Below are 139,949 nucleotides of genomic sequence, written 5' to 3' on the forward strand. Positions count from 1 at the left end.
GGCCGGGATCGCAGAGGGTGGGAAGCGCCCGGGGTGGGCGGAGGCTCTGCCACCCCCACGGCCGCGGCATCCGCACAGCTCCGGGGGACGGGGCCCGCCCCGATGCCGCTCCCCGTCCCGTTATGCCGTTCCCCCGCTCCCCATCCCGTTCCCCCGCTCCTCGCTCACCGCCCGGGCCCGTCCATGCCCGCCTGTCCCCCGCCGACCGCGCCTGCCCACTCAAACTGGCCGCGCGCGGCCGCGCCACGCCTCCCCATTGGCCAGCCCTCGGCCCGCCCCGCCTTCCTATTGGCCGCTGGCCCCGTCAATCACGCGGGAAACCCCGCCGCCCGCAGGCACCGCTCCCACGGCGGCCGCTACACGGCGGCCCGGGCGCATCCCCAGGGGAAAAGGAGGCACAAAAGGAGCAATTGGGAAGTTAAAGGGGAAGGAAGGCTGCGCAGCGCCCGCGGCGCCCCGACAACGAGGAGCAGCCCCCACTCCTCTCCCCATCTTCTTTTCCCACCTCCAAGCCCTGCCCAGCACTGAGGGAAATCTGACAGAGGATTCATAAAGAGCCCTCGCTGAGAGCAGTCATCGCCCCAGGCCTTCAGGCTTGGCAAGATTCTGTAGTGAACGGACCCAAATTCAATTCCCAAATCTCAATCTCTGACAAGTCCTGTTGGAAAGACAGCGGACAGTCCATCAGAACACGGAATTAAAAGGCTGCACAAGGAATAACAGAAGCTTTCCCAGGAATAGCCCAAGTTCCTTTTCTCCCTCACCGGTCCGGGGCCGTGAGACCGAACCTTGGGCCCCAGGAGACAGGAGAGGTGTTATCAACACTCGAACCTCCAAAGCGTTGTTATTGCTCAGAGAGCTGCGCCGGCACTGAGCTACTCCCATGCGCCTGCACGGCTTTGGGGAGGGGCAAGACCACGTCCCACTCCTGCCTGGAGAAATTTCAACGCCCTAAAAAGTCATTTCCCTTCTCTCTCTCTGACCCAGGGCCAAAGCAGCTGTGTAGAACAACCCGGGGGATTTATGGGAGGGTGACTCTCTCAGGAAAGACCCCAGACCCTGAGGAAACAAACCCACCCCAAATTTCCAGCTGAAAACACGCTGCTTCCTGAACAGCAGCGCACAAAACTCTCTATAGCCAGACAGGAGACGACAAACCAGAAAAAGCCAAAAGATGTGCTCTGCTTGCATGCACTCTCTGACTGGTAATTCCAAAGGAAATTCCCCACAGATCGTAAGCAGTCACCTACAATTTGTCCTCTGCATTCATGACTGCCTTGGCTTTCTGTAGAAGTGTGTCAAACATCCATGCAGGCGTCAGGGCCTGGGCTGGCTCGTTTATGGCTCTTCCTGACAGGCCCAGGCCAAACCCAAGCACCCCCCTCACTGCTCCAGCCCCGCTTTCAGGGAAATACTGACACGGCTTAGAAATACTCTCCTTCCCTGCAACTCACTCCCTCCCTGCGCATCCCCGGAGAGGATTTACTCCGCTCTTTGTTCCCGACAGCACCTCTCCAGCGCAAATCCCACTTCACACAGACACAGACCTAAGGCAATGGTTCCAGCAGCAGCTGCAAGCCCCAACTCCCTGTCTCCTGCACAGCTCATCCAAGCACTCCCAGCAATCTCACCTCGGCCCAGAGACTCTCTGTCCGCAGAGGGAAACACAACCCGATGGCACGCAGCTCTGGCACCACATTCCCTCTTCCCTTCTCCCTTTTTCCAGCACACCAGGCTGCTGGAAACAGCATTCCCTAGGCAGTTCATCCCAACACAGAGAAGAGGAGCCTGTGACTTACCCACACCATGGGCAGGACAAGGGGGGCCCTAGCTGGCAGGGACAGGTTCTTCTAGCACAGAGGTTTCTGAGCCCAAAAAGGAGCCTTACTTTGGCTTCCCTGACTTATTCAGCAGCCTTTTAGAAACACGTGGCAGGGAGGGAAGCTGCTTTTCCTGCCACCATTCAGCTGCCAAAACCAGTAACCCCTCCACAGTGCTGCTGCAGCCTTGCCTGGCCCTGGGGCCATAGAGCAGGAGCCTTGTGGGCATGAACCTGCCCTTGATGCATCCCCTGAGCAAAACCCACTAGTGAAAGGTGGTGAGAGCAACCAGCAGGGGTGGTAAGCAAATCTGTGAGCCCTTAGGAGAGGCCTGTGCCATCAGAAATGTAGAATGGTGTCTTTCAGTCGAAAGGGTCATACAGTGTTCATCTAATCCAGTTGCCTCACCAAACACGCTGACATACAAAATAATAAGCAGAAACCTTATTTCTGGTATTTCCTCACTTCTAAGTCTCAGAACTTGCAACTAAACCTACTCAATCTGTAAATTTGCGTATGTCATTGATTAGATTATTTGTAATCTTTCTCACTGCTGAAGGGTTAACACGGTGTCCTTATATCCTGATGCTTATAAATAATTAAAGACACAGCAGAATTCTTCACTAAAATCTACCATAGTCTTTTCCAGAACTGATTTCTAATCCTTTCCAAGACAGCTGCACAAGTTAATATTAAAAAAAAAGTGCTGAACCATATTTCACAACTTGCCAGCTGCCTGCCAGGGCAGAGGGGTGCATGGTTCTGGCAGGGAGGGCACAGCCTCAGCACCAGCCTGCTTGGAGAACCTCCTCTGCTCAGTGCCAGTGCCTCAAGCAGCAGTGCCTCAGGAAGGAGCATTCCCAGCCCATCCAAAAGGACATAGGGATTTACTGGTCTGGCCACGGGGAGGGGGTGAGTGCTGCAAGGGGGAGGCTCTTGCACAAGTCTGGAGTGGGCAAAGAAGGCACAACTGAGAAGGAATGGCCACCTCAGCCCCTCTCCTTCATTACAGCTCTGCACCTTCCCCTACCTGTAGGTCATAGGGAGAGGTGACAATGGGCACTGAGGGAATCAGTTGGCTGAGCAAGCTGGCGGGCAGAAGGTCCAAGAAGCTGACTTGTAAAAAAAACCAAAACCTAGAAAGGTTAATCGTGATTAACCACATATCAGAAATGCCTTCCTCTCTAATGGTAAAGCCACTGACACACTTTTTCTCCTCTTGCTTTGTCATTTATCTCGTAAATCAACCCATCTGCTTTCAAACCAAACGTGCCAAGTAAATATGAAGATTATTAGGAAGCCTTTTTATTTCCCTAGAGCCAATTAAACAGCTGGAGGTTACATTTTTTTAATATTGCCAAGCTGTTACCAGGCGTAACAAAAGGCAGTTGGCTGCACACACAGCCCCGCAAGGTTTCACCGGGCTGATGCAGCAAAATCAAGGAACTTGTGCCTTGCAACCAGCTGCAAATGCCGGAGACGCACCGCTGATTTTATGGCAGCTGTCACACCAGAAGAGCTGATCCTCCCAGACAGTGGAAGTACACAATTAGGTCACATTAAACATCGAGAAAATGCCACAGCAGTTCCCCATGCCAACTACAAGTGAGTGACACTGGAAAACAGTTCCTAGCTGGCAAGAACCATCCCAGCATCAGTGCATAATTTCTGCTAAAAGTTTACAGATGAAGTCTGAGGGTGCAGAAGCGTGAGCAATCACCCAAACAGAGGGATTCATAACGCTTTCCCACAAGGCAGAGAAGTGAGACAGGCAAGCACCAAAGACTGGTTTATCCCCCCTGGGAAGCCACCGCTGCCTCCTGTTCACAGAAACAGAGGGGCTGGCTACAGCATTCCTTCAGGAGGGTTTCCTTTAGGGCCAGAATAACAAGATGAAGCAGTGATGCTCACAGCAGAAGCTTCAGACTTGTGAAGGCTTTTTTTCCACGTACAACACCAAGCTCCTAGCCCTACCACAGGAGCAAAAGTGTTTGCAGTGTCCTTACCATTGCACCCACACACTACAAAGTACGTCCTTGGCCAGAGGTGGACTAGCGAGAAAAGCACAGCCCACTCTGCTTACAGAAAGCCTTTTTGCATCCTGTCAGCACCACCTACATTCAGCTTAGTCCAGTCTTGCAAACCTGAAATCAAAGGTAGTTATGAAAGGTAGCTGTTGTCACAGGTAACAGACATTCTGTTGCACAATATTTGGTGCTCGCCACAAATTGCACTGAAACAACTTCTATGCCATTGCCACAACAGTGGTAATTATTTAAAACATGAATAAAAGGGCTCTGTACAGGAGGGCAATGCTGCATGGGGAGAGAACACACCACACCATGTAAACTTCAACACTGTGAGAAGTGTCAGTCTATGTCTTTTTACTCCCATATACTCCCATGTATCTTGAAACTACTTGTGGAGTCTACTGATTACAAAAGCATGGTAATTTTGCCTGTGATCAAAGACATAGCAATGATGCAGCAGCAAGCAGTGCACCTCAGGGAAATGTTACACAGTTTTTGGGATGGTAAGTGGGCAGCACAGCTTTCTCAGCACATGAATTAACACCTCAATTCTTTAAAAGTTTCCATTTTACCAGTTTCTTCACCAGGCTTTTTCAGTAGAAGCACTAGTTGTCACGATCAGCAGTCCTGCTGCAGTATCTCCTCTGCACGCATCCTCACAGAGCATCCCCATGCTTCGCTCCCAAACACAAGAGCAAGGCTATTCTTTACACTTTTAGGTCAGCCCTTTAGCACAGGCCAGGAGCAGCATCTCCTCCCAAAAGCAGCTGTCAGAAAGGCACAGGCAGATATGCATGCAGGAAGTAACCTCCTGAGGTACTGCTGCTGCACTGCCCATGACCAGGGGCTGAGAGCAAAGCCATGCACCAGCACATGCTAAGAAGCAAGCTGAGGGCTTACAGGAAACAACCAACCTCCAAGATATTTTGAATTGTGAAACAATTTAAGCTACAGCCCAGAACAAAGACATCAAAGTTATGACACCCTCCTAAATCAGATTTAGTCTGGTCTGTCATGGCACAAGATTACAATGTCACACTTTCACAGAATGGTTAAAGATTGGAAAGGGACCACTGGAGGTCACCTAGCTCCCAGACATGCAAGGGTCCCCCAAAGCAGGTTGTTGAGGATTGTGTCCAGATACCTTCTGAAAACCTCCAAAGAGGGAGACTCCACAACTTCTCTAGGCAATCTGTTCCAGTGCTTGGTCATCCACACAGTAAAGTTCTTGCTCATGTACATCAGTTTCTGCCCGCTGCCTTTTGTACTATTGTTGGGCAAAACCCAACCAGAGCCTGGCTCCATCCTCTTGGCACTCTCCCTTCAGATACTGATAGACTTTGATGAGGTTCCCCTCTCTGGCGTCTCTTCTTGAGGCTGACCAGGGACAGCACCCTCAGCCTTTCCTCATACATGAGATTCACCTTAATCATCTTTGTTACTCTAAGCTGGACCCTCTCCAGAGGCTCCATGTCTCGCCTGTCCTGAGGAGCCCAGAACTGCACACAGCACTCCAGATGTGGCCTCCCCAGGGCCGAGCGAAGGTGCGGGGTCCGTCCCTCCCGGGGAGGCTGTGGCGGCCTGCGTGAGGGCCGGGCAGGAGCGGGGCGCGCCGGCTGCTCCCTCTCGGGGCCGCGCTGGGCTCGCAGCGCTGCGGCTGCCGGGCCCTCGCTCCCGGCAGGGCCCGGCCTGGGCCCCACCGCCCGTGCGGGAGCACCGGCCGCCAGACCCGCCTCCCGGGACACAGCCCCGCTCCCGCCCGACCCCTGCACCGCTTACAACACCTCGAGCCATAAGTGACAGCTGGGCTTCGCAGGACCGAGCGCGATGGAAAAAGGGAATCCAGCTGAAATACACATGGCCTCACACTCCCAAGCTGTAGGGTGGTCTGATGAGAGCAAGAGCTCATCAAGACAGGTCCAGCCTAACCTGGGGGAGACCTGGGACAGAGGAGCTTGAATGTCCCATACCTGGGAAAGCAACAAAAAGCCTTAACCAAAAATTATTTAATTCATTTATATTCAGCATTAAGTTCTCCTCCCTACCTCCCCATGCCCTCCCCACGACCCCAGCCAGCCTGGGTTTTGTAGAGTAATTTTAGGGCTCCGTGTTTCTGACCAGATCTCATCTACTGTGACATGTGAAAGAGCCCAGTGAGTGGAAGGCTCCAGCCCACAGATAGCCAAGAAAATCTAAGATTTCCTTGCTGCTCATGCAGTTTTCTCAGACTGTTTGTCAAAAGTTATTGGTGGCTATTTTTTAAATGAAAGGAGTAGAGAGAAAATAGCTTTGCGGCATATTGGGCTAGCAGATTGTTCAGACTCTGTACAGGGACAATAAAGCTTTTAGGATCCTTTGATTGACATATATAATGAATGTAGCTGTCAAACTTTTGTGCAGCAATTTTATTTTGTATTGGCAAGCTATTTCACTGGCCAGGGTTTTGCATAAAAGGAATAATTCACATTGTTGTGGTGCTGCTATTTACAGAGCCTAGAGGACAGTGGCATCACTACAATATAAATATTAATATTCAAATTTCTTTTGAAATACATAATTCTGTATGCAACCTATCCTACGTGCACATCTTCACACAGGGAGAAAGGCATTGGTCTGCAGAGAGAAGGGGGCCTGGAGCCGCTGGGGGTTGTTATTCATTCACTGATTCATTCTGTAGCCTTTGAAAAGCCACTTAGTTACTCTGCACTTTAATGTTTCTCTCTGTGGAGCAGAGAACAAATCCTCAACACAAACTGCCATCACTGTTACCAGTCAGAGTGGCAGAGGTCACAGAGCCAGCATGGGGTCAAGGGGCTGCTCTGAGCAGCCCGTGTGTGCACAAAGCCCAGGACAGCTGTGCTCTTCTCAAACAGCTGCTTTCTCCTGCCGAAGCAGCGGCAGGATCAGCTTGGGCTACCTAAGACAGCAGTTGCTGCTTGCCCACTACCTTTCTTTGATTATGAACAATAACTTGCCAAGAAATCACTAGCCTCAGAGAAAACAGGCAGAAAGCAAACGAGAGGGCAAAGCAAAACATAAAGGAGAGAGGGGGAAAAAAAAATCCATATAAACAAGGATGACTCTCACACTCTATTTGCTATGCAGTCAAGCCCACAAGTGGGTTGTGTATCTGAAGGTGGAAATACAAAGACATGTCCTGTTCCCTGGGGAAAGGTAAGCAACTTCTCAAATTATCTTTAGAGGCTGTTATTAGCCTTGCACTAGCACTGACATACCCTGTGCCCAAAGCCACAGCATGCACACACTGTATCCATAAAAAGAGATATTCACAGCTCATAGAAGTGCTCATAGAAGTGCTGTGCAGCTCATAGAAGTGCTGTGCCCGTGCTCTGGTACCAGTATCATTTAAAACAAAACAAAAAAAAAGTTTGAGTAGCAAGTGAGCGCATGGAAAGGACTTGAACGGCAAGAATTTGGAAAGAGCATGGGAATCCAGCTTGGGGTGCTGAGGTCAATGGGCACACAATTTTTTAAGAGTGTACCAGGGTTTGTTTGTTCAGTCATTCCTATATTCATTTTCAATTCCAGAGACAGGAGCTTCATGTCTAGCCCCAAAATAACAGCATTGTCTGAGACAAAGCCAACTTGGTAAGGGGTACCAGAGCTTTTCCCAGCCCATTTATGTAATAAAGCATTATATACAACTGTTGGAAAACATACCAGTTTAAAAATTTTTTATATATGACTTTGGCCAGGTTTGCTCATCTTTGCCTCAGGGAAAGGGAACTGAAGCTTCTTTCCAGGGCATTGTTTCTCTAGGTGAGGCCTGATGGGTTTAGCATTTCAAAAGACTAGGAGTAGCCCCAATAAGATAAAGCCATTGAGGGAACATCACCAGAACAGATGTCAGCGGCCATCTAAGAACATCTACCCCTGAAGATCTAATTAACATCAGAAGCGAAGAAACACAGATCTAATAGGAGACCAGATACTAGGAACTACACAACTTGAGACCAATGAACACTGACCCAATTCGTTTCTATGAGTTTTGACTGTAAAAAAGATCTGAAAATTCTAGTAAAGGTCATGTGTCATGGAATGATTCTCTCGGCACACCCGGGCTATGTGTGGATGAGATGATTTCTGTGCTACATACTGGCCAGAGAATAAAGTAGTGCCTTGACTCTCTAACATTAAAAATGTTGCTGGAGGCTTTTTTGTTTTTCCTGCAGTTTCGGTGACACAACCAGGAAGCAGAACAGGAGCTTTATGGCCCTGTTACTTGGGTCCTAAAATACAGAGAAAGAAGACAGGGCAGAGAGCAAAGAAGAAAAACAGAGCTTTGTCCTCATTCACATCATAGCCCTGTAAGGCTTTGACCAAAAGATATAACTGTATAGTGAAACATCTATGGGGGACTCTCTTGTCTGGCACAGAGGGGTTCTGCAGATGGACTTCCAGGGCAGGGAAAGAGTACCAAGTCGGCAACACAAATTACTTCAGGCCAAACTCCAATACATAACTATAGATTCCATAGATACATCCAGCCTTAAGCCCAGAAGCAATACAGGTGGGGAGAACGGAGCCTGGGTGATTTAAACTACGTGTTTAAGCAGTTCAAGGTAACTGGAAGTAGCGCTGGTGCCTCTGGGTTTCTCTGTTCGTTATTTAAGGTGAACATAAAAACACAGAGTGCAGGAGCCCAAGGATGTTCCTCACTGGCTTCAAGCTGGCAGTTTCCTAAAAGCAGTGCTTGTTGCTTTCCTTGGTTTGCTGACCAGCAGTGCCACCTCCCCTCCCTGCTGCCATGGAGCTCAGCCTTCCCCAGTGTTAACAAAATGGCACGTTACTCTACTTGGCCAGATTTTAGCTCTGAGAATTTCATTCTGAACAGTTCAGCATCTGCTTTAGCCAAAACAGTTCCACTATTTCCAGGAATATTATTAAAGGAAAAATAGACTGCTTGGCACATGTTACATAAATTCAGGCAACCTTTTACATGAGGATCTCTAGCTTCAGAAGGGAAATTTTGAAATCTGGCAGAGAGGTGACCTTTGTGGTAGAAATGTGTCTATCCCTATTAAAACCTACCTAACTTTGGCCAGATTATAGAGCAGGGAAATACTGCAGTTAAGGGCGCAGTAAAGAGTTCTGAGAATTGCACTTACTTGCTGTTTCTGCTGTGGGCAAGAGGTCCCTTATCTCCTGCAGAGCTGCAGCTTGTGCTCCCCCACTACCTTGGCCAGTTATGGCTGCACAGGTCCTCCATGGCTGGATGACGAAATTACAGAGCCAAGGGTGAGCAGAGAGACCAGCATTCCATCTGACGTCTACATACATTCCCGTAATTTTCTGATACAGGACAGCCCCATCTGTCACACAGCCCAGGTTCAACGGCAGCATCGCGAGTGCTGCGCAGGCACGAGGGCACTGCAGAAAACAAACTGTGACCAAAAAAGTCAGGGCAATTACAATACATAGATGCACAGCTGGAAGAATTAATGTCAAGCAGACAATGGCATTACAGACGTCCCCTAACAATGAGGGCTTGAATCTGCTGTCTCAGTAAAACTCTCTAAATTAGGTTTGTGTGCAGCATACGGAGAGTTTCTGAAAGAAATATAAATATAGGCCATCATTCTGCAAAGCTTCACAAACCCAAACCCTTGCATTCAGGTGCCATCTCACTGACTTTGCTGCAAAATCAAGGCCATTCACGTTAAAAGCACAGACAAGAACATCTGCTCAAACTGAACTTGTAGAAAAAAGCCCCAGTCCTAGGTAAGGCAGAACACACGTGTTTTAATTTTTAAAGTCACTATGACACAGAGACTTGTTAAGAAATGCACGTGCTTTTAGATGTATAGGGCTGCTGGAAGGAAAGGCTGAAGTTTTTTTACAAATGCCTGTAGCTCATAGGTTAAGACTACCATTGTTACAAAAAGGATAGGATATTGGATTTTAGAAGTAGTAAGGCTAAGGCTCTGCTAGGCTGTAAGGCCTCAGGTGTAGAAATAGTTCTCTGGGGAAACAGGAATAGAATGTACTGGGTGGGGAGGTTAGGAATAGTGAATTAGCTGGGCATGGTGAACCCGTTAGTGAATTAGCTAGGCACGGTGAACCTGTCTAAAAGTAAATTGTTCTGGGTTGATATATGTTGCATGCAAGGGGGATTTCAGTGGTAGGAGCTCGTTGAGCATTATCTAAGACTAGACAACCATAGAGAGATATGGCGTAGGGTATGATTATCAATTGTTAATCCTTGTGATGTATGTTTTACTTTGAAGATTAAATCTTGTATGTGTGCCAATGTTTGAAACTGTATAAAGAGCTGAGTGAAACGATAGGCCTTTGGGAAGCCTGATTTGGGACACTAGTCCCCAGGTCCCCGGGCCCTGAATAAAGCACCGCATAAACTGACTCTCTGTTGGTTTGTGTTTGTGGTCGGTGGGCAACAGTTTTCTGGCGACCGCGGCAGGACTCCGGGGGTCGTAGGGGCGGTTCGCGGGGTGATCTGCTCCGTGCCGGCACCAGGTGATTTCTGGGGAGACATCAGCCCGTGCCCGACCCCGCGTCCGACGGACAACCGTGAGGTAAGCCCACAAGGTGCTTTATTCCTTTTAAACCGGTGGTGGTAGCCTGCCCGGTAAGACGAGTCTCTACTCGCAGGGTTGGGGCATTGGTTTGGATTATAAAGCCTAGGCGCTGGCCGTCAGACAGAGCGAAAGCTTTGCAGAGCCAGCCCTTGCTTCTCGCGGCGACGAGATAAGCAAGGAGGGAATTGGATATTGTGGTAATTGGTATTGGTATTAGTCTGTGTGTTACTAGGTGTGTGTGTGTTATTGTGTGGTTGCATACCTCTGGAATGATGCCGTTGCGGGTGTTTCGGGCTTTGTCAAGTTCAGATAAGGATATTCCGGAGGATTCTCCCCTCGGGTGTTTGCTAAGTCATTGGAAGGAGGGTAAATTGGGACGGGAGCTGCGGAAAAGGGAATTGATTGATTATTGTAATAAGGTATGGCCTGAATATGAAACTGGGGGGATGCAGTGGCCGTGGAATGGCACTATTAATTCTGAAATTATAACCTCCATGATGCGGTACCTACGGGAAAATGAGAAGTGGGATGAGATACCCTATTTGGATTTGTTCTATCAGCTAATAGGAAAAAAGGATTGGCAGAGGAAATGTGGAATGATGGTGTTAGAAACGGAACCAGAAGAATGCGTGGGTTGTAAAGAGCGAAGGGTACGGTTCTCTGAGCCTGAGGAGGATGTGTCTTTGTTGGTATCACCATCCGACCCAATCAACCTCCCCCTCCCGGACTCAGATTCTTCGGAAGAGGAATCTGACTCCGAGGAAGGAGAGAGGGAACGATCCCGAACTCCCGAACCCAGGGAGAGAGGGAGGGAACAATCCCGAACTCCACTCTCCCAGCGTACTCGCAGAGGGCGTCTGGACAGGGGAAAAAGCGCTTCTCGAGCACATCTAATGGCCCCATTGCGAGAAGCAGTTGGACCAACAGGGGATCGGGTCAGAGTGAAAGTTCCGTTTTCCCCCAATGATTTAATAATTTGGAAGCAATCTGCTGGAGCTTATAGAGAAAATCCTGAAAAGGTGGCTCGGGTGGTGAAAATGGTAATAAAGACACAGAATCCGGACTGGAATGACCTACAGGTGTTGCTAGACTCGATAATGGATTCTACGGAAAAGGAGATGGTATTTAAAGCTATGTCTAATCGGGCAAGGGACATGATTCAGTTGCAAGCACCAGCACTACAAGGAATAGGGAATGTGAATGAAATAGTACCAAGGGAAGATCCAGAATGGAACCCTAATTTGGCAGAAGAGTATCATAGGTTGCAGGTTTATCAGGAGCTGTTGGTGGAAGGAATTCAGAGGGGAATCCCAAAGACTTTAAATTGGTCTAAGTTGTATGCGGTAAGACAGGATAAGGCAGAGTCACCATCTGCGTTCTTGGAGAGGCTGAAAGAAATAGCACGGAGGTATACAGACTTAGACGTGGAATCGGAGGCAGGAAAACTACAAATGGCCTTGATATTTATGGGACAGTCACAGGAGGATATTAGGAGGAAGCTACAAAAGCTAGAAGGGAATGACACTCGGGACTTGGAGAAAATGCTTGAAGTAGCATGGAAAGTGTATAATAATAGAGAAAAAGAGGCAGTAAAGAAGCAACAAGCAAGCATGTTGGCAGTGTTACAACAGGCAAGTCAGATGAATGTGAGAGGCCGGGGGAGGGGACGAGGCAGAGGAAACGGGGGCGTGGGAAGAGGTGGTTTCGGAGGTTTTGTGAATCAGAATGTAGGGAATCAGATGATGGGTAGGGGTAGAGGTAAATTGGGGCCCAATCAGTGTGCCCGATGCTTCGCCGAAGGTCATTGGAAGAATGAGTGCCCCCTCAATTTGGGGATGGGGACACCGATGAGTAACTTTCCAGGAAGGAATCCCATAAATCAGGGAATGAACGCGAATGATGGGTTAAACCCTTTCGCGCCAGGACCACAAGGTGTTGCTCAAGCCTTTATGATGGGGAACTATCAAAATCAGAGCTGACTAGATAAAGATCTAAAAGTGGTCCTGGAAGTTGACGGGGGGCCCAGGGAATTTAGGGTAGATACAGGAGCCACTTTCTCTGCAATCAATGAACAAATAGGACCGTTAAGTGATTCAGTTGTGAAAGTAGTAGGGGTGTCGGGGGAGGTGGTGGAGAGGTCATTCTTGCGGCCACTGGAAATCAAATTTGGAAACAAAGAATTGGATCACCAGTTTTTATATATGCCAAGCAGCCCGGAATGCTTGTTGGGGCGAGATTTATTATCGGCACTGGATGCAAAAATCATATTCGAGAAAGGGCGTGCTAAACTAGAAATCCCGGAGGGGAATCTGGCAAAACTTTTTGTGATTAAAGAGACAAAGACAGAGGAGATACCCCAGGAAATAGAGCAGGCAGTAGTCCCGTGGGTATGGGAAACAGGGACCCCGGGCAGATCCAGGGTAGCCGTTCCTGTAAAAATTGAACTAAAGGAAGGGGCACACCCGGTAAGAGTTCGACAGTACCCTATTAGTTTGGAAGCCAGGAAAGGAATTGCCCCAATGATCACACAATTTATAGCATTAGGGATTTTACAAGAATGCGAATCAGAATTTAATACTCCAATCTTTCCGGTAAGGAAACCAAATGGGAAATACAGGTTGGTGCAGGACCTGAGAGCAGTAAATGCAATTGCCAAAGATATACACCCGGTGGTGGCCAATCCATATACATTGTTAACATCGATTTCTGAGAATTTTCAGTGGTTCACAGTGATTGATCTAAAAGACGCCTTCTTCTGCATCCCACTGGCCCCCGAGAGTCAATACATTTTTGCCTTTGAATGGGAAAGCCCAGACACTCGCCGCAAGCGACAGTTAACATGGACCAGGTTGCCACAAGGATTTAAGTGTTCACCCACCATTTTTGGAAACCAGCTAGCAAAGGAGTTAGAGGAATGGAAAACTACCAAGGTAAAAGAGTCTCCTTTTTCTTATGTTGTTTTACAATATGTGGATGACATACTCCTGGGAACAGAGGAGCGGGGACTGTGCTTAAAGTTAACAATTGAACTATTAAACATGTTGGGTCAGGCAGGATACCGAGTATCCAAGGAAAAAGCGCAGCTGGTGCGACAGAAGGTAATTTATCTGGGATGTGAAATATCACAAGGAGTCAGGAGAATAGGAGTGAATCGCATACAAGCCATCTGTGCAATCCCTGTACCACGAAATAATCAGGAATTAAGATCTTTCCTAGGGATAGTCGGCTGGTGTCGCCTGTGGATTCCGAATTTCGGACTCATGGCCAAACCACTGTACGAAACAATCAAGGAACCCGAATTCAAGTGGGGTAAGACACAGCACAAGGCTTTCCAGGAATTAAAGCAAGCACTCAAAGAGGCCCCCGCCCTGGGTCTGCCAGACCTGACAAAAGACTTTCAATTGTATGTGCATGAAAGGCAGAGATTAGCTTTAGGAGTACTCACACAGCGATTGGGGTCATGGAAGAGGCCCGTGGGGTACTTCTCGAAACAGCTGGACATGGTGAGCGGAGGGTGGCCGGGGTGCTTGCGAGCAGTGGCTGCTACGGTAATCCTAATTCAGGAAGCACGGAAACTGACGCTGGGAAAACACATCACGGTATATGTACCTCACATGGTCATAGCCGTCTTGGAACAAAAAGGGGGGCATTGGCTCTCCTCCAGCAGAATGATGCAGTACCAGGCTCAGTTGCGGGAACAAGATGATGTTGAATTAAAAATAACCAACCATCTCAATCCAGCAGAATTCCTCAGGTCCACCCAAGAGGAAGGAGAACTGGAGCATGACTGCGTGGAGGTGATCGAACAAGTGTATGCCAGCCGTGAGGATCTGAAAGATGTCCCGATGGCAGATCCCGATGTGGAGCTGTTCACGGACGGATCCAGTTTTATGGAGCATGGAACCAGGTATGCAGGGTATGCTGTGGTGACACTCCAAGAAATAGTGGAAGCTAAAGCACTGCCTCCAGAAACTTCAGCGCAAAAAGCAGAAGTATGGGCGTTGGTAAGGGCATTGGTCCTTAGTAAAGACAGGAAAGTAAACATTTGGACTGATTCAAAGTATGCATTTGGTGTGGTTCACATCCATGGGGCTTTGTGGAAAGAAAGAGGACTTTTGACCTCTCAAGGCTCACAGATCAAACATAAGGAAGTAATAATTCAGTTGCTGGAAGCTGTACACTTACCTAAAGCAGTAGCGATCATGCATGTCCGAGGTCATCAAGCAGACTCCGGGAAAGAATTTCAGGGGAATCGGATGGCAGATGAAGCTGCGAAAAGGGCAGCCAGATTGGTCTGGACTCAAATGGCTCTGATACCGACAAGAGAAAATCCCGCTGCACCTTATTTAGAAGAGAAACCGTGCTACTCTCCGGAGGATGAACGGTTGGCACAAATCACTGGAGCAAGAAGGAATGTTGTAGGATGGTATGTAACACCGGTCGGACAAGTTATACTGCCAGTAGGATTGATGAAAGTAGTCATGGAAACTGAACATAACAAACTCCACTGTGGTGCAGAAGCATTGGTAGAATATCTAAAGAAAATAGTACTCTCTAATTCGATGATAACAATGGCCAAAAGAATAAATGCCACCTGCCCGATCTGCATTAAAAATAACCCGTTGGTTAGAAGACAGGTCCAAATGGGGAAAATACGTGTAGGGCCACAACCAGGGGATTATTGGCAAATAGATTTTTCCGAGTTACCAAAATCTCAGGCATACAAGTACTTACTAGTTTATGTGTGCACCTTTTCGGGATGGCCCGAAGCTTTCCCTTGCAGGACGAATCAGGCCAAGGAGGTAGTGAAAACCCTTCTCAAGGAAATCATTCCAAGGTTTGGGGTTCCTTTAGGAATATCATCAGATAGAGGACCACATTTTACTGCAGGGATCGTGCAGGAAGTTTCTACTATTCTGGGAATTCAGTGGCACTTACACACCCCCTGGAGACCTCAATCTAGTGGTCAGGTGGAACGAATGAATCAAACTCTGAAAAATCAAATTAAAAAGATTTGTCAAGAAGCTAAAATACAGTGGCCCCAAGCATTGCCTCTAGCCCTTCTGAGGATTAGGATTAAACCACGAGAAAGGATAGGGGTAAGTCCGTATGAAATTTTGTACGGCAAACCATATCATGCTGTAACCTATCAAGGGGACCCACATGTAATTGGGGATCAGATGATTGTAAATTATGTTCTGTCTTTAAATAAGACCCTTGCAGCACTGAGATCCACGCTGGAGTGGAATCGACCGTTACCTCTGGACACTCCTGCTCACGATATTCACCCAGGAGATCAAGTTTACGTGAAGAACTGGTCGGTGGAACCTCTGAAGGAAACATGGGACGGCCCCCATCAAGTGATAATGACAACTTACACCGCCGTCAAGGTCGACGGGATCAACAGCTGGATCCATTACACGCGGGTCAAAAAGGTCCCCTCCCGATGGTCGGTGGAACCCCTATCTCCCACCAGAATGGTGTTCAAAGCCAAAAATTAATGCTGTTGTTGTTACTCTTGAGTAAAATAATAATTGTTGAAACCTTTGTTAAAATCACAATACCTGAATCAAGGGTGTGGGCACCGGAGAATTCAAATGTAAATCTTACATGTTTGTTTGTCGATGATCAGGGAGCTGGATGGGACAGAGTCAGGGCACAATGGAAATGGATCACCAAGGATCAAATTCCCGATAAAGGAGTAGAAACGGTCTGGGATGAGAAGCAGCAAAAAGGTAGGATTACCCTGCAGATATCCAATATAACAAAAGCCAGAACAGGAAAATACGCTTGTGTGGTTTGGATAAAAGGGACTTATGATTATGGATTCGTAAATCTTGACATTTTAAATATCTCCCAAACAGAATCAGAAAATAAGGTCCAGGTGAATCTCCCAAATGGGAAAGTAGATATGTGGGACGGACCTCCCCTCAGAATAAAATGTACTCATAGGTTTAAGACAGGGTGTCAGAAACAGATTAGAATGAAATGGTGGAAATGGAACACGACACAGGAAATGTGGAATCCACAGGTACAAGGGACAAGTTGGTGGACGCTGGGAAATGAGAGCAGGGGATGGTTGAATATAACGAACTCAGAGATTGGTAGATCGGAGGGTAAATATCTTTGTGTTATCGTTTGTGGTGATAGTGGAGGTTATGGGGTCAGGAAGGTAGAAGTGGTATTACAACAGGAGCAAGGAATCAAGCCTGAACAGGAAATATATAACGCAAAGGAAGGGCAGGATTTGGTTTTAAGATGTAGGATACCAACCGAAAGCTATACTGAGTATGAATGGTGGTTTGGAGGACAAAGCTTGGTGGCTCAAGGGAAATATCAAATTAAAAGAAAACCCCAAGAAATAGTGTTAGTAATTAAAGAGGTCCTGGAACAGCAAGATAATGGACAATACTGGTGTTGGGTTGCTCGAGATGATTGGTGGGCAGCCGGGATGATTAGTGTTTATGTTGAAAGAACAAGGGTGACTCGGCAGGTACTAGAGGATGAAATCCAAACCAAACCAGAGAATCTGATTGTGGGTTTAATTAGGGATTTTGGGCAAACACAAAATGTATCAGCAATCACTGCATGTCTGCCTTTGCCCCATGCGGCAGGAGACCCTATACCATGGGGAATTATACCAGCTCCAGACATGCCTGCATCTAATCGAACAGTTACCTTAAGTTGTACCCAGGAGATTAGGAGCCGAACTAAATTGGTTAATCGGACAAATGTGATAAGGAGGAAAACCCCGAGGACTCGAGCAGATTGTTATAAGCTTCCAAATGCTGTATTTACCAGAATCGGAAGATTCCAGGGAGTAGGATGGTGTGAATACGATGAGAGGCAAACACGAGAAGTCCCGGCAACTGAACAATATTTTGAAATAACATGCCAGAATGTTACAAACACAACTACCATGGAACAATGGCAGACAATCTGGGGACCTAGTTTGTTGGAAACTTATAGTTATATAGGAACAGTTCAATGGTGTATTCATTGGAAGGGACGGAAAAATCAAACTTACTCAAAGACCTATCAAGAACAGGATAGTTGGAGGAAAGATGCACCTAGGATGACCGATTGGAATTGCACTGAGGTCTTCACTTGTGACAGCCCAAGTGAGTCTGTGAGTCTACTGCCGGTAAAGGTACTTTTGAGATTTGGCTGTGAATGTAGGGGATATAACCACACGATAACAGACAAAAATACAGAAGGAGAGTTAAACTGTAAAACTACATCAATCCGAGCTCCAGGAAATTTAGTTTGGGTAATGGGTCATGGACATTGGACCACTCATATGCCGGTAGATGGTCCAACTACACAAATTACTTTAGGAGTTCCAACTCTTTGTCCTTTCTGGAAATCGACAAAATTGACGGCCTCAGAAATACAAATAAGACATAAGCGAGATATAAGTCAGGAAATTGGGGACATAGGGTTAGAAGAAGGGGAAGATTGGCATGAACCTTCTTCAGGAATTAAATTTGGGTGGGTATTAGAATCTCTCTTTGCACAAATATCATCATATCGAAACAGGGAAATGTTGTACAAATTGTTAGGACAAACAGAAAGGTTAGCGGCTGTGACTAAGAAGGGATTCAAGGACTTAAATCTGCAGTTACAAGCTACGTCTAGAATGACAATTCAAAATCGGATGGCTCTAGATATGATATTGTTGAAGGAGCATGGCGTATGTGGATATCTGCATGGTAGAGACGACCATTGCTGCATTCACATCCCGAATGTTACACAAGAAGTAGAAAAGGATATAAGTCAATTAGAACGGATTGAAGGAAAGGTGAATGATATTCAGAAAGAGGCAGAACACAATTGGGTTGGAGAACTGTTCAGCTCCCTGGGAATTCGGATGTCCGGATGGATATCCTCAATTGTACAATATGGAATCATGATTGTTATAATCATTTTAGTTGCCTTAATAGTATATAAGTGTCTTTTAGGAATGATTGTCAAGGAAGGTCAACATACTCGGCGAATAATGAAGGCGATAATGCGAAGAGAAGTCCTGGCAGAACCAGCCGTTCCACCTCCTGCTTATCGCGAAACAGCGACATGAATTGTTGAGCATCCTTGCGAACCCAGAAGAAGCTCGAAGGATGCTCAAAAGGGGGGACTTGTTACAAAAAGGATAGGATATTGGATTTTAGAAGTAGTAAGGCTAAGGCTCTGCTAGGCTGTAAGGCCTCAGGTGTAGAAATAGTTCTCTGGGGAAACAGGAATAGAATGTACTGGGTGGGGAGGTTAGGAATAGTGAATTAGCTGGGCATGGTGAACCCGTTAGTGAATTAGCTAGGCACGGTGAACCTGTCTAAAAGTAAATTGTTCTGGGTTGATATATGTTGCATGCAAGGGGGATTTCAGTGGTAGGAGCTCGTTGAGCATTATCTAAGACTAGACAACCATAGAGAGATATGGCGTAGGGTATGATTATCAATTGTTAATCCTTGTGATGTATGTTTTACTTTGAAGATTAAATCTTGTATGTGTGCCAATGTTTGAAACTGTATAAAGAGCTGAGTGAAACGATAGGCCTTTGGGAAGCCTGATTTGGGACACTAGTCCCCAGGTCCCCGGGCCCTGAATAAAGCACCGCATAAACTGACTCTCTGTTGGTTTGTGTTTGTGGTCGGTGGGCAACACCATCAGACCGATATCCTTCAACACTCCAACTTCAATACCAAAATTGTAAGAACCTCCTGCATTCCATTCCCTAGTACGGTAACAAGACAAAGTCCTCACCCACCCTGGATCGTCCAAACAATAGAATACAAGGTTGAAACGAGCCTTGTGGTTTGAGGGGCACCTTCTGCCCAAAAAGCCCAACTGTGCACCCAGATAAAAATGAACACCACAAATAGAGAGTACAAAAACCACGGAACACCGCTTCCAGCAGGCGCCCTCGTCGGTATTTAAAGGCGTGGCTCAGGCAATAGCAACAAAGCCCCGAGGCAAAAAGCCTGGGAGGTCGGGGTTGGGTTTTTTTCCATTCAAGCCACACGTGTTCCCCAGCGCCCATTACCGGGACTCGCTCCGGGCTGGCGCCGTTCCACGGTGCGAGGGGACCAGAGAAGCCACGCGACCCACGGCACCGGCGGCACTCGGTGCCCGGGGGCGGCCCCGCGCCGGGAGAGCCCCGCCCGCCCCCGGCACCTGGACAGCTCATCCTCTGCACCTGACACACTGGGGCACCGGGCTTTCCTTCCTATGGATAACAGGGGAGAACGAGGGGGGGAAAGGATGATGGACAGATGAGGGGGAGAAGGGGAAGAGAGGGGAGTCGGGTTGGGGAGCAGGGAGAAAGGAGGGCTGGGGGGATCGGGGATGCACAGGGGAGCTGGGAGAGAGGGTGGGAGGCACTGGGGAGAGGGTAGGAGGGAGGCTGGGAGAGAAAGGGAGAGTGTGGGGGAGAGAGAAAGAAACTGGGGGGGTCTCTGCTTTCCTACCCCCCCGCAGATCCATCACCTTCATCAGCAGCTTGGGCCAGAAGCGGGGAATGTTGTGTTTGCGGTAGTTGATATAGTGCTCAAAGGCCAGCAGATACATCTCCTGGCACTTCTCAATCTTCTCGACACAGATCAGCCCCGTCAGGTCTGCGGGAATCAGGGAATCATCAGGGGATTGTGGAATCATGGAATGGTTTGGGTGGGAAGGGACCTTAAAGCTCACTCAGTTCCACCCCCCTGCCATGGCGGGGACACCTTCCACTATTCCAGGGTGCTCCAAGCCCTGTCCAACCTGGCCTTGGACACTTCCAGGGATGGAGCAGCCACAGCTTCTCTGGGCAGCCTGTGCCAGGGCCTCAGCACCCTCACAGGGAGGAATTTCTTCCCAATACCCCATCACAATCTCCCCTTTTCAGTTTAAACCTCTCCTTGTCCTGGCACTCATTGCCCATGGAAGAGTCCCTCTCCCAATCCCATACCTGCAGGGATTCTCCCTCCCACAGGGCTGAGTGTCCCATGCACCCCCTGGGTGTTGGGGTGCCCACCCCACAGACCCACGTCAGCCTGGCAGGGGGCCCCAGGGCACCAAGGGGACCTGTGCTCCTGGGTACCAGGGATTGGGGTGCCCACCTCATGCTCCTGGGACCCCTCCCAGCCTGGCACAGCTGCCTGAAGCTCTGGGAATTGGGGTGCCCACTCCAAACCCCCCCAAAATCCAGGGGGGGCACGGTTTCCCACCCAACACACCCTGAAGATGTTGTGAGGCTCTGGCATCAGGGTGCCCACCCAACACACCCCCAAGACAGTCAGGACTCTGGGCATTAGGGTGCACACCCAGTGCACTTCCACGTGCTGGGGGTTGTGGGCAAGGGGGTGCCAACACAACAATCCCCGTGCACAGCCTCTGGGCATGGGGTGCCCTCCCAATTCCCCCTGAAGCTGCTGGGGATCTCTGGCATCAGGGCGCCCACCCAACACCTCCCCAGGACAGTGAGAACTCTGGGCATTGGGGTGCCCACCCAACACCCAACCCTGATTCCTCTGGCATGGGCTACCCACCCCATTCCCCCACTACTGGTGTGCACGCACACCTGAGGACATGAGCAGCACAGCCTAGAGCAGGGCCACCTCGGTGTCATCCAGGTTGAAGGCAGAGAAGGACTTGCCATGGTGGCATTGGGGAATGTGGTGTGGCCATGTCACCCCTGGGACCCCCACAGCAGATGGGTCATTGGGGGGGCGTGGTGTGACTGTGTCCCCCGTAGTGGACAGTGGGGTTTGGGGGTGCAGTGTGACCGTGTCCCACTCTGGGACCCCCACGGTGGACAGTGGCAGGGGGTGCAGTGTGACCCTGTCCCCCCTCCCTGAGACACCCCGGGGGGTGTGATGTGACCCTGCCCCCCCTCTGGGGCCTCCATGTCACCGGGGAACACTCGTGGCAGGGCCAGTGCAGCAGCCAGGAGAGGGAGCTGAGTGACAGGGCCAGTGACAGGGCCAATGGCAGGGCCGGGGCCACCCGCGGGCACAGCTGTCCCCTTCGGTCACTGCTCACCCCTGAACTCTTTAGGGGTGACCAGCTCAAGGACACTGGGCAATGTCCCAACCCCCCTCGACTGCCCAAGGACACCGGTGACATCCCAAACCCTGGCACTACCACCATGTGTGTGCTGAGTGTGTGAGTGCTCAGCAGATCCTGGCTAGGGCTGGGGGCCAGGGTGGGGGACCAAGATGGTGACAGAGTCCCTCCACTGCATCCCCTCACCAGGAATTTCCGCTTCTGCTTCCAGTGGCTGCCCTGGGCATTGGTGCTGCGGTGGGCTTCTGTCACAAGGCGGATCAGCTCCCACTCCTCGGCGCTGGGGCGATGCTGCAGGGACTTGATCATCTCCTCCTTCTGCCGCCGCTCCCGGTTCTCCTCGATCAGCTTCCGCTTGGCTACCCGCTTCGAGTCATCCAGCACCACTGCCGGACCCCCAGCATCAGCCAGGATCCCCCCACATCAGCCAGGACCCCCCATCCATGCATCCCACAGCTGCAGCATAGCACCCCGTGGTGACCCCCCCCCAGCCTCCTCCTGTGGCTGCTCTGGGCATCCCAAATTGCCCCATAGCACCAGGACCCCAACCCACCTCCCAAAAGCCCCCCACTATCATCTGGGATGCCCCCCAGTCAGCTAGGACCCCCCATTCATGCATTCTACCCCACTGCTGCATCACATACCAGCCCAGTCCTGCAGCTGCTCCGGGTACCCCAATGTGCCCCAGGGTGTCAGGACCCCAACCTGCCCCCCAGCCGAGCCCCCCCACGCCCCCCAGCTCACGGTCCATGGCCATGCCCACGGAGATGCACTTCTTGAAGCGGCAGAGCTGGCACTGGTTGCGGGTGATCTTGTCGATGACATAGGAGTAGGTGGGGTGCAGGTTCTTCTGGATAGTCTGACGGAAAAATCCCTGGGGAGGGCATGGGGGAGTGACCCAGTGAGCACTGCTGAGCCCCCCTAGCCCCCTGCCCCAAGTCACCTTGCAGCCCTCACAGGCGATGCAGCGGTAGTGGTAGCCGGTGGCCTTGTCCCCGCACACCACGCACTGTTCATCTTTGTCCAGGTAACTAGGGATGTACCCTGCGGGGACCCCCAGGCCAGGGACCCCCAGGGCACCCCAGAGCAGGGACCCCCGCAGCGGGGACTCATGGGGTGCTCCATGACAGGGATTCCCATGACAGGGACCCTCAGGGCACCCCAAGTCAAGGACCCCTGGAACACCCTGTAGCAGGGACCTTCCCACACACCCCACATCAGGGATCCTCCAGGAATCCTGAGTCAGTGACCCCCTTGCATGCCTCACATCAGGGACCCTTGGCACATGCAGCATCAGGGACACCCCACACACCCCATGCCAGGGACCCCCAGTAAGCCCTCCCCTCCCTGTGCCTCAGTTTCCCCTCTGTCTGCACCCACTGTCTGCCCCACCACTACCCCTGCCCTGGCATGGGAAGGGTTAACACTGGGGGTGTGGGGGGGGTGCCTGAGCCTCCCGCACCAATAAAGCCCCCATTATCCCATTATCTGGCCGGGGACAGGCAGCAGGGGGGGGTCCCTGTCCCCCTGGCACACAGAGACCCACTGTCCCTGTCATTGTCCATGGTCCCCCTGCCTGGCAGGCCGGGAACCAGCCCCCCACCAGAGTCTCCCCAGCCTCCCCACCACCGACTGCTCAGGGAAACTGAGGCACAGATTGCCCATGATGCATGGGGCGGTCCCCAGCACCTTGGGCCCCTCATGTCCCTCCCGGGAGCCCACCCTTGTGTTTTGGGGGGGCTGGAATTGGGGATCCCCGAAGGGTAAGAGGGATGGGAAAGGGACTGGATGCCTGGGTCCCCCCTGCATGGAGCACCTGTAACTCAGGGGAGTGTCCCCAGCACCCCAGGACCGCCGCACCCACCCGGGATCCCACAAACCCAGGAGTGGGCACCCCTCGAGCCCACTCTGGCGCTCTGCAGGTGCTGGATGCGGGGGTCCCTGGGTGCTCCCTCCCTCCGGGAGCGGGGCGGGTGCAGGGGATGGGCGGGAGCCGGACGCTTGGGTTCCCCCCTGGCCCCCCATCGGGTCCCGCTGGCGCCGGCTGCTCCCCGCCGGGAATGGGGCAGGGCGGGGGGCAGTGCCCGCAGGGCCCCCCTTATCGCCCACCCCAGGGCGCTGCCGCCCCAATGGCGGCACCCTGACCCACGGGGCGCCGAGGGGGATGTGGGGGACTGGGACCCCGGCAGACCCTGCAGGGATGTGGGGTGCAGGGGGGGACATGGGAGTGGGGTATCCATGGGACTCTGGGGTGCCTGGGGGACATGGGGACCTTGGGGTGTCTGCCAGGGACATGGGGTGTCCATGGGACCCTGGCGTTCCTGGGGTGCTCACAGGGGATAAGGGGTGTCCGCGGGACTTCAGGGGACCCAGTCGAGACATGAGGCGTCCGTGGGACCCTAGGGTACCTGCATGGACACAGGAATCTTGGGGTGACCATGGGGGACAAGGGATGTCCATTGACTTTGGGGGACCCAGGTGATACATGGGGTGGCCAGGGGACCCTGGCAAGGACTTGAGGCCCCCAGGGTGCCTGCCACGGACATTGGGTGTCCGTGGCACCCTGACTTGCCTGAAGAGACTTGGGGACCCCAAGATGTCCACAAGGAACACGAAGGGTATCCAGGGGTCCCTGGTAAGGACTCGAGGCCCCTGCAGTGCTCACACAGAGTGCCTGCAGAACCCGGCGAGCACATGAGGTACTCGGGGGACCCGGGGGTGCCCAGCAGGGCCATGGGGTGCCCGCGGGGGGTTCGGGGGGTGCCGCGGGTCCCCGTACCTGACATGCTGCTCTTCACCAAACATTGGCTGCTCTTTCTTTTGCGCTTCCCATCCAGCCACCTACGGGAGAGGGGTGACAGGCTGAGAGGGTGCCCACGGATTCCTGCTGCACCCCCCCAAACTTCCAACAGCCCCCCAAAACCCCCCTCGAACCCCCTTCTCTGCTGGGAAATGGGCAGCCCCCACCCGGGGGTCCCAGCGCAGCGATGTCACAGGTGGGGTCCAGCCCGGGGGTGCGGGATGGGGGGGGTAGGAGAGGGCCCTGGGGACCCCCCCCCCACCCAGAACACCCCTATCGGGACCCCCCCCTCCGGGACACGGCACCGCCCTGGGGGGGGCTGGGACCGGGCGGGGAAGGGAAGGGAAGGGAAGGAAAAGGGTGGGGGAGGGGCTCCTTCCCAGTCAAAGACAAAATGTCCTTTTGGCTGAGCGGAGAAGTGACGTCATCGTGGCTCAGCCAATGGCGGGCGGCGGGGGTCCGCGCGCGCCCGTCCCCGCGGGGGGGGCCCGGGGCCGCGGGGATCGGCACCTGCGGGGGGGGAGCCCCGGGGACCCCGCATCCCCCGGGGCCGCTCCAGCCCAAGGGGACCCCGGGCCGCCACCCCCCACCGGGGGCCCGAAATAGTCCCGGGGGGGGGGGGGTGGGGGGTGAGGGGAGGGGGCGGCTAGGAGAGGCACGAGTGGGGGGACACCATGGCGGGGCACGAGTGGGGGCATGTGGGCGTGGGGACACAGGGACACCAGGGGATGGACCTAGCCGGTGACATGTGGGGGGGCAGGGGGACACGCAGGACATGGGCACGTGTGGGGATACCCAGAACGTGACATAGGGACACTTGGGGACATGTGGGGTACAGCGGGGCTGGGGGACACCTGGGGTACGGGGATGTACAGGACATGGGGACACCCAGGTTCGGAACAGGAGTGGGGACACATGGGGTGGACGGGGACATGGGCACAGGAACAAAAAGGGCACCCAGGACACAGGGACACACGAGGCATGGACATATACACAACCACACAGGGACACATGGAGACACAGGGGGTACCCAGGGCACGGACACATACATGACCACGCAGGGATGCATGAAGACACACTGGGCACGACGACGCAAGAGACACGTAGAACACAGGGACATGGAGACACTTGGGGACACACATGGCATTCGGACACAGAGGGCACAGCCAGGTATGGGCCACACAGGGATGTGCTGGGACACGCCAGGCGTGGTGCCACACGTGTCCGCCGCATGTCCCCGTGCTGGGGTGGGGGCTCACCAGGTGTCCTCTGGCTCCAACAGCGGGTCCAGGGTGCTGGGCTTCTGTTCCATTCATTGCAATTCCATCAAGGAGCGCTCAGCACCGACCGAGGGGGCTCCGGCGCCACGCGGGGGGCCACGGCTGGGGGGCCACGCCGCGCACCCCATGGTGCCCCTCAGTGCTCAGCACCGCGCAGCATCCCGGGCTGGATCCTGCGGGACAGGGGGGTCAGCCCAGACCAGCCGTGGGGGACACAGAGGGGACACCCAGGGAGGGGTGTGAAGCCATAAGGGACCCCCAGGAGCTGTGACCACCGGGGAGGGCTGGGTGTGAGCATGCAAGAAGGGAGGGAAGGAGGAGTATAAGGGCAGGAGAAAGAGGGGGAGCGGGGGCCTCACCTGGGCCACGCCCGGGGAGGCCGGCCCGGCCGCAACCTCCCCAGGCTCTAAGGGAGCAAATGGCGGCAGGGGGCGAATTCCGGGGCTTCAAACACCTCGACCCCACGCACCTGAGCCGGGCCCGGGACCGCCCCAGAGCCCCGGGACCGCCCCAGAGCCCCGGGACCGCCCCAGAGCCCCGGGACCGCCCCAGAGCCCCGGGACCCTGCCCTGCCCGGGGGCGGCTCCATCGCTCGGGGCCCCGCCCCTCTCTCCCGGGCCGGACCCGCCCCGCGCACCGGGGCCGCTCCCGGGACCGGGGCTCCGGGTCCTGCCGGCGGCCGCTGCGGGTCCCGGGCGGTGCCGCCTCTTCCCCGGCGGGATGAGGGCTGGCATCGGGACCGGGAGGAGCCGCTCCGGGACGGGCGCTGGGGCCGAGCCCGGCGCTGCCGCTCCTGCTCCGGCCGGCTCTCCGCGGGGAGCCGGGGCTGTGCCAGCGCCCGGGCAGCCCCGGGATCCCGAGCCGGGCCCGACGCGCCGGGCCGGGCTCCGCTCAGCCCTGAGCCCCTCCCGGAGCCCGCCTTGGGCCCCACGACGCGGCCCCGGGCTCTGCCACCAGCCCCGGACGCGGCGCTGAGTCGCTGCTCCCGAGCTCTGCGTGAGGCCGGGGAGCCCGGCTTCGGGCTGTGCCTAAGGCAGGACTCGGAGCTCAGAGACACAGACTCGCCCTGGCCCGAAGAGCCCGCTTTGAGCATCAAAACACAGCCCTTGTGCTTTAATTCAGGTCCAGCAAAATGCAGCACTTCAGTTTCTCTTTGTGAGCCCAAACACACAGGACTCATTCTCTTCCTCAAGCCCTGAAAACAGGATTTAGTCACTGTTTCTGAGTCCCAACTCTGGCCATACCAGCCTGCTCTCTGGACTGTAGATAAAGAAATGCTGCTAGCAAGGATTTTCTTACTATTTTCTAAGTCTGTGAGAGACTGCACAAAATCCCAGCTCCTCCCAAGATGCAGCTCCTCACACCAAACCTTGGGAGAATCCCTGGTGCTTCCAACACTGCTGCAATCCCACCTGGAGCTGAGCTTCCAAGGTGTCTAATCCACATGCGAGCCTGGATAGTCCAAAACCTGCAGGAAGAGAGGAGGCAAAGTGTAAAGGGGGGGGGGGGGGGGGGGGAGGAAACCAGATTTTTGGGTTTTCCCCGTGTTTGCAACAGGATTGAAGGGCAGGATGGAGAAGTTTCATGGAAAGGAAGTACCAAAGGCTGCAGTATTTCAGGAAATTCAGAGAGGAGAACCCATTTGTTATAATAGTATTGGTTTAAGTAGAGGCAAACATCTCCTATTCCCTCATTTTAAGGGGTTCAGTTGAAGCAAACTCCCCTTTTTCAGCACTTTAAGGGTTTAAATCCGCACTTCTACCCATACCCTAGCACCAAATCTCTCACAAGAGAGCGAGCCCAGCACATATATAACCTAATGCTGCCCAAGAGCCCATTACTTTTCTTGTTCTTATTCATGATGTATATGGCCCTAACTAGAGGCCCCAGTGGCAGCTACACTGTTTATACAATTACTATTCTTCTCTTGCCTACTTAGTTAGCTACAGCATACTACCCGGGAATGACTAAAGAACAATTACACAAGTTAATGAGGAATTACCCAACTCACCTGCCTATACTGCTGAGACAAGAAGCTTCTTCTCTTACCTGTTATCTACTCTTTTGGCAGGTATGGCTGTAGTAAAAAAGAAGGCATCTACAGAGCCCTTTACTCACCTGGAATTCAAGTCAGAGCAGCCAAACAGCTGCAACTCCTCCCAGTGCTTTTATCCCTGATGGTAAAATTGCCTCCTCCCTTTTCCCGGGCATTGTGGGAACGAGAGGCGGGCCCGGCCAGGGGTATATTAACCCCAGCCCCGGGTAAAAGAGGCCCATTTCCTCTGTGGGGTTAGGTGGGGTGAGGGTGTCTTCTTATTTCTGTGAAGGGGGTCTTTTGGGTTTTCTCAGCTTTTTTTCAGCAGGTACTTTTGGTATCTGAAGTAATAGAAGCTTTGAAGACTCTGTGAAGAAGATAGCATTGAATGCATGGTTCATGGTAACTTCCTGAAATTCTGGATTGTGTCAGGTACGATACTTCAAATTTTTTGGCAGATTCGTTGTGCTGCAAGAGGGAGCTACCCTGGGTCCGAGATGACATTGGAGATGGAGGCTTCTGATAGGTAAGTTAAGGACTGCAAGTATGAGTGGGAGCAGGAGTAGAGTTCTAGTTAGTAGCTGACTTGTTACGATTTGGCTTGTATGCCACTCCACTGGTGCATTGATCTTGGTTTTCTTTGTCATAGCTGACTAAGAGGCCAACCTTGTAATCACAGTGCCTTTGGAGATGGCTGAGGTGGACTCCTTTTGCATCCAGTGTGGATTCACATTGTTGGTCATCTGAAAGCTAAGTTGGGGACCAGGACCTGGAGATGGGATGATAGCAGGGTAGTGGGTTGGAAATTCCTGGGAGAAATGTAAAAATTAGTGTAGGGGAAAGGGATGCTCTCCAAGGGGCTTGTTAGGTAAGCTAAAGGGAGTAGCCCTACTTTTGATTGCAACTGTAGGGTGTGCAGCGCAGAGCAGTTCCAGTGTGTGTTGTCTTGTCCCGTGTGTGTTTTGTGTCTCTGGCATCCCTTGGATCAGATCTCTGTGCCTTTTATCCTTAAGGGGCTTATCATAAGCATTGGCCATCATCTCTAGCTTCTTGAACTTTCATACTTCTTGGTAGGATGCCAATATCACTTGTTCTTTTACCAGTGGGCTTGGCCGCATCTTGGAATCACATCTTGGAAGCATTGAGTCAGATGTCTTTTGAGGCCTTGTTCCTGGCTGTACTGCCATCCATCCTTTCCAGCCGTGAGCTGTAATGTCCTGGGGCTTGTAAGCTTGTCAGGAGATGGGAGCATTCTAAATGTGGCATTGTCTCTCACAGCTATCTTGATCATTGTGACTGACAGTTCTTAGAACAGGTCACTGTTACAGTCTTTTCTTCTGCTCCTTAGAGCCTCCTTCATCCACCATTGCCACACCCTCGGTTGTCTCTTTTGGCGTCGTCTCTTCTTCTTGCCATCTTTCTTCTTGCCGGGAGCTTTTTTTATCATCCTTGTGTCCTACTGTTTGTAGTATAATGTGTTGAGTTTGTGTCTCGCCTGGAATTGCTCTGCCCTGTAGAGTAGCCCTGAGGGGGGGTAGGTGGAGAAGAAAGGAGACTTTAGAGGGAACCTTTTGCTTTGCTTAGCCACCTGAGCCATGCCTCGGACAGAGTGACTGTGGCCAGTCTGTGTGATGTTCAGTGCAGATGTGGGAGTGGTGCAGTGGTGTCTTGCAGTTTTATAGTAGTTTGTCCTAAGGCCCACTGTTGTGGGATCCTAGGCAGTTTGCTTTGAGGAATGAGAACTTGGGAAAGGCTAAGCTTTCCCTGTCTGTCTGGGTAACTTTGACAAATAATTCTTTTGCAGATGGATAGGATGTAAACCTGATGTGAACAGAGGAGGCCAGAGGAGCACAGCAACGAGGTGGGTCGGTGCCTGAAGTCCAAGCTATGGCCTGACTTTGGGCTCTACGTTTACCTCACTGTTGGGACTTTCATTTTGAAGAGGTGAAGTGCTTGAAGCAGCAGGGTATTGGCACCGGGGGGACCATGAGCTGGATGAGTATTGATTCCAGCACAGAACTGGATGTTACTGGAGTTGTTGTATTAGTGATGAAACTATAAGTAGCCTTTGATTTTTTTGTGTTTTACAGGTGGTCTGCAGCATTCAAATTGCTACTCCAACATGAGAGACACTCTTCCAGACAGAGGTCACAGTCGAGCACTTTCAGGTGGAACCTACCTCGGCAATGCAGCACTTTTGGACACTACATCGGTATGTGCCTTTCCATTTTGTTTTGCCCCTTCTCCCTTGGGAAGGTTGGTCATCATTCAGCTTTTCAGGGGTGGTGTTTCATGGTGGTTATGTTGCAGGGCTGTTCTTTGTCCTTATTTTTAGGAAGTAAACCTGGATATCAGCAGTCAAGGTCAAATGAGTGAGGTAAGCAGTGACCAGTGGACAAGACCAGTTATTGCTTGGGTGCCAAATTCTGGGGCAGCTCAAAGCATGCATTGTCTAAGCATCCATTTGTGTGTTTTAGGTGGCCCACTCGTATTATGCCTACAGGGGCTGAACCCCCTCATGGACCAGCTGATGGAGCCAGTTTATCACCCTTGAGCTGCCCCTGTGAGCCTTCCAGAACTATTACAGGACTCTGCGATGAAGCCTGTACCTTTTCTGTTTGAAGGTGCCATCTGGGCAGCCTTTGGCAATGGTTGAGGAGTTGCAGCGACTCGGGGAGGGAGGGAGGAGCAAGGGTCCACTCAAGTTTCAGCAATGCCCCATCACCTTGTCTCCTTTTAACCCAGGTATACCCTGCGCCGGCAGCCTTGGAGTGCGGCCACGGTGTATGAGCCGAGGACCGGGGCGTTCTCAGGAGACGGTGAGTAGTGGAATTGTTGGGTTTTGGCTGATGTGCTGCTGAGTTCAGGCACTGATGTTTGGTTTTCTTTCTTGTAGTAGACTAAGAGAGAACAGCTCACTGAGGGCAGGAACTCCCCAGAGGACGAGGCGGCCTTCTTTTGCACCTGATGAGGATTTGCATCCCTGGATATCCGAGAGCTAAGTCGAGGGCTACACCTCAGGGAGGGGGATGAGAGTGGTGTGCTGGGTCAGGACTTGGTGGGAGGGATTTTTGAATTAGCTTTGGAGATGGGGATGTCCACGAGAGGGCCCCTTAGGCCATGTAAAGGGAAAGTCTCACTTTTGATCACAATGCTGAGGTGTACAGGGCAGAGCAGTCCCGGTGTGTGTTGTGTCACTTGTCTATTGTGTGTTCTGTGTCTTTTGGGCATCGTGTCACATGTCTTCTGCCTTACCCCTTTGAGGGGCTTATCAGAAATGCTGGGCATCATCCTTAGCGTCTCCTTTGCATTCCTTGGCCCGACGCTGGTACTCTTGAACCTTTGACTTGCAAGCTTGGACATGCATCGGAATCGCATCTCTCTTTAGCAATATCGAGTCAGACACCTTTTACAGTCTTGTTCTGAGCTGTATTGACAGCTGTGCACCACAACGATCCATTATAACAGATTAGGACTTGTGAGAATGCGAGGATAGGTGGAGGATTCCAACCGTACGGTTCTCGGGCATCCATCTTTGCGGTTCTTGGCATAAGTCCTTCTGTTAGGGTCTTTTTCTGCCGGAGTTCTTTGAGCCTCATCGGCCTCATCTAGGTCATCTCATTGGTAATTCTTCTTGCTGAGAGTTTCCTCTCCTTGTTGCATCCCCTTGTTTGTCATCTCCTGTGTCACAGGTGTCTGTGTGTTTGGGCCGGGGCTGCTTTGCCCTGCTACATGGTCTGGGTGTAGGTGTAATAGGATAAGTCCTAGGGACTTGACATTTGTAATGTAGGGATTAGTTGGACTCAAGATGGTATTTCTAGATTGACACAAGATATCTGGAGCTGGTAAGTTCTCATGCAGTACTTTGACTTTTGTCATAACTTTCTTTCAGCTGCAGAGGGATTGAACCTGTGACAGAGTGCCCCCATAGCAGGTGAGGTGGTTCCCACAGGAAGGTCAGTCACCGTTTGTCTTTGCAGGGCAAATGTAAATGGTGACTGTGTTACAGCTTTGTTCTTCATCTTTATTTGTAGGAAGTAATGCTGAATAGCAGTGGTCAAGGTCGATGGAGCGAGGTGAGCGGTGACTGGTGGACAGAATGAGTTGTTACTGCTTGGGTATCAGTTTCTGGTGCAGCTCTAAGCATCCACTTTTGTTTGTGCATTTTAGGTGGTCCACTGGGAAGGTGTCCTGGCCCTGGGGATGCTGGAGGCCAGGTGCGTGCAAGCTTAAGGTATGGGTGTGGTGTACTTCAGTTGGAGCGGGGAGGCTGTGGTTTCAGTCTCTCAGCATGTTTTTCTGCTTTGCTTCTCTGCAGGTGCTGCTGCTGCCCTAGGCATGCCAAGGGACAGAGGCGAGCAGGTGAGTTGGCATTTAGGTGGGGCGACTGATAGGTGAGAGGTACGTGGCAGCATGCGAAGCGTGTCCCTTTTCGCTTTGCAGGTATCGTCCGGGCCACCTCCGGAGTCGGATGAAGATTTGAGGTGAGCCTGGGCCAGCGGTGCAGAGGGAGCCTGCGCATTATTCTTCTGGAGGGCAATAGTCACAGTTTGTTTTGTTGTCTTAGGTACCACAAGTAGGGGCAGAGCCTAAGTTTGGAAACGGCCGGTAAGCGATGAGCCTCGGCAGTTATGAGGGAGAGGGGCGTTGTGCAAGGGGTCACTTCTGGGACGTGTCATCACAGTCTGAATTTTGTCATTGTTCTGTCTTTTGCAGCCGCCGAAGTGGACTGTGGGCCATGTATTGACGTCCAAGGTGCTGAAGCAATGTTTTCTGTCGAGGATGGATTTCGTCTGCTGGTCTTCAGAGAGCTAAGTGTGGGGACTGTTGGTTGGGAGAAGGCAAACACCTTTGGAATCACAGGAGGCAATTTGAAGTTAGCTGAGAGGAGAGGGCTGTATTGGGCCGGGCCCCTTGGACGTTAAGGGAGTTTTTCTTCAGCATCACTCGAGCCTTTGCCGGGCCGGGCAGTTCCAACCCATCTCCATGTTCTCGTGAGCTTCGCATCACTGGATTTTGAGTCTTGATGTCATTGTCCGTCTTTTCACCCGAGGAGCCTGCCTTCGGGTCTGGCATGATTGCCATGGTCTAAATTTTGCCTACTCTTCAGTGGAGCCACACTCTTGAGCGTAACACGCGGGCATCTTGGCCATTTGTCGGTCGGTCATGTTTTGTGATGTCACTTCAGCCTTTGGCGGCAGAATCCTTCTCTAGGGAACCCTTTGTATCACCTGGCAGTCGTTGCCTCCTTCTCTAGGCCTGCTGCACTTCTTGAGCATCCTCTTACCAGCTTTGGCACTAACTTCTCATAGGGAGTTTACATTTCACTGTCACATACTACTGCCGTAGAGCCTTCTTTCCTTTGGCATCGTGGGCCTCTGGCTCATCTTGCACTAGGAATCTTGGGTCCATCAGGTGAAACTGCTGGGCAGTTTCAATTTGTGTCTATGTGATGTGGTTTGTGTCCGTTGTCTTCAGTGTCACAGGGCTTTGTGATGTCTCAGTTCTTTACAGGCATCGTTATGGGCCGTATCGGCAGCGGGAGTACTTGCATACTTTTCTGGATTGGGCTTATTCTGGCATCTTTATGGTTTTGCTTTTTGAGACCAGAAGTACACAAGATGTTCCTATCCGTCTTCCTTCTCAGTTTTGGTAGTATCTTTTTTCATGTGCCATTCCCTTGGACTTCTATATGCAGTGTACTAGACCCTCCTCACTGCAGTAGTTCCATAGCTTCCGTCGTCTCAAAGCATCCTGGTCTCAAGAATTTATCTTCTGAAGCGTTCTCTCAAGTCTTCATGTCATCTTTGCTTATATTTAATGCACTGTGTCCATGTGCCACTTATGCTTGGAGCTGCCCTGCCCTGGCACATTCAGTCGTGGCTCATTTGAACAGTTTTAAAACTCTCTTCTCTTGTCTGTGGGCTTTTGGGTAGAAAGCTTATGGGCCTGGTGTGGGGATAACTCCTAGCTGTCAGCTACTTGTAGACTGCCTCATGCTGTCTTGCAGGTCCCCGAGGCAGATTTTGATCCCTATGGTCACTGATGTTACCAATTTTCCCAGGATCTACTGTTCCACATCAAGGAGAAGCAGACGGGAAGATGCTTTAACATCTTCTTTAGGGGAGGGTGTTTCTAGTAAGGGCTGCAGTCAGAGTGTAAGCTGAAGAAGGGGTGTCTGAGAGTGTGTGTGTCTGTGTGTGTGTTGACTGGCTCTAACCTTGTGTGTGGTGTTTTTTGCCTTTCAGGTTCTTCAGTTCATTTTAAAATTTTGAATACAAAAAGCCCAGCTGGTCCTGCCCATGCTGTGGGGTTAGTCAGAGGGACACAGGGTTCCTCTTCTCCTCTCTGCGGGGATGAACTGCCTAGGGAATACCATTTCTGACAGCCCAGTCCTACTTGTGTCTTTTGGAAAAGGGCAGAGGTGAAGAGGCAACTGCCAGAGTTCCTTGGGGATGATGGAGTTGTGGTGTTTGGCTGTGCCCGGAGGGGCAGGTTGGGCATTATTTGTGTGTCTGAGGACTGGTTTGGGTGTTGGGGAGCCCAGGGAGCTGAGCTCTCAGTGCATTCCCAGCTCTCCCAGGGGTGGGAGCTGGTGCAGGGCTGGGTGACAGCCTCTGGTTGGGCTCGGGGCAGGCACTGGCCCCGGCACAGACACGGGGTGGTTTGGGGACGCTTGGGGAGCAATGGGAGGAAAATGAGGGATGGTGCTGGGCGGAGAGATCAGCCTGTGCTCGTGTCAGTGCAGCTGTGCAGGGCACTGGGATCTGGGTAAAACTCCAGCTCTCCTGGTGTTCAGGGATGCAAGGTCTGAGGGACTGGATTTACCTGGGGCTTTCCAGGAACAAGGGGAAATGTGGTGCCAGAGCTGTGCCCCATCAGGTTGTGTTTCCCTTTGGGGACAGGGAGTCTCTGGGCTGAGGTGAGATTGCTGTGTGAGTGGCAGGGAACAGGGAGCTCAGAATTGCAGGCACTGATGGAATAATTGTCTTAGGTCTATTTGGTTTGTGTTTGTGAAAACTGGGATTTGGGCTGGAGAGGTGCTCTTGGGAACAATGGATAGAGTACATTTGCTCTATGGATGTGTAAGGAAGGACAGGGAAGGGGAGTATTTATAAATTGTTATCAGTATTTCATGCAAATTTGGGGTGGAGCGTTGATGTAGGTGGGTGGGTTTGGCTTGGGCCTGTCAGGACTAACCACAAAGAATCCAACCAAGCCCCTGACCCCTCGAGGCATCTGTGAAACACTTCCACAGAAACCCAAGTCAGAAATCCAGTGATAATGGAGGTAAAATTATAGGTAATTGCCTATGATCGGTGGGGCATTTCCTTTGGAATTATCAACCAAGGCAGAGCATATCTTTCAGCTCTTTTCCTGGTGTGCAGTTTCCTCTCTGGTTTAAATGAGTTTGTGTGCTCCTGTTAACAAGCAGTGTGTTTTCACCCTGAAATTTGGGGTGATAGTCTTTCTCTAGTGTTTTTCCCACAACTGACTCATCCTTTCCATGAATAGTCCATGTTGTTCTACACAGCTGCTTTGGCCCTGGGTCAGAGAGAGAGAAGGGAAATGACTTTTTAGGGCGTTGAAATTTCTCCAGGCAGGAGTGGGACATGGTCTTGCCCCTCCCCAAAGCCGTGCAGGCGCATGGGAGTAGCTCAGTGCCGGCGCAGCTCTCTGAGCAATAACAACGCTTGGGAGGTTCGAGTGTTGATAACAACTCTCCTGTCTCTTGGTAGCAGTCCTAGGTGGAGGAGAGGAAAAAAGGAACTTGTGTTATTCATGGAAAACCTTCTGCTGTTTCTTGTGCAGACTTTTAGATCTTTGTATGATTTACTATCCAGTGTCTGTAGGTAGAGAATGACTTATTTGAGGTAAAAATTGAGATAATCAGTAATGGATAGGTATGGAAAATGTTTGAAGTAAACTTGAGGTGACCTGTAGTGGAGAGCATGAAGATTTTGAAGTAAACTATAGCAATCAGTTGTGCACAGGTAGGGAAACTTCTGGGGGTAAAATACAAGGTCATCTCTAGGTGAGGGAATGAACACTTTTTGAGGTAAACTGAGTGAATCAGTTGTGGGAGTATTAGTAAATTCTGGGGGTGAAACTTGATGTAACCTCCATGGTAGAAAATAAATAAATGTTTTGAGGTAAAAAGGAAGTCATCAGTGTTGGAGAGGCAGGGAGATTTTGAGAGTAAATTTGAGTCTGTAGTGCAGAGAATGAACATAATGAAGTTAAAGGGAGGTAGTAACTTGTAGACAGGGAAAAAATTTGGGGGTAAAGTCTGAGGTTAATGTCTAGGGGAGACAACATTTTTGAGCTAAACTGAGGCAGTCACTAGGTGACAGGTTGGAAAAGTTTTGGGGGTAGAAATTAAAATGACCTGTTGGGCAGAGAATGGACATACGGAGGTGAAAATCAGGTAATAAGTAGTGGACAAGTAGCAATAATTTTGGAGGTGAAATCTGGGGGGATGTGTGGCAGGGAGAGCGTCCATCGTGAGGTAAAGTGAGACAGTACTGGAAAGATAGTGAAATATTTCATAGTAAAACTTGATGAAATCTCCAGGGCAGAAAGAGAATATTTATAGGTCAAAAAGAGTAAATAGTTAGCGGGCAGGTAGGGAAAATACTGGGGGTAAAATCGGAGGTTATCTCTAGGGGAGAGAATGAACATACTGAGGTAAAAATCAGGCAATGAAGAGTGAATGTTAGGGAAATTTTGGGGGGTAAAACTGGAGATAATCTCCAGAGGTAGTGAATGAATACTTTCTTGTAAAAAAGAAGAAATCAGAAGTGGACAGACAGGGACAGCTCGGAAGGAAAATCTGAAGCAATCCCCAGGGAAGAGAATGAACATAATGAGGTAAACTGAGGCAGTCATTTGCAGAGACACAGTGAAAATTTTGGGGATAGACACTGAGACATTCTTGAGGATATAGAAAATTACTTTTTGGGGTAAAAATGAGGTGATGGGTAGGGCAAAGCTTGTGGGAAAAACTTGAAATAATCTGTAGGGCAGAGCATGAGCATTTTGATGGAAAAATGAGATATTTATTCTCTACTTCCCTTTGGGCTAACTTAATCTCCACCCTTACATGAGCAATTCCTTGGCTTCTCCTGGAGAAAACCCCATGGCAGAGGCAGTCTGCAAAGGAGCCCAGAGCTGTGCTTGGAGCAGAGAGTGCTGAGAGCTGCGGGTGCCTCTGCTGCCCCAGGCTGGCAATATCCCCATGGAACAGACTGGGCAAATGGGATTAGAGGGAGCACAGTCCCTTCAGGGAAGGGGTTTTCTCCTGTGCACATCAGGCGCGGGGCAGGAAGGGAACTTTGGAAATCAGCTGATTTCCCCCAGAAAGCATCACTCGCATCAAGAGCAAAGGTTGGTTTGGGTGTGAGCACTTGAAATACCTTGGAAAGAGAAGCAATCACCTTTTGCTGCTTCTTTCTTTCTTGCAGATGCTGGGATTGCCTCTGTGGACATGTGCTGAGCTCTCCCCGCAGGGAACTGTCAGCCCTGAATGCCTGTGCAATAACTGCAGCTGCCCAGGCAGGCACAGTTTTTTCAAAATTATTTTTCTCGGACCGAGCACATCTCCTCAAGTTCCTTCTCACTTCCTGCATCCTGGAAATGCAAAAAGGGAAAAGATAAATGTGCAGCTCAACTGAAACAAAAAGCATCATTTCCCTTCTTTCTTGTTTTGTTCTTAGAGCCTGTTGGAGTGCTGGCCTGGATTTGGGAGGAGCCAAGTAGCCTGGAGCAGTGAGGTTTTTCCTGTCAGACTTGGCTGTCCTGTGCAGGGTTCACTGATGCTGTGAATTGCAATCCAGGACATCTTCAGGCTCCTGGTGCTTGGGACGTGGCGTTTGGTGTGCAGAAAACATCCCAGGCTGTCCAGCTTGGGTGTGGCTGTGCATTTGCACAGTTCCTCAGAGTGGGAAAAGGCCAAGAGAGCGATGGGAAGGTCTTTCTTCCAGGCCTGGGCATTCTCAAGACACCTCAAGGATGTTTTTTAAATGTTTCTTGTCTTTTGTTTCCCAGCCCAGGGCTGAGCTGGAGAACGGTGGAGACAGTGGCAAGCAGGAGTCCCATGTTTACATCTGCCCTTGGATTCCAGTTTCTCCCAGTGGGTCTGTGCTGCCCGAAGTACAAAGGAAGGAGGTGTTGGAGTACCTGTTTGTTCACCTGTTGAGCTTGGAAGAGATGCCGAGTGTGAAATTCCAGGGGTGCCGGCTCCTTGCGAGCTGTTGGTTGCTCAGGAGATGGGGTCGGGGAAAGGGGGGGGAGAGTCCAAGCACAGCACAGTGGTAGGAGCTGGGTTTGCATCTCAATCTAAGGCATCTCAAAGCCTGATAAGCTGGAAAGAAGACTTTGCTGTGTTAATGCACAATTGCATTTTTGTGCAATTTTTTGAAATTAGGGCTGGGATCAACCTGGGGAGGAGGTTGTCTGGCACAATTCCCTGTGCCCTGCTTTGCCATGAGGAATGGATGCCTGACCTCTTTGCAGAGAGCTGCTGCTGATATAGATTTCTCTGTTTCTATAGTGAATTTATCCCAGTACTTGGCTGCTATAAAGAAGTCTCCTCTTGCTGCAATTTCCCCCTATTACATTTAAGATCAGCTCCAGCTGAGTTAGAATTTAATCCCGACCTTTTCCCCCTTTTTTTTTCCAAGAGGCCTCAGCTATCTCACTATTTCTTTCCTCTCTCACCCTCCAGGTCCTGTTTTTCAGACCTTTCCTTATAAAACCCTTGATAACCCATTCCCCACTTACGGCTTTGTTGTAGCCTTGTTTTGCTACCTTCTGGGTGCTGTGGATGAAGGTCTGGCTTTGAGGAGCACGCCCTGCTCCCTTTGCTCAAGGGATTGCAGTTATTCCAATCTCCTGCTGCTGAGGGCTGCCTTAGGCTCTTGCTGAAATGAAAAATGTCCAGGAAACTTTTCCTTTTTTGAGATTAGACTGGTTGAGATATGATCATGATGGTTAAAAACCCACAGTGCAAATGAAGGTTTCCCCCTTCTTCCCCCCTGCTCCCCACTTGCTCCATGCTCGGTCCTCTCCCTGCACAGTTCATTCCTTTGTAATCACAACTGCTAAGGAAACCTTTCTAATCTTGTCAATTGGCAATGCAACTGCTTTTAAATTCTGTTTTAAAATAGGTTTTGAAGTCAGGCTCTGCCCTTGCTATTGATTTGAATTCTTGACTGAGTAAGTTATTGGTGCTTAAGAAGCCCTTTGTTGCTTTAAAGCCTTTCTCCAAGGGTCAGAGAATAACACTGACAGGGAGTGAAGGAGCGCTGCCCAGTAGTTGCTTAGAAAGGGCATGTGTTAAACCAGGTTTCTTTAAAAGCAGTTTGGAGTAAGTGAAATTCAGGCACTTGAATTACTTTGGGAAATGGTCCATTTAGGATAGGTCCACACTGACAGAAGCTGTTTCTCTGAGGTCAGTCCATGCTTTGGTCAGTGCAGGGCCTTCCCCTCAAGAAACGCATGAGCCAAGCCCAGCAAGGTAGAGGAAAAGACAGACACAAGTTCAGCTTAGGGAGCTGCACGGGTGAAATCCCATGAATATGCCTGGAGCATGGCCTTCCCCAGCAGCTTTTCTTACAGTTAAATTCTTAAAAAAGCTAGAAGCTGATGCTCAGTACTTTGGGATCTGGCTCAAAACTGCGGAGAGGATAAACTCCCTTACTGGAACTCAGGCAGTGGAGTGCCCACAAGCCAGCAGTCAGATTGCTTCTTGTTCAGCTTCATTTCAACGTCGTTTTTTTGTTGTTTTGGTTGGTTGGCTGGTTTTAAAGTATTCTTAGAGATGCTACAAGTGGAAGAAGAGAACAGAAATAGAGTGGAGCACCACTGGCACATTAACTGATATTTTACTGTTCCTCTTTTTCTTTTAAAAATATATGTAGATAACATGAACTTTTAAACTCTGTGATTTGGGAGAAACACTCTTTTTTCTCCCTCTCTTTGGAAGAGATATGCAAGTCCTGAGCCGTTGGGCCAATGCTTGCTGCGTTTTGTTTACGTTTTTACAATCAAACAAGGGGCTGATAAGATTGACAAGGAAGATACAACTCAGGAGCTCACTAGGCAGCAGACTCTTTGGGTGATGCAGTAGGGTATGAAGACTGTTCTCCAGTGCAAGATTAATCCATAATAACATGCTCACTGACATAAAAGTCACTTCTTATAAGCCACTTCTTATTCCCTGAAGTGCAGGAGCTGAGGTGTTTGACAAAGCCTTGGCAGAATGATGAAGTAGATCCCTGTCAGATTTCTCCTTCTTGTGCTAGCGAGAGCAATCCATCTTCTTTAAGGGTTTTGTTCCTTTGGGATTGTGTGTAGTTTAGAGGGAGAACAGTACCCAGAAGCATTAATTATTTAATCTGCACTGCTTTTTCCTCGACATGTGAGGCCTGAGTATTGTGCTGGGAAGCGGGGCCAATAAAATTTCTGGGAGTCAGACTTGGAGCTTAAAAGTTTTAGAATTAACACTGGCGACTCAGCTCCCTCTATGGTCAGAAGAGGGGGAGACACCTTCCTTCAGGATGTCTCTCCAGGGAATGCTTTTGCAAAGTTTTCTCTCGTAACGGCTCAAGTCCTGCCTCTTCCTGAAATTGCGGTGTAGATCCCACTGGAGGCAGTAAATCTCTCAAATGTATGAGCTTGGGCCTACACACCTGCTAAGGTGTGACTAGAGGTGTGAGAACTTTTGCAAATGAATTTGGAATCATGAGAATCACAGAACCATTGAGGTTGGAAAAGCCCTCTAAGGTCATCGAGTCCAACGTGTGCCCAATCCCTACCTTGTCACCCAGCCCAGAGCACTGAGTGCCATGTCCAGGTGTTCCTCGGACACCTCCAGGAACGGGGACTCCAAACCTGCCTGGGCAGCCCCTGCCAAGGCCTGACCACCCTTTCCAGGAAGAAAGTCCTCTTGATGCCCAACCCTGGTGCGGCTTGAGGCCATTTCCTCTTGTCCTGTTATTGGTTGCCTGGGAGAAGCAGCCAGTCCTCACCTGGCTACACCCTCCTGTCAGGGAGTTGTAGAGAGCAAGGTCTTCCCTGGGCCTGTTCTTCTTAGGACTGGTATGGAATCACTATTTTGCATTAAAGGACAATAAGCAGATGTGTTGAAAAAATACTTTGAAATGTTTTTGCATTGTCCTGGAAATCTGCCAAGAATTGGAGTTGCTTACCAGGTTAGGTGTTCTTGCCTGCAACTTCCCAGGGGCTGCTGGAGGTGGGATGAGGCTATTGCAGAGGAATTACAAGTATGTGGTTTCTCACTCAGGAGACTCTGGGTTTACTATAGCTATGGAACTGGTTTTCCAGACTAGAGGAACCCCTTAAAGGACTGCAGAGGGAGGCGGAGATGGGATTTGGGGTTTGCATCCCCACCTCCTGAGCACACATTGGGTTAGATGCCCCTTGGCAGAGCTGTAAGGTGTAATGTGGGCAGCAGCTCCTCCTCTCTTTGGGGGCCTAAATTGAAACGCTCAGGAGCCAAATCACCTCTGAGCTGCTCTCTTGTGAGCAGGAGAGGAAGGGACACCTCCAAAGGCCACATAGCTCACTCATAGTCTGAAAAATCCTACTGCTGAATCTGGAACCCCCCCAGGGACGCCTGGGACCCCCCGGGCCCCTCTGTGATCCTCGACAATGCACCCCTCCATCATCAGACCATGCAGTGCCCCCCAGTGTTTTGCCAGTGGGAGCACTGGAAGAGATACTGGGAACGCTGGGAGGGAACTGGGAGGAAACTTCCCACCACTCTCCAACGTGCAGCAGCCCCAAGTGCGACCAGTGAGGAGGAGGAAGTGCTCCCAGTGCCTCGCCCCCCCCCCCCCAAAAAAAAGGGGGGCAGGGGGGGGTTACGAGAAGAAAAAGGATTTTAATTGAGGGGAAAACACTCCATTTCTTTAATTGTGCTTGAACTTAGGAGGATCCCACTTCATCTACTGTTTGGAGGGTCTCAATTGACACAATGTTTTCATGATTTTGTATCTCAGTTGGCTGGGAATCACTGTTTTGCATTATTTTCCTGTCTAATTGGAAGAAGAAAGCCTTTATGGTGCTGTTTGATGGATTTGAATTGAGGGAAACCGCCCCATTTTCATAATCTTAAGGTTAAAACTGAGGGCAAAACACCACCGTCCCTGGTTTTAAAGGGAAGCCCTTTATGTGCCATTATAAGAGTTCCATCGAGGGGGACCCTCATTTGAAGGGACCTTCATAGAGGAAAAACGTGTCCAAAAGCCCCCAAAATGGTGTTTCTTGAGGGAAAGTGAAGAGGAAGCTGCATTTTCCCTCATTTCAGGAGGCTAATTTGAGCAAAAGTCCCCCTTGATTCACTTTTTCTTTGGTTTTATATTTAAGGGAGACCCTCCTTATGCATCAGTTACGGGTCTAAATTGAGAGGGAAGCTCCGTTTTCCCCTTGATTCAAGGCTTTGAAATGGTGACTAAAGGGACTTTTCCCTTAATTGATTAAGAAATTGAAAAAGAAGCCCGGCATGGACCGGCGGGTCTGGACACATCCCCATTGAGGGGGGGCAGAGCCGCTGCTCGGGGGCCCCGGGGGATCCTTTATCCCCCTCGTGCAGCTGCGAGCTGCCGAGGAAAAAGTCCTCGTTCCTAGGCTTAAAGCCCTGCAGGTTTACCTCTCATTCTCTTGCTCTGATTTGTTTGACAATAAATTCAATTTATTCCCCCCAGTCGTGTCTCTTATTCCAGTGACGGGTGAGTGATCTCTCTGTGCCCTTCTCCCGATCCTCGGGCCTTTCCTGATGTGTTCTGTTCCCTGCCCAGGGTGAGGAGGAGAGGGACAGAGCGGTTTTGCTGGCACCAGGCACCTGGCCAGGCCCAGCCCACTCCAATAATCCCTGCGATCATTCACGCCACCATTACCCAGGCGCACGGCGGGTCCGGCTCCGCGGGCAGGCGGCTCCAGTAGTTCAAAGTGGGCAAACTGGGACGGAGTGAGAGGAAGCAGGTGGTGCCGGTGGGTGAAATGTCTCTGCTGCGAGCTGCCTGGGAAAGGAGGAGGGAGAACCTAGTGCAAAGGAAAGGGGAGAGAAAGAGGGACAAGGCTGGAGCTGTGGAAGGAAGCGGAGATGGCCAAGGGGCAGCTGAGCATTTTGCTTTCCCACTCTGTGGGGGGAAAGAAAGCGCTGTCAAATCCATCCAGGAAAAGAGAGGAGAAATAGCAGGTGGTGGAAATCGCCGGCAATTTGGATGCAATTTGTCTGTCTGAAGTGCAGACGCCGACAGACACGGAGCACCGCCGGACGCCTGCTGGCGCTGCGCTGTGTCCTGCTCTGGCTGCAGCCCGCCTGGCGAGACCCCCAGCAGCAGCGGCCCGGGGGCGGCGGGTCGGGCAGCAGCCAATCGGAAGCGCCGCAGCGTGCGGCAGCCAATAGGAGCCCTGGCTACTCCGGCAGCCAATGGAAAGCGCCGTTCCCTGAGGGACCAGGCCCAGCTCGAAGCCCCTCACAGCGGCTTCGTTTTTTGGGACGTTTGTGGAAAGTTCGGAGTTCATTTTTTTTTTCTTTAGCGCACCTTTTCCAGGACAGGAGGGATTCCGGCGCCGCTTCGTGCCGGTAGGGAGCGGGAGAACGCGGCGGCGGGCGGCGGGTGGCGAGGGCCGTCGGCGAGACGGGGCTTGGGCCGCCTGCGGTGTGCGATCTCCCGAGAGCAGCGGGGAGCGGCGGCGGGCGGGGCCCTGTGGGAGCCGGCGCATGTCCCCGAATGAGCCGCCCGGCGCAACGCGCGAGGTGCCAATGAAATAAAATAGAACACGGTAAAGTGAAAAGCATCTTCTGCCAAATAATATATCAACAGACCATCTATGTAAGTGGTACAAGAACATAGTTTCATTGTGCTCTGGATGAATGTCATCTTTGTTATTGCAGAACTAAGTTAAGAATATTAAGTCTAATGATGCAATTTTACTTTTAGTCTATTTGATTTTATAAGTTACTAATCTGAGTCATGTATGCTTATAGTTTTCTCTCTTATTAACAAAGACAATTCAATATCCAGTTCATGATTATAGTATAGTTTTGAACCACTCAATAGTAATTTTTCTTTTGGAATATGTATGATAATTTCAAGGTGAGACATCTACATAATGCATTGGACACGTATTTGTATATTTGCAGTTAAAGTAACATGCTTTAAATTTGTGTGCATGTATATAAAGTACATATACTTAAGGAAGAGATCATAAAGAGATAAGGTACCTTTCAATCAATTTGAATTGTAGGCGGGGTAATTTTTGTTTCTTCTTGTAGGTGATTAGTTTTAAATCTTTTAAAGCAGTATGTTTGTCTGACAGGCCACTCATGCTATTTTATTGATGTCTAGAAGGGACATCTTTTGCTGGCTTCTGACTCCATAGACAAAATAAAACCTCGAGATCATCTCAAACAAGGATAGATGAGGAAAAGAAAGAAAGAAAAACTCTAGCATCAGTGATAGTAAATTAGATATTGAGGCTACGTGGCCTAGGCAACTTACTCATTAAGTTTATAATGAATTTATAAGCTTATGATGACTGGGTTGCTCTAGATTTTCAGCTGTCACAATTTGCAGCATTGCTGTTAGGTTCACTAAAACTGAGCCGTAACTCTTTATTTGAATGTAAAATTCTGAATTTCAAAATTACCTCGGAAACCTAGTGTTGGAAACAGGTTTTAAATTATCCTCCAATTCCATAAAGGTTTTTATTTTACAGAACTAACCAAGAGTTACACGAATACAGTTTATAAAGCGTGTGTTTGCAGATGGGTCACAGTCCTTTCAGCTCTGGACTTCATGATGCCAGGAGAAGTCGGAAACTACACAGTATTTGTGAATGCAAGACTTTGCATTTAGATAGGTTTGAGCTGAACGATCTGAAAAAGCTCCCATAAGCACAGAACTCCTTACTGTCTGTGTGTTTGAGAAGGCTGAAGAGCTCTGTTTATTGCCACAAAGGGCCTGGAATAAATTATGTTTAGTAAATTGGCCCCAGGTTTTCTTGTTTCAGACAGTAGCTTCAGAGCAATCTGTTTTATAGGCTCCACTAAATCTGACCAATTGCAGGGAGGTGACACCTCATTTCAGAGATGTGGCATCCCACATGTGCCAGTCAGGTCCAGCCCCTCTCTCTGTCAGGATGGCCGGGCACCAGCAGTTCAGCTTTCTGTCTTTTGGCATTTAACCTACGGCCTGTTCCCAATTTATGGGCCCCGCAGGGAGGTCCTAGCAGGATGGAGCCAGGCTGCTCAGCCCCTCCTCAGCCTTGTGCCTCCCACCCCTACATGGGGCAAATAAAAGCTTCTTTATTCCATTGGAAATGCCCCTGTTTCAGCGAGGTGTATGCCTGGCTTCCTTCCCTGGTCGGTCTTGCAGGTGATAATGAACACAGTGCGGTGCTATTTCCTAGCTGAAGCCAAGGTGGGAAACCAGCTTTAGCCTCAGCATTTTTCATTTCAGACTCTTTTTCCTCAGTTATTTTGGATCTGTTCATGGTGAGGAGGTTTTACAATGTGTTGGTCCTTAGCTGAAGTATCGAAGAACTGAACAAACCAGTAATTTTTCCTTCTCTGACCAAATTCTTCTTACTTTTGAGGGGAGGAAGGAATGGGGGAGTCAAATTTGCGTTTAGGTTTTATGTTTTATTTCTGCCCATGGAACTGTTTGCTACAGCACAGGACACTGATTGACATTGCATGTGTTACAGAGAGGAAGGGCATTTCCTGACGATTAATGGCAAGTTAGTTGGCCTGAAGTTCATTAACCTGAGCTAGACTGTTGGAAGGACTCTGTGTGGAATTGTATTAGAGGATCATCATAAACTAAAAATATACGTGACAATCTGGCCAGATTGCAATGAATCTAAAGACAGGACAGGGTTGGCTCGAGCTCACAGAGCAGCTGCCTCGAGTGTAAACTAACTGCCTTGTGAAAGCAAATGGTTTTTCACAGACATTATTCAAATAAAAGGGGAAAAGGAAAAAAAAACCCAACCAAAAAAAAAGGAAGGTTCCCATTAGCAAAAAAAGCCTACATGAAAAAGTGAGGTTGTGAGCTATGGCCGAAGGCCCGAGTTTGGTGCTGATTCTCAATCAATTCAGCAAATGACAGTGCATTGACACAACTGGTTTTTTAGTCAAATTTAGTCCTGATTCTTCACAGTAATTTGCCTCAAGAAAATGAGCCCCATATCCTTTGGTGAGTTCCCTGTTGGCTGAGGCCCAGACCTTCAGGCCATGACTTCTCAACATACTTGCAGTGAGACTGGTTCCCTCTTAATTGCTTCTTTTTGAAGTATGGTTTGTCACTATCATCCTGCTGAAGATGAACAGGGCTGGTGTCTCATTTTCACATATTCTTCCCCCTCCTCCCCTCTCCTTCTTTTCCCCTTTTTCACCTCTAAATAAATTTCTTAAAGGCGATTTAACCCTGGGATAGTCTAATCCACTTCAGTCCTTCGTGGTCCACCCTCAAATAGATGTGTCGGCACAGAAGAAGTTAAGGGTGTTCTCTTAGGATCTGATACTGTAATAAAGGGAAGAGAAAGATGAAACAGGCATTTCATGTTTGTCTGTTTTCTCTCCATGTCATTTCATGAACGTGTACTCACGCTTGGCCAAGAGTAGTGCATTCAGACACTGAATATGAGTGTTGAAGAGGGGACTGAGAAGAAAGAAGCATAGTGTTCTGCAATAGGAATTATGCTTTGGGGATTTTACGGATTGTTTCCCTCTTTTTCACCATCATGCTTTTCTTGCACACTTCCTTGTCTTTTGCTACTGAGCGAAAGTCTGGAGGCTCAGAAAGCCCAAGTTTCATCTGAGCAAGATTTCCTGTGTCAGAGAGAACTGAAGGGATTCTGTTTCCATCCTTTCATGCCAGGAAGGATGAACTGCCTGTATCAGGAGGTGCTGAATTGGTTCTGGGTGCTGCTGTAGCTCACAGAATTGCAAGACCTAGTGCTGCAGGAGTTCAAATAACAGACCAGTGGAAAGGCTCAGGGGCCACAAGCTGTGCTGCATCTCTCATGGACTTGTGAGGAACCTATCCTTTGGTGTCTGTGCAAGTGCTGGCTGCTGTGGGCACTAGGATTGCTCTTTTAATCAGGCAGCTCCAGTACCTTTCAGAAAAGAATTTTCATGGCACATCATGAGCCATTAATCTCTCGACTAACCATAACATTTCCTTACTCCTTGGTTTTCCAGCATTACTCAAACACTGACATTTGTCATTTCACCAGCCATCTCCCTTGGCCTCTAGCATCAGGCACTTGCAGGGGGAAGGATCTGGTCTCACAAATATTTTCATACTCTGATCTTTGTGATTTATTAACCGTGAAGTTTTGCCTTCAGAACTCAAGATACCGTTTCAAATAATTTCACGTGCAAAAGTCGAGTTATTGGGCAAAAGGGATCCTTGATAGCTGGGTACAAAGGACAGCAGGACTGCTGTTGCTGTTTTCTTTTCAACTCCTGTGCTGGCTGTGTGACCTTGAGGAAATAGGTTCATTGCAGCTTTATGGTTCCGTTTTTGCATAGGGAAAATAAGGGCAGTGATAATTGCTTTCGTTTGTAAAACACTTTAAGATTTATGGACTATGAGTGATTCTTACTAAGTGAAAAGTGTTGCAAAGCTGGCTTAGTTGCACACTGTGCTAACAAAATCCCATATCAGCCTATTGACCCCAGCCTGAAACACTCATTAAAGTTTATAGGACATTTTGGTGGATGAGTTGAGGCAGTTATTCTGCTGGAAATATCATACTGAAAGCACTTTTAAATCCATCATCCGCTTTGACTTTTTTCTCTATTAAAACTAAACACAACTGCTTGCTCTGTCCAGTTTTCTTAGTTTATTTATGAAAAGTTTTTGATGGATATGGATATGTACTCACTGTTCACTCAGCTTGTACCCCCATGGCATCTGAGACATTTCAGTTCATTCTAGTCATAGCATAAACACACAATAGCTGTTGTACTGAGACAAAAAGAGCTATAAAACATACAAGATATCCAATGGACTGGTATTAACTATCAAGTTGCATGGTCACTTTTGAATGTCAGATGTTCTTTTTATGGATACTGCATTAATTTAATTTGTGCTTAAACTTTAGCTAGGCTAGACACTGGTGTCTGAAAAGTTTACATATTTTTCCAATGTCAAAATGTGTAAATTTAGTATTAAGGAAACAAAACATATTTACTTGTACTAGAGGAAAACTACTTTTGTAGCAAAGAAATTAACTGAGGTGCTCCTTAAAGATAGGTCTGGCTTGCTTACAGAATTGTTACTTATGCAGTAAAGCAGATCTGCAGATGTTTTCTTTTTTTCTTCCAGATCAAACTTGGATTGTTTGAAAAGTGGGGAGATACTTCACCATAGTACAAAAGAAGGTACAGAAGAGGAGAGCAGAATGAGAGCTTTGCAAGTGCCACGTGCCTGCAGCCCGCTGTCTTTAGTGATGCTGTTCCTTCCAGTCACTGGAATGTCAAAACAAAATATCCCAAGACTGAAGCTTTCCTATAAAGGTAAACTTTTCAGTAGTTTTTCTGATTCTGCCACTTCCGTTTTGATGTGATAGTGCCAGCAGTTCTTTTGTATTACTAACCAGGAAATACATAATAGAAGCCTTAAAGATGGATGAATTCTGCCTCGGGGCAGTATTAAAATCTGGGCTTTTTGTTGTGTCGGGGCACATGTTTCTGAAGTATAACTGTCTTTTAAAAGTATTATTTCTGTTTGCTCCAAGAGGATGTTAACAGACTCTACATAAATTAGAGGGGAGTGGTACTTGAAACACTCTGAGGTGCATTGGAGACATTCCTATGTGGCTGGTAGGGATGATGTGAGACATGGAGGACGTTCACACCTTCCTACAGCATCAGAGGAAGTTGAGAGAGCTGACTCAAGTGTTTCAAGGGGACTGACATTTATTTTTGTAATAATTCTTTTTCTATCACTAAGTGGGTATGTTAAACTCTTCATAGGTGGTTTTCTTTCTCCTTGCCTCTTTGGATCACAAAAGCGTGTTTCTCTGCAGAATTTCTTAGTCTTGTGTGTAGTTCTTGTTAAGAATGGTACCGAGGGATTTCAACACAGACATATTTATGTATTAATGGACAAGTTTTTAAAGAAGGTAGATTTCTTTTTGCTTTGAATGTACAGCACACCTGCACAGGCACAGAGGTGTGTCACTGATACTTTCTTCTTTAGTGAAAACAAATGCTCTCCCATTAGTTATGTTTCAGCTGTGTCAGCACCTTGCCCTTATGGGAGCTATTTCTGCTCTGTTTTTCAAACTTATGTCTTCCTATGCATTGCAGAGTTACACTCAGGATGGTGTGATGGGACAGGCTGTAAAGCCTTCATTGGGGCTTATGATATGTTTATCATGAGTTTAACACCCAGAGAAATTTATTGAGTAAGCAGAATGACTTGCTATTTATTTACAAGCTTCTCTTTTGCTAGATTTGCGTGCCACTGCGCATGCTATTCCACTGTGTATATAAATGTGTTTGGATGTGTTTGTGTGAGAGAGACAGAGGAAGCAAGATCAAGGGATCTTGACAACATTTTTATTACTTTGGGAAACAGTTGCACTCACTGAAGCCAATGAATAGAGAAACTGAAAGACCTGACGTGAGTTACGAAAGTTAGCAGTAAAACCCTCCTAACATACAGCCGGCCTTCTCACAGCCAGGCCTTTTGAGATAATTCCCAAAAGCAGCATGTACCACATGGCGACGGCATTTATTGTGGATTTGACACTCACGATTAGTGAATTCCTCTCAACTTCAAAAGCAGATAGCCTTTGGCAAAATCCTGATGGATGCCTTTGGCAGGTAAAGAGGGGGAGAAAGAAAAATTATTGAGGTCAACACAGGGGAAAAAAAATGGCTGAAATCTTAGTTTAAAATAGTGGCAGAGACCTGCTGGGAACAGTTGGGGAAATGCCTGAGCTCGTTTAAAAAGATGATGAGCAGATGATTGATATTTAGGCCCTGACCCAAACTTTTATTAGCAACTTTATAAACCTTTCAGTTTGGCTTGAGGGATACCGTTTCCTGTCCAAACTTATTCACCTATATCCCCGTAGGGGGGGAAAATCAACAACAGATGCAGATGCAAAATAGCACATAAATCTTAATTTTGAGAGCTGTGATGGAACTGAAAAGTCGGAAGAAAGAGAATTACCAGAATTTATTGTGCTTTGTCTTACTTTCTTGGGGGGTTGGAAGGTGTATATTTTTCCACATGGAACAAGAAAAAATTTAATGCTGTTTTTTCACACTTATGTACTGTAAATGATTCCAGTATGGCTTATCATAATCAAACTATATATTTGTGTGTTGACAACAGGATATCACATATACTGAGTATTTAATATAGTTGTGAGAATTAAGTCTACCTTCCTCCCCCCAAATCTTTCAGACAAAACAATTCCAAGGTTTCTGAGAATAAGATGTAGGAGAAATGAACTGTTTTGCCAGTTGTCATAAAATTGTTAGTCATGTCACTGACAAGTCCTGGCATCTCTGTTCTTTGGAATTAATACTTGAACTATCATGAAGAGGAGAATACAGGGCTCTTCTCCTTCTTTATGGAAAACAGATGAGAACTGGCCACGTCAGGCAGTTCCAAAAACCTGGTCACACGTGTCTTTGAAGGGAAGGTTTCGTCTCCTTTCATGTGCAATGAGTTTATGGCATAGCTCCATCTTCCCAGAAGAGCTGAGCATTTGCTGGGGCAGGAGAGCTGGAAGTAAGCAGGACTTTGCAGTTACTGAATTTTCCAGTTGCATCAATCAGTGGTGGATGGAGGAAGAGGGAGAGGGTAGGGTGGTTAAAGATGTGTCTATAACTGCAGGAGTGCTTCAATAAACCACAGCATGTCAAAGCTCCTTTGTGTTCAAACAGCAATTAAAATTTTAGACCTTCTCTGAATGGCAGCTATAGGTTTCCTTCTTCTCAAGGTCGTCATCTTAACGAATGGGAATCTGTGCAGGAAATGTTAAGATATTCCAGTGAATGATGTCGGGATCAATGTAAAGTCGTACAATGGATTTCCTTTATTGTTTGTCCCAGTCTAAAGATGTGTTCTAAAAAACTGTGCATGTATAAAACTAAAACTACACACAAATCAATTAAAATACGTTGTAGTACAGAATCAAAGTCATATATTCTCCACCTGTGTTAATCAAATCCACTATGATCTTTAATCACGTATCTCATCTTTTCACATTTTCCCATATCCATTAGTTGAAAAATACTCTTATTCACTCAGACTTAAGTTAGATACTTGTTCATGTCATTACTATCCCAGAAATTGTCACTCCTCTTGTGATGTTTTTAGGGTGCTCTCAGTGCATATACCTTACTTAATCTGTGTATCTTAGATACTTCTACAAGATTGAGGTGCTTTTATTACTGTAGTTTTAATATTAGGAGAAGGTAACAAACTGTCTTCTAATAGAAGATTAGGATCTTTAGAAAACCAGGGGATGATTTTGAGTAATATTCCATATTTTAACCCTCTTTGCCTAGTACTCTTTCAGTCTTAAGACCGACAGTGTGTATTTATCACTCATTTTCATGTAGATGGAGATAACCTGTGACCTTCATCCAAACTGCAGAACTCCACAACCACAGCTTCCCTAAGCAGCACATCCTTGTTGTCTGCTGCCTCATTTAACATCCTCATTCCAACCTCTAGAGCAGATGCAGAAGGTTTTCATACACCAGTCTAATTCATTCATGTCATTTTCAGGACAGCATCAGTTCTGTTACTAAAGAATGGAAGGCTCTGTGTCCTAATTCTCGTATGTTTAATTCATACAGTGTAGACAGTCTTGTTTCTGTTTTATCTTCTGAGTAATAATTTTTCCTAATTCATTGGGAGGTCCTTCCATAAATATCGTGTGTGTCTTTTTAGATTTTACTTCATAGGGAGAAGTAAAGAATAGCCAGACCCAGAATGTTGATTGCCTTCTGAGAAAAAGAAGAAAAAAAATCAAATTTTTCTCAATTTGTGGCTATCCTAAAATTTTCCTGCAGAAAGAGAGAAATTGCAAATTTAACCCTATTGATTTGATTTACTTGGCTGCTTTTCATGGACATTTCAGTAAGTGTAGTCTGTGTTCTCAGTGAATGCATTTATATTACCAAAGCGTGCACCCTAGTTTCTTGGCTGGGGGGCATGCACCAGGCCAGATTTGGGCATTGTCACCAGTGATATCCACAAACATGTATCATTCCCGTGTGGGAATGTGGCCATTCCCCAGAGCAAACCATGCTTACTGTGACAGCCGTGACTTGGTCAGAGGACCAGGAATCCTGCACTGTGACACAGTACAGAGGAATAAGCACGACTGAAGGCAAGGTTTGGCTTTTAAAGCAGGATTTACTTAGCACTGTTCAAAACGACTATGGTAGTAATTTAAATCTAATAAACAAAAGCATTATTCTCAGCTGGTTTGTTTTTCTCCATATAGAATGAATTAAGATGCAGTCTCACTCTCACTGAAGTCATGGCCAGAGTTTTTCCACTGAAGTAAATTGAAGCGAGATCAAATTCACACTCCTCACTTTTTTCATCTTACCTAAGTAAACTAAAGACAGGCAGTTCTTTCTCCTCTGCTGAAGGATGACCGTGCTAAACCATCAGCTCCACGTGGCAATTAGCCATGTTTAAGGATTGTTTAGTTTCCCGCAGTGTTTTGCACACAGGATTTTCTTCCCCCTAAGAGTGATCCATTCTTAAAACATGGTGAAAAAGCAAACAGAGAACATTTTGGTGCCAGGAATTCTTTTGAAAATTTGACTGGGTGAGTACATTTCCTTAATGTTCAAAAATTATCCTTTGAACATGCTATTTAACAGTGTCAAGCATTCTGTTCTCTATATTGCTTTTGCTTTAAACCTGTTTCATTTTATAACTGATGAGATGCTTAACTGTTGCATCACAGCAGTTAGTTTGTTCAGTTTCAGTACAGCTGGCTTATTTCCATGTCATGCATCATTTAATTATACATATAAAACGTAGTTAAAACTGTACAGCTCCATGAGCCTCACTTAAGCTGTCTGTGACACTGCAGTAATCCCAGTACCCTGACGGGGTGTTGCACAGCTATGACTGGTTGGAATGTGGTAAACTGGTGATGTGTAAGAGAGCCTAGAAATGAGCTTGCATTTTGCAGCTGTGCTTGCTCTACTAGAAGAGGAAGTAAAACCAGAAAAAAACTGCTCTTGTGGCAATATCAGCGTCTGTAAATCTGAATGCTTAATGAAAATCAAGGAAAATGTGCTGAGTGAGGAAGTGGTGCTTTTCCCTTGTTTGTCGTTTAATTAATTTTTGGTGGTCTGTTATTTGTCAGAAAAATCTATCTCAGATTCCTCTATGGAAAAACATGAAGTGTTCATGTGAGAGTGAAGATCCTAGTATTGGATGATTGTCTAGATATGCAAAAGACTTTGCCTGTTTTGTCTCAAAAATGCTTTCTGGAGGCAGTGATCATTGAGACTTAAAATGTACCCTAGCTTGAAGATGGATGGGCGCTGCTGTCCATGTGTATCTGCCGTCGACTGAGTATAAACTTGAAGGCATTTATTACATCTTAGTAATGGGAAAAGCAGCAAATTTCTTGCAGACATTTTTTTTCCTTTTTTAAGCTAGTGAACTTGAAGGTCAGATTCAACTCTATGTTGCATTTTCTGTCATATAATTATCATATATATAATGTCCTGAAGAGCAGCCTCCAGTCAGTGACATCAACAGCTTACATAGCAGTTGAACTAAGAATAACCTTGGAGAACTGACCCGTGTCAAGCTCTTATGAGTGTAAACTCTTGATGTCACTGACTGGAGGCTGTTTTTTCATGATCACAGAAGGGCCTCAATTGGATAAAAGAAGAATTGTGTTCAAAAAATACAAAACTATTCTGCTGAATGTTCACTTTACTATATCTCAGAAGATGAGAGGAAACAAAACCGAAAGAGTAATACTTGACAAAGGATTTTTGCTCCCTTATAAAAAGAAGGACGGGACAACATCAAAAACAGCTTCCCTAGAAGAATGCAGGGAAGAGACATGATAAGTGGCATCAGCTTGGAAGAGGGATCAAAACTCTTTCTTTGATTACTTTTACTAATGACATCTGTTTAAGCAAATCCAATTCAGAGCAGTTTCAGAAATCCCAAACTTGTTCTCTTTCTGAGCACTATTTGGAGGGCACGATCTGCCTGACGTCAGTGTCTGTCTAGCAGTGGACATCTGTGGTCACTATGCAGGTGCTCGATTCACATCCTGTTTCTTTTTCCTCCCTCCCCATTTCTGCAGTTCCATTTCTAGGTGAGTTCCCCAAAGAAGAGCTGAGGAATATAGGGGATGACTCTTCCGTACTCACAGTCCTTTGGAGATAAATACACAGAGATAGCAGAAAGAGTCAGAATTTCCTTTATTTAACCAGCGCAACATCAAACAAGTCAGAGAGATTGGTTAACTCTGTTTAAGGCAGACAATTTTGAAGATGGTGGGAGTGACAGATGTACATCTTTGCTACAAATTTGAAAAAGGAGACATTCTACTTTCTGAACAAAATCCTGGCTATCCCAGAATTTTGCACTGTGTTGAACCATAGAGTTTTAAGAGCTGAGAGGTTGCTGAAGACACCAAAATTTTGTAATTAACTTACTGGGCCTCTTAAAGGAGGGTGTTAGATCTTCCTGTGCATCATTCAAGCAGCCTGGATTTCTTTCAGAAAGATTTCTCACTAAATCTGTAACAAAACATTAGCCTATATGACATACTGCCCCAAAAGTAATCAATATAAATATTATTAATAAAAAATGTCCCCCTCCAAGATTAAATAAAAGCTTACACCTATATACCAAGAGCATCCATGGATCATGTCACCCATATTTATATTTGACAAGGGTTTGTGTGGGAGGGCGCTTGTGCCTGCTTTGTACAGGGAAGCTCTGGGGTTCCCAGGTTCACGACTGATGGGTCTGCACTTTGTGTCTCTTGAGGCTTTGGGTGCCCAGGGCCATGATGAGTTCCCGGGCTGGAGATGGCGGGTGGGGCTGGCCTGTGATGCGCTCTGGGGCCTGTGACAGCACAGGGGCCGTGTCACAATGGGGGCAGCTATTAAAGGCCCCATGGGTTGCCGCTGCCCCAGTAGAGCCTGGGCAAGCGGTGAGTGCACACAGGCGGTGGGGAGGCAGGGCTGGGGGAGGGCTGGGGCAGAAGCGCCGGCACCGGGGGCGTGTGTTCTGTCCCTGCATCCAGGGCCCAGCCCCTGGTGGGAGTGCCTTGCTCAGGCTCGGTGCTTGCTGGGGCAGCGGTGCAGGCCTTGCCTCCTGCCAGCTGCCGGGGGCCCTCTCCTTCCTGCTGCCACGTCCCTGTGGCTCCTGCCCCCCACTGGCTGCCTCCATGCTGGCCCTACTGAACCCCTTCTGTGTGTCCTCTTGCAGACCATGGCTTTGTTGTCATTGCTCTTCGTGCTCGTGCAAAGCCTGATCCAGTACCCCCAGCCAGCTGGGGATGGGCTGGATGAGGCCACGCACCGGCGAATGCAGGAGCGTGAGGAGCTGCTTGACCGCGAGATGGCTCGGCTGCTGCAGGAGCTGGAGCAAGGGCCCCCGGAGCAGCAGGACGAGGGCTGGGGAGCCCTGCTCTTTGGTGCCCTGCAGCAGTGGCCATTCTGGGCTCTTGCTGGACTCCTGCTCCTCTTGGGCCTGTGGTTTAGCTGCAGGAGGAGTCCTGAAGCCAGCGAAACCAACAGCAGCGGCAAGGACCAGAGCTCCTGCAAGATCTTGGGAGAGGAGAAGGAAAAAGAAAAGGAAGAAGACAGTTTGGATTCCAAGGGAGATGGAGAAACCATAGATGTGACTGTGGAGGCAGATGACAGCGGCAGTGGAAATGAAGAAGGCAGTCCTGTGGCTGCAAATGAAGGAGACGATGATGATGCCAATGAACGAGATGAAGATGTGAAGTTGAAGAAAGACAGTGATGTTAAAAGTGACGATGGCCATGATGCAAAGAAAGATGAAGGCTGGAGTGATGGGAATATGCCAGGAGACAATACTGCCGAAGGAAATGAAGAAGAACCTGGCAATGTTACTGGAGGTGTGGAAGACCTAGATGAAGTAAATGAAGGAGAAAACAAGGATGTGAAGGTGGAGCCAGACAAGGATGCTGGAAAGGAAGACGGAGATGGAAATGAAGAAAAAACCAATGATGCGTATATGAAGGCAGGCAACAGTGATGATGTAAATAAAGGAGTATACGAGGTAGATGGAAAGGAAGAAAAAGCAGATGTGAAGGTGCAGGGAAGCAGTGATGCCAGTGAACAACAAAGCAGTGATTGGATTGGGCAGGAAGACACCAGTGATGGTGGGAAGGCAATAGACCACAGTGGGTTTGCTGCAACTGAAGAAAAAACCACTCACCTTGGAAATGAAGAGACCAGTGTTGCAAACAGAGATGAGAAACAGGGTGATGCAAATGCGAATGGAGAGAAGAATGAAGATGCAAAAGAAGGAGAACAAGGTCATGTGGCTGCCAGTGAAAAAGAAGGCTATGCTGGCAAGGGCAAAGGCAGCCGTGGTGGAATTGAAGAGGAAGAAGACGCCCGTGATGCTGGGAATAAGCGAGGGATCCTTTTAGTGGATCGCATACAGTGTCCCGTCGAGGACGTGGAGAAAGGTCGCTCAGTGGCAGCTGAGCTGATGGAGAGCTTCACGCGTGTCTTTATTGACAGCGTGAGCAATAGTTTCTACCCGGTGCCTCAAGAAGCCATCGGGGTGGGCAGTGCCTTTGAGGGTTGGAGTCCCCGTGAGCAGGATGGGGTGTACCGCGTGCTGGTCCCACTGAATCCCCCACCGGGACACGCTTTCCACCTGGAGCTGAACAGTGGAGGGCAGATGGCAGCAAGGACCTTCTGCGTCCGTGTGGAGCTGGTGTGCACGTGCGAGAGGGAGCAGCTGGGCGAGAAGCTGTTGTGCTTCCTGCACCACTCGCAGGAGGAGCTGCGGCAGAAGCAGAAGCCCAGCCTCCTAGAGACACTCTGCACCGGCTCCTACCTGGACGTGGAGAAAACCTCCCACTGGTTCTACCAGCTGGTGAGATGCTCGTGGCTGCATTTGCCTCAGTCGTACTCATGGCACTTGGTGTTTCAGCCCTGCAGCCGGTCCTGCCAATTCCGGCTGAGCAAAGGCAAGAAGAGCCTGGTGGTGGAGATGTTGTTTGGGGTGCGCCACGGGGACTCCGACATCTTTGCGGTCAGCCAGCCCACAGAGGCCCAGACAGGCGGCTCCAGCATCTTTGTGAGCAGCCAGCCCGCCGAGGCCGACTCCATCGCAAGCACAGCGTGGCCTGAGACGTACGCTGTGGCAGAGGCAAAATTCTTCCAGCACGTCGCCAGGCAGGTGCCGTGTGAGAGCTTGCACCTGAAATGCCTGCAGCTCTTCACCTGCATCCTGAGGGGCACAGGTTTTTCCAGCTCGACCTGGAAGACTGTGGTCATGCACGTGCTGACCACCGTACCGCTGTCCCAGTGGCGCAGGAGGGAATTTGCACGGCGGCTGTGGGACATCATGGCATACCTGCGCCGCTGCCTGCAGTTGAAACGCCTGGAGCACTTTGTCCTAGGCAACCAGAGGCTTCCTGCAGAGATCAGCTTGCCGCCGGCAATGCGAGCGGTCGAGCCGCTCAACCTCTTTGAGCACCTGGCCCAAGATCCGGCCGCCCACGCAGAGGCGATGCGAGCTTACGGTCAGCTGCGATTTCGCCTCTGGATGCTGCTCTCCGGCCACTGAGAGGAATTCCCTGCACAGAGCTGTGCTGGGGGGGCTCACACCCGATGGCAGCCACGTGAGCACTGCATAATTCTTCCTTTTTTCACTGGCAATCCTGAAGCTGCTTTCCTGCTCCCGTGGATGGAAGATGCTGCGGCACACGGATTCACTGTGCAGACACACATCTCTGCACTGCCCTGCCCTTCACCTTCCAGTTTACCACGGTGCTGTTGTGATGTTCCTACGTCTACGAGGCAGAAACTGGCTCCACCTGCACATCCTTACAGAAGACTACGGACTGAGAGAGGTTGCTTGGCACACCTCAAAGACATGAAACTGGCCTGTTAGGGACTTGATGTAGTTGTTCAGTGACCTGTAGCTCACTTTACCATAGGAGAATAGGTAGTCCAAATTTTTATAATAGGAATTCTTTATTAGCATTGCTTCCAGAGGTCCTTTATTATTATCAGTGTACAACTATTTTGCAAAGTTGGTCTTAGTTTAGGAAATTGAGCTACCCTACTATAGTAGATTGTCTCCTTTTCAGTAATATCTGGATAGCTATGTTTGGAAAATTAATAAAAGGAGAGAAGTGTCTCAAATTGCCTGAAACGTGACATTCTTTATATTTAAGCCTCTGTATCTTAGAGAACGTCGTTCCTATATACCTGCCTGAAATAATGCCATTTTGCAAACAGAGATGTTGGATATGTTGCGTGTGCTCTCTCTTGAGCAAACCCATAGAGATGCTTGAAGGTTGATGTGAAAATGCCCTGAAATGCCTGAAATTCTACAGCAGAGTACTCCTGAATTTTTTAGGAATCTTTGGAAAAGTGTTCTTTTCACAGTCACTTTTATGACTGTAATACCCTCCTGGGGAACAATTCCGTCCTGAAAGATGAACAGAGAAGTCCCTAACTGCAAAACATGTGGTTTAGTACACAGCTCTTTTTTGGGCTTCTCATAACCAAGGTTTTAACACAAAACTGTGAACACAGAAAGTCATGTTTTCTCTATTCCCAGTTGTCTGTATCCTTTTGGAGAGGCCCTGCTGTTCTATGAATATTACGTTTTTCACCAGGCCTAATAGTATTGTATATCAATGAGAGCCACTTCACATGCACAGCTTTGTCCATGGTGACATGCAGCTAAACAAAATGTCATTTACTTCTTGCACTACATTGTAGAGATTGGTAGTAGTCCGGAAGTATTTATTCTCTTTGCCTTCCTACCAATACATCTGGGGTCAACTGGTCAACTTTAAACTCAGCATACCTTAGGAATTGGATAAATTGCTGCAGTCATGCTAGAAATACTTTTCTTTATCCCAGAAATTTGCTTGAGTTTCTACAATGCCCATGTAAACCTTCACGTGTATTCTCCAACATGAGAAAGGACTTGCTCCTCCCTAAAGGCAAGTGATGCAACCTTTGTTCTTTCCTGTATATGAAAGTTATACAGCCTTTAGTTTCAGAGTCCTTCAAAGTTGTCTGTAACTGTTTTGAAAGTGGCTGAGATGTTCCCTTTCTGCTAATTTAGGCATGGCTTGTCACTAAAAAAAATCTGTACCTAGTCACAAAGGGCATTCTGATTCTGAACCAAGTGGTTCTACATTGCTGCATTGTGACAGCATGCTGGAGTTGAGGAATGGCAACATGGTCACCACACATGTGACTTGATGCTAACAAGTGTAAATATGTTTTATAAATGCAAATACATATGATCAGAACAGAATGAGATTTTTACTTTTGAAGTCTCTTTGCTGTGGCTCTGCTGCTGGAGATTTTATAAGTAAGCAATGATCATGCTGTTTTGAGCCAAGTCCACCGAGATACTGTGTGAAATGAATAAAACCCAGTCACTATTCCAGCTTCTATCAGTCAGCAGTGAAATATTAACCCAGAAGGGGAGTTAGCTGGATACTTAGTTAATCACCGGGCTGGAAAAAAGTATTTAATTTTGAGGAAAACAGCAAATAGAGACCATAAACTGAGTGCTGAACGCGTACTCATGAAAGACCATCCCTGTAACTTTGTTACTGTACCTTGTGAGAATGCTGGTTCTGTGTTAGCCAGGCTGCAGAGATGCAGTGATTCAAATCAACAGCTTGCTCTAAGCTTGAGAATCATTGGGAAATGTGCTTTTCACAGTAAATTTTTCCAGTGCAATATCCTTGGTGATAGTAAATATGTCTCGCTGTGAAGGGAAATTTCAATGCGTAAGAATAAAATGCGTTGTTTTATAGACTGAGAACAATTATTAATCTAGCTGAAATTTAATCAACCCTCTGTTAATATTTACTGGTAAAGTTTTATTAGATCATATTACAGTTATAATCTTATCAGTGGCCATGCTCAGAGTCTTATTTCCAAGCTGTTTTCAATAGTAGGTACCAAACGTGATTCTTCACCACTTTGCAGCTTGTGTTGTCATTTGCACCAGTAAGAAAGGAGTGTGCAGTGTTGTCATTTCAATCTGGAATATTCTACAGATGTTTTCCTTACGATGCAGTGAAATAAATGATTGTACAAGGCATCAGGCAGGGTTCATTCCCACTTGGGCATTTCAGTCATGAGGCAGCATTTTCCCTCACTGTTGTAGCTGTTCTAGGTGGGTTTTTTTTTACTGAGAAATTCTAGAACTGTTAAACAACAGATGACAAATGTCCATTTGGGATGGTCTCTTCAGAGATCATTCCTTTCAAATAAGGAAACTGGAAGTAGACAGCAGTCTCAGTCATCATCCTTCATGTATGTGGAGAAGAATCAAATCCACATATTTTTGCAATTGACACTCTTGCAGAGGCCCATGCTTTGCATGGCTTTAAGTGCTGAAAGTGCTTTAGAGCATTTGCACAAGCATGTAATTTATCCTTAGATCAAATTCCTGTGACTGCAGATGAGAAGGAATTTTTCCTCATATTCTGTATGCTAGTTACTTGTGTTCTGCAGGTGAGGACTGAGGTTTTTATAGTACCATGTTAACCATAAGCTGCTTCCAAAGTGGTCTTGCTGGCAATTAATAAACATCTTTTAAAGTGTTACTGGTTTAGAAAACAAATCCTGACATCTTTGCCTTCACGAAAGGTATGTGGGAAAGGACAGTGCTGGTGTATAGTAATGTAATGCTCAGCATCAGATAAAATTTTTCAGTGTGAAGCAAGATTTTTTCCCAAAGTACTGCCAAATAAATCTCACCTAGGGGAATAGGAGCTGCAATGCATGACAATTTGTTTTCAGATTGTACCATAACAACATCCTGCACTGAGCCAGACAAAAGTACACAAACTTAAGTAGAAGTGACTGAGCCAAAAAATAATTGTCATAATTATATACCAGGTAGTCAGATTAATAATGATAAAATATTTTTCTCCCATGGTTCTGTTCATTAGCCAGGACTAGAACTTAATCTTTTCTTGCCTGTCACTTGGTTTGTGTAAGACCTTGGAGAAAAATGTTTGGGTGGGGGTTTTTTTCCCTTTATTTAATTCAGGACTTTTTTCTCCAAAACACTGGCCCGAATTTTCATCATGATCAGGATATGCCAATAACTTGTGCGGTAAGTCTGGGTTTTCTAGCAGGAATGCTACATTGTCCATCCAGTGCCAGGAAGGTGGAAATACCCTTAATTTTATCTTCCCGTTAAATACAGGATTTGCCTTTCTGTCTGAAGATTTCCAAATAGTTTAGCTTGGAGAGTTGGCTTGTGGAAGAACTGATTCACATGTTTATTTTCTTTTCCCCAAAGTAATGACTACCCAACAAGACTTAAATATTCTTGTGCTCTTTTCTATATGTTGTTTGTGTCCTCGTCCAGAATTACGTCCACAGAGTATTCATTAGGCAAAATGCTACAGAATTTTTATTTTACAGCTTTTTTAGCTTTTTTGCAACAGTATAGGTTCTTTCATTAGTTTCATAGAGCATTTTTTTTTTTTTTTTCTTAATTACCTACAGTCCTACATGCAGTTCTGGGGCACCCAGTTCAAGAAAGACATGGACCTTGGAAGGAAGAGCCCTGAAAATGATCAGAGGGCTGTAACACCTTCCGTATGAAGACAAGCTGAGAGGTTTGGGGTTGTTCAGCCTGGAGAAAAGAAAGCTCTGAGGAGACCTTATTGCAACTTTTCAATATATAAAAGGGGCTTGTGAAAAAGATGTAAAAAAGGAAAAAAGGACTTTTTAACCAAAGCCTTTAGGGACAGGACAAGGGGCAATAGTTTTGAACTAAAAGAGAGTGGATAGAAACTGGATAGAAGAAAGACATTTTTTATGATGAGAATGGTGAGAAACTGATACAGGTTGCCCGGAGAAGTTGCAGATGCCCCATCCCTGGAAGCGTTCAAGGCTGTGTTAGGTGGGACTTTGAGCGAGCTGATCTAGTGAAAGATGTTCCTCCTCATAGTGAGGGAGTTGAACTGGATGATCTTCAAATGTTCCTACCCACTGTTTCCTGCTCCTAATTATTCTTGGCTGGCATTGACCTTCTTCGCTGCTTTATATCTGGAGCACCAAATACGGTGAGGTATTGATCCTTGATCATGTGTATCCATGAGTATGGTGATATAAACAGAATTCGTTTTCTTAGGATGAAGGAAAGATATAGCACACATCTTGCAAAGATATGTCTTTCTTGGTTTCTAATTTCTGTTGAATTTCTCATTCCTTTATGCCATACAGATAATTTGTTAAGAAAATTTTATATAGAAAAATATTTTGTGCAAGTAAATATTGCCCAGTTTGGAAGTAAGAAAAACCCCAGAGAACCCGAAGTTAACAGGAATTGTATTATAACTCTGAAAAGACATGCTCCAAGACTGCACTCATTTCCCTGGTACACTCCATGCTGGTTGCATGTATTTATAAAAGACACTGATGAGTCATATATAAACATTTTGATGATAAAGATTTTCTTCGTTTTCCCACAGACTTGCTGCTTTCAAACAGCTGCATCCCATTCCTGGGCTCAACAGAGGGGCTTGATTTTCGAACCTTGCTGCCGGATGAGGAGAGGGGCCGGCTACTAGTCGGGGCAAAGGACCACATCTTCCTGCTCAACTTGGTTGATGTAAACAAAAATGTAAAAAAGGTCAGTGCCTTTTCCACGGAGTTTATCTCCTAAGTTAAATTTTGTTAAATTCTTTTTGTTTGGTTGGTTTTGTGTTTTTCTTTCTTTCTTTCTTCTCTGGGTAACTGCAGATTCGTTGTGCAATGAAATTTACCAAGATTTGATCATCTCACCTGCCGTAGTTATACAGATTATCTTTAATCAATTGAGTTTCTTGTGCTGATTGATGTCCTTTGTGACTGATGACCTGCAAGAGATCAGCTGTGTGGAAGAGCCCTGCAGTGCATGAAAATAGCATCAAAATATCAGCAGACAGGAAAAATGCAGCTCAGAGTGTTCACTTCTCAATTCCTCTGGTCATGGTTACCCTCCTCATTTCAAAGCATTTGGAAGGAAATAACTGAAGACAGCTCTTTCATTGCTTCCTGGCATCCCTGGGATTACTTTACTCTAATACTGAACAGAGCAGAGGCAATTTGGATGGTTTAAATCATAGTAAAATATAAGTGGCAATTTTAACATTTTGGTTAATATCTAGAATGACTAGTTTTAGGAAAAGCTTCCACTGGGATCTGCTGTAGTCCCTTGCCTGTGCCCGGTGACAGTGTGTTAACTTGAGATAATAAGATGACAATTTAGCCTTCGATATTTCTAGCAGACATGGTGAACTGGAGCTTTTGTAAGCACAGTTGACTGCTATGAGTGGAAACCAGATGCTTGCAACAGGAACACATGAAAACTGGTTTCCTGCTTGTCCCAGATAGGAAGAAAATCTGAATTTTCAGCTGTGTTTGGTATTTTCTTTAGGCACCAGAGGGTGGTTTTAAATTACTACGTACTGCTGCCAGCTCTGAAGAGGTAACTGACCCTGAATTAATGTGATTGCAGGCAGGAGCTGAACAGGTGGAACAAGAGACTATTTTGCCCTCACGTTTGAGAGCAACGCTTGCTGTCATTGTATAGAAGAGATACAGTACCAGTCTGAATATCTTGTTCCTTATCTGGACTTCAGCAATGCTGCACATGGCAGTTTCTGTAAAACTCAGATTCTGGGTATTTCAGGAAATTTCTTCCTGGCATGCTTTATCAAGCACTTACCTTGCTTCTGTCATCTCAGTAATTGATTCAAAATCCACTACCCCTCCCAGGATATTGCATTAATAACAGCACTACTCACAACTGCAAATTTTCAGACCACAAATTGATTTTTGGTGTAGGCTTTCTGTAGAAGACAAATTTTGTTTGTGTGAAAAGCAGACTTCTGTTTCTGTGGGCTTCTGCTTGCCTCCTGAGAGATGCTGAGTGCTGTCACCTCCCATTATGTTCAGTGGGGCTTTCTGAGCCCAGACCTTTCTGGAGGTGGCAGCACTCTGTGTTAGCCACCCCTCAGTCCAAGCTGGTGACATTTTCCCTTTGGCCAAACCACCGCTGTTCATTACGGACCTTGTGCTTTCCAAGAGGAGCAGAACACAGATGGAGCCAGGAGCACTAATGTGCAGTCCGACAGTGCCATTTGGTATAGATGTGGTAGAGAAAAGACTCACTTTGTATTGGAAAGAAAATTTGGATTTCTTAAGATGAATAGAGAATGCATGCTTACGTATCTGTGGTAACCAGAAAGGAGGGAATAAAATTCCTAACCACTTGCGTATCTGGACTAAATATGTGTGCAGGTTCAAATACTTCTTTTAGTAGTAAAATAATAGTTTAACTATTCAGATAATATTTAACTTTTCACAAAAAAGCACTGAGGCAAAATATATTTAAATGGGTAGAACTGACTGAGAAGCCTTGCAGAACGTCCTGGTGTGCTGATTTCCCAGGTCTCCATGGGCATTCAACAACTTTATAAATGTATCTTCTTGCTTAAATGCCCAGGTAACACAAGGCAATGTCACGTGAGTGTTTCTCTTTAATTCCACTGTGCTTGGCTGGTTGAATCTTGCAGTGGAGGGAAGGGATGAGATGAAGGAAGTTGCGTGAGGAGCTGTGTATAAAATCTCAGCCCCTGAGGAGGAAGCTAAAGGATACTCTACAGTAGCAGTGAAGTGTCAGAAAGTAGCACTTGCCGGTGCTGTGTTTAGACTGAGCGTGGTCTGGGTTGGCACTGGGCCAGGCGGCTCACTTCCAGGCCTTCCCAGTGTGGGGAAACCACACATGTTGGGACTACAAGGGTCTGAAGTGTGTCCTTTGTACTCCTCTGGAGTACGAGTCATCTGGAAAAAATGATCTGCTTACATACAGCTACTAAAACGAGTAGAAATTGATTAGAATATTAAGTTTCTGCCGATAAATGATGTGTTCATTTGTGGACTTTGTGGAAGGAGTGTTAAAAGCACGCTGATGGGGCGAGAGAGGCATAACAGCTTTGAGACTGCAGTGCAAGATTGTGCATAGTTTGGGGTTTCCGTTCTTTAAAACAAAGCTGAACATGAACTTCTTACTTTGATAAAGCTCTCAATTTCAGATATTTGTTTTGTTAGGAGCTACTGATACCTCCAAAAGCTAAGTCAGGATCCCCAACAATTTATTCTCATGTGTAGATATAATTACTTGGCAAGATTATATTTTAGAGTCTAATGCTCTATATTAAGACATTTCTGGCAAAGAAGGATCCAAAGCATTGTATCCTGCTCCCTTCTCTAATGTATACATATATATAATTTAATAACTTCCTTTTTAAAACCTATTAATTTACCTAAATTAGTTAATTTGACTTCCATATATTAAGTTATAGCTTTATTTCCTGGTGTATTTTTCCTGATGAAATAAATCAGTAGTTCTGCTGGAGTCAGAATTTCTTAAATCATTGTAGTTTTTATGAAATGTATTGTGTAATAGGTTGAAAATTTCCTTAGCTGGCAGCTTGAAAAAAAATCTATCTGGTTTCCAGTGCTTGTAAACCTCATTATAAAACAACAGCAAGTACCACAGTGTAATGAGCAAGTCCTCCAGAATGACAGATGAATGCAGAAAGCGAAAGTGATTATAGTCAATAAATATATAAAATATAGCAATGGATAATCTTCTTTCTGTAACAGGGATGTATTTTCTCTGAAGTTTTCCTGTACAGAAGCCATTAGCTCCTGTTGCAGGAATGGCATTATGAAGTGTCCCTGACAAATTCTGCAAGCTATTTGCAAACTGGAAAAATTGTGATTTCTTCCTGTGAGTAAAATAAAGATGGTCAGCAAAGGAAAGTAGTTCTACTGAAGGCCTCTGTGCCATTACCACCAGAAGTGCAGTGTAAAACGGAGAGATGTTTAATAGCATGAGAGGCTGGAAAGCTGGCAAAGAAATTCTATAGGAGCACCAACCTCTGGGATCCTGCTGGAAACATGACGTCAGTACCTCGAAGTTTCTTGTGAGTTTGCAAAAGCCTTTTCTATTTTACTCCTTGCGCTAAATAAATACGAAATACAAAATGTTGTCAGCTGGGTAAACAGTGGGTAAATAGCTGCAAAGCAATGGTGCCCCTTTCTGTGGCTGTGCTAACAGTGCCCGCGGGGTTACACGTCAGCGCGATCATCGCGGTGTGATCTGCAGCGCGACCCGCCCAGCTCCGCAGGAATAGGAATGCTGTCAAGGCCTGACAAGCTTTTGAAAAGCTGCCAACCTGCAGGAGCTGTGGGTGCTAGAAGACACAGCCCCATGTGGGCCAAATAGATAAACATGTCAGATCCCCAACAGCAGCTTTGGAACAAGTTGTTTTCATCTGTCCCAGCGTGCACTGGCTCAGGGTCCCAAATCATCATCTGTTGTAAGCGGCCCTTTGGGATACTTCATGCAACTTCTTTAGGAATGTTGTTGCTGTGGAACAGATCCTTGTTACGCCGATGTTTCAGATTTGATTTTTGTTCAAATCTACAATCTATTATTTATATTTATTTATTAGCAGTTTATACCCATTTCCTCTGGCTGTTGATAATTCTGGTCTTCAGAGCCCTTTGATTATTCCTGCATAATTTAACTTCTTTTGTTTTAGTGATGCTTCCCAACCTTGTGTCATCTGCAGGGGTTGTTGGAGAGTTCTGGGTTTTTACCAAAGCTACTGAAGGGTGCATGAAATAGGATGAGTTCTGACACTGTTTCTTGGGGAACTGCACGAGTAACTTTGTACCTCAAGTTCTTTACTTATCAGACCATTTTTTTTTCTTGTACTAATGCCTGTTTTTGGCAGCTGAGCTAATCAGTTTCCGTGTGACAATGTAGTGAATACTTAAATGGAGCCCTGATGAAGAGCAGCTCTACCACCTTAATGTAATTCAGCTAGGTTATTTAAGAAAAGTACAATATTAGAGTGGGATAGTGGCTGTTTACCAAGTTCTGTTGTCTTCTCTGCCACACTCCGTTTTCATTGGAAACTTGTATTATTTCTTCCCTAACTAAAAACTTGTTCTGAAACCTTAAAAACAGATGAAAAAAGACCAGTGGGCTTCTAAATTGTTTAGATAGCTTGTGATCTTCCTCTTTTGTATTGTGACAATAGATAGCATTTTTCACTCATTTTGTAAAGTTCTGCACCATCCTAGATTTAGTAGCCTAATTAGAAGTGATTCTTGAAAAAGCTGTACTTTCACACATTTTTTTGTAATCAGATTTCACTGTTTTATCTTTGAGCACCCCTTCTCCTGAAGATTTATAATCTTAAGTGTTAGGCTAGGAACAAAATCTGATAGAGAAAGATGCATACATAAAAATGAGTAAAATACCAGTATTATTAATTCATGACAGATGGCAGCTGAAATTTGGCTCTTAGTGGTGGATCCAGATATTATTTTTATATATATATACATACATATATATATATAGCATTCACATACCAATTTATTTATATATAAATAATGTATTAAAAAAAATTACTTCCTTTTTCATTCCTTTCTTATAGTAAAATGCATATTTGGAGGAAGGGAAAATGTTACTTTTAGAAATTCACTGCTCCTGATCTGGAAAAGACCTCTGTGGTTTTAAATGTTTTGTTTTAATCAGAAATCAATTTCCAGCTACCCTTTAAAGTGATACCTTATCTGTCCTACACTTATGTACTGCTTAATTTTGTACTCCTGGGAGGTTTTCTTTCTCTCTGATAGAAAAGAGTTTATTAACTTCCATTTATTAGGAGAATTTAATTTCTTTCCCATTCCTAAATTTAAGAAAATATTTGAAGAATGATTTAAAATTAATGGTGAGGTTGTTTTTTTTCTTTTAATTGGGCAATAGAAGATAAAATCTAGAAATCATGACAGTAGCTGACCTTTGGAATTTTGATATGGTTATTTTAAAAGGAAAATAAACCGAAGATTAAGAAAAGAAAAGAATCCTGTTTAAGTATACAGTTCACATATTCCAACTAGTTGCATTCTTGCCTTAAATTCAGTAACTCCACTTAGCTATTCTAAGATTTCTCCAGACATTTCAGATACATACAACTATAAAGTATATTAAGTATATAATTTGTACTGATTGTAACACAAAATTATTGTAACTTTACAAGTCAATGTTGTTGTCACCTTTAATATATAAGGCCTGGCTATCTGGGGGTTTTTTTCCATTCCTTGAGGTTTTTACTTATTGAGAAATTTGGGAATAAAAGAGAATTTGTTAATAAGATGTTACCATTGTGAATAAAGCATATAAATAGAAAAAAAAAAAAAAAAAAAAAAGACCAACTTCAAAGCTTCAAACCATTTACAAGCTAAATGATTTTAAATCTGAAAGAAACTACAGGAGCCTCCAGTCTTACTTTTTTGGCATATTGCGAAACTAAGTAACACATTGGAATAAAATATAATGGTACAATTTAATTTCACCCCCTACAGAAAAGTCAGTACACATGTATAATGTTGCTTGTGCCAGTGTTTGAGGGAACCAGGCTTGTGGCACTGTTACACAGCATGTCCTGTAATAAAAAATGAAGTTCATGCTTTTTTGCTCAGCACATCAGCTCATTATTTTATGCAATTTTTATGATGCAACTCATCAAATGATGCAATTTTCTTGATCTATTACGATTTAGAACTGACAGTTTCTGGGAATCTCTCATTTCTCATATGGTAAGCTAATAAATATCACTTTTACTCCCCCATATATAATTGCAAATTGATTTCCAAGTTAGATCACTTAGCTTCACTTTTCATTGTCTAATGTGGCCTTATATAATGCTAAATACTGAGGCTGTTGAGTAACTAGAGAGTAAAACAATTGATTTTTTAAATAATAATTGTCTGTGGTCAATTATCATAGAAGGGGGGATTTCAGCCTTGTAGGACAAACACTGATTCCCATGAACGAATCTGTAGAAGATTTGAGGGTAACTCAAGTCCATTAACACTTCTGAAGCCTTGAAGCAGATGTCTCTGTTTTTAACTCCTCCAGTTCTTCTGTGTAGTTGGCAAGGACAGGTGGGCATTTTCAAAAGCCTACAAAGGGACATCTTGTCTACCTCATTGGATAACTAAACTTTGGCCAAAAATCTCCCAAACCCCTTGAAGACCTCGAGGCTTTCCTGTAAGTGATTCAGGGATCTTGGGCATAAAGTTTATGTACAAGAAAACTGAGGATCAGATCTCAGACAAATCTCCGTGGCCAAATGTATTTGGAGATCCATGATCTTACGTTCCTCTATCTGTTCCTTTTCATCAGCTTTTCTTCACGGGTCGCTTTTCATCAGCTTTTCTTCTTAAACTTCTCTGTGTTGCAGTGGAGACCAGACTGGACCTACCTTCAGCCCTTCATGATGTTTCCAGTACTTTCCTCTGTGCTTCCTGGCACTGTGCTCTGTGCCATCCACACATCCCTGGGATGGCTGATTGCATTTCCATACCTGGGTGCTTTGACCAGATCTTTCCGAGAAAATGCTCTGGGAAAGCAAATTTGTGCTCCAGTGCTGCAATGCTGTTACACTGTCTTATCTCTGACTCCATGTAAATATTGTTGCAGAGGGTTAAGGTTTAAGTAACTTAAACTACATTGTCTCTGCTAAGAGGTTTTTTATCAGGAAGGTAACGGAGTTCACTTGAGAGGAAATTAATTTCCTTGCAGAAATCCAATACATCCATTTTCACTGGGAAGGAAAGAGAAAGAAGTAAAATCCAGACTGTTTCCAGATTGAGAGAAACAGTGACTGTAGGTTTTGGAAAGTGATAAAGGTACTTGAGGGAGGCCACTTGCTTTTTGCTTTCCTTACCTGTGTGGGACTGAGCCTGGGTATGTCAAGCCACTTCCAGTAAGGTGCCAACAGCTGGGTGAAGGGGAATATGACAGCAGTCAACTCCTCTTGCATGCCACTGAGTTGTGCGTCCTTCCTTGATGTTGTTTTTATTTCTAGTGCATATTATAATAATTCTTCATTCCTATACATTTGCTATTTAAGATTTTGTAAAGCATGACTGGAGACTACTATAAAGCATTTGTGACTACTAATGACCTGCTGACTGGTGCCTGGGACTTCAGGCAATTTACTAATCAATATTTGCTTAAAAAGTAGTGTGATTTGTGGTGTTTTTATTACTAGTCATGAGAAATAACAATTGCTTTTTCTTGTCAAAATTAGAAGTACAAAATATCCATATTTAACACAGTGATTCGAGAAGAATCTGTATTTAGCTTCTATTTTAAATTTAATAGAATCAGATGTACTCAATCATATCCAGTTTTGACTGCTTAATTGAAATCAGTGAGGCAGAACCTGCACTGTTGTTGTTCACTGACATTTCTTCACCAACACAATTTGGATTACAGTAACTGATAGTATGTTGTCATCTGGATTTATCTACATCAAAACCTATTTTGTAGAATTCTGCAGGGCAGATTAAAAAAGAAAGAGAAACAGTATCAATATATACTGGCAATTATCTAAGGTCCACAGTTCTTCTCTAAACTTCTGTGTCATTTTCTCAGTAAACTCAGTTAATGTTGATGTTTTTAAACCATGCACTGTTGATTCCTGCCAAATGTACTTTTTGTTCTACAAATTTCCCTCCAGCTGTCCTTAGTTTTTTGAACCTAATTATTTTCATTTGAAAATTGGCAGAAAGAGCTAAGTGTTTTTTTTATAACAGTTCTGCCAAGTCCACTGGACCAAATTCTTACAAATGTAATTTGCCTGGCTTTGCAATCAGTTTAGTTTCCAGATGATTTGGCTCATCATAACTTTGAGAGAAACACATAATGGTGACAAGGTGCCCCGGCCAGATTAACTGAATGCTTTTTAAAAGTACATGTAGCCAATGAAGAAATAAACAAGAATCAGGGGGGTTGATTTAAAGCCTCTTAACTTTTTGTAATGGGATCTTGTACTTGAAGTCATGTTCATTTCAATTTACATGCAAGGTCCTTCAACATGCATAAATCTGTTTTAACTGTTTATTCCTGGAATAATCTACAGTCACAGGACAGTGTATAATCTTCATCATCTTTGTCTTGTTTTAACTCTATTACAGATTTACTGGCCTGCAGCAAAAGAAAAGGTAGAATTATGCAAATTAGCTGGGAAAGATGCCCATGTAAGTATGATGTATGTTTTTTATTATGGCTGAGGATTATGCATATCTATGTATTTTTTATTAAATGCAAAAAATGCTTTAGTAAGCTCTTGTTACACTTCTTCTGAACTAATGTCCTAAGTGTTTTTTCTTAATTGAAAAACAAAGTTACATTTCTGTTGGTTTTTAAATATTAATACTTAAAAAAATTCAATCTTGCAGGCATCAATCATGATATGTTGTTCTTTTATGTAATAAATGCAGCTGAGAGATGAATGGCGTTTCCTCAAAAATGTATACCAGGCAGTATTTCCCTGGAATCCTCTTTTCTCACATTAAAATGCTTCTTTTTTTCTTGGGTGTATGCTGAATGTAACTTCATTATAATTCATTAAAGAAACAGTAGTAGAGCAGTGTACAAATCAACTTAATTTGCAGACAGCTGCAGTTGGGGTTTAAAAAAAAATCTCAGACTCAATGGCTTTTGCCAGAAACCACAAATCTTCTTTAGGAAGTATATTTAAGGTACATACGTGTACACAATACAACTTTTATATGTTTTGTGCAGCACAGATTACGTCACGTGTCTAGAGCCCACTATAAATGTAAACATTTCCTGGCTGTAAAATAAAATTTCTTCCTTTTCTCTCCAAAAAAAATCTCCAGCATGTCGGTTACCAAGGTATCTTCCAGCTCAAAATGCTCTCAGCTCTCTGCCTGAAGAGTTTAGCTTTTTATTCTAACTTGTTACTACCCTTACCTTTACAGCAGTCAGAACCTAAACAATGCTGAGCATTGGAAATATTCTGATACTGGTGCATGTGGAAGATTTGTGCTGGTCTATTTCTACACTAAGAGAAAAAGGAGAAGGTCCTGAGAGGGAAATAGTTGTTTCGGACTCTCACTTAGATGCAGGGTGATGGCTTGAACATATGAACAAATCCTGTGTGTTCCCTCTGAAGTATCTGTTATGTGTTTTTGTGTTCATTTCGTTCTGGGCAAGGCTAAATCAAGGCTTTTCCCCCAGCCCCATGTATCATCCTTGCAAGCATGCCTGTGCTACTTACCAACAACAACAACATGGAGCAAGCCCAGCTAGAGCCAGGATGTCCCACTGGACTCAGAAATGACCAAATAAAAGTCACCAGTAAGATGTGGTTGGTGCAGAGACAAAGCATGCCCTTGGAAGTGTGTTGAAGCCTTTCAGCCCACCGCAGTCGCTTTAATCATGTGATCTTTGGTATTAAAGCATGTGCAGTACCCTGAGCTGGGAGCAAAGGCAGGAAGACTGGTAGCCAGACAAACCCAGTGGCTCTGCGACCTCTGCCCAATTGTTGACGGGTGGTGTTTGCTACAACACTGGCTGAACAGATTCCCTCCAAACCGTGGTGTGAGCAGACAGTTTCTCGTGGCTGTAAGCATACAGCAGAATTAGGTTTGCAAGTCTGATTGATGAACTGCCTGGTAGATAGCCACTGTCAAGTTATAGTCCTAACAGGTTTGAACTACTTGTAAACAGTTTCTGCTACAGTAGTTCTGAGTTTAAATACACCAATGCTATGGCTGTAACTTATATAAGCTTATATGGCTGTAACTTATATTCTATGTATAATGTGAAAGAGAAGAATAAACATGAAAAGTAACCTTTATCTTTCTTTTCCCAACAGACAGAGTGTGCCAATTTTATCCGAGTTCTTCAGCCGTACAACTGGACCCATGTTTATGTCTGTGGCACAGGAGCGTTTCACCCTCTCTGTGGATACATTGAGCTTGGAACTCACAAAGAGGTAATTTAACTTTCTCACTAGTCTGACATGTCAAGGAATAGCCCTCATCTTGTGTAGCATTCATCATAGATTGGAAAATACTATGTGAGTGTGTAAAAAATGACCTGACAGCAGCTTGCATAAATAACAGGGTAAGTGGTGGATTCTGTGGGTCAGACGGGAACTCTTGTTCTCACATTTGCTATGTGCATATCGCTTTTGAACAAAGCACTTTTCCTCAGGCTTAATACACAAAGTTCTTCAGAATGACACTTCCATGTGATTAACTAAGTGAAGAGAACATCTGACCCAGATGTCTTCCTTTCTAGTAAGTCATTTCTGCACATACTTTCCTTGCGCACACACACTCAGAGTTCAAGATGAAACTTGTGGTTCTGTCTTTAATGTACATATACCGCAGAGGGTTTCCTGTGCCTTGTGCGTGAGAGTAATAAACACTTTGAAAAGGTTCTCTAAGCCTGAGTCCAGAGACAGCATCTCAGGACTTTGCAGTGTGTTGCAGTCTGGTCACCAAGCAGGTCTTGGATGTCCTCCATCACTAGTGGCATATTCCTGAGCTGAAGTTAGCAGCTGACTGGTCTTCATTTACTGGTGACAAAGAAATCACTATCCTAAGTGGTAAATGTTTGAGACCTAACCCCCACAACAGAAGAATTTTAGTGTTGTGTCAAGCAGCCACTTAGTACACAAGTCTCTTTTTAACTCCTATATGTATCACACCTTGGCTGCATTTATCCCACTGATACTGTTCTCAGACAGTGTTGAGATGTGTGTGACCTGTCCCTCTGCTTGCCTGTGGTGCAGGCTTCCTATGCTGCTATAGAAATAGCTTTCTCTTTTCTTCAGGGCTTGGTGAAATTCTATAGGAATATAGGAAATGAGGTTTAAAGTTAATAAATGCAATAACCTGAAACAGAATAATAGAATTATAGAATGGTTTGGGTTGAAAGGGCCCTTAAAAATTATCTCGTTTCAACCTCCCTACCATGGACAGGGATGCCTTCCACTAGACCAGGTTACTCAAAGCCCCATCTAGCCTGGCCTTGAACACTTCCAGGGATGGGGCATCCACAGCTTCTTTGGGCAATCTGTGCCGGGGCCTCACCACCTTCAAAGGAAACAATTTTCTTCCTGCTATCTTATCTAAACCTACCATATTTCATTAAAAGCCAGTCCCCCTTGTTCTATCACTGACACATGGAATCGAGGGAAGGTCCTCATGGAAAAAAAAGTGATTAAGCTTGCCCAGACTGAGACCCATAATTATGTACCCCCCAATCTGTGTGTTGGATGACCAACCCAGAGGGGCTGCCTATGCAACAGAAAACTGAAGCTATGAGAGATCTACTTGGTGGTGTTCTTTCCCTAATAAACCATTAATGCTCCTGGTATTGTCTGGTATATCCTGTATAATTTGGCTTACAATGAAATAATTTGTTGGCTTCTTTGCTTTGCTACTTTAGATATTCCGGTTGAAGCAACTGAAATTTTAGATCCCTTGTATCATGCTGGTTTCTTAGCTGAATGATCAAATACACAGCTGAATGGAACAGAACAGCTCTCAGCAAGAGTGTAAGTAAGGCTCTGGTTTACCTCTGGCTCATTAGCAAGATTCCTTATTCACTCTACCATTGCCCTACTTCATTTCAACTACTTCATTTGTGAAGGTTGTTTTCACCAGACCTTATGAAATTATGGATTTGGTCTGACTGTTCAGTCCGGCAGCCAGTCTAGACAAGGGGTCTGTCTCAGTTAGACAGGACCAATTACCTTAGAAAGGAAATGGAAGAAGAATCCTGGCATCGTGTTTCCTAATCCCCTCACTGTCTCCCAGTCCTGCCTCTCCCACATTCCTCCTGCTTGCTCAGCTGCAGTGGTAGGTTGGGCAGTGTTCAGCACTGCTCCTGCCTCTTCTGACAGAGGAGCTCTTCTACAGCCTCCTACTGAGTTATCAGCCTTGAATGGCATCAGGCATATTTTCCCTTTCCTTCTTGGAGCCCCAAACACCCTTCAGCCACCATCCTTCCACCACCTCTCCATATAAATGTGACAAGGCTGGAGGGTGCTGAGGATAGGCCCAGTGATGTGAATTTGACAGGCAGTTGAAAATGTCTCCTTGTAGGAACTGAAGCCAGGAGTCCTACAGGATAAGTCAAAGCACTTTTAGTGCAGATCCATTCTCTTAGTATTTTTTCATTCTTCCGTCCCTCCCCTTTTTAATTTGTTTTTTTTTTTTTCAATTTAAATCTCTGGGTTATAAGAACAGATAATGAATGTCTGGTAATTAGCAACCTCTCCAGGAAGCTGTGGGATGCTTGGGAGAGCCAGGCCCTGAGATAGCCTCACGGAGGCTGTGAAACCAGGCAGTGCTCTGCTGACCTTTGAAAGCTGCTCGTGGATCTGCACAGTGCTCTCCTGGCCAATGCCAGAGCTGTGAAAACAGAGAGGAAAACAGTGTGGATCAGGTGACTCAAAACCACAGCAGACACTGCTTTTGAAGCAGCACAAATCCCCAACAGAATCACACAATTAAAGGGGATTAAAGTCCTTGTCTTGTTATTGCTTGAGTCGCTGCCAAAACTTCTCTTGGCTGGTGAAGAAGAGGCTTGGCCCGGTTGGTGCTGTTAGCCACAGCTCTCCAAGGGATGCTCTTTTCTTTGAAAGCTTTGCCCGAAGTGAAAGCAGGAGGTTAATTCTGTGTGAATGCTTGGTAGTGTCCATTAGTTTGTCGGGGTGAAGCCTGAAATACTTGATGTTGATCTGTAACTCCCTTGGTCCCCTGAGTATTGCTGGGCTTGCAGACAGCCTCTTCGCATGTGATAAGGCAAGGGTTCCCTGAGCAGCTCAGGGTTGCACATCCTAGAACTAAGGACAATTGGACACCAGCGTAGCATTGTAAGAAAAAAAAAAAAAATCAGTTTAGTTCTGTCCTTGCTCTGCTCACTGTAGGAGCCTGAGAAATTGGTTTGCTGGATATTCCACAGGTTTGGGAAGGTAACGAGTTTTTTGCTGGTTGAATTCTGCTTTGTATGAGCTAGGACGGCTGGAGGAAATTGAATTTATGTTCACGGATTGGAATTGATTTTTCTTTTCTCTTAAGGAGCTTAATTATTCAATATCCTGGGCTTTTGTCTTCTGAGCCTAGAGAGTTTAGGAGGCACCTCAATAACATAGAAAGGTTTGGTCATTTATAATCTGATGTCCATTAAGGATGAATTGAATTAATGTGTTGTGAAGTCTAATCCTATGTGGCCATCTTTGGACATACTTGCTTGTCATTCGTACTCTCCAGGCCTCTTGCAAGTCAGAGGTATGGAAACAAATAATTAAAATCACTTCACCTATTTTTAATCGTTTAAACCATGGAGGTGTTTTGATTTTTTTTTTAAACTAGCTTCTAAAGTTTTTTCTCTACAATAGACATTAAATCCACATTGAATGGGTTTTTGAGTACTAGAGGGATTTTAAGTATCACAGTAGATAGGAAAGCATGGTGAATGAAAATATGTTAAAAGCCATTCTCTAGGCAATCTCCCTTCTCTTAATGGCAGGACAATTCTGAAGATCAAGTCTCTATACCTGCAGAGAGTTCACTTTACTCCTCTGAGCTATCAATTTGCCTTCAGCAGGACTCACAGTGGATTTCAGCTTAAGTGTGCTTTCAGGAAACCACTGAAAGGGGCAAGTAAAAGAGCCCTTGTTGGCAATTCTGAACTATAAGAAAGCTTCAAATGGATGCTTACAGGAATCGACTTGTTGATTACCCACTGAAAACATAGGGAATAATTTTTAAATAATTTATTTTCTTTATCTTCCTCTATGCCCTTGTTCTGTGGCCCAGGAATTAATCACACGGTATTTGGAAACGACAAGGAAAAATCTATTCTGATATCTCTTGTATCGTTAGCCTTGTTAAAAATAATAAGAGAGAGCATATGCTCTTTCATTTTAAAAGAGTCTGAACTGTGTCTGCTGTGAACATTATTCAGCAGTCCCTGGAGAAATTTCTGAGTCAGCCAGAATCCCTTCAGGGTCTCCTGTTGCAACACAGTCTATCAGCACTTTCCCAAATAGAAGCCAATGCCTTTTAAGTACAATCCAGCTTTTCACTGGAGTAGAAATGAACAATGCATCTCCTTTTTTTTGAAAATAATTGTATTTTTTTAAGATTTGTGTTTCCCTATAGAGTGACCAGGATACAGTAAAACACTGAATGAAAATATACAGATGTAAAACAGACACAGACTGTAAACATCAATGCTGCGATGACAGCTGCACGATCTAACACATCTTTACTTTGTACATTAGCAGAACAGGCTGTCTAAGTGAGTTTTTCTCTGTAGCCACACCAGGATAATGAATTTGTGTTTATTCTCAGGAAATGGTATTCCGTTTGGATACCCAGAACCTGGAGTCTGGCAGGTTGAAATGCCGTTCGATCCCCAGCAGCCGTTTGCTTCAGTGCTGGCAGGTAAGGAGCCACCAGAGCCGGGTGCTTCCCTCGGACCTGCGATGGCTCAGGATGCGAGCCCGGGGGCTCAGCAGATGTCACCGCTGGAGCTCCTCTGGCGCTGGTCGTGTTTCCAGTGCTGGTCTGTGCTCTCAGAGCTGGGGAAGCCTTCAGGCTGCAGACAGCACAGAGCTGGAAGGGCAGCCGTGCAAACAGAAGCATTAGAATGCCTGTAAAGCCTCTGTCAGCTGGGCAGGAAGGCAGTTTCATCCTCACCCAGTCATTGCTCCTTTAAGAGGACAACAAAAAAACCTGCAGGGACAGGGAGTGATTGAAGCCCTTTTGGGCCTCTTTCTGCAATTATCAATATGTTCTGCCCTTTGAAGTCTGCTGACATGCACTATTTCCATAACTACGTTTCTGAGGTTTCTATTTACTCGAGTAGCCACTTCTGAAGCTGGGAGCCGAGGAACAGGACAGTGCGCTCTGCCTGCTGCGTGCATCGCAGCACTGTGTGGTCTGACATTTGGGGCCGAGGAATGTCAGCTTGAGTGATTTAAAACCACTCTAAGAGCTACTTTTGTCATGGTTTGGTTCATAGCTTTGGACAATTCTCATTTAACTTGTCTGTCAAGCATATGAATACAAGATGAGAGTGAAGCACCATGACGTTTTCATTTACAGCCAGAGAGCAGTGATGACAATGCTTTGAAGTATCGGTCACTCTGTGTTATAAAAAGAATATGACTAATGTTCAGTCTTTATTCTCAGATAATAAGATAGATGATTTGTGATTCTGACCCTACAGATGGGGCAGGACTTCCTTTATTAAAAACAATAGATTAAAGCCTGTGCTTATTCTTCTCAGAGACCCCTAGTACTCTTTAATGACTGTGAAGTCTATTTTTAAAATGGGAATCCAGAAACTTTAACTTTTTTTTTTTTTTAATGCAAGCAGTAGAACTCTGTGATTTATTGCAGCATTTCCTAATTTCAGTAGCATTCTAGTGCTTTGACTGTTCTATTAAATCTTGTGAAATGAAGAAGCTGCTCTCCTTTAGCTACCTAAGACATGAACTTTGCTACGTAACAATTTTTTGCTCTAGATAAAATTAAGGGTCAGGGTATTCTAGTATCCCTTTTTTGATTGTGCCTGGTGTCAAGTGCTTCACAATAATGTACAAGGAGCACTGTAAAGAGTTACAGGCCTGACCAGAGAATGTGTTTCTGCTCTATCTTTGGATGCTAACCTTATTCCCAAATGAACGAGGAGAGCAGTACAGTTCATGCATAAGATGCTGCCCTGGAGCTCAGGTGAGATCATTTCCCATCTCTGCCACTGATGAGCAGAGTAACCTTGGTGTGTCACTTCTCTCTGTCTACCGCCAAATGGCAGTAAAGATTACTTGTATCCTTCAGAGAACACTTTTTATTCAGTTATACATTTATGAGCTAAGTAATATCTAACTGTATTTTCACTCATATATGTAAGTTAATGCAGCTGAGTAATTTTCATTCTTTGTAGAAATAGGTCATCTGAGTACTACATGACATATCACTTCAAGTAAATCCCACAGATAAATTGGAAAAACTAGTCCTTTTGACTGAAGAATCACCTGCTGATCATCCATCCTCTATTACAAATTACCACTCACCAAAACTGTTCAGGACGTAGCAGGAACTTGGAATGAGAGATACCAAACACTGAGAGAAGTGCTGAAAGTGCCTTGTCAGCAGAGCCTAAGCAAGGATGGAGAATTTCTGTTGGCCCTTCAGATGCATCGATCACCGAGTGCCTGTCAGTTGGCAAACACCAATTACCCTGCCCATTCCTCATTATGACAAATACCTTTCAGAACGCACTATTGCCCAATAATCTGTCTTGTTGTACAGTGATAGTTTGTAATTAAACTTCTTGTTCCCTGGAGGGCCCTAGTTTTGGCTTCCTAAGAGAGAAAGTGCAATGTGATAGATGTATCGCTTTTTTTCACTTCAGACGAATGGAACAAATGTCCAGATTTGCCCGAATGACTGCCAAAATGCAATCTTTAAAAATTCAAAACAAAACAAAAAAACTAGCAGTTTGTTTATTTGAAGGAATTCTGCCAGTATTTGGAAGCAACATAGATGCAAGAACAAATGGTTATTTAATTATTTTAAAGCACTAGTATTGTATTTATTGGCCTATTGTTTGTCCTAAATTCAGCTGTTTCCATGATGTTTAGTCTTCTTAATACAAAACGTAAATTCACAGTTAATATCCTGAGGATTTTTAAAACCCTGGGCTAGGGACGGGCACAGGGACAACGTAAGGGGGGGCTGGGCTACCGCTGGGCCCGCAGGGGCTGGAGGGGGCGGCGGGAACACCGGGGCTACCGGCGGAGCCGCCCCGCTGGGACAAGCGGTGGAGCCGCGGGCGCTGCCTGAGGGCCGGGACAGGCGGGACCTCGGGCTCAGGAGCGGCGCTGCAGCTGCGAGCGGCGCCACAGGAGCCTGGGCTTGGGGGGGGCAGGCGGCAATGGAGGGGGCGATGCTTCCAGGGGTCCCAGCCCTTCTCTTTCTTGTTTCCCCTTTGCGCCTTTCCTTGGGTCTCTGACAGCTTTAAAATTCTTATCCCTTAGACCCTATGTTTCCCACCCAGCATGAAGCGTACTTGCTTTCTTCTGCGTTAACGAGTTCTTTTGAATTTATAAATACTCGTATTAGCGGTGATGGCGCCCGCCCGCGGAGTGATCCGCCAGGAGGGACTATTTGTGATGCGGTCCTGCCCGCGGAGGGATCACCGGTGATGCGGCCCCACGCGGAGTGATCCGCCAGGAGGGACTATTTGTGATGCGATCCTGCCCGCGGAGGGATCAGCGCTGGTGCCGCTCCAACCGCGCGGCCGTGAAAAACGAGCTTCACTCTTTGTAGAATTTGAAGGAAAGTTGAAGAAAAGGGACAGTTTAATGAAAGTTTAATAAAATCAGGAGACAGCAGCAAAAACGCCGCTACGGCCGGGTGCTTCGCAGAGAGACAAAGGCGCACCTTTACAGCCAAAAGAGCCTCTTTAACACCGAGCTCCCTCTGCCGGCTCCCAATCCCAGCCCGCGCTCCCGGGCAGGGTTTCTTTGGGACCAGGGCTGCGTTTCCATCCTCCGCTCTGGGAGTCACCAGGTGCGTTAGGAACGAGCCGATCCCGCTCTCTGAGACACAAGGGCTCGCTCCAGGAGACTGTTCCTGTTCCTCTGTTCCAGCCGCTCTGCTCTCCCCAAAGCACCATTTCCTCGGAGCTCCTCTGAAACTGCATTTCAATGGACCGAGGGCTCCAGAAGCTGCAGTCGTGCAATGGGGTTTTTTTGGGAAGCGACCTTAAGCTCTTGCAGTTCCACCTCTGTCATGAGAATTTCAGGGCTCTAAGACTCACAGAACGATTTGGGCTTGGAAGGACCTTAAAGCTCATCCAGTGCCACCGCTGCCACGGGCAGGGACACTTCCCACTGTCCCAGGCTGCTCCAGCCCCAATGTCCAGCCTGGCCCTGAGCACTGCCAGGGATCCAGGGGCAGCCACAGCTGCTCTGGGCGAACTCTGCTGGGGTCTCCCCCACCTCCCAGCCAGGAATTCCCAATTCCCAATCTCCCATCCATCGCTGCCCTCTGGCACTGGGAAGCCATTCCCTGTGTCCTGTCCCTCCGTCCCTTGGAAATCCTTTCTCTATCTTTTCCTGCGGCCCCTTCAGGCACTGGGCGGCCCCCGCTGGGTCACCCCGAAGCTGCTCCTCTGCCGGCCTGTCCCGGGGTGTCCGGTGTGTCCCTGTGTGTCCCGGTGCGTCCCGGTCTGTCCCGGGGTGTCCCGGTGTTTCCCGGTCTGTCCCGCTGTTCCCCGTGTCGCTCCGCGCGCGCTGCGCCACGTGACTCTCCCACCGCCCCGCGGGGAGGGGGGGCCTGACCCGCGCCACGCCCCCTGCGCGCGCGCTCCGCCGGGGTCACGTGGTTCCCCGCGCGTCACGTGATCGGGGCGGCGGCGGCGGCGCGGGAGCCGCCGGGAAGCGCCAGGCGGGACCGGGCCGGGATCGGGCCCAGCGCAGCCGCGGCCCTGCCCGAGCCCTGCGAGCCGCCAGCCCGCCATGGACCGCCGGGACCTTTCCGGATCGGCCGCCCGCTTGGCAGCCGCCCCCCCCTCCCTCCGCCGGGCCCGCCCCGCGCCCCCCCCGGCGCTCCGTGACTCGCCGGCGGCTCCGCGGCTCCTCCGTCGTTCGCCGGTGGCGGCAGCCAAGAGATGGTGCGGGCCCAGCGGAGCGACCAGCGCAGGTGAGCGCGGCCGGGCCTGGCCTCCCGCCGGCACCGGGGCAGCGCCGGGGCCGCGCCGTCCCCGCCCCGGGCACTCCCGGCACATCCCGGCACCCCCTGGGCGGCACCGGCGGGCCCGAGGGCGGCATCGGCCGCTCCAGGCGCAGCTCCCGCCGGGACCCGCGGCTTTCCCCGCGCTCGCGCCCCGCTGTGGGGGACACCCCGGGAGGGCGGGGGTCCCTCCCCGGGCAGCGCAACCCGGGGCATTTCCTGGAACGGGGACTCGGGGCGGGCTCGGGGCCGGCGGGGCCGCTGCGCTGCCCTCCCCGCTGATGGGTTGAATGGTGTTCCGCTCATTGGCTTTGTCAGGGCTTTGTTCCTTCCCCTTTGCTCTCCCGGTTTGCGGCCGGAGCCGCTCCGGGATGGAGCGGGCCAGCACCGGCACGGGCTGCGGGGCTCTGGGGGCGGCCGGCGGCTCTGGGCGGCTCCGCGGGGCTGCCGTGCTCGGGGAATTGGCTTCCGCCGGCTGCTGCCGAAGGTCAGCGAGGGAAGAGTCGCGGGTCCGGACACAATCCCGTCCGGACTGAGTGGGTGGCTCTTACGTAAAGCCTCATCCTTGGGGGGGGTTGTGTTGGACTTTGTAAAAGAGCAGTCGCTTAACGTTCCTGGGCTCTGGGCTGACTTTTTTCCTTTTTTGCCATTTTTCAATGAACAAACCAAAGCGAGAAAGTGTTGAGAGGTGTAAGCCGGGTATCGGTGCATTCAGTGCTGTGCCTGTGATTCTCTTCTGGAGATGAGCAAGTGGTTCACTGGATTCTGGGGGAGAACTGAGTGCTTCTGCCCAAAGCTCGCTCACAGCCTGGGCAGATGCTGTACAGTGGAAAGGGAAAAGGGGCAGGTGTGGGACCCACTGTCCCCCCGGCTCATCTCTTGCCTTATGACGGCCTTGTTTGGTCATTTTCTCAGGAGTGCCGGTGCTTTGAAGCATTCCCACGTTCCCAGTGCTGGCAGCCAGGCACCCACCTGCCCCTGTGGGACTGCCCAGGCCCTTCCTCAGTGCCACTCTTTGGAATGAGCTGGTTCTGCTGGGGCCTGTGTGTTTATTTGTCACCTGGTCTCCCTCCCAGCTACTGAACTCCTCTCAGGTGTATTCCTAGTTGCTGACATTCCTTTAAAACTACCGAATTCTTCTCTCAGGTCCCTGGCAAACGGGGCTTTGCAGCCTGGGGGAGTTATTGCAAAACGGGGTCTAGTGAAGTGCTCTGCAGGAGTGGTTGTGCACCTGAGTGGTCATTTAATTGTCTCCTCTAATGAGGGAAACGTGATTAAATGATGCCTTTTCCTGGTCTTAAAATCAAGAGTCATACACGGTTCGAAGGGGAAAAGGGATTTTACCTTGGTATTTATTTTAAGGATCCTTAGGTGCACACGTCCAGGTCATATGCATCGAGATGCACCCCGCCGAGTCTCTGTGTCCCCCCCTCTCCCCCAACATTAGGTGTAACATTATAGGTGTTACTAATTAGCATATCTATCAAAGATTCCCCAATGAGAGGCTCAAGTGAGCCCCCCTCCCCAAGGAACCTTCCCCTGGATGGTTCTATCTTGGTTTACAGAATGTGTTCTGGAGAGGACCGTGGGGTCTGGGGCACACTGATCCCTAGCTACGAAGCTTCTAAAATGTTGAGTCTCTCAGCTTGACAAACAAGTCCAAGAATGTAGGCAAAAAGCACTAGGAATACAGAATTTGTAAAAAGGTACAACAGGGGTATAAAAGAAAAGGCAAAAATCCTCATGGCATCACTAGCAATCTTGTGCCCGTTGCTGGGCAGTTTCAGCTCGTGTCTGTGCTATGTCATGGGTGTCTGTGTTCTGTAGTTTGTGTCCATCCTCTCCTGTGTCACAGGCCTTTGTTACATCTCGGTGCTTTATGGGCCTCGCTCTGGGCCGTAGCGGCAGCGGGGGTCTCTGCTCGCGTGCTTTCCCGGATCGGGCTCATTCCGGCATCTTTACAGTTTTGCTTTTGGAGACCAGGAGAAGTACACAAGATGTTCTCCTCCATCTTCCTTCTCACTTTTGGTAGTATCTTTTCTTTCATGGGCCATGGACTTCTCTATGAAGTGTATTAGACCCTCCTCACTGTGGTAGTTCCATAGGTTCCATTGCCTCAAAGCATATCGGGTCTAGAATTTATCTTCTGGAGAGTTATCTCAAGTCCTCGTGTCATCTTTGCTTCTATTTGGTGTGCTTACACTTGGAGCTGCCCTGCCCTGGCACTTAGAGTCGTGGCTGGGTTGAACAGTTGTAAAACTTTGTGGTTCATCTCTTGGCTGTGGGGTTTTGTGTAGAAAACTTATGGGCCTGGTGTATGGGGATAACTCCGAGCTGTCAGCTGCTTGTAGACTGTCTCATGTTGTCTTGCAGGTCCCCGAGGCCGATTCTGATCCCTGCAGTCACCGATGCTACCGCTTTTCCCAGAATCTACCCTTCCACGTCAGGGAGCAGCAGTTGGAAGATGTGTTGAAGCGTCTTCATCGGTGGAGTGTTGTGAGTAAGGGCTGCAGTCAGTGTGTAAGCTGAAGAAGGGTGTCTGTCTGTGAGAGTGTGTGTCTGTCTGTGTCTGCGTGTGTCAGTCTGTGAGAGCGTGTGTGACTGGTTCTAACCTTGTGTGGGGGATTTTTGCCTTTCAGTTTTTTCAACTGATTTTTAACTTTATAATAAGAAAACAGCCAGCTGTGAGGTTTTTTTTCCCCCCATCTGGGTTTTGTTTTTCCTTGGTCCCGTCCTGTCTGCGAGGTGATGTTCATCGCCAAGGTTTGGGTGCAGCCAAACAAACAGCCTCCCTAACAGGGTGGAGAGTACCCAGTGGAGGTTAGGAATACAGGGAAAAGGTGCACCAGCCCTCATACCACCCCTGACAGCACCATTTTCCCCCCACCAGCAGCACAGTGCAGCAACCCTGGAACCCTCACTGCAGCAGAGCTCAGTAACCCTGGTGCTGGGATAACCCTGGAACCCTCAGAGGAGGACAAGCCCCACACCAAAAAGTTAGGGATGACAGCTGCAGGCTGGAGAGTGACAGGTACGGGTTGAGGGCTGGGGCGTGTAGAGCAGGAGTGAGGGGTTCCAGGCAGCAATAGCAGTGAGGGGTATAAAGTAGAGGGGGTTAAAGGTTAGGGGATAAAGGGACAAAAGTCAGGGCATAGGTTGGGGGGTCAGGGAATCAAAGGTGAAAGTCCAGGGGTCGAAGGTCAAGGTGGTCAATGTCAAAGCACAGAGGTCACATGTAGAAGGTTGGGGCAAAGGTCACAGGGCTCAGGGGGGTCAAAGGTCCTGGGGTCAGGTGTCATGGGTCAAAAGGCAAGGGTCAAAGGGCTCAGGTTGGGGGGGGTCAAAGGGCAGGGCTCAAGGTGTAAAGGTGGATGGTCAGGGGTCAGGGATCAAAGGTCAGGTTGTCAAGGAATGGGTCGAGGGGTCAAAGGTCAGGGGGGGTAAAAGGTCAAGGCTCAGGCTCAGGATTAGAGGTTTCAGCATGATTTTCCATGGTGGTTCCCAGTGTGGGGACACGGGGTGTGGGGTCAGTGGCGCCGGGGGCGGGCAGGAGCCCCATGGGCAGTGGCCGGCAGCGGCGGGGACGTCTCCATCCGGGTCGCGCCCCTCCACTCCCAGCAGAAGCCCCCCTGCGCCGTGCGGTGCCCGGCCGCACTCCTTGCCCTCCCTGCCGCTGCCTTCCCGCACTCCCACCGCACCCCCTGCTCCCCTCCAGCCCAGGGAAATGCAGGAAAACACAAAATCATCGAGGTGGAACAGTCACCGGAGCTGCCCGAGCCATCCCCCCGCCTGAAGGCGGCAGCTGCCCAGAGCCGGGAGCACCCAGCAGGATGCAGCTCCTCTTTCCCAGGAGCTGGAGGCAGGGTTTCCCAGGCAGGGGGAGCAGGGAGAATTTCAGCTCCCAGCAGCTCTCTGTGAGTGCTGGATGGACTCTGGGCTGAGCCAGGTGGGAGGTGTGGGTGGTGTTCATGTCCTCAGGAGCTGCTCGAATCCACCTTAAACTCCTGGAGTGGTCTGTGCTGGGAAGAACCTTACAGACCATCCTGTTCAGCCCCTTGCCATGGTCAGGGACACCTTCCTGGGGTGTCTGTGCCAGAGTGATGGAATGGGCAGGACTTTTTCCCTGAGCCCAGTCCCGGGCAATACTGGGGTTCCCATGGGAAGAAGCCTGTGAGCTGCATTTCCGGAGCTGGGAGCCTCCATGCCTGGGAGTGTTTCCAGTACCGCTCTTTGGTTTTTTCCATAACTGGGCATGATGTTTCTCCCCAGAGCAAGGTGGTTTTCCCTGGATTGTTGGGGTTACACACTGGCTGTTTGACAGCTCTGTTGTCTCTTTGTCCTGAATGGAAGAGCGAGGAACGGGAGATGCTCCCAACTGTCACAGGGATGTGGGAACAGCCCAGTTCCAGTGAGGAATGTGACGCCCAGCTTGTGGCGTGTGCCCTGAGATGGTCTTTCCTGTTGTTTTGTCCTTAGAGCCTGTTGGAGTGCTGGCCTGGATTTGGGAGGAGCCAAGTAGCCTGAAGCAGTGAGGTTTTTCCTGTCAGAAATCCATGGTGGGGATGTTTTCCCTGGCTGTCCCAAGGGGAAGGAACAGCTCTGGAGTTTTTGCAGCCACAGGCTGGGGATGCATCCCCTGAAAACCAGTTCAGGATCGTTCATCTGACTCTGTCCCTGACCTGTGGCTTCCAGGGAGCCTTCTGGTCTTCTGGATATTCCCAGGAGAGGATATTCCACCACCTGACTTTTAAGCCAGGAATTGCAAACCCAGTAAGTCAGTCACATTCTATGGGAGCTGCCCCAATGGTGGGATGGCAGATGGCACACCCCACGCTGCTGTTTGGGACATTCCCAGCTGGAACGGGAGCCAGCTGGGCATTTTGGAGCGCTGAGGCCACAAGGGCAGCCTTGAGTGGCATTCCCAGGCAATGCTGAGGCATCCCATGCCTGTGGCACGTGGCAACACATGCCTGATGTGGAGCAGAGAGAGGAAGGGAGAAATTCTGAGTTGATGGGAGGAATGGAATTGGGCTTTCCAGAATGGAATTGGTATAGGTGCTGATGGAATCATGGGGTGGCTTGGAAGGGACACAAAGACCCTCTGGGCTCTGTTTTCCCATCCCATGGCAAAGAACACATCCAAAACTGCCTCCTCACCCTCATGGAATGGCAATGGGTGTTGGGAGCTCTGGCAGGAGCACCTGGAGACCAGGTAAGAATAGCAATGGGATTGTTTTGGCTGCTGCTGGATGTGGTTTTCTCTTTGCAGGATGTTCCTCTGACCGATGTTTTCACAGTAGCTTGCTAGGCCTCATTTGAGGATAATTCCAAGAATTTGGAAGTAGTTGGAAAAGAGTGAGGAAAAAAGGTGAACCTGATCCGTTTCTAGTAATTCTGAACTTCTCTTGCAGCACCATTCTGAAGGAAAGCTGGTTAAAGGATAAAGATGCAGAGGAACAAGTGTTGTCAACCCCCCTGCCTCCCTGACAGAGCAAAGCTTTCTGCAATCCCAGTAAATCTCTTGGAGAAACTATGGGATCACAAGGTTTCCTAGGAAAGGAAAACTAAGGACAGAGATGAGGAAAGAGGCTTCCAATTAATAATGATTTGATGGAGGTAGGAATGATTCTTGTATGTTTGATGCACCCCTTTTTATTCCTGGGATAATTTTAAATGATTTCTTTAAAAACTCATTTTGATTTGGGAATTCAAATTAGAGAGGAAGCGATGCAAAATAAATGCAGGGAGAGATCACAGAATCATCCTGGAATGGCAGAATAGTTTGGGTGGGAAGGGACCTTAAGGATCACCTCATTCCATCCACAGGGTGCTCCAAGCCCCGGCCAGCCTGGCCTCGAACACTTCCAGGGATGGGGCAGCCACGATTTCCCTGGGTTTATGGGCACAAGAGGAAATTTCCAGCAGGAAGTGAGGGATTTCCTTTGCTCTGCCTGGCCCTAGCAGGGCTTTGGGAGGCAGAGGGTGTGGGAACAGGAGCTTTGTCCACTGCCTTGGGGGAGTCTCTGCTGTCCCAAAACCCAGCCGAGCAAGTGGTTGTGGTTTAACATCCCGTTCAAAGGAGATGCCAGGCCAGGAACGGGAATGGACTGCAGAGCAGGGATGGTGCCCAGCAGAGGGGTGACCGTCCAGGGGGTCCCAGCAGTCCATCCCTGCTGGCCAGGTTTGGGATGAGCAGGTTGGTGACTGTCCCTGTGCTTGCTCTGCAGGATGAGGAAGCCAGGCCTGCTGAGGAGGAAGATGAGGAGGTGTGGGAGGATGGAGACAGCGGCCACCAAAGGCTGCAGAAGGCACAGATCCAGGTAGGAGACGTTGCCTTCCGAGGAGAGGGACTTGTCTGTCCCGTTGGAATTTGGGGCGTGAGGCCAGTGGAACAAAGGGTTTGATTCCATTTTCTTACTCGGGTTTTCACGTGCCTTAAGAGAGCTTTGTGAAAATGTCATTATCCCTGATTGAATCTCTGGAAAACAGGGATTGAAGCTTTCAGAAGGGGCCCAACCCTGCCTGCACGTATCCAAGTGCAGCCCCCACTCCCTGTTTTTGTGTACAGCTGGGATGAGACCTCAGCTGCTGCTACTTGCCCACTCACAAGTTGTGTAGCTCAGAGCCTCAGCCATGAAGGGCCAGGCTGTGTTTAAAACAGCCCAAGGTACCAGAGAGCTGAAGTAATTTCCTAGCAGGTAACTTGACTTGGAAGCTGCATTCTAAAATTTGTCCACATTTAATTTATGTCCCACGTGGAGACACCTAAAGAAGCAGAGGTGGGGTGTTCCTAAGAAAAGAACATCTAAATTCTTTGGTGGTAGAGGGCTTAAAATTAAAGTCTGAGTGGAGGTGCCTTTAGGACACTTCCATTCCAGTATCTGAATGGAATTTACATGAAGTATCCAAATCCTGACAAGCTTGTATGAACTCCAAAGCCTCTGCAAGTGTTTTACAGCCAGGGAAGGAGATAAGAGTCTGGAGTCTCTTCCCAAAACCTGGCTGCTGGTTTGTTTGGCCAGGCATAGGAATAATTGTGTATTCCCTGGGGCTGTCCTTATGGGGAGAGGTTTACTTATGTGCCCTGGGTTTATTCAGTGCCTCTTCAAAGTGATGGAAACTGATTTCATTGAAATGCCAGGGGTGCCAAATGTTTTCCCCAGCCCGAGCTCGGAGCCAGCCCAGTGGGAAGTGGTTTAATGGCCATTTTCCCACTCCCTCGGGGCAGCAGCACTGGAGCACTCGCACCCAACCGTGCCCGAGGTGCCGAGTACTGGCAGGAGGCAAAGCCGGGGACGGGGCAGTAGGAGCTTGCAGTGCTCCTGGAATCGCAGAGCTGGAGCTGTGGGTTAGAACTCCCAGGAGCTGCTGCCTCACTCAAACCTCGTTTCAAGCTCAGCATCCCTCCTGCTCCCTTGGAATGATTGTTGCTTCTGTTGTTGCTCTTTCCCGATACATGATGATTATTATTGTAAATTCCCACTCCATTTCTTCCATAGCCCTTTGCTTCCCAGAGGTGGTGCTTTAGGCAAGCCCCTCCAGCCTGGGAAGGTGCTTTTGGCTCCGCACTCATTCCCAGTCCCCATGAGCAGCTGGACCTGTGCTGCCCCAGCAGGTGCCTTTCCTTCCTTCCTTCCCTGCTGCACTTTGGCTTTTCGAGGGCTCTCTGGGGGGCTGAGGGAGAAGTTCTTTGTCATTCCAGGGCAGCATAAGCCCTGATCCCACTAAAAGCAGGAGGAATCATTTCATCCTTGTTTTTGGATACACCTTTAGTGTTTTCTCTCTTTTGCTGACACTGTGTGGTGAAGCAGCAGCTCCCTGGAATAATTTTTATTTGTAAAACAGTGAATTCCCTGCTGGAATCCCAGTCACAGCCCCCCAGATCAATGTGCAGTTTAAGGCCTTACACCCTGACCAGGACAAGTTCCTGTCCTTAGACATGGAAAACAGGGGAGAACTCAGACTGGATTGGAGCCAGCATCCAGAATGGGGAAAGTGAGGCAGCGTGCTTGGAGAAGGCTGGGGCTGGTACAGGGGGTGTTCCCCGTTGGATGACACCCGTGTGGAGCCGATCCTTCTCTTCCTTTGTCCAAAGTCCGATGGCAAAGGAGTGAAGAACCCACAAGTGGGGCCTGGAAGGAAAACAGTTCTGTTAAAATTAGGCAAAGAATGCACTAAGTAAAAATGGACATCCTTTTTATGTGTGAAAGAAAGTAGGGGAAAAATGTTGAAAAAGAGTTCTTTTATTTGGTGCCACCTCTCATTTTTTTATGGATAAAACCCTCTAGTGAGCAATCAGAACAGGAGTGGGAAAGCCAGGAGCCTTTGACTTCCACAGTGAACTTAATTTCCATGCTTAATTTTAACAATTTCCTCTCTCTCTCAGGGCAGGAAAACCCACTTAACTTGTCCCATCTTTGCCAAAAGCTTTGGTGTTTGAGCAGCCAAACCCAAGGAGCTCTGGCCCCACCAGCCTGTACTGGAGGGCCCCTGGTCCTGCCCGTGGTGTGGGATGAATCCCCAGTTGTCCCCAGAGGGGGCTGCCCTGGTCCCTGCAGTGCCCAGCACCTGAGACAGAGAGAGCCCTGTCCAAAGGGGCCTTTGGCACCTTGTCAGGAATGTGGCAGCAGCCCCAGGAGCAGGCTGGAGGTGAGAACTGGGGCTGTGTTTGAGCCTGAGCAGGTCAGCTCAGTGTTTACCTGTGGGGGGAGCTTGGCCCCACACTCTGAGTTGAAGCGGGATCAGGGTGACAGATGCTGCATTTTGGGCACCCTGAGAGTTTCTCTCCCCCCTGGAGCTTTCCTGCAGGGATGGGGCAGGGCAGGGAGCAGAATTAACCCTGCACCTCCCGTGGACACTGCTGGCCTTTGTCTCTCTGTTGTGCCATCAGCCTGTGGGAATTTGCTGCTGCCGCTGCCACCCCACCTGGGGGCTGCGTGCTCCTGGCAGCCCTTCCCAGCCCCACACCTGAGCTCCAGCGGTGCCTCCGGGCTGTGTTGGGAGCGTTTGCTGGGAATGGGCCTCATCCCTGGAGTATCCTTTCCTTCCAGAGTGGATGGACAGAGCTGCTGGGCTTGTCAGCTTCAGAGTTTGATTGCAAAAGTCACTGCAGGGAAGAATGACAAGGAGGTTTGTCAGAGTGGTGCTGTCAGACCCCACCTGCCAGTCTGTGCTTTGGGTTGGAGGTTGTTGTGTATTGGCCCTGCAGGCAAGGAATGTCCCCTTCCCACCTCAGCCCAGCAGCTCCCAAGGGCTCTTCCTGGAGTACTTATTCTTTGCTTCCCTTTGGGCTAACTTAATCTCCACCCTTCCATGAGCAATTCCTTGGCTTCTCCTGGAGAAAACCCCACGGCAGAGGCAGTCTGCAAAGGAGCCCAGAGCTGTGCTTGGAGCAGAGAGTGCTGAGAGCTGCGGGTGCCTCTGCTGCCCCAGGCTGGCAATATCCCCATGGAACAGACTGGGCAAATGGGATTAGAGGGAGCACAAGTCCCTTCAGGGAAGGGGTTTTCTCCTGTGCAGATCAGGCACAGGGCAGGAAGGGAACTTTGGAAATCAGCTGATTTCCCCCAGAAAGCATCACTCACATCAGCATGGATGACATGACCTGTGCCCACCGCTCACCATGCACCCGGCCAGAATCAAGAGCAAAGGTTGGTTTGGGTGTGAGCACTTGAAATAACTTGGAAAGAGAAGCAATCACCTTTTGCTGCTTCTTTCTTTCTTTCAGATGCTGGGATTGCCTCTGGGCACGTGTGCTGAGCTCTCCCTGCAGGGAACCATCAGGCCTTAACAGCTGTGAGGTTGTGTTCTTCTCAGTGGGGAACTGGAAATAATTATTAATTAATTAATTGCAGAAATGTCTTCTGAACCTTTCCCCTTTCCTGGTAGATCTTCTCTCTCTGCCTCTGAATTTACAGCTGTTCCCTGGTGTCATTGGCCCTGCCTGAATTCCTTGCAGCTCCTCACTGGGAAAACCTGGGGTGACTGAGAGGGGACACAAGAATTGTTTGTGTAGGAAAATGGGAGGGGATGTCGAGGGGAGCGAGGTGGCATTTTTGAGGGAAAAGCTGAGGTGATGTTTAGGAGAGAGAATGCACATTTTTGGGGCAGAAAAGAGTTAATATTGTAGAGGAAGGAAAATTTGGGGGGTAAAACTTGATGTAACCTGTAGGGGACAGAATGAATATTTTGGCATAGGCATAGAGGAGTAGACAAATAAGGAAAATTTTGGAGGCAAAGCGTGACAAAATCTCAAGAGCAGAGAATGATCACTTGGAGGGAAAAATGAGGTGATGAGTACTGAGCATGTGGGGAAAATCTGAGCTAATCTCTAGGGGAGAGCATGAACACACTGAGGTAACATGAGGGAATCAGTTGTGGGCAAGTAGGGAAACTTGTGTAAAAAGAACATTAAATAAGCTGTAGAAAGAACATGTTGAGGTAAAAATGAGGTCATCAGTAGTAGACAGATGGAAAACTTTGGTGGTAAATCTTGATAGAAGCTATGTGGTAGAAAGTAAATAAATATTGAAGGAAGAAGAGGGAATCAGTAGTGGACAGGTAGGGGAATTTTGGGGGGGTAAAACTTGAAATAATCTAGAGGTTGAGAATGAATATTTTGAGGTAAAAATGAGGTAATAAGTTGTGGACAGTTAAGGAAAATTTTGGGGGTCAAACTTGAGGTAATCTCTAGGGAGAGTATGACACACTGACATAAACTGAGGCAGTCACTGGGGCTAGGCAAGGAAATTTGGGGTGTAAAACGTGGGAAGATCTGTAGGGCAGAGAATGAACATATTGAGGAAGCAATGAGGTGACCAGTAGTCAAGAGGAGGTAGAATTTGGGGGGCAAACCCTGAGGTAATTATGGAGGAACAGTAAGTGTTTTTGAGAAAAAATCGGACCTAATTTGTAGGGGACAGAATGAACATTTTGGGGATAAGACAGACAGAACTTGCGTGGTTTTGGTTTTACAATCTGGTCAGTATACAGGGGACAAAACAGACATTTTGGTCATAAAATCCTAGTTAATCTGTAGAAGAAAGAACTCCTATTTTGAGGTAAAAAGGAGGTGATCAGAATTGGGCAGGTAGGGAAAATTGAGGGGGTAAAATGTGAGGTCATCTCTAGGAGAGAGCAGGAGCATCCTGAGGTAAACTGAGGGAATTGCTGTGGACAGGTGGGTAAATCTGGGGGGTAAAACTTGAGGGAATCTCCATGGTAGAAAAGGAGTATTTTGAAGTAAAAATGAAGTACTCCGTGGTGGAGAGGTACAGAAAATGTCGGGGGTAGAATCTGAGGTGATCTGTAGCAGAGAGAATGCACTTGATGGGGTAAACTGAGGTTTTATGGCCAGGTAGGGAAGTTCTGAGGGGTAAAAATTGAAAGTGTCTGTAGGGTAAAGAATGAGAATATTGAGGTGGAAATGAGGAAAGAGGTAGTGGACAGGTGGGGAAAGTTTTGGGGGCAAATCTTGTGGTAATCTCCAGAGCAGAGAAAGAATGCTTCCTTGTAAAAAATGAGGAACTCAGAAGGAGACAGATGGGGACATTTTGGGGGTAAAGTCTCAGATCATCTCAAGGTGAGGGAAGGACTATTTGGAGGTGAACTCAGGACTCACTGTGTCCTCCTTCCTTGGCAGCAGCTGGCAGGGAAGGGAGAAGAGGCCTCGGGCTGGAGAGGGGCAGGAGAAAGGCACTGTGGGCAAAGGGACCTCCCTGGCATCCCCAGGGCACCTGTGGGGAACAGAGTGGACACTTTGGGAGCAAAGGGAGGTGAGTGGATTGTCCCTTTGGGGGATGCTGGGATTTAAATCATTCTATCCATTTGCCTGCTGACATTTCCCAGCCCAGGGGCTTTGGCTGCCAGGGCAGCACAAAGGTTGTTCCCTGTGTGGTGCCCAGATTTGGGGTTAGGCTTTGCTAGTTCACATGAATTCTACCCAAAGCCCTGAATTGCCACTGGAATAGCCTCCTAGTGCCTCCTGGAGCATGGATATTCCCATGCAGAGCTGCCTATTTAACAGCAGGTGTCAGGAAGTAGCAGAGCTTCCAGGGAAGCTCAGCAGGGTCAGGGCAAGGACAGCTTCATGTTCCATAGAATTTGCTGTTTGTAACCCTCATCCCCCAGCCCCCCCCACCATGTCCCTGGGGCACCTGACAGAGTTCCCTGGAATTCAGCTGCCTGCACCCCCCGAGCTCGGGCTCCAGGTGATATTTGGAAGCAGGAGAAGGCGCTGGCCGGACGCGCTCCCAGCCCGTGCTGAGGCAGCCCCTGTGCCCATGGGAGGAGTTCTCTCCCTGCAGGAGCTATTTCATTGCAGAGCCTCTGGAAGTTCTTTTCCCTCAGGAAAGGGATGCACATCCCTGCCTTCAGGGCACCTGCAGTGTGAGCCACCTGTGAAAGCTTTCCATCAGTTGTGCAGTTCCAGCTGGTTCCCCAAAAACTGCCAACTCAATCCAAAGAGATTTCTCTGCCTCTGACCTTTCATTTGAAGGCATCTCTGAGGGCATTGCTTGGCATTTCATTGCTGTGGGGGAAGCTTGCCTTGGCTTTAACGCTGCTGAGGGATGATGTCCTCAGGCTGGAAGGGAAGGCATTTTGGGTGGCTGGGACATAGCTGGCAGGTGTGTGGGAGGTCGGCAGCGGGAATTGCTGTCTGAGCCCCTCTGCAAACAGCCCGTGCCGACATTCCCCGGTGCCAGCTGTTCCTTGGGGTATTTTTGGGGCGTCAGTGGGGTCTGTCGGGGCCGAAGCATCTCCGGGTGCCTGTTCAGAGCAGCCCCTGGCCGAGGGGCCGCCCTTTATCCATGTCCATCCCAGCGCTGCCCAGGCAGCCCAGTGCCCGTTCCCGGGATGTGTGTTTGGCATGCTGTGTGCCACAGGCAGGACACTGCAGGCACAGCTCCTCTCTGCAAATCCAAAGCACAAGAGCTGCTGGTTCCCTTCCTGGGGCTGCTGGCCTTCTCCCTCCCCCCCGTTCCCTGCCAGCTGGGACACACAGAAGGAGCACCAAGGAACACTCCTGGCAATGAGCAGGAGTCACTGAGAGCTCTGTGCAGCTCTGGGCCACAAAAGCTGCCTCAGCCGCCACTGTGATTTTGGCCTGTGAACACTCACCTGCGGGAAATGCCCCTCTGCAGGCAGGAGCAGCTCTGACACTCTCCAGAACTTTGGCCATGGAGCAAGTGAACCCTCAGGACTTGCCTTGCTTCTTTCTCCCTGGAAAGGGACATGGAATGAGCACCTTGACAGCTGTTGGGGAAATCCTGGAAAGGGCAGGAAATCAGGGCTATGGGAAGAGTTTTGTGCTGTCCCCCAAGCGATCACCTGTGGTGTTCCATGATCAGGTGCTGGCCATGGAGCTCTGCCCTGTGGCCATGGCAGGGGCTGGGGTGTAAAGCAGCATTAGCATAAAAGAAGGAGCTGTATTTGCAAAGGAATTACCTTGCTGGCACTTGGCATTGCCATGCCAGGCAGGACATTGGCAGGAGCTGAGATTGGCTTGGTTGGAGCAGGGTGCTGAGAATGGCCAGGTGTGGGTTCAAGGCCCAGATGAGGCATTCACATAAGGGTTCGACTTGGTGCTCCTTGTGTATCCATTCCCACTCAGGAGATGCTGTGCTCTGGAAATAAAGAAGAAACAGTTTCCACTGGACTTTCAAAGCCAGAGGTTTTTGCACTGGAGAGTGCAAGGCGCAGAGAAAGTGGGGGGGGGGGGGGGGGGGGAAGGAGAGCATCAGGTAGCGGCTGAGCGGCCCGAGGCCCGGCCCCAGAGCGGGCGCAGTCAGAGCAGGAGCGGCAGCAGCGGACTCGGCGCCAGCGCCCGGCCCGGGGGAGCGGCTCCTCCCGGCCGCGGCGCTGCAGCCGCGCTCGCTGGGCGGGGGCGCGGCGGGCGGGAGGCCCCCGGGGGAGCGGCCCCGGGGCGGGGGGAGGCGGGCGCTGCTCTGCGCAGGGGGTGCGGCGGCCTCGGCAGCGCCGGGGCTGGGGGAGCTGCGCGTCCCCGCGGGGGCTGCGGGCGGGCCCGGGCCGGGAGCGCCGCCGCTCCGGTTCCGCCCCACGGGGCGGGCGGCGCTGCGGGAGCGGCGGCCTCTGGGGGTGCCGGGGCCAGCACGGGCGGTCCCCGTGCCCCGCCCGCTTCCAGGCGCGATCCAGCGCCTGCTCCGGGGAAGCGCCGCCCGCCCGGCACGGCCCCGGCTCCCCGCGGCCGCGGCGGGACCGTAGCCGGAGCTCCGGCGGGACCGCAGCCCCGCGCTGGCCGCAGCCGGAGCGGCAGCGCCGGGCTCGGCCCCAGCGCCAATCCCGGAGCGGCTTTTAACCAGCCGCGGCGATCCCGATCCCTAATGCCATCCCCAATCCCACCTCAGTTCTCCGAGCCCGGGAGCCACACCCCGCCCGCCGAGGGACAAGCGGCTCGGCCCGGGACCCCCAGCAGACACCGACAGGACTCGGACCCGAATCCCCGGACCCCGTTCCCGGTCCCACCTCAGCGCCTCGGGCTCGGCGCAGCGCCGGGAGCAGCCCCCGGGGCCGGGCTCCGCACAGCGCTCCGAACGACGGTCCCGCCGCAGCCCGGGACGAGCAGAATGAGCATCCAGCGCACAAAGCGGAGCGGGCGCGGATCCGCCGGCATTTACAGGCGCGGGCGGGGCGGGGCGGGGCCGGCACAGGTGTGAAGGGCGGGGTCCGCACAGGTGCGCGGGGCCCCAGAGCGGCTGCGCGGGGCGGGGCCGAGAGGATTTAAGCCTCGGGAATCGGCCCCGCCGCCATTTGCGCGCTCGGTGCTCGGTGGGAGAGGTTGCGGCCGGACCGGGTTCTGTATCTCTGTATATCTCTGTGTCTCTGTATTTCTTTTTCTTTATATTTGTGTTTGCTTCTCTTCTTCTAACCCTCTCTGTTCTTCCCCCTCTGCCTCCCCTCCCCCACCCCCTACACCCCCCCCCCCCAACCCCCCCCCCCTCTCCCCCCTAGCCCTCCCCTCCCTCCCCCCCGGCCCGGTCCCCCCCATCCCCCCTCCCTTTCCCCCTACACGCCTCAACCCTGCCCTACCCCTCCATCCCCCCCCCCCCTCCTCCACCGTTCCTCCCCCCCCCCATCCCGCGTCCCCCCTGCCCCCTCACCCTGCTCCCCTTCCCCTCCCAATTTCCCCCACCTGCCCTCAATCCTCCCCCTCTGTCTCCCACCTTTCCTTCCACCTCCCCGTGTTCCTCTTCCCGCTTTCCCCCTCTGCACCTTGACCCCCCCCCCCACCTGTGCTCCGTCCTCGTCCTCCCCCCCCTCCTTTCCTGTCCCCCCACCCCGCCTCTCCCTGCACACCCTGAACCCCCCACCTGCCCTCCTTCTTTGACCCCCTCTGCTCCCTTATTCCCGTCCTCTGTCCCGTCTTTCTCCCGCAGCCGCGGGGCTCGGGGCGCCGGAGAATAAAGCCCAGAGGGCCGGAGCCCGGCGCCCCTGCCCTCGCTGGAGCCCCACACGGGGCCGGACCCGCTCGGCGGGTCCCCTGTGCAAACAAGAACACCGCCGGGGCTCCGGCTTTCCACACACACACTGGGGATCCCCTCTTCAGGAGGGGGTCCCGGGGCGGGGGGTGGGTTTCAGGGAGGGGGGTGTGTTGGGGTAGGGTGGGCCCCCTCCACCGGAGGAGGGGGGTCCCGGGGGGGGGGGTGGGTGGGTTTCAGGGAGGGTGGTGGGTTGGGGTGGGCCCCCTCCAGAGGAGGGGGTCCCGGGAGGGGTGGGTGGGTTTCGGGGAGGGTGGTGGGTTTGGGTGGGCCCCCTCCGGAGGAGGGGGTCCCGGGAGGGGGTCAGGGTGGGACCCCTCTGGAGGAGGGGGTCCGGGGGAGGGGGGTGGGGCGGAGGGGGGACTTTCCCCCCCTCCAGTCCCCGCCCCCTCTCCCGGACCCCCTCCTCCGGACGGGGCTCCCCCCGGCCCCCTCCCCGGGACCCCCTCCTCCGGACCGGGGCCCCGGGGGGGAGGGAGGGGGGGGGCGGGTGGGGTGGGGGGGCTCGACGGGAGGGGCTGTTGGTTTGGCCTGTGGTCTCTATGTCTGTTCATGCTGCAGAGTGACGTGACCCCCTCTGCTTCCCCCCCACCCCACCCGCCCCCCCTCCCTCCCCCCCGGGGCCCCGTCCGGAGGAGGGGGCCCCGGGGAGGGGGCCGGGGGGAGCCCCGTCCGGAGGAGGGGGTCCGGGAGAGGGGGCGGGGACTGGAGGGGGGGAAAGTGCCCCCTCCGCCCCACCCCCCTCCCCCGGAGGGGGCCCACCCTGACCCCCTCCCGGGACCCCCTCCTCCGGAGGGGGCCCACCCCCCCCCACCCCCCCCCACCCCCCCTCGGGACCCCCTCCTCCGGAGGGGGCCCACCCCAACCCACCACCCTCCCCGAAACCCACCCACCCCCCCCGGGACCCCCTCCTCCGGAGGGGGCCCACCCCAACCCACCACCCTCCCTGAAACCCACCCCCCCCTCCCGGGACTCCCTCCTGAGGAGGGGATCCCCAGTGTGTGTGTGGAAAGCCGGAGCCCCGGCGGTGTTCTTGTTTGCACAGGGGACCCGCCGAGCGGGTCCGGCCCCGTGTGGGGCTCCAGCGAGGGCAGGGGCGCCGGGCTCCGGCCCTCTGGGCTTTATTCTCCGGCGCCCCGAGCCCCGCGGCTGCGGGAGAAAGACGGGACAGAGGACGGGAATAAGGGAGCAGAGGGGGTCAAAGAAGGAGGGCAGGTGGGGGGTTCGGGGTGTGCAGGGAGAGGCGGGGTGGGGGGACAGGAAAGGAGGGGGGGGAGGACGAGGACGGAGCACAGGTGGGGGGGGGGGTCAAGGTGCAGAGGGGGAAAGCGGGAAGAGGAACACGGGGAGGTGGAAGGAATGAGATAGGGTAGGGAGAGGAGTCGGGGTGCGTTGGGGAGAACGAGGGGGGAAGGGAAAGGCCGGGTGAGGGCGAGGGATGATGGTCAGAGGAGGGGGAGAAGGGGAAGAGAGGGGAGTCGGGTTGGGGAGCGGGGTACGGAGAGGGGAGAAAGGAGGGCTGGGGGACAAAGGAGGGCTGGGGGGGTCGGGGATGCGCAGGGGAGCAGGGAGAGAGGGTGGGGGGCGCTGGGGAGAGGGCAGGAGGGGGGCTGGGAGGGAAAGGGAGGGTGTGGGGGAGAGAAAGAACTGGGGGGGTAGGAAAGAGGTGATAAGCGGGGGAAGAAGGAGGAGGATAGGGGCAGGAGAAAGAGGGGGAGGAAAGAGGGGGAGCCCGGCCCGGCGGCAGCCTCACCGACTTCTGAGCGCGCAAATGGCGGCGGGGGCGATTTCCGGGCCTTAAATCCCCTCGGCCCCGCCCCGCGCAGCCGCGCTGGGGCCCCGCGCACCTGTGCGGACCCCGCCCCGCGCACCTGAGCCGGATTAGGGGCCGCCCCTGAAGCCGCGCCCCCGGCCCCGCCCGGGACCGCCCCAGAGCCCCGGCCCCGCCCGGCCCCGGGGCCCGCCCTGCCCGGCACGGGGGCGGCTCCATCGCTCGGGGCCCCGCCCCTCTCTCCCGGGCCGGGCCCGCCCCGCGCACCGGGGCCGCTCCCGGGACCGGGGCTCCGGGTCCTGCCGGCGGCCGCTGCGGGTCCCGGGCGGCGCCGCCTCTTCCCCGGCGGGATTGGGGCTGGCATCGGGACCGGGAGGAGCCGCTCCGGGACGGGCGCTGGGGCCGAGCCCGGCGCTGCCGCTCCTGCTCCGGCCGGCTCTCCGCGGGGAGCCGGGGCTGTGCCAGCGCCCGGGCAGCCCCGGGATCCCGAGCCGGGCCCGACGCGCCGGGCCGGGCTCCGCTCAGCCCTGAGCCCCTCCCGGAGCCCGCCTTGGGCCCCACGACGCGGCCCCGGGCTCTGCCGCCAGCCCCGGACGCGGCGCTGAGTCGCTGCTCCCGAGCTCTGCGTGAGGCCGGGGAGCCCGGCTTCGGGCTGTGCCTAAGGCAGGACTCGGAGCTCAGAGACACAGACTCGCCCTGGCCCGAAGAGCCCGCTTTGAGCATCAAAACACGGCATTTAGGCTTTAATTCAGGTCCAGCAAAACGCAGCACTTCAGTTTCTCTTTGTGAGCCCAAACACACAGGACTCATTCTCTTCCTCAAGCCCTGAAAACAGGATTTAGTCACTGTTTCTGAGTCCCAGCTCTGGCCATACCAGCCTGCTCTCAGGACTCTGTAGATAGAGAAATGCTGTTAGCAAGGGTTCTCTTGCTATTTTCTAAGTCTGTGAGAGACTTCTCTCTCTCACAGAAGAGGTGGCAGGGAATGTAAACAACCAAACGACCACCTGCAACCTTGAAAAGTCTTGATAATGGTACAGTAGAAAAATATTTTGAGAGTGGATGTTTTAGGATTTTAGCCAATCACCCCCAAGGGGAGGCTGATCGTTTGTCCAATTAGACTATGAAGAAAAAAGTCTATAATAGAGTTTGTAAAATAATTAAATAAATGAATCTTGCTGCACAATTCCTGCCTGCTGGATCTTCTCTCCTCCTCCTCCTCCCTGCGGCTGCGGGACACAGTGATATACCCTAGGGCCTCGGCCTGCGGTAATAGGAGTCCACAATGCAGGATTTAGTCTCTGCTTTTAAGCTCTGCGCCTGCTTTTGAGCCCCCGAAACGCAGCACTGGGTCTCTTTTTGTGAGCCCAAAACCGCTCCTGTCCCTCGGGTTCGGAGCCCCCAGAAGTGCCCGGGGCCACAGCTGGACCCCAGCTGGGCACCAGCAGCTGCTCCCTCACCCCCCGTGGGATGGGGAAGAGACCAGAGACAAAATTCCAGCTCAGAACAGTTTAAGAATGGAAACCAAGACAAATACAATCATTTGAGATTAATGACAACACATAATAGTGAGAGCAACAAGAGCAGTGGTAACAATAATGAACAGGAGAGGGAGAAAAACCCCTCCACACCCCCCTCCCTTTAACATTATAAATCCAAAATTTAATCCAGAGCACCAGAATCTCCCACTGTGGGGGATTTCCATATTCCTGTTACTTTCTCTGTGTTCTGTCCTGGGGATTTGTGGACTGAGGGAGGCACTGGCTGCTCCTCTGGGCAAGGGGAAGGCCCCTGTGCTATTCCCATGAAGAGAACACCTGGAATTACTGCCCTGGGAGCCCAGTCCGGTCCTTCCAGTGACTGGGGGGCACCCAGAGGGTCTTTACATGAAATGAAAATGACATCCTGGTCCAGTGCATTGACAGCAGGATTGGACACTCCTGGCCAAGGTGACCAGTCCGTGGGAATCGCACCGGTGACCATCCAGGGGGGATTTTAAGTTGGATTCTTGCAGATTTCATCGTGCAGAAGCTCCAATTCTTTTTGGCACCTCTTGTTCAAATGTCTCCCCACTGGAAGAGGTCAATTAGTCTTTGTAATGACCTGACTGCCAGAGGCAGGGAAAAACAATCAGCGTTCCCTGAACGCCTCCATGACTTCCATGTCCACCTGCACCGAGTGGCCGATGGGCAGGAGCCTGCCCAGAACAGGCTCAGAGATGGGGCTTTCAACCCAAACCATTCCATCATTCCATGACCTCCCCCGGTATTGTTTTTGCACTGTTCCCTCTCAAATTTAAATTCCTAAATTTAAATGGTTTATTAAAGCAAGAATTTTTTAATTATTCAGGAATAAAAAGGGAAGCATCACACATACAAGAATCATTCCTACACCCACCAAACCATTCTTAACTGGAAGCCTATTCCCTCATCTCTGCCCTCCTTTTGCTTTCCTGGAAAACCCTGTGATCCCACAGTTTCTCCAAGAGATCTGCTGGGAGTACTGCAAGGTCTGCTCTGTCAGAGTGCCAGGGGGGTTTACAGCACTTGCTCCTCTGCATCTTCACCCTTTCATCAGCTTTCCCCTGGAACGGTGTTGTGGGAGAAGCTTGGAATTACCAGAAATGGATCAGGTTCACATTTTTTCCCCACCAGTTTTCATCTGGTTTGAAATTCCTGGAATGACCCTCAATTGTGCCCTAGAACAGTGCTGTGAAAGGATCAATCAGAAGAACAGCCTGAAAGGAGAAAACCACCTCCAGCAGCAGCCGGAATGATCCCATTTCTGTTCTTACCTGGTCCTGCCAGAGCTCCCAACAGCCATTTCCATTCCAAAACAAGAGCTATGGAAGACATTCCTGCTGTCTGTGAGGGTGAGGTGGCAGTTTTGGACGTTCTTTGCTGTGGAATCAGACAACAAACAGCATAAATAATCTTGGTGGTCTCTTCCAAGCCAAACCACCCCGTGATTCCATGCGTGGATCAGCACCTGACCCAACTCCATTCCAGAAACCTCCTCCCACTAACCCAGAACTTTCCTTTTTCCGCTCAACATCAGGGATTTGCTGCCAAGTGCCCCGGGCAGGGGACGCCTCAGCCTTCCATGGGACGCCTCAGCATTCCCTGGGGTGCCTCAGCATTCCCTGGGCTGCTGTTCCACGCCGATCCCGTGTCCAGCGCCGTTCCGGGCTGCAGTGCCGGGCTCTCCCCACAAGGCGGCAGCACCGGGAGCGAGCAGCCCCGGCCGGTCCCGCTGTCTCGGGGCAGCTGCGCCTTTAACCCGCCCGGAGCCGGCGGGGCCGTGAACACAGCGGGCAAAAACCCCACCGATCCCCTTTCTTTCACCCCCAGAGGCACAGGATCGCAGCATTCCCTGGGCTGGAAGGGACCCGCAGGGAGCATCGAGTCCACATCCTCGTCCTGCACCCCAAGAATCCCACCCTGTGCCCGAGAGCCTTGTCCAGACCCAAACTCTGCCCCCAGGATCCTGAAAACACAGCGGGGCTGGGAGAAGGATGACAATGGAAGATTTTTTATATAGATCTCCTTGTACGATCGTTATATAATATCATTAGATCGCCCAGGAACCCATCCCTGTACCTGGACAGCCAGAAGTGCACAAAATCCCAGCCCCTCCCAAGATGCAGCTCCTCACACCAAACCTTGGGAGAATCCCTGGTGCTTCCAACACCGCTGCAATCCCACCTGGAGCTGAGCTTACAGGGTGCTCTGCCTAATCCACATCCAAGCCTGGATAGCCCAAAGCCTGCAAGAAAAGAGGAGGCAAAGTGAAAAGGAGTGAGGGGGAAAAAACCAGAGTTTTAGGTTTTTCCCCTGTTTGCAACAGGATTGAAGGGCAGGATGGAGAGGTTTTGTGGAAAAGAAGTACCAAAGGCTGCTTCATTCCCAGCAATTAGCGCTGCTCAGGTTGAATCCAAGAGGCCCAATCCACCAGGTTTAAACAGGAGCAGCCGACAGGATGGGTTATGACACAGATCTGTGAAGCTGGAGCCTTCTTCCTTCTCCCGGGCTCTCCCAGAAATTCTCCATGTCCGGACGCGCTCCCGCTCTCCCCGCTGGGGAGGACGGACTTGGATAGCCCGGGTGACTGGTGAGCCTAAAACAATAAGTGATGCAGTGATCCAAGTGTTTTTCCCCAGGAAATTACATATTCTCTGGACCTGGGATAACCCATATCCCATGGCCTTCTCCAGGAAGAGTCCCAGCTGGATAGGGTCTCCCAGAAAGGATTCCATAGGGGCTCACCTTTTGCTTGGAGCTCGGCTGAATTCCTCAGCAATGCCAGGGAATGTTGCCATTGGAGGCTTTGGGCAGATTAGGCTCATTTGCCTTTTTAGGTTTTGTTACCGTCTCTCAGACTTCCCACTGGAATGTGGTCTCCAAGGAACATGTAAATCCCATTGGATTCCTGCTCTTTCAGACAATTTTTTGTACCATTCCTGTACAAAACGAGGCCCCCTGTTCGGATGCTTTTCCCCACCGTTCCCCAGCAGTTTTATCTGCCAGTCCTTTCCCTGCGCTGGTTGGGCTCTTCCCAGATCTCTGAGCTCCTTCACAAGGCAGGAGATCCATTTGGCCCAGGAACCGAACCCTCCCGAGGAATTGTCTGATGCCATCTCCATATTTCACAGCTGATCCTTGTGCTCAAAGGATCCCCCTTTCTTCCCTCCAGCCAATTCCAAGCCTCGCTGCCCCCAGCCGGGAACAGTCCCCAGGCCGATCCCTGCAGTCTTCCCTGCCAGGATCCTGCTCAGGAATCCATGGGCTACGAATGGAAGAATTAATTCTTCCCACCCCTGCCCAGTTCTAATTCCAAAGGATTTGGTGTCTGCCTTACCCAGCTGGAGCCTGCTTCCAACTCTGTTCTTGCTGCTTCTGCTGCTTTCCATTTCCCAGGAATTCCACCAACGGAGCGACAGCGTTTTCCACCTCCTCCTCCAGGATTCCCTCTGTTGCGTTCGGGTGCTGGAAGGATATCAAAACCTGGGCCTCACTATCAGGAATTATATCTCCGGATTTGTTCCTTTCCAAATGTCACCTCTTCCCAACAAAGCACTGGCCATCCAAGGAATTCTAGAGAGCGATGTGCTGACCGCTGCTTACTCCTCTGGAATGTCAGAGCTTGGAAAAAAAGGGCAGTTGAGGCTTTTCCTGGTGCTGCCCATGAAGTGTATTTTACCTAAGTGCCCCTGCCCATGCCTTTGCCTGTATCCGCCAAAAATCCACCCGTTCATTCCCCAGCTGCTGCCTCCCTCTTTTCCTGGATCCAACAGAATTTTAACAGGTGAATATTCCCCTCTGGAAGAGCACCTTTCATTCCAAACCTAAGAACAAACAAATGAATCACTTTCCTTCGACCTTCCTTATTAGGATTCCACTGAGAGCAGTGGATGGAAAATGATCCTCTCCTGGTCCCTGCTGGATTCCCGGAGCAGGGATCCTTTCCCTCTTTCCCCCCACCCCCCGCGGTGCCCTCCTCCCCCTCCCGCCCCACCCCGCACCCTTTTCAGGCTTTGTTCCACAGCTTTTGCCTCCGGACCTCAGATCCTTTTGGTCTCCAGGAGCTCCCAGCAGCTCCACAGCCTTTCCTCTCCCATCCTGATCCTTTCTCCAGGAATGGAGCTCTGCATTGCAATTCCCTTCTCTTTTCTCCGACAATTCCCACCAACCCAGACCTAAAGCTGACACAAGGAACGCTCGGTGCCCACAAATCCAAATCCAGACCTGGCCATCCCTAAACCAGCAACTCCCGGACAATTTGCGTTCATTCCAACCTATCACTGAGGACTCACCTAATCCTTCAAAATTCCCAAGAAATATCCCGTTGCCTTCAGCTCCCAGGGGATTCTGCTTCGTGCTCACACGGATTTGGGACTTCCCTGAAACACCCGTGCAGGGCACGCTGGAATCCCCGATCCCGTGAATCCGGGGAGTGTGAAAAGCTCGGTCCAGCCTGGGCCCCCAGAAATTTTTGCCAACTATCCCCCAAGTCCTCGGGACAACAGAACTCTCTGGTACTGCATTTTTGGCGTTGTAAAGCCTGGAATTACTTTATTCCTAGTGCTGGGCTCTGGATGTGGCCGAGAAAATCCCGGCCTCCACACAGACCCAGATTCCAAACTTTTTGATACATTTGAGCAAACCGAGAAATTCCCCTTCCCTGCTTCTTCTTAAGGGCATCCTTCTCTTCCCTTACCCGGCCTGCTCTCTCCCACTGGGCTGGGTTTTTCCCTTCCCATGCTAATTAGTCCCTACTTCTAGGAGCTTTAGGTACCTTTCTTCCCTGGCAGGGATTTCTTAACACAGCTACCGAGGCTTTGGGAGTCTTCTTTATCTTCTACTTTCTGGAAACACACCCTCTGATCCATAAATGCCACAATCCAGATGCCCAACTTCAACAAGACATCCTTTTCACCTAAAAACACTCACTCTCAACTCTTAGATCTTTTAAAGTTTTACCCCCGCAAAATTCCCCTGCTTTTCCACCGCTGAATTCCTCCGTCCTGATTCCAAGAATTTCTTGAATACCACGGGGCTTTTCTCAAGATTTACCCCCACAACCTTCCCTACGTGCCCACTGCTCACCACCTCATTTTTCCCTCAATGTCTTCGTTCTCCACCCCAGAGAGTTTGTCAAGTGTTGCCTCCAAAATGTTCCCCCTCTGTCCACTACTGAGTTCCCCATTTTGCCTTCAAAATATTCATTCTGTCCCCTCCAGATTGCATCCACTTTTACCCCCAACATTTTACTTCCTCTACAATATTGATTAAACCTTTTCCACCCCAAAAATGTGCATTCCCTCCCTTAAACAGCACCTCAGCTTTTCCCTCAAAAATGCCCCAGAGAGAAACTCCGATTCAGCCCCCAAACTCCCATTTTCCTACACAAACAGTTCTTGTGGCCCCTCTCAATTCCCCCAGGCTTTCAGCTAAAGGAATAACTGGAAGCCTATTCCCTCATCTCTGCCCTCCTTTTGCTTTCCTGGAAAACCTTGCCATCCCACACTTTCTCCAAGAGATCTGCTGGGAGTACGGCAAGGTCTGCTCTGTCAGAGTGCCAGGGGGGTTTACAGCACTTGCTCCTCTGCATCTTCACCCTTTCATCAGCTTTCCCCTGGAACGGTGTTGTGGGAGAAGCTTGGAATTACCAGAAATGGATCAGGTTCACATTTTTTCCCCACCAGTTTTCATCTGGTTTGAAATTCCTGGAATTACCCTCAAATGTGCCCTAGAACAGTGCTGTGAAAGGATCAGTCAGAAGAACAGCCTGAAAGCAGAAAACCACCTCCAGCAGCAGCCGGAATGATCCCATTTCTGTTCTTACCTGCTCCTGCCAGAGCTCCCAACGGCCCTTCCCATTCCAAAACAACAGCTATGCAAGACATTCCTGCTGTCCGTGAGGGTGAGGTGCCAGTTCTGGATGTTCTTTGCTGCGGAATCGGACAACAAACAGAGCGTAAATGATCTTGGTGGCTCTTCCAAGCCAAACCACCCCGTGATTCCTTGCGTGGATCAGCACCTGTCCCAACTCCATTCCAGAAACCTCCTCCCACTAACCCAGAACTTTCCTTTTTCCGCTCAACATCAGGGATTTGCTGCCGAGTGCCCCGGGCAGGGGACGCCTCAGCCCTCTCTGGGACACCTCAGCATTCCCTGGGACGCCTCAGCATTCCCTGGGGCGCCTCAGCATTCCCTGGGATACCTCAGCATTCCCTGGGACGCCTCAGCATTCCCTGGGCTGCTGTTCCACGCCGATCCCGTGTCCAGCGCCGTTCCGGGCTGCAGTGCCGGGCTCTCCCCACAAGGCGGCAGCACCGGGAGCGAGCAGCCCCGGCCGGTCCCGCTGTCTCCGGGCAGCTGCGCCTTTAACCCGCCCGGAGCCGGCGGGGCCGTGAACACAGCGGGCAAAAACCCCACCGATCCCCTTTCTTTCACCCCCAGAGGCACAGGATCGCAGCATTCCCTGGGCTGGAAGGGACCCGCAGGGAGCATCGAGTCCACATCCTGGTCCTGCACCCCAAGAATCCCACCCTGTGCCCGAGAGCCTTGTCCAGACACAAACTCTGCCCCCAGGATCCTGAAAACACAGCGGGGCTGGGAGAAGGGTAACAAGGGAGGATTTTTTACATAGTTCTCCTTGTATGATCGTTATATAATCTTATTAGATAGTCCAGCAACCCATCCCTGGGCCGGGACCCCCACCCCTGTCCCGGGACACCCATCCCTGGGCCGGAATACCGATCCCCCGCGGCCCCCACCGTCCGCTCGGGACTGTCCCCGTTCCCCGCTCACCTCCGAGCCCGCAGCACCCGCCCCGGTGCCCCCGGCCCGGCAGCGCTGCTCCCCGGACTCCCCGCCATTGCCGCGTCGGGCGAAGAAGGGCGGAAATTACCGGGACCACACCAATGTGGCGATGCGACCTTCTCAAGATGGCGGCGGTGGAGGACCCCGCTCCGTCTATTCGGCTGCCTGAATGCGCCCGCCTACCCCAGGCGCCACTGACCCCACAGTCGGTGTCCGCATAGCGGGAAACGCCTCAGAAAATTGCGTGCAAGCGCTGCGCTGGCGTTGGTGTCGGCGTCGCGTTCAGGCAGCCGAATAGACGCAGCTAGAGGGGGCCTTCCCTGCCACCATCTTGAGAAGGTCAGAAAACAGCGTAAACGACCGCCATCTTTAGTGTGGCGATGCTCTAACTTCCGGTTTCGCCGCCATCTTGGGTGCTGGCAGAAGCCACTTCCGGTCGAGCCGCCATCTTTAGTGTGGTACTCACAAGGCCCCCGCCCCTCACAAGGGCTTTTGTCTATTCAGCTGCCTGAATCCGGCCCGGATTCCGACGCCGGCCCCGCGCTTTCCGCGCGATTTTCCGCCGTGGTCCCCGGTGCGAGGACACGGGTGGTGGGGTCACCGGCGCCGGAGGCGGGCGACGGTCCCGCGACCGGCGGCAGGCATCGGCAGGGACACCTCTCCTAGGGGCCTAGTGCGTCCGCCATCTTGAGTGTGGCGGAAGTGTCACCCACCCTCTGCAAGGTCCTGGCAGGTTCGAATAAAAACGCCACTTACGCCGTCCCGAAAGTGCCGAACTGCGCCTTCCTTTCCGAGCCGCCCCCTTGAGAGCGGCACGCGGGCGGCTCTATTCCGACCGTGCTCGCCCGGTGCTCCCCGCCCCGTGTCGCGCTGCGACCGCGCCTCTGCTGCCCGGCAAAACCGGCCCCGCCGGGCCGCCCCCCGCGCTGTCATTCGTCGCGGTCGCCGCCCCGCACGGCGCCCGCTCCTTTGCAGCGCTCTGGCCCCGCTCATGCACGCCCGTGTCCCTTGGCGCTCCGAACCGTCCTTCGCCCCTCCCCTCCGCTGCCAGACGCGGCCCCGCTCGCTCCTTGCCCTTGCCACGCTCGGCAGCCACCGAGGCCGCCGCCCTCTCGGCTCCCCCGGCCCCGGGCGGCAGCAGCGCCGGGGCGCCGTGCCGGGGCCGGCAGTGCCGCGCTCTCGCCACCAGGCGGCAGCAGCGCCGCCCAGCTCAGCCCGGGGCCGGGCCGCGCTGCGGGGCACGGACAGAGCAGAGGCAAAAGCCGGCTCAGGGCGCTCTGCAGCTCCTGCAGCCCGAGCCTCTCGGCTCCTGGCGCCAGGCACTCGCTTCTTCCCTTCCTACAGAAAAACGCCGCCTCGTTATGCTCAAAACTTGCTCATCTCTAGTCCCAGCTTCTTATATTCCTATATGCAACAGAGTAGACAGAGAGGGCTGGCTTATTTCAAAATGAATCTACATCTAAATCCATCGCCTTTGTCTATAGATGTCAAAATGAAGACCTTAGCAGGTTTTGGTATTCTGCACACATCCCTCCCTGGGAGGAATGGTAAAAAGTTAAAAACAAATGAAATTTAAACAGTAAAAAGTTAGGAAAAAAGTTACAACGGCAGAAATTTAGAAACAAACAAAGAGGTACAATACAAGAAACGAACAAATTTCTAAAGGTAGAAAGGTTGAAAGTTAAAAACAAAGGTAGAAACAAAAAAAATTAGAAACAAAGTTAGGTAGACATTTAGAGACAAAGTCAGAAAGGCGAGTGTTGAGCTTTTGACAGGGTACCCTTCCTTCTCAGACCAGGGTGAAAGAGCAGAGGAGGCTGCTGTTCTGCTAAGTTCTTGATTTCACAGTCTCACAGCTGTCTTGAAGGCAGACTTTGAATGGGGTTACATGATAAAGCCAAGCAGCAGCAGCAGGCAAAACCAGCTGCTTCTATATGCTCCATACACTATATTTTTTGCTTACAGAAGTGTGGATTATATTTGTTAATTGACCAGTAAGATTCACACACGATTCTAGTTTTCTTAACCCACCCTGGTCTAATTCTAACAGTCGTAAGCCTCACACAAGTGTTACATCTGTGTTACACAGATTTGCATCTACAGTTTCTATCAGCTCTTAGTGTTTATGTGAACACTCCATCTAAAAAATGGCAACAGTGCCACTCAATCTAGATTTTGTCTAAAGTAAAGAATTCTGTGAAAAGGTAACACTGCTGCAGCAAGAGCTGTGCTGAAGATCTCTGCTACAGCTTTTTCATGATGAAGGCACTTGGCATCTATTTCTCCTAAAAGTTAAAAATCCGTAGTTCTATTGCACTTTGCTGTGGCTTCATGGATGCCAGCTTGTCCAAAGGTTTCAATTCAAACCTAAGGCTTTGGCTTCCCTCTGGGCCTGAGGCCAGAGGAGCCTCCACTCTAAGAAGGTTAGAAACAAGGTTAGAAAGGTAAAAGTTAGAAAGCAAAAAATACATTTAGAAAGGCACAAAGTTAGAAATGTAGAGTGTTAGAAACCAACAAAGGCAGAAAGGTAAAAATGGGGAGAAAAACAAAGGTAGAAAGTTTCAAAGTTAGAAGCAAACAGAGGCAGAAAGGGACAAATCTAGAAAGTTAGAAACAAACAAAGGTAGAAAGTCAAAAAGGTAGAAACGAACAAAGGTAGAAAGTTGGAGAGGCAGAAAGTGCAGAGGCTGGCAGCAGCCATTCCAGCCTTAAGGAGAGCCCTGTGGAGAAGAGCAACTTGTTCCATTGATCTTCACTTCGAGAAGGGCCTTCTGCTCTCTTGGGAAAGATGCAGACCAGGCCATGACTCCAGCTAGAAGCAGCAGGTGGGAATGCTTTTCCTTCACCTCCCAGAAAGCTGGGAGCTTTCATGTTTGAGTCAGTGGCCTAAAAGGGGCAGAAAGTCTGCCCTGACAAGTGTGTGGGCATGGATCTGTTTGGTCTTGCCCTGTGCCCATTCCCAAAACTCTCTTCAAACTTGCCCAAAAGAGCAACACAAAGCCTGGGGCAGATTGTGCCTGAAGAAAGAATGGTCTCTGTTTTTTTTCCAAGCTGCTACAGAAACAAACTAAGGTAGAAAGGTAAAAATGAACAAAGGAGGGAAGGTGAGAAAGGTAGTTCGAAAGTCAAAGTCAGAGAAAGAGAGAAAGTCAGAGAAAGGGAAAGGCAGAAAGAAAGCAAGGCAGAAAGCAAGTCAGAAAGAAAGAAAGAAAAATAGAGAGAAAAAGGAATAGAGAAAGAGAAGAATTGGGTTTGAGAGAAAAAGAAATGGAGTTTAAAAGAGAAGTAGTGTTGAAGAGAAAAAGAGCAACTGAGAACTAGAGTGACAGAGACATCCAGAAAGAGTTAAACAGTGAGAAAAAGAGAAAGAGTTGGAAAAAGTCAAGTGAGGAATAGACTAAAAAGTAAAGCAAAGCAGAGCAGCAAAGCAAGAAATATGGCAAAAAACTTACTAAAGCACACCAAAGGAAGAGAGCAACCAAAGGGGGGAGGGGGGTTTATTAGGGTTTCTTCAACTTTATTGAATGAGGGTTTTTTAGTTACACTTCAGCAAAGCAAGTGGAAACAACAATGTGCACAAGCACAAGTACAAATCCAATCCATCTGCACACTGGTCAAAGTCCAAGTGACATCCAGAGCAATACGTGCAAGTGCAGCGGCAAACACGAATCCAGAGCAACACAAGCCAACCCCATCGCAGTACAACCTAACAATTGTTCTATTTCTGGAAAATGTATGACATCTTATTGGTCCAGGAAACCCAAAACAACAGCAGCAGACAGAGAACAAAACACTCATCCACCACCCACCTCCTTCAGCTTCCACACAAACCCACCCTCGCTCTCGTCTCGAGAGCACCCCATGGGAAGGCGGTTCCCGGGAGCCCCAAAATCATCGCGCCTGACAAATGCCCAGCCCCGGCACGGTCAGCACCCAACCCCTGGCGATGAACGTCACCTCACAGAGCGGCCGGGGCCCAGATAAAAAAACCCAGCTGGGAGGGAAAAAAACCCCAGACAGCAGAGCTGGGTGGTTTTTACTCTAAGTTTAAAAAGTAGCTGAAAAGCCTGAAAGGCAAAACTCACACCCACAAGGTTAGAAGCATTCCACACACGCACTCTTCTCGCAGGCAGACAGACACACACAGACGCAGCTCTAGCACCACATTTCCTCTTGTTCCTGCTGGCCTGGAAAGCCCCAGGTAAATCCAGTCCCTCAGACCTTGCATCCCTGAACACCAGGAGAGCTGGAGTTTTACCCAGATCCCAGTGCCCTGCACAGCTGCACTGACACGAGCACAGGCTGATCGCTCTGCCCAGCACCATCCCTCATTTTCCTCCCATTGCTCCCCAAGCGTCCCCAAACCACCCCGTGTCTGTGCCGGGGCCAGTGCCTGCCCCGAGCCCAACCAGAGGCTGTCACCCAGCCCTGCACCAGCTCCCACCCCTGGGAGAGCTGGGAATGCACTGAGAGCTCAGCTCCCTGGGCTCCCCAACACCCAAACCAGTCCTCAGACACACAAATAATGCCCAACCTGCCCCTCCGGGCACAGCCAAACACCACAATTCTATCATCCCCAAGGAACTCTGGCAGGTTGCCTCTTCACCTGTGCCTTTTTCCAGCAGCCATGGCTAGGACCGGGCTGTCAGAAATAGCATTCCCTAGGCAGTTCATCCCAGCACAGAGGAGAAGAGGAGCCTGTCACTCATCCACACCACGGGCAGGACAAGGGGGGCCCAAGCTGGCTTTGGCTGCTCCAACATCCAAAGCTCTTGGTGCCAAAGATAGGACGAGTTCAGTGGTTGCTCCTGTCCTGAAAGAGAGCAGAAAAGCGAAGTTAATCCCACTGTGGAATGCAAGACTCCTGCATTTCATATTTCTGCTCTGATTGCTCACCGCAGAGTATTATCCATAGAAAAAAAAAGGAGAATGACACCATATCAAATAAAAAGTGCCCTTCTCCAGCGCTTTTATTCCAAGCATTAAAAAGATGCTCATTTCTCTTCCAGCATTGTTTCCCTCATTTTAGCAGAACCGTCTTCATCCCAGACCCCCCTCATCAGCTGTTCAATCCTCTGGCACTGCATTTGGACAAAAGAAGGGACGCACCTGGATCGCAGGAAATCACAGAGAGAAACCCCTCCAAAACCTGACAGAGAAAAACAACGGGAGATGCAGGAAGACACATCCCTCATTTGCACGTCTGGAATGCTTTTCTAAAGACTTCTCTGCATCTGGATGCTCTTTGCACTTGGCTTTCTTTACAAGAATGCATTTGCTGCTAAACACATCTCAGGCCCTTATTTGATCAGGATAAGGTCGGATGGAGATGAAGACTCACACAGGGAATAGCCAGGGAGATGCAGGGCCTGGGAGCATCAAGGACGGAGAAGAGAAGGAACAGGGATTGTTTTTCTTGTTTAGAGCCAGCAGTGCTGTGAGCTTGGAGAACACACGGCACCACAGGGATCCAGGGCAGGAGCGGGATAACTCCGGGATAAGGGGAATCTGCTCCCACTCCAGGGCTGTGCCAGTGAAGGAGGGGAAGTTTTAGTGCCTTCATGGCACACAAAAACCAAACCCAGCACCACCGAGCTGGACTTTCGTGAACTGCAACACAAAGCGGCCCCTGGCCTTTGGGGGAACACAACCTCACCGAGTCACGGAGCCAGGGGATGACACTTGGGAATGAGCCTTGCGGCCTGCAGCCAAATCAGATGAGGGAGCCACAGGAGCTGTGGGGTTTCCTGCTCTTCCTGCAACGCCATCAGTCCAGACCAGGAGACCTTTCCTGGAACAGATCTTCCCTGTAAAAGGGAGCAACACCAAAGCTCAAGCCCTCATTTAGAGACCCTTGGAAAAGCAAAGGTGAGAGGGGATTACCTGGAGCCCCAGGGGACCGAGGTGAAGGGGATGAAGAAGCAGACAGCAAACTGCTTCCACTGCTTCTCACTCCAGCAAGGGGAACTTCCCTGGAATTTCACGTCCAGCGTCTCTCCCAAGCCCCACCGGCGAACCCACACGTACTCCAGGACTGATCTCCTTTGTACTTCCAGCAGCACAGACCCACCGGGAGGAACTGCAATCCAAGGACACACATCAGCAACCGCCTTCCCGCTTGGCGCTCTCTCCACATTTTTCCCTTTCCAGTGGGATGCAGGTGCCACCCCCCAGAGGCAGGAAAACTGCCTTGCAATCCAGTACAAAACCTGCCTGGGAAGCCCAGGATGCCCGGAGCCAGCAGCCATTTCTCCTGGAGCTCAAGCTGACAGGCATTTGAAGCCTGCTGGGCCTCACAGCTGCTTTTCTGCCAAGGGCATTCCCATCTCTTATTTTTTAGCCCAAATAAAGGTTTGCAAAGCTGAGTTTTGTGAGAAGTGCTTCATATTTGGATTATTCTTAACTTGGGAGTTTCCCTTGGCACCAAAATCAGGGGGTAAACCCAACATGGCCTCAAAGGGCCATAAGATCCCAGATATCCAATCCCCAGTTCCCTCAGCATTGGTTCATTAAAGCTTTTCAGGGGTAATTTAGCCAACTTCAGGGTTTGGTGACTTCACCATCAAAGCAACACGAAACCTGTGCAAAAGGAACTTAACTAAAGCTGGCTAAACGCTGCCCAGACCTGGCAGAAAGCGCTTCCCACACCTCTCCTGGAATTCTCTTTCCCAGCCCTTCCAGCTTCGGAAGGCTTCTGTGGGAGCCTCAAGTCGCGGTGCAGCTCAGAACCTGCACGTACCTAAAGCAGCCCCACGGGAACACGAAGCTTCCCTCGGGCATTTCGTTTCTTTACCCCAAACATTCTTCCCACTCAGCCACAATCTAGAAAGGAAAGAAAGGAAAAGAAGGAAGACCAATTAATTCTGACATAAGGAGTCTTGACTATTCCAACACACTGCCAGGTGAAAAAACATCCCTGCCACGCTAACAAATCCCCCTGATACTGTCTCCATTCTGTATCAATTATTTAAACGCTGTATTAAGGAGCGTAAGGACACAATGCTTGGAATTCTCAAAAATGGCTCAGCTTGGCTACTCCAAGCACTTTCTCACCCGGGGAGCTGAGCTGTCCCACATTTAAACGCCACGTTTGATCCAAATCCCATAGAAATCTGATATTGTTTGGCTCCTGAGCTTTCCCAAAAGCTGTGCAGTCAAGCCTGGAAATCCTCACTGAAGCTTTGCCATGTCACATCGGGATTTACCCTTGGGAAAACCCCACTCTGAGCACTTGGGTTTCAAGAGGTTGCACCCAATGTTACAGACACAGAATTCCTGTGGGGTTTGGCATTTCCTGCACCTCCAAACACGTGAAAAGAAGGAAGTGCAGAGTCCCGAGTCTCCATTATTGCCATTCTCCTCACATCTCTTTCCTCAGCTGCACATGGCTTTGTGCCTCCTCTGAAGGGCTGGAAAGGAATTTGGGAACCCCCCTCAGCTTCTTCGGTTTTCAGCTTTTTCTCGGAGCCGGCCCAAAAGGCAAACAGGAAAAAAAAACCCCAAAAGTGCACAAAATCCCAGCCCCTCCCAAGATGCAGCTCCTCACACCAAACCTTGGGAGAATCCCTGGTGCTTCCAACACCGCTGCAATCCCACCTGGAGCTGAGCTTACAGGGTGCTCTGCCTAATCCACATCCAAGCCTGGATAGCCCAAAGCCTGCAAGAAAAGAGGAGGCAAAGTGAAGGGGAGAGGGGGGGAAAAACGGAGTTTTAGGTTTTTCCCCTGTTTGCAACAGGATTGAAGGGCAGGGTGGAGAGGTTTCGTGGAAAAGAAGTACCAAAGGCTGCTTCATTCCCAGCAATTAGCGCTGCTCAGGTTGAATCCAAGAGGCCCAATCCACCAGGTTTAAACAGGAGCAGCCGACAGGATGGGTTATGACACAGATCTGTGAAGCTGGAGCCTTCTTCCTTCTCCCGGGCTCTCCCAGAAATTCTCCATGTCCGGACGCGCTCCCGCTCTCCCTGCTGGGGAGGATGGACTTGGATAGCCCGGGTGACTGGTGAGCCTAAAACAATAAGTGATGCAGTGATCCAAGTGTTTTTCCCCAGGAAATTACATATTCTCTGGACCTGGGATAACCCATATCCCATGGCCTTCTCCAGGAAGAGTCCCAGCTGGATAGGGTCTCCCAGAAAGGATTCCATAGGGGCTCACCTTCTGCTCGGAGCTCGGCTGAATTCGTCAGCAATGCCAGGGAATGTGGCCATTGGAGGCTTTGGGCAGATTGGGCTCAATTGCGTTTTTAGGTTTTGTTACCATCTCTCAGACTTCCCACTGGAATGTGGTCTCCAAGGAATATGTAAATCCCATTGGATTCCTGCTCTTTCGGACAATTTTTTGTACCATTCCTGTACAAAACGAGGCCCCCTGTTCGGATGCTTTTCCCCACCGTTCCCCAGCAGTTTTATCTGCCAGTGCATTCCCTGTGCTGGTTGGGCTCTTCCCAGATCTCTGAGCTCCTTCACAAGGCAGGAGATCCATTTGGCCCAGGAACCGAACCCTCCCGAGGAATTGTCTGATGCCATCTCCACATTTCACAGCTGATCCTTGTGCTCAAAGGATCCCCCTTTCTTCCCTCCAGCCAATTCCAAGCCTCGCTGCCCCCAGCCGGGAACAGTCCCCAGGCCGATCCCTGCAGTCTTCCCTGCCAGGATCCTGCTCAGGAATCCATGGGCTACAAATTGAAGAATTAATTCTTCCCACCCCCGCCCAGTTCTAATTCCAAAGGATTTGGTGTCTGCCTTACCCGGCTGGAGCCTGCTTCCAACTCTGTTCTTGCTGCTTCTGCTGCTTTCCATTTCCCAGGAATTCCACCAACGGAGCGACAGCGTTTTCCACCTCCTCCTCCAGGATTCCCTCTGTTGCGTTCGGGTGCTGGAAGGATATCAAAACCTGGGCCTCACTATCAGGAATTATATCCCCGGATTTGTTCCTTTCCAAATGTCACCTCTTCCCAACAAAGCACTGGCCATCCAAGGAATTCTAGAGAGCGATGTGCTGACCGCTGCTTACTCCTCTGGAATGTCAGAGCTTGGAAAAAAAGGGCAGTTGAGGCTTTTCCTGGTGCTGCCCATGAAGTGTATTTTACCTAAGTGCCCCTGCCCATGCCTTTGCCTGTATCCGCCAAAAATCCACCCGTTCATTCCCCAGCTGCTGCCTCCCTCTTTTCCTGGATCCAACAGAATTTTAACAGGTGAATATTCCCCTCTGGAAGAGCACCTTTCATTCCAAACCTAAGAACAAACAAATGAATCACTTTCCTTCGACCTTCCTTATTAGGATTCCACTGAGAGCAGTGGATGGAAAATGATCCTCTCCTGGTCCCTGCTGGATTCCCGGAGCAGGGAGCCTTTCCCTCTTTCCCCCCACCCCCCGCGGTGCCCTCCTCCCCCTCCCGCCCCACCCCGCACCCTTTTCAGGCTTTGTTCCACAGCTTTTGCCTCCGGACCTCAGATCCTTTTGGTCTCCAGGAGCTCCCAGCAGCTCCACAGCCTTTCCTCTCCCATCCTGATCCTTTCTCCAGGAATGGAGCTCTGCATTGCAATTCCCTTCTCTTTTCTCCGACAATTCCCACCAACCCAGACCTAAAGTTGACACAAGGAACGCTCGGTGCCCACAAATCCAAATCCAGACCTGGCCATCCCTAAACCAGCAACTCCCGGACAATTTGCGTTCATTCCAACCTATCACTGAGGACTCACCTAATCCTTCAAAATTCCCAAGAAATATCCCGTTGCCTTCAGCTCCCAGGGGATTCTGCTTCGTGCTCACACGGATTTGGGACTTCCCTGAAACACCCGTGCAGGGCACGCTGGAATCCCCGATCCCGTGAATCCGGGGAGTGTGAAAAGCTCGGTCCAGCCTGGGCCCCCAGAAATTTTTGCCAAATATCCCCCAAGTCCTCGGGACAACAGAACTCTCTGGTACTGCATTTCTGGCGTTGTAAAGCCTGGAATTACTTTATTCCTAGTGCTGGGCTCTGGATGTGGCCGAGAAAATCCCGGCCTCCACACAGACCCAGATTTCAAACTTTTTGATACATTTGAGCAAACCGAGAAATTCCCCTTCCCTGCTTCTTCTTAAGGGCATCCTTCTCTTCCCTTACCCGGCCTGCTCTCTCCCACTGGGCTGGGTTTTTCCCTTCCCATGCTAATTAGTCCCTACTTCTAGGAGCTTTAGGTACCTTTCTTCCCTGGCAGGGATTTCTTAACACAGCTACCGAGGCTTTGGGAGTCTTCTTTATCTTCTACTTTCTGGAAACACACCCTCTGATCCATAAATGCCACAATCCAGATGCCCAACTTCAACAAGACATCCTTTTCACCTAAAAACACTCACTCTCAACTCTTAGATCTTTTAAAGTTTTACCCCCGCAAAATTCCCCTGCTTTTCCACCGCTGAATTCCTCCGTCCTGATTCCAAGAATTTCTTGAATACCACGGGGCTTTTCTCAAGATTTACCCCCACAACCTTCCCTACGTGCCCACTGCTCACCACCTCATTTTTCCCTCAATGTCTTCGTTCTCCACCCCAGAGAGTTTGTCAAGTGTTGCCTCCAAAATGTTCCCCCTCTGTCCACTACGGAGTTCCCCATTTTGCCTTCAAAATATTCCTTCTGTCCCCTCCAGATTGCATCCACTTTTACCCCCAACATTTTACTTCCTCTACAATATTGATTAAACCTTTTGCACCCCAAAAATGTGCATTCCCTCCCTTAAACAGCACCTCAGCTTTTCCCTCAAAAATGCCCCAGAGAGAAACTCCGATTCAGCCCCCAAACTCCCATTTTCCTACACAAACAGTTCTTGTGGCCCCTCTCAATTCCCCCAGGCTTTCAGCTAAAGGAATAACTGGAAGCCTATTCCCTCATCTCTGCCCTCCTTTTGCTTTCCTGGAAAACCTTGCCATCCCACACTTTCTCCAAGAGATCTGCTGGGAGTACGGCAAGGTCTGCTCTGTCTGAGTGCCAGGGGGGTTTACAGCACTTGCTCCTCTGCATCTTCACCCTTTCATCAGCTTTCCCCTGGAACGGTGTTGTGGGAGAAGCTTGGAATTACCAGAAATGGATCAGGTTCACATTTTTTCCCCACCAGTTTTCATCTGGTTTGAAATTCCTGGAATTACCCTCAAATGTGCCCTAGAACAGTGCTGTGAAAGGATCAGTCAGAAGAACAGCCTGAAAGCAGAAAACCACCTCCAGCAGCAGCCGGAATGATCCCATTTCTGTTCTTACCTGCTCCTGCCAGAGCTCCCAACGGCCCTTCCCATTCCAAGAGCTATGCAAGACATTCCTGCTGTCCGTGAGGGTGAGGTGCCAGTTCTGGATGTTCTTTGCTGCGGAATCGGACAACAAACAGAGCGTAAATGATCTTGGTGGCTCTTCCAAGCCAAACCACCCCGTGATTCCTTGCGTGGATCAGCACCTGTCCCAACTCCATTCCAGAAACCTCCTCCCACTAACCCAGAACTTTCCTTTTTCCGCTCAACATCAGGGATTTGCTGCCGAGTGCCCCGGGCAGGGGACGCCTCAGCCTTCCCTGGGACGCCTCAGCATTCCAGCATTTTTATTCCAGGCATTAAAAGGATGCTCATTTCTCTTCCAGCATTGTTTCCCTCATTTTAGGAGAACCCTTTTCATCCCAGACCCCCCTCGTCAGCTGTTCAATCCTCTGGCACTGGATTTGGACAAAAGAAGGGACGCACCTGGACTGCGGGAAATCACGGAGAGAAACCCCTCCAAAACCTGACAGAGAAAAACAACGGGAGATGCAGGAAGACATATCCCTCATTTGCACGTCTGGAATGCTTTTCTAAAGACTTCTCTGCATCTGGATGCTCTTTGCTCTTGGCTTTCTTTACAGGAATGCATTTGCTGCTAAACACATCTCAGGCCCTTATTTGATCAGGATAAGGCGGGATGGAGATGAAGACTCACACAGGGAATAGCCAGGGAGATTCCCAGATCTCTGAGCTCCTTCACAAGGCAGGAGATCCATTTGGCCCAGGAACCGAACCCTCCCGAGGAATTGTCTGATGCCATCTCCACATTTCACAGCTGATCCTTGTGCTCAAAGGATCCCCCTTTCTTCCCTCCAGCCAATTCCAAGCCTCGCTGCCCCCAGCTGGGAACAGTCCCCAGGCCGATCCCTGCAGTCTTCCCTGCCAGGATCCTGCTCAGGAATCCATGGGCTACAAATTGAAGAATTAATTCTTCCCACCCCTGCCCACTTCTAATTCCAAAGGATTTGGTGTCTGCCTTACCCGGCTGGAGCCTGCTTCCAACTCTGTTCTTGCTGCTTCTGCTGCTTTCCATTTCCCAGGAATTCCACCAACGGAGCGACAGCGTTTTCCACCTCCTCCTCCAGGATTCCCTCTGTTGCGTTCGGGTGCTGGAAGGGTATCAAAACCTGGGCCTCACTATCAGGAATTATATCCCCGGATTTGTTCCTTTCCAAATGTCACCTCTTCCCAACAAAGCACTGGCCATCCAAGGAATTCTAGAGAGCGATGTGCTGACCGCTGCTTACTCCTCTGGAATGTCAGAGCTTGGAAAAAAAGGGCAGTTGAGGCTTTTCCTGGTGCTGCCCATGAAGTGTATTTTACCTAAGTGCCCCTGCCCATGCCTTTGCCTGTATCCGCCAAAAATCCACCCGTTCATTCCCCAGCTGCTGCCTCCCTCTTTTCCTGGATCCAACAGAATTTTAACAGGTGAATATTCCCCTCTGGAAGAGCACCTTTCATTCCAAACCTAAGAACAAACAAATGAATCACTTTCCTTCGACCTTCCTTATTAGGATTCCACTGAGAGCAGTGGATGGAAAATGATCCTCTCCTGGCCCCTGCTGGATTCCCGGAGCAGGGATCCTTTCCCTCTTTCCCCCCACCCCCCGCGGTGCCCTCCTCCCCCTCCCGCCCCACCCCGCACCCTTTTCAGGCTTTGTTCCACAGCTTTTGCCTCCGGACCTCAGATCCTTTTGGTCTCCAGGAGCTCCCAGCAGCTCCACAGCCTTTCCTCTCCCATCCTGATCCTTTCTCCAGGAATGGAGCTCTGCATTGCAATTCCCTTCTCTTTTCTCCGACAATTCCCACCAACCCAGACCTAAAGCTGACACAAGGAACGCTCGGTGCCCACAAATCCAAATCCAGACCTGGCCATCCCTAAACCAGCAACTCCCGGACAATTTGCGTTCATTCCAACCTATCACTGAGGACTCACCTAATCCTTCAAAATTCCCAAGAAATATCCCGTTGCCTTCAGCTCCCAGGGGATTCTGCTTCGTGCTCACACGGATTTGGGACTTCCCTGAAACACCCGTGCAGGGCACGCTGGAATCCCCGATCCCGTGAATCCGGGGAGTGTGAAAAGCTCGGTCCAGCCTGGGCCCCCAGAAATTTTTGCCAAATATCCCCCAAGTCCTCGGGACAACAGAACTCTCTGGTACTGCATTTTTGGCGTTGTAAAGCCTGGAATTACTTTATTCCTAGTGCTGGGCTCTGGATGTGGCCGAGAAAATCCCGGCCTCCACACAGACCCAGATTCCAAACTTTTTGATACATTTGAGCAAACCGAGAAATTCCCCTTCCCTGCTTCTTCTTAAGGGCATCCTTCTCTTCCCTTACCCGGCCTGCTCTCTCCCACTGGGCTGGGTTTTTCCCTTCCCATGCTAATTAGTCCCTACTTCTAGGAGCTTTAGGTACCTTTCTTCCCTGGCAGGGATTTCTTAACACAGCTACCGAGGCTTTGGGAGTCTTCTTTATCTTCTACTTTCTGGAAACACACCCTCTGATCCATAAATGCCACAATCCAGATGCCCAACTTCAACAAGACATCCTTTTCACCTAAAAACACTCACTCTCAACTCTTAGATCTTTTAAAGTTTTACCCCCGCAAAATTCCCCTGCTTTTCCACCGCTGAATTCCTCCGTCCTGATTCCAAGAATTTCTTGAATACCACGGGGCTTTTCTCAAGATTTACCCCCACAACCTTCCCTACGTGCCCACTGCTCACCACCTCATTTTTCCCTCAATGTCTTCGTTCTCCACCCCAGAGAGTTTGTCAAGTGTTGCCTCCAAAATGTTCCCCCTCTGTCCACTACGGAGTTCCCCATTTTGCCTTCAAAATATTCCTTCTGTCCCCTCCAGATTGCATCCACTTTTACCCCCAACATTTTACTTCCTCTACAATATTGATTAAACCTTTTGCACCCCAAAAATGTGCATTCCCTCCCTTAAACAGCACCTCAGCTTTTCCCTCAAAAATGCCCCAGAGAGAAACTCCGATTCAGCCCCCAAACTCCCATTTTCCTACACAAACAGTTCTTGTGGCCCCTCTCAATTCCCCCAGGCTTTCAGCTAAAGGAATAACTGGAAGCCTATTCCCTCATCTCTGCCCTCCTTTTGCTTTCCTGGAAAACCTTGCCATCCCACACTTTCTCCAAGAGATCTGCTGGGAGTACGGCAAGGTCTGCTCTGTCTGAGTGCCAGGGGGGTTTACAGCACTTGCTCCTCTGCATCTTCACCCTTTCATCAGCTTTCCCCTGGAACGGTGTTGTGGGAGAAGCTTGGAATTACCAGAAATGGATCAGGTTCACATTTTTTCCCCACCAGTTTTCATCTGGTTTGAAATTCCTGGAATTACCCTCAAATGTGCCCTAGAACAGTGCTGTGAAAGGATCAGTCAGAAGAACAGCCTGAAAGCAGAAAACCACCTCCAGCAGCAGCCGGAATGATCCCATTTCTGTTCTTACCTGCTCCTGCCAGAGCTCCCAACGGCCCTTCCCATTCCAAAACAACAGCTATGCAAGACATTCCTGCTGTCCGTGAGGGTGAGGTGCCAGTTCTGGATGTTCTTTGCTGCGGAATCGGACAACAAACAGAGCGTAAATGATCTTGGTGGCTCTTCCAAGCCAAACCACCCCGTGATTCCTTGCGTGGATCAGCACCTGTCCCAACTCCATTCCAGAAACCTCCTCCCACTAACCCAGAACTTTCCTTTTTCCGCTCAACATCAGGGATTTGCTGCCGAGTGCCCCGGGCAGGGGACGCCTCAGCCTTCCCTGGGACGCCTCAGCATTCCAGCATTTTTATTCCAGGCATTAAAAGGATGCTCATTTCTCTTCCAGCATTGTTTCCCTCATTTTAGGAGAACCCTTTTCATCCCAGACCCCCCTCGTCAGCTGTTCAATCCTCTGGCACTGGATTTGGACAAAAGAAGGGACGCACCTGGACTGCGGGAAATCACGGAGAGAAACCCCTCCAAAACCTGACAGAGAAAAACAACGGGAGATGCAGGAAGACATATCCCTCATTTGCACGTCTGGAATGCTTTTCTAAAGACTTCTCTGCATCTGGATGCTCTTTGCTCTTGGCTTTCTTTACAGGAATGCATTTGCTGCTAAACACATCTCAGGCCCTTATTTGATCAGGATAAGGCGGGATGGAGATGAAGACTCACACAGGGAATAGCCAGGGAGATTCCCAGATCTCTGAGCTCCTTCACAAGGCAGGAGATCCATTTGGCCCAGGAACCGAACCCTCCCGAGGAATTGTCTGATGCCATCTCCACATTTCACAGCTGATCCTTGTGCTCAAAGGATCCCCCTTTCTTCCCTCCAGCCAATTCCAAGCCTCGCTGCCCCCAGCTGGGAACAGTCCCCAGGCCGATCCCTGCAGTCTTCCCTGCCAGGATCCTGCTCAGGAATCCATGGGCTACAAATTGAAGAATTAATTCTTCCCACCCCTGCCCACTTCTAATTCCAAAGGATTTGGTGTCTGCCTTACCCGGCTGGAGCCTGCTTCCAACTCTGTTCTTGCTGCTTCTGCTGCTTTCCATTTCCCAGGAATTCCACCAACGGAGCGACAGCGTTTTCCACCTCCTCCTCCAGGATTCCCTCTGTTGCGTTCGGGTGCTGGAAGGGTATCAAAACCTGGGCCTCACTATCAGGAATTATATCCCCGGATTTGTTCCTTTCCAAATGTCACCTCTTCCCAACAAAGCACTGGCCATCCAAGGAATTCTAGAGAGCGATGTGCTGACCGCTGCTTACTCCTCTGGAATGTCAGAGCTTGGAAAAAAAGGGCAGTTGAGGCTTTTCCTGGTGCTGCCCATGAAGTGTATTTTACCTAAGTGCCCCTGCCCATGCCTTTGCCTGTATCCGCCAAAAATCCACCCGTTCATTCCCCAGCTGCTGCCTCCCTCTTTTCCTGGATCCAACAGAATTTTAACAGGTGAATATTCCCCTCTGGAAGAGCACCTTTCATTCCAAACCTAAGAACAAACAAATGAATCACTTTCCTTCGACCTTCCTTATTAGGATTCCACTGAGAGCAGTGGATGGAAAATGATCCTCTCCTGGCCCCTGCTGGATTCCCGGAGCAGGGATCCTTTCCCTCTTTCCCCCCACCCCCTGCGGTGCCCTCCTCCCCCTCCCGCCCCACCCCGCACCCTTTTCAGGCTTTGTTCCACAGCTTTTGCCTCCGGACCTCAGATCCTTTTGGTCTCCAGGAGCTCCCAGCAGCTCCACAGCCTTTCCTCTCCCATCCTGATCCTTTGTCCAGGAATGGAGCTCTGCATTGCAATTCCCTTCTCTTTTCTCCGACAATTCCCACCAACCCAGACCTAAAGCTGACACAAGGAACGCTCGGTGCCCACAAATCCAAATCCAGACCTGGCCATCCCTAAACCAGCAACTCCCGGACAATTTGCGTTCATTCCAACCTATCACTGAGGACTCACCTAATCCTTCAAAATTCCCAAGAAATATCCCGTTGCCTTCAGCTCCCAGGGGATTCTGCTTCGTGCTCACACGGATTTGGGACTTCCCTGAAACACCCGTGCAGGGCACGCTGGAATCCCCGATCCCGTGAATCCGGGGAGTGTGAAAAGCTCGGTCCAGCCTGGGCCCCCAGAAATTTTTGCCAAATATCCCCCAAGTCCTCGGGACAACAGAACTCTCTGGTACTGCATTTTTGGCGTTGTAAAGCCTGGAATTACTTTATTCCTAGTGCTGGGCTCTGGATGTGGCCGAGAAAATCCCGGCCTCCACACAGACCCAGATTCCAAACTTTTTGATACATTTGAGCAAACCGAGAAATTCCCCTTCCCTGCTTCTTCTTAAGGGCATCCTTCTCTTCCCTTACCCGGCCTGCTCTCTCCCACTGGGCTGGGTTTTTCCCTTCCCATGCTAATTAGTCCCTACTTCTAGGAGCTTTAGGTACCTTTCTTCCCTGGCAGGGATTTCTTAACACAGCTACCGAGGCTTTGGGAGTCTTCTTTATCTTCTACTTTCTGGAAACACACCCTCTGATCCATAAATGCCACAATCCAGATGCCCAACTTCAACAAGACATCCTTTTCACCTAAAAACACTCACTCTCAACTCTTAGATCTTTTAAAGTTTTACCCCCGCAAAATTCCCCTGGTTTTCCACCGCTGAATTCCTCCGTCCTGATTCCAAGAATTTCTTGAATACCACGGGGCTTTTCTCAAGATTTACCCCCACAACCTTCCCTACGTGCCCACTGCTCACCACCTCATTTTTCCCTCAATGTCTTCGTTCTCCACCCCAGAGAGTTTGTCAAGTGTTGCCTCCAAAATGTTCCCCCTCTGTCCACTACGGAGTTCCCCATTTTGCCTTCAAAATATTCCTTCTGTCCCCTCCAGATTGCATCCACTTTTACCCCCAACATTTTACTTCCTCTACAATATTGATTAAACCTTTTGCACCCCAAAAATGTGCATTCCCTCCCTTAAACAGCACCTCAGCTTTTCCCTCAAAAATGCCCCAGAGAGAAACTCCGATTCAGCCCCCAAACTCCCATTTTCCTACACAAACAGTTCTTGTGGCCCCTCTCAATTCCCCCAGGCTTTCAGCTAAAGGAATAACTGGAAGCCTATTCCCTCATCTCTGCCCTCCTTTTGCTTTCCTGGAAAACCTTGCCATCCCACACTTTCTCCAAGAGATCTGCTGGGAGTACGGCAAGGTCTGCTCTGTCTGAGTGCCAGGGGGGTTTACAGCACTTGCTCCTCTGCATCTTCACCCTTTCATCAGCTTTCCCCTGGAACGGTGTTGTGGGAGAAGCTTGGAATTACCAGAAATGGATCAGGTTCACATTTTTTCCCCACCAGTTTTCATCTGGTTTGAAATTCCTGGAATTACCCTCAAATGTGCCCTAGAACAGTGCTGTGAAAGGATCAGTCAGAAGAACAGCCTGAAAGCAGAAAACCACCTCCAGCAGCAGCCGGAATGATCCCATTTCTGTTCTTACCTGCTCCTGCCAGAGCTCCCAACGGCCCTTCCCATTCCAAAACAACAGCTATGCAAGACATTCCTGCTGTCCGTGAGGGTGAGGTGCCAGTTCTGGATGTTCTTTGCTGCGGAATCGGACAACAAACAGAGCGTAAATGATCTTGGTGGCTCTTCCAAGCCAAACCACCCCGTGATTCCTTGCGTGGATCAGCACCTGTCCCAACTCCATTCCAGAAACCTCCTCCCACTAACCCAGAACTTTCCTTTTTCCGCTCAACATCAGGGATTTGCTGCCGAGTGCCCCGGGCAGGGGACGCCTCAGCCTTCCCTGGGACGCCTCAGCATTCCAGCATTTTTATTCCAGGCATTAAAAGGATGCTCATTTCTCTTCCAGCATTGTTTCCCTCATTTTAGGAGAACCCTTTTCATCCCAGACCCCCCTCGTCAGCTGTTCAATCCTCTGGCACTGGATTTGGACAAAAGAAGGGACGCACCTGGACTGCGGGAAATCACGGAGAGAAACCCCTCCAAAACCTGACAGAGAAAAACAACGGGAGATGCAGGAAGACATATCCCTCATTTGCACGTCTGGAATGCTTTTCTAAAGACTTCTCTGCATCTGGATGCTCTTTGCTCTTGGCTTTCTTTACAGGAATGCATTTGCTGCTAAACACATCTCAGGCCCTTATTTGATCAGGATAAGGCGGGATGGAGATGAAGACTCACACAGGGAATAGCCAGGGAGATTCCCAGATCTCTGAGCTCCTTCACAAGGCAGGAGATCCATTTGGCCCAGGAACCGAACCCTCCCGAGGAATTGTCTGATGCCATCTCCACATTTCACAGCTGATCCTTGTGCTCAAAGGATCCCCCTTTCTTCCCTCCAGCCAATTCCAAGCCTCGCTGCCCCCAGCCGGGAACAGTCCCCAGGCCGATCCCTGCAGTCTTCCCTGCCAGGATCCTGCTCAGGAATCCATGGGCTACAAATTGAAGAATTAATTCTTCCCACCCCTGCCCACTTCTAATTCCAAAGGATTTGGTGTCTGCCTTACCCGGCTGGAGCCTGCTTCCAACTCTGTTCTTGCTGCTTCTGCTGCTTTCCATTTCCCAGGAATTCCACCAACGGAGCGACAGCGTTTTCCACCTCCTCCTCCAGGATTCCCTCTGTTGCGTTCGGGTGCTGGAAGGGTATCAAAACCTGGGCCTCACTATCAGGAATTATATCCCCGGATTTGTTCCTTTCCAAATGTCACCTCTTCCCAACAAAGCACTGGCCATCCAAGGAATTCTAGAGAGCGATGTGCTGACCGCTACTTACTCCTCTGGAATGTCAGAGCTTGGAAAAAAAGGGCAGTTGAGGCTTTTCCTGGTGCTGCCCATGAAGTGTATTTTACCTAAGTGCCCCTGCCCATGCCTTTGTCTGTATCCACCAAAAATCCACCCGTTCATTCCCCAGCTGCTGCCTCCCTCTTTTCCTGGATCCAACAGAATTTTAACAGGTGAATATTCCCCTCTGGAAGAGCACCTTTCATTCCAAACCTAAGAACAAACAAATGAATCACTTTCCTTCGACCTTCCTTATTAGGATTCCACTGAGAGCAGTGGATGGAAAATGATCCTCTCCTGGCCCCTGCTGGATTCCCGGAGCAGGGAGCCTTTCCCTCTTTCCCCCCACCCCCCGCGGTGCCCTCCTCCCCCTCCCGCCCCACCCCGCACCCTTTTCAGGCTTTGTTCCACAGCTTTTGCCTCCGGACCTCAGATCCTTTTGGTCTCCAGGAGCTCCCAGCAGCTCCACAGCCTTTCCTCTCCCATCCTGATCCTTTCTCCAGGAATGGAGCTCTGCATTGCAATTCCCTTCTCTTTTCTCCGACAATTCCCACCAACCCAGACCTAAAGCTGACACAAGGAACGCTCGGTGCCCACAAATCCAAATCCAGACCTGGCCATCCCTAAACCAGCAACTCCCGGACAATTTGCGTTCATTCCAACCTATCACTGAGGACTCACCTAATCCTTCAAAATTCCCAAGAAATATCCCGTTGCCTTCAGCTCCCAGGGGATTCTGCTTCGTGCTCACACGGATTTGGGACTTCCCTGAAACACCCGTGCAGGGCACGCTGGAATCCCCGATCCCGTGAATCCGGGGAGTGTGAAAAGCTCGGTCCAGCCTGGGCCCCCAGAAATTTTTGCCAAATATCCCCCAAGTCCTCGGGACAACAGAACTCTCTGGTACTGCATTTTTGGCGTTGTAAAGCCTGGAATTACTTTATTCCTAGTGCTGGGCTCTGGATGTGGCCGAGAAAATCCCGGCCTCCACACAGACCCAGATTCCAAACTTTTTGATACATTTGAGCAAACCGAGAAATTCCCCTTCCCTGCTTCTTCTTAAGGGCATCCTTCTCTTCCCTTACCCGGCCTGCTCTCTCCCACTGGGCTGGGTTTTTCCCTTCCCATGCTAATTAGTCCCTACTTCTAGGAGCTTTAGGTACCTTTCTTCCCTGGCAGGGATTTCTTAACACAGCTACCGAGGCTTTGGGAGTCTTCTTTATCTTCTACTTTCTGGAAACACACCCTCTGATCCATAAATGCCACAATCCAGATGCCCAACTTCAACAAGACATCCTTTTCACCTAAAAACACTCACTCTCAACTCTTAGATCTTTTAAAGTTTTACCCCCGCAAAATTCCCCTGCTTTTCCACCGCTGAATTCCTCCGTCCTGATTCCAAGAATTTCTTGAATACCACGGGGCTTTTCTCAAGATTTACCCCCACAACCTTCCCTACGTGCCCACTGCTCACCACCTCATTTTTCCCTCAATGTCTTCGTTCTCCACCCCAGAGAGTTTGTCAAGTGTTGCCTCCAAAATGTTCCCCCTCTGTCCACTACGGAGTTCCCCATTTTGCCTTCAAAATATTCCTTCTGTCCCCTCCAGATTGCATCCACTTTTACCCCCAACATTTTACTTCCTCTACAATATTGATTAAACCTTTTGCACCCCAAAAATGTGCATTCCCTCCCTTAAACAGCACCTCAGCTTTTCCCTCAAAAATGCCCCAGAGAGAAACTCCGATTCAGCCCCCAAACTCCCATTTTCCTACACAAACAGTTCTTGTGGCCCCTCTCAATTCCCCCAGGCTTTCAGCTAAAGGAATAACTGGAAGCCTATTCCCTCATCTCTGCCCTCCTTTTGCTTTCCTGGAAAACCTTGCCATCCCACACTTTCTCCAAGAGATCTGCTGGGAGTACGGCAAGGTCTGCTCTGTCTGAGTGCCAGGGGGGTTTACAGCACTTGCTCCTCTGCATCTTCACCCTTTCATCAGCTTTCCCCTGGAACGGTGTTGTGGGAGAAGCTTGGAATTACCAGAAATGGATCAGGTTCACATTTTTTCCCCACCAGTTTTCATCTGGTTTGAAATTCCTGGAATTACCCTCAAATGTGCCCTAGAACAGTGCTGTGAAAGGATCAGTCAGAAGAACAGCCTGAAAGCAGAAAACCACCTCCAGCAGCAGCCGGAATGATCCCATTTCTGTTCTTACCTGCTCCTGCCAGAGCTCCCAACGGCCCTTCCCATTCCAAAACAACAGCTATGCAAGACATTCCTGCTGTCCGTGAGGGTGAGGTGCCAGTTCTGGATGTTCTTTGCTGCGGAATCGGACAACAAACAGAGCGTAAATGATCTTGGTGGCTCTTCCAAGCCAAACCACCCCGTGATTCCTTGCGTGGATCAGCACCTGTCCCAACTCCATTCCAGAAACCTCCTCCCACTAACCCAGAACTTTCCTTTTTCCGCTCAACATCAGGGATTTGCTGCCGAGTGCCCCGGGCAGGGGACGCCTCAGCCTTCCCTGGGACGCCTCAGCATTCCAGCATTTTTATTCCAGGCATTAAAAGGATGCTCATTTCTCTTCCAGCATTGTTTCCCTCATTTTAGGAGAACCCTTTTCATCCCAGACCCCCCTCGTCAGCTGTTCAATCCTCTGGCACTGGATTTGGACAAAAGAAGGGACGCACCTGGACTGCGGGAAATCACGGAGAGAAACCCCTCCAAAACCTGACAGAGAAAAACAACGGGAGATGCAGGAAGACATATCCCTCATTTGCACGTCTGGAATGCTTTTCTAAAGACTTCTCTGCATCTGGATGCTCTTTGCTCTTGGCTTTCTTTACAGGAATGCATTTGCTGCTAAACACATCTCAGGCCCTTATTTGATCAGGATAAGGCGGGATGGAGATGAAGACTCACACAGGGAATAGCCAGGGAGATTCCCAGATCTCTGAGCTCCTTCACAAGGCAGGAGATCCATTTGGCCCAGGAACCGAACCCTCCCGAGGAATTGTCTGATGCCATCTCCACATTTCACAGCTGATCCTTGTGCTCAAAGGATCCCCCTTTCTTCCCTCCAGCCAATTCCAAGCCTCGCTGCCCCCAGCCGGGAACAGTCCCCAGGCCGATCCCTGCAGTCTTCCCTGCCAGGATCCTGCTCAGGAATCCATGGGCTACAAATTGAAGAATTAATTCTTCCCACCCCTGCCCACTTCTAATTCCAAAGGATTTGGTGTCTGCCTTACCCGGCTGGAGCCTGCTTCCAACTCTGTTCTTGCTGCTTCTGCTGCTTTCCATTTCCCAGGAATTCCACCAACGGAGCGACAGCGTTTTCCACCTCCTCCTCCAGGATTCCCTCTGTTGCGTTCGGGTGCTGGAAGGGTATCAAAACCTGGGCCTCACTATCAGGAATTATATCCCCGGATTTGTTCCTTTCCAAATGTCACCTCTTCCCAACAAAGCACTGGCCATCCAAGGAATTCTAGAGAGCGATGTGCTGACCGCTGCTTACTCCTCTGGAATGTCAGAGCTTGGAAAAAAAGGGCAGTTGAGGCTTTTCCTGGTGCTGCCCATGAAGTGTATTTTACCTAAGTGCCCCTGCCCATGCCTTTGCCTGTATCCGCCAAAAATCCACCCGTTCATTCCCCAGCTGCTGCCTCCCTCTTTTCCTGGATCCAACAGAATTTTAACAGGTGAATATTCCCCTCTGGAAGAGCACCTTTCATTCCAAACCTAAGAACAAACAAATGAATCACTTTCCTTCGACCTTCCTTATTAGGATTCCACTGAGAGCAGTGGATGGAAAATGATCCTCTCCTGGCCCCTGCTGGATTCCCGGAGCAGGGATCCTTTCCCTCTTTCCCCCCACCCCCCGCGGTGCCCTCCTCCCCCTCCCGCCCCACCCCGCACCCTTTTCAGGCTTTGTTCCACAGCTTTTGCCTCCGGACCTCAGATCCTTTTGGTCTCCAGGAGCTCCCAGCAGCTCCACAGCCTTTCCTCTCCCATCCTGATCCTTTCTCCAGGAATGGAGCTCTGCATTGCAATTCCCTTCTCTTTTCTCCGACAATTCCCACCAACCCAGACCTAAAGCTGACACAAGGAACGCTCGGTGCCCACAAATCCAAATCCAGACCTGGCCATCCCTAAACCAGCAACTCCCGGACAATTTGCGTTCATTCCAACCTATCACTGAGGACTCACCTAATCCTTCAAAATTCCCAAGAAATATCCCGTTGCCTTCAGCTCCCAGGGGATTCTGCTTCGTGCTCACACGGATTTGGGACTTCCCTGAAACACCCGTGCAGGGCACGCTGGAATCCCCGATCCCGTGAATCCGGGGAGTGTGAAAAGCTCGGTCCAGCCTGGGCCCCCAGAAATTTTTGCCAAATATCCCCCAAGTCCTCGGGACAACAGAACTCTCTGGTACTGCATTTTTGGCGTTGTAAAGCCTGGAATTACTTTATTCCTAGTGCTGGGCTCTGGATGTGGCCGAGAAAATCCCGGCCTCCACACAGACCCAGATTCCAAACTTTTTGATACATTTGAGCAAACCGAGAAATTCCCCTTCCCTGCTTCTTCTTAAGGGCATCCTTCTCTTCCCTTACCCGGCCTGCTCTCTCCCACTGGGCTGGGTTTTTCCCTTCCCATGCTAATTAGTCCCTACTTCTAGGAGCTTTAGGTACCTTTCTTCCCTGGCAGGGATTTCTTAACACAGCTACCGAGGCTTTGGGAGTCTTCTTTATCTTCTACTTTCTGGAAACACACCCTCTGATCCATAAATGCCACAATCCAGATGCCCAACTTCAACAAGACATCCTTTTCACCTAAAAACACTCACTCTCAACTCTTAGATCTTTTAAAGTTTTACCCCCGCAAAATTCCCCTGCTTTTCCACCGCTGAATTCCTCCGTCCTGATTCCAAGAATTTCTTGAATACCACGGGGCTTTTCTCAAGATTTACCCCCACAACCTTCCCTACGTGCCCACTGCTCACCACCTCATTTTTCCCTCAATGTCTTCGTTCTCCACCCCAGAGAGTTTGTCAAGTGTTGCCTCCAAAATGTTCCCCCTCTGTCCACTACGGAGTTCCCCATTTTGCCTTCAAAATATTCCTTCTGTCCCCTCCAGATTGCATCCACTTTTACCCCCAACATTTTACTTCCTCTACAATATTGATTAAACCTTTTGCACCCCAAAAATGTGCATTCCCTCCCTTAAACAGCACCTCAGCTTTTCCCTCAAAAATGCCCCAGAGAGAAACTCCGATTCAGCCCCCAAACTCCCATTTTCCTACACAAACAGTTCTTGTGGCCCCTCTCAATTCCCCCAGGCTTTCAGCTAAAGGAATAACTGGAAGCCTATTCCCTCATCTCTGCCCTCCTTTTGCTTTCCTGGAAAACCTTGCCATCCCACACTTTCTCCAAGAGATCTGCTGGGAGTACGGCAAGGTCTGCTCTGTCTGAGTGCCAGGGGGGTTTACAGCACTTGCTCCTCTGCATCTTCACCCTTTCATCAGCTTTCCCCTGGAACGGTGTTGTGGGAGAAGCTTGGAATTACCAGAAATGGATCAGGTTCACATTTTTTCCCCACCAGTTTTCATCTGGTTTGAAATTCCTGGAATTACCCTCAAATGTGCCCTAGAACAGTGCTGTGAAAGGATCAGTCAGAAGAACAGCCTGAAAGCAGAAAACCACCTCCAGCAGCAGCCGGAATGATCCCATTTCTGTTCTTACCTGCTCCTGCCAGAGCTCCCAACGGCCCTTCCCATTCCAAAACAACAGCTATGCAAGACATTCCTGCTGTCCGTGAGGGTGAGGTGCCAGTTCTGGATGTTCTTTGCTGCGGAATCGGACAACAAACAGAGCGTAAATGATCTTGGTGGCTCTTCCAAGCCAAACCACCCCGTGATTCCTTGCGTGGATCAGCACCTGTCCCAACTCCATTCCAGAAACCTCCTCCCACTAACCCAGAACTTTCCTTTTTCCGCTCAACATCAGGGATTTGCTGCCGAGTGCCCCGGGCAGGGGACGCCTCAGCCTTCCCTGGGACGCCTCAGCATTCCAGCATTTTTATTCCAGGCATTAAAAGGATGCTCATTTCTCTTCCAGCATTGTTTCCCTCATTTTAGGAGAACCCTTTTCATCCCAGACCCCCCTCGTCAGCTGTTCAATCCTCTGGCACTGGATTTGGACAAAAGAAGGGACGCACCTGGACTGCGGGAAATCACGGAGAGAAACCCCTCCAAAACCTGACAGAGAAAAACAACGGGAGATGCAGGAAGACATATCCCTCATTTGCACGTCTGGAATGCTTTTCTAAAGACTTCTCTGCATCTGGATGCTCTTTGCTCTTGGCTTTCTTTACAGGAATGCATTTGCTGCTAAACACATCTCAGGCCCTTATTTGATCAGGATAAGGCGGGATGGAGATGAAGACTCACACAGGGAATAGCCAGGGAGATTCCCAGATCTCTGAGCTCCTTCACAAGGCAGGAGATCCATTTGGCCCAGGAACCGAACCCTCCCGAGGAATTGTCTGATGCCATCTCCACATTTCACAGCTGATCCTTGTGCTCAAAGGATCCCCCTTTCTTCCCTCCAGCCAATTCCAAGCCTCGCTGCCCCCAGCCGGGAACAGTCCCCAGGCCGATCCCTGCAGTCTTCCCTGCCAGGATCCTGCTCAGGAATCCATGGGCTACAAATTGAAGAATTAATTCTTCCCACCCCTGCCCACTTCTAATTCCAAAGGATTTGGTGTCTGCCTTACCCGGCTGGAGCCTGCTTCCAACTCTGTTCTTGCTGCTTCTGCTGCTTTCCATTTCCCAGGAATTCCACCAACGGAGCGACAGCGTTTTCCACCTCCTCCTCCAGGATTCCCTCTGTTGCGTTCGGGTGCTGGAAGGGTATCAAAACCTGGGCCTCACTATCAGGAATTATATCCCCGGATTTGTTCCTTTCCAAATGTCACCTCTTCCCAACAAAGCACTGGCCATCCAAGGAATTCTAGAGAGCGATGTGCTGACCGCTACTTACTCCTCTGGAATGTCAGAGCTTGGAAAAAAAGGGCAGTTGAGGCTTTTCCTGGTGCTGCCCATGAAGTGTATTTTACCTAAGTGCCCCTGCCCATGCCTTTGTCTGTATCCACCAAAAATCCACCCGTTCATTCCCCAGCTGCTGCCTCCCTCTTTTCCTGGATCCAACAGAATTTTAACAGGTGAATATTCCCCTCTGGAAGAGCACCTTTCATTCCAAACCTAAGAACAAACAAATGAATCACTTTCCTTCGACCTTCCTTATTAGGATTCCACTGAGAGCAGTGGATGGAAAATGATCCTCTCCTGGCCCCTGCTGGATTCCCGGAGCAGGGAGCCTTTCCCTCTTTCCCCCCACCCCCCGCGGTGCCCTCCTCCCCCTCCCGCCCCACCCCGCACCCTTTTCAGGCTTTGTTCCACAGCTTTTGCCTCCGGACCTCAGATCCTTTTGGTCTCCAGGAGCTCCCAGCAGCTCCACAGCCTTTCCTCTCCCATCCTGATCCTTTGTCCAGGAATGGAGCTCTGCATTGCAATTCCCTTCTCTTTTCTCCGACAATTCCCACCAACCCAGACCTAAAGCTGACACAAGGAACGCTCGGTGCCCACAAATCCAAATCCAGACCTGGCCATCCCTAAACCAGCAACTCCCGGACAATTTGCGTTCATTCCAACCTATCACTGAGGACTCACCTAATCCTTCAAAATTCCCAAGAAATATCCCGTTGCCTTCAGCTCCCAGGGGATTCTGCTTCGTGCTCACACGGATTTGGGACTTCCCTGAAACACCCGTGCAGGGCACGCTGGAATCCCCGATCCCGTGAATCCGGGGAGTGTGAAAAGCTCGGTCCAGCCTGGGCCCCCAGAAATTTTTGCCAAATATCCCCCAAGTCCTCGGGACAACAGAACTCTCTGGTACTGCATTTTTGGCGTTGTAAAGCCTGGAATTACTTTATTCCTAGTGCTGGGCTCTGGATGTGGCCGAGAAAATCCCGGCCTCCACACAGACCCAGATTCCAAACTTTTTGATACATTTGAGCAAACCGAGAAATTCCCCTTCCCTGCTTCTTCTTAAGGGCATCCTTCTCTTCCCTTACCCGGCCTGCTCTCTCCCACTGGGCTGGGTTTTTCCCTTCCCATGCTAATTAGTCCCTACTTCTAGGAGCTTTAGGTACCTTTCTTCCCTGGCAGGGATTTCTTAACACAGCTACCGAGGCTTTGGGAGTCTTCTTTATCTTCTACTTTCTGGAAACACACCCTCTGATCCATAAATGCCACAATCCAGATGCCCAACTTCAACAAGACATCCTTTTCACCTAAAAACACTCACTCTCAACTCTTAGATCTTTTAAAGTTTTACCCCCGCAAAATTCCCCTGCTTTTCCACCGCTGAATTCCTCCGTCCTGATTCCAAGAATTTCTTGAATACCACGGGGCTTTTCTCAAGATTTACCCCCACAACCTTCCCTACGTGCCCACTGCTCACCACCTCATTTTTCCCTCAATGTCTTCGTTCTCCACCCCAGAGAGTTTGTCAAGTGTTGCCTCCAAAATGTTCCCCCTCTGTCCACTACGGAGTTCCCCATTTTGCCTTCAAAATATTCCTTCTGTCCCCTCCAGATTGCATCCACTTTTACCCCCAACATTTTACTTCCTCTACAATATTGATTAAACCTTTTGCACCCCAAAAATGTGCATTCCCTCCCTTAAACAGCACCTCAGCTTTTCCCTCAAAAATGCCCCAGAGAGAAACTCCGATTCAGCCCCCAAACTCCCATTTTCCTACACAAACAGTTCTTGTGGCCCCTCTCAATTCCCCCAGGCTTTCAGCTAAAGGAATAACTGGAAGCCTATTCCCTCATCTCTGCCCTCCTTTTGCTTTCCTGGAAAACCTTGCCATCCCACACTTTCTCCAAGAGATCTGCTGGGAGTACGGCAAGGTCTGCTCTGTCTGAGTGCCAGGGGGGTTTACAGCACTTGCTCCTCTGCATCTTCACCCTTTCATCAGCTTTCCCCTGGAACGGTGTTGTGGGAGAAGCTTGGAATTACCAGAAATGGATCAGGTTCACATTTTTTCCCCACCAGTTTTCATCTGGTTTGAAATTCCTGGAATTACCCTCAAATGTGCCCTAGAACAGTGCTGTGAAAGGATCAGTCAGAAGAACAGCCTGAAAGCAGAAAACCACCTCCAGCAGCAGCCGGAATGATCCCATTTCTGTTCTTACCTGCTCCTGCCAGAGCTCCCAACGGCCCTTCCCATTCCAAAACAACAGCTATGCAAGACATTCCTGCTGTCCGTGAGGGTGAGGTGCCAGTTCTGGATGTTCTTTGCTGCGGAATCGGACAACAAACAGAGCGTAAATGATCTTGGTGGCTCTTCCAAGCCAAACCACCCCGTGATTCCTTGCGTGGATCAGCACCTGTCCCAACTCCATTCCAGAAACCTCCTCCCACTAACCCAGAACTTTCCTTTTTCCGCTCAACATCAGGGATTTGCTGCCGAGTGCCCCGGGCAGGGGACGCCTCAGCCTTCCCTGGGACGCCTCAGCATTCCAGCATTTTTATTCCAGGCATTAAAAGGATGCTCATTTCTCTTCCAGCATTGTTTCCCTCATTTTAGGAGAACCCTTTTCATCCCAGACCCCCCTCGTCAGCTGTTCAATCCTCTGGCACTGGATTTGGACAAAAGAAGGGACGCACCTGGACTGCGGGAAATCACGGAGAGAAACCCCTCCAAAACCTGACAGAGAAAAACAACGGGAGATGCAGGAAGACATATCCCTCATTTGCACGTCTGGAATGCTTTTCTAAAGACTTCTCTGCATCTGGATGCTCTTTGCTCTTGGCTTTCTTTACAGGAATGCATTTGCTGCTAAACACATCTCAGGCCCTTATTTGATCAGGATAAGGCGGGATGGAGATGAAGACTCACACAGGGAATAGCCAGGGAGATTCCCAGATCTCTGAGCTCCTTCACAAGGCAGGAGGTCCATTTGGCCCAGGAACCGAACCCTCCCGAGGAATTGTCTGATGCCATCTCCACATTTCACAGCTGATCCTTGTGCTCAAAGGATCCCCCTTTCTTCCCTCCAGCCAATTCCAAGCCTCGCTGCCCCCAGCCGGGAACAGTCCCCAGGCCGATCCCTGCAGTCTTCCCTGCCAGGATCCTGCTCAGGAATCCATGGGCTACAAATTGAAGAATTAATTCTTCCCACCCCTGCCCACTTCTAATTCCAAAGGATTTGGTGTCTGCCTTACCCGGCTGGAGCCTGCTTCCAACTCTGTTCTTGCTGCTTCTGCTGCTTTCCATTTCCCAGGAATTCCACCAACGGAGCGACAGCGTTTTCCACCTCCTCCTCCAGGATTCCCTCTGTTGCGTTCGGGTGCTGGAAGGGTATCAAAACCTGGGCCTCACTATCAGGAATTATATCCCCGGATTTGTTCCTTTCCAAATGTCACCTCTTCCCAACAAAGCACTGGCCATCCAAGGAATTCTAGAGAGCGATGTGCTGACCGCTGCTTACTCCTCTGGAATGTCAGAGCTTGGAAAAAAAGGGCAGTTGAGGCTTTTCCTGGTGCTGCCCATGAAGTGTATTTTACCTAAGTGCCCCTGCCCATGCCTTTGCCTGTATCCGCCAAAAATCCACCCGTTCATTCCCCAGCTGCTGCCTCCCTCTTTTCCTGGATCCAACAGAATTTTAACAGGTGAATATTCCCCTCTGGAAGAGCACCTTTCATTCCAAACCTAAGAACAAACAAATGAATCACTTTCCTTCGACCTTCCTTATTAGGATTCCACTGAGAGCAGTGGATGGAAAATGATCCTCTCCTGGCCCCTGCTGGATTCCCGGAGCAGGGATCCTTTCCCTCTTTCCCCCCACCCCCCGCGGTGCCCTCCTCCCCCTCCCGCCCCACCCCGCACCCTTTTCAGGCTTTGTTCCACAGCTTTTGCCTCCGGACCTCAGATCCTTTTGGTCTCCAGGAGCTCCCAGCAGCTCCACAGCCTTTCCTCTCCCATCCTGATCCTTTCTCCAGGAATGGAGCTCTGCATTGCAATTCCCTTCTCTTTTCTCCGACAATTCCCACCAACCCAGACCTAAAGCTGACACAAGGAACGCTCGGTGCCCACAAATCCAAATCCAGACCTGGCCATCCCTAAACCAGCAACTCCCGGACAATTTGCGTTCATTCCAACCTATCACTGAGGACTCACCTAATCCTTCAAAATTCCCAAGAAATATCCCGTTGCCTTCAGCTCCCAGGGGATTCTGCTTCGTGCTCACACGGATTTGGGACTTCCCTGAAACACCCGTGCAGGGCACGCTGGAATCCCCGATCCCGTGAATCCGGGGAGTGTGAAAAGCTCGGTCCAGCCTGGGCCCCCAGAAATTTTTGCCAAATATCCCCCAAGTCCTCGGGACAACAGAACTCTCTGGTACTGCATTTTTGGCGTTGTAAAGCCTGGAATTACTTTATTCCTAGTGCTGGGCTCTGGATGTGGCCGAGAAAATCCCGGCCTCCACACAGACCCAGATTCCAAACTTTTTGATACATTTGAGCAAACCGAGAAATTCCCCTTCCCTGCTTCTTCTTAAGGGCATCCTTCTCTTCCCTTACCCGGCCTGCTCTCTCCCACTGGGCTGGGTTTTTCCCTTCCCATGCTAATTAGTCCCTACTTCTAGGAGCTTTAGGTACCTTTCTTCCCTGGCAGGGATTTCTTAACACAGCTACCGAGGCTTTGGGAGTCTTCTTTATCTTCTACTTTCTGGAAACACACCCTCTGATCCATAAATGCCACAATCCAGATGCCCAACTTCAACAAGACATCCTTTTCACCTAAAAACACTCACTCTCAACTCTTAGATCTTTTAAAGTTTTACCCCCGCAAAATTCCCCTGCTTTTCCACCGCTGAATTCCTCCGTCCTGATTCCAAGAATTTCTTGAATACCACGGGGCTTTTCTCAAGATTTACCCCCACAACCTTCCCTACGTGCCCACTGCTCACCACCTCATTTTTCCCTCAATGTCTTCGTTCTCCACCCCAGAGAGTTTGTCAAGTGTTGCCTCCAAAATGTTCCCCCTCTGTCCACTACGGAGTTCCCCATTTTGCCTTCAAAATATTCCTTCTGTCCCCTCCAGATTGCATCCACTTTTACCCCCAACATTTTACTTCCTCTACAATATTGATTAAACCTTTTGCACCCCAAAAATGTGCATTCCCTCCCTTAAACAGCACCTCAGCTTTTCCCTCAAAAATGCCCCAGAGAGAAACTCCGATTCAGCCCCCAAACTCCCATTTTCCTACACAAACAGTTCTTGTGGCCCCTCTCAATTCCCCCAGGCTTTCAGCTAAAGGAATAACTGGAAGCCTATTCCCTCATCTCTGCCCTCCTTTTGCTTTCCTGGAAAACCTTGCCATCCCACACTTTCTCCAAGAGATCTGCTGGGAGTACGGCAAGGTCTGCTCTGTCTGAGTGCCAGGGGGGTTTACAGCACTTGCTCCTCTGCATCTTCACCCTTTCATCAGCTTTCCCCTGGAACGGTGTTGTGGGAGAAGCTTGGAATTACCAGAAATGGATCAGGTTCACATTTTTTCCCCACCAGTTTTCATCTGGTTTGAAATTCCTGGAATTACCCTCAAATGTGCCCTAGAACAGTGCTGTGAAAGGATCAGTCAGAAGAACAGCCTGAAAGCAGAAAACCACCTCCAGCAGCAGCCGGAATGATCCCATTTCTGTTCTTACCTGCTCCTGCCAGAGCTCCCAACGGCCCTTCCCATTCCAAAACAACAGCTATGCAAGACATTCCTGCTGTCCGTGAGGGTGAGGTGCCAGTTCTGGATGTTCTTTGCTGCGGAATCGGACAACAAACAGAGCGTAAATGATCTTGGTGGCTCTTCCAAGCCAAACCACCCCGTGATTCCTTGCGTGGATCAGCACCTGTCCCAACTCCATTCCAGAAACCTCCTCCCACTAACCCAGAACTTTCCTTTTTCCGCTCAACATCAGGGATTTGCTGCCGAGTGCCCCGGGCAGGGGACGCCTCAGCCTTCCCTGGGACGCCTCAGCATTCCAGCATTTTTATTCCAGGCATTAAAAGGATGCTCATTTCTCTTCCAGCATTGTTTCCCTCATTTTAGGAGAACCCTTTTCATCCCAGACCCCCCTCGTCAGCTGTTCAATCCTCTGGCACTGGATTTGGACAAAAGAAGGGACGCACCTGGACTGCGGGAAATCACGGAGAGAAACCCCTCCAA

The 139,949-nt window shown here is 49.6% G+C and overlaps 5 protein-coding genes and 2 long non-coding RNA genes across 19 annotated transcripts; 5 read left to right on the forward strand and 2 right to left on the reverse strand.

Annotated features, from left to right (window-relative positions):
• Positions 1–3,666: 3,666 nt before the first annotated feature.
• Positions 3,667–25,559, reverse strand: LOC138111001 (thyroid hormone receptor alpha-like). 6 transcript variants are annotated; one of them, XR_011151215.1, is made up of 7 exons: positions 25,507–25,559; positions 24,227–24,288; positions 22,192–22,491; positions 21,634–21,833; positions 19,891–20,018; positions 8,980–9,082; positions 7,978–8,100 (listed from the first exon to the last, which is right to left on the reverse strand). XR_011151215.1 is itself a non-coding variant. In XM_069016154.1 (5 exons), the coding sequence occupies exons 1-5, from the start codon at positions 25,557–25,559 to the stop codon at positions 20,013–20,015; spliced, it is 621 nt and encodes a 206-aa protein (XP_068872255.1). In that variant the 3' UTR covers positions 19,642–20,012. The 6 variants fall into 6 exon arrangements, 1 of the variants encoding a protein (XP_068872255.1); XR_011151217.1 differs by lacking the exons at positions 7,978–8,100; positions 8,980–9,082 and adding an exon at positions 3,667–3,964; XR_011151214.1 differs by having other exon boundaries at positions 7,978–9,082.
• Positions 25,560–27,998: 2,439 nt separating this feature from the next.
• LOC138112077 (uncharacterized) lies at positions 27,999–29,746 on the forward strand. Of its 2 annotated transcripts, XR_011151541.1 has the most exons (4): positions 27,999–28,088; positions 28,212–28,296; positions 29,367–29,423; positions 29,653–29,746. It is a non-coding gene; the product is annotated as an uncharacterized lncRNA (long non-coding RNA). The 2 variants fall into 2 exon arrangements; XR_011151540.1 differs by having other exon boundaries at positions 28,212–29,423.
• An 18,102-nt stretch (positions 29,747–47,848) lies between these two features.
• On the forward strand, positions 47,849–79,435 carry LOC138111003 (semaphorin-3D-like). Of its 7 annotated transcripts, none has more exons than XR_011151219.1 (6): positions 47,851–48,122; positions 62,318–62,478; positions 70,899–70,961; positions 72,608–72,727; positions 74,191–74,299; positions 77,106–79,435. XR_011151219.1 is itself a non-coding variant. In XM_069016158.1 (6 exons), the coding sequence occupies exons 1-6, from the start codon at positions 48,008–48,010 to the stop codon at positions 78,706–78,708; spliced, it is 558 nt and encodes a 185-aa protein (XP_068872259.1). In that variant the 5' UTR covers positions 47,851–48,007; the 3' UTR covers positions 78,709–79,435. The 7 variants fall into 7 exon arrangements, 2 of the variants coding, with proteins under 2 accessions (XP_068872258.1, XP_068872259.1); XM_069016158.1 differs by lacking the exon at positions 74,191–74,299 and having other exon boundaries at positions 77,106–77,198; positions 78,703–79,435; XR_011151220.1 differs by lacking the exon at positions 47,851–48,122 and adding an exon at positions 61,809–61,909.
• LOC138110954 (uncharacterized) lies at positions 54,595–55,817 on the forward strand. Its single transcript, XM_069016098.1, has 3 exons — positions 54,595–54,669; positions 55,066–55,720; positions 55,798–55,817. The coding sequence occupies exons 1-3, from the start codon at positions 54,595–54,597 to the stop codon at positions 55,815–55,817; spliced, it is 750 nt and encodes a 249-aa protein (XP_068872199.1).
• On the forward strand, positions 55,840–57,563 carry LOC138112078 (inositol 1,4,5-trisphosphate receptor-interacting protein-like 1). Its single transcript, XM_069018764.1, has one exon. It carries the CDS (start codon positions 55,840–55,842, stop codon positions 57,409–57,411), a length of 1,572 nt encoding a protein of 523 aa, XP_068874865.1. The 3' UTR covers positions 57,412–57,563.
• Positions 79,436–79,888: 453 nt separating the features above from the next.
• On the forward strand, positions 79,889–84,983 carry LOC138110966 (uncharacterized). Its single transcript, XM_069016110.1, has 4 exons — positions 79,889–79,962; positions 81,095–81,467; positions 83,871–83,997; positions 84,388–84,983. The coding sequence occupies exons 1-4, from the start codon at positions 79,889–79,891 to the stop codon at positions 84,537–84,539; spliced, it is 726 nt and encodes a 241-aa protein (XP_068872211.1). The 3' UTR covers positions 84,540–84,983.
• Positions 84,984–89,722: 4,739 nt separating this feature from the next.
• LOC138111004 (uncharacterized) lies at positions 89,723–95,194 on the reverse strand. Its single transcript, XR_011151224.1, has 2 exons — positions 94,617–95,194; positions 89,723–91,320 (listed from the first exon to the last, which is right to left on the reverse strand). It is a non-coding gene; the product is annotated as an uncharacterized lncRNA (long non-coding RNA).
• Positions 95,195–139,949: the final 44,755 nt, after the last annotated feature.

The sequence above is a fragment of the Aphelocoma coerulescens genome, chromosome 5, assembly GCF_041296385.1.
Source record: "Aphelocoma coerulescens isolate FSJ_1873_10779 chromosome 5, UR_Acoe_1.0, whole genome shotgun sequence".
NCBI classification, from domain to species: domain Eukaryota; kingdom Metazoa; phylum Chordata; class Aves; order Passeriformes; family Corvidae; genus Aphelocoma; species Aphelocoma coerulescens.

Bases quoted from the DNA above. Each gene is read 5' to 3' on its own strand.
- LOC138111001 (XM_069016154.1), bottom strand. From the start codon at position 25,559: ATGGAACAGAAGCCCAGCACCCTGGACCCGCTGTTGGAGCCAGAGGAC. The intron at 22,492-24,226 runs GTACGGGGACCC...GGGTCCCCGCAG, and splicing joins GGTGAAGAGCAGCATGTCAG to GGTACATCCCTAGTTACCTG. The intron at 21,834-22,191 runs GTGAGCTGGGGG...GGGGTCCGGCAG, and splicing joins CGTGGGCATGGCCATGGACC to TGGTGCTGGATGACTCGAAG.
- LOC138111003 (XM_069016157.1), top strand. From the start codon at position 48,008: ATGAGAGCTTTGCAAGTGCCACGTGCCTGCAGCCCGCTGTCTTTAGTG. The intron at 62,479-70,898 runs GTCAGTGCCTTT...ACTCTATTACAG, and splicing joins TAAACAAAAATGTAAAAAAG to ATTTACTGGCCTGCAGCAAA. The intron at 70,962-72,607 runs GTAAGTATGATG...TTTTCCCAACAG, and splicing joins TAGCTGGGAAAGATGCCCAT to ACAGAGTGTGCCAATTTTAT.
- LOC138110954 (XM_069016098.1), top strand. From the start codon at position 54,595: ATGGGTCTGCACTTTGTGTCTCTTGAGGCTTTGGGTGCCCAGGGCCAT. The intron at 54,670-55,065 runs GTGGGGCTGGCC...GTCCTCTTGCAG, and splicing joins TCCCGGGCTGGAGATGGCGG to ACCATGGCTTTGTTGTCATT. The intron at 55,721-55,797 runs GTGTGGAAGACC...GATGCTGGAAAG, and splicing joins ACCTGGCAATGTTACTGGAG to GAAGACGGAGATGGAAATGA.
- LOC138112078 (XM_069018764.1), top strand. From the start codon at position 55,840: ATGAAGGCAGGCAACAGTGATGATGTAAATAAAGGAGTATACGAGGTA.
- LOC138110966 (XM_069016110.1), top strand. From the start codon at position 79,889: ATGGCGCCCGCCCGCGGAGTGATCCGCCAGGAGGGACTATTTGTGATG. The intron at 79,963-81,094 runs GTGATGCGGCCC...CCCCGCGGGGAG, and splicing joins TGCCCGCGGAGGGATCACCG to GGGGGGCCTGACCCGCGCCA. The intron at 83,998-84,387 runs GTAAGGGCTGCA...TCCCCCCACCAG, and splicing joins TCATCGGTGGAGTGTTGTGA to CAGCACAGTGCAGCAACCCT.